The sequence below is a fragment of the Pocillopora verrucosa genome, chromosome 1 (assembly GCF_036669915.1).
Source record: "Pocillopora verrucosa isolate sample1 chromosome 1, ASM3666991v2, whole genome shotgun sequence".
In the NCBI taxonomy this organism is placed as follows: domain Eukaryota; kingdom Metazoa; phylum Cnidaria; class Anthozoa; order Scleractinia; family Pocilloporidae; genus Pocillopora; species Pocillopora verrucosa.
In genome coordinates, this window is record NC_089312.1 from 35,636,016 (window position 1) to 35,777,253 (window position 141,238).

Below are 141,238 nucleotides of genomic sequence, written 5' to 3' on the forward strand. Positions count from 1 at the left end.
AATCGCGTTTCGTTGGCTCATGCTGTAGAGTGCCTTGCGGGAGAGTTAGAGTGCCAGACCGGACGAACACTCGAGGCTGCCTTTGCTCAGTATGACATCCTCAAATGGTTCGACGATAAACCGTAGGCCCTTCCTCCTGCACCTTCTCTGAACTGGTTATCAGGAAACATTAAAGAACCTTCGCATTTCTCGCAAAGAGTAACGTACATAGTTCCCAGTGTTGAGGCCTGGTCTTGTTATTGTTTATACTTTTTTAAGATTCCCAGAAATATTTCTATATAATACAATTGAGAAAGAAGACGAAAAATCTCTGCTTGATGTTGCTGGCGTAATTGTCTAGTTTTTTTCAGAAATTGGCTCACGTATGCAAGATAAATGGTGTGAATAAAAACAGTTTTGACTCTGTTGTGGATAGAGAACAGCGAACAACCGGAAGCAAGAAAAACAAAAAGTCAGCTTACATCGTGAATGGCAAAGAGGTGTAGAAGTTCCGTATGAACATTTGATAACTGTCCACTCTGAATAGAAATGTCCAGCTCGGTTTCTTCCACATCAGCTGAAAAAGGTATTGACATTCGGCGAGCTCTTTCACCTTCCTCAGCTCTATTGACCATCTGAATTGTGTCCTGTAAGTCTTCACCCTCCAGGTTATTTGAATGGTCTAGCTGTGAAATTACTCCTTTTAGCCAATTTTTGTGTTCACTCTTCAAGGTTGCAACGTCCTGTGAAAGGAAGGATTTATATCAAGGAGAGTAAAAGGAAGGAATTTCTCGAAATATTTTAAATTCAATTATCAACTTCCTGGAACACTGTGGCAGAGCAACGGATCGATGTGGGGATCAGGCCAAGAGTGTCAGCTCTTCCAGTACAGGTAAAAATACCTTTTTCCTTCTTTTAAGGAGAGATTGAACGAGCATGCTTAACGACAGATTAAGAACAAAAAACTTCATCTCTAAAAACTCACTCAAGTTCGCAATTTAATGTTAAAGTTTAGTGGACAGCTCTTGCAGCAATGCCAAAAGTGGAACTATGCGGCGCTTAAATAAGTAACTGATGTTATTGCGCCTCACATGAACTATTCACTTACCTTGTGCCGAGCACATTGTCTTCTTAACAAACTTTTCACTCCCAGTATCTCCTTCTCAATTTCTTCAGGGTCAAAATCTGAATCACCGTTGTCATCCTCACTATCGGTGGTGCTGTCATGTTCAATGGGAGGTTTACTTGTTTCGGCGCTTTCACTCATACTGATGGCGACTTCCACTGCTATATAGTCCTAAAGCTTGAATTTATGCCAATGTTAGTTAAGGGAAAAATGAGTATTGCGCAACAAGAAGTAATGATGTTAATTACCTATTCTTCACTAATTAGAAATATATGCGCGCGCATCTTTACATTTAATGAGCAGAAAAAAATCACCAAAAAATTCGATGCGTACAAGCAGATGCGCAAAGAAATAAGAGGAGCTACAGTGCTTCATCTGTTTAAGACGCTACTTTGCTAATACTGCGTCTAAATAACTGCTGGGATTGACCAACCTTGTACCAGGTCCCCAAGAGGCATGTTGTTTCGCGTAGCTTCGATCTTTTTCATTGTAGCGTGAGAAACAGATCCAAAAACCCACAAATTGGAAATAAAAGGTTTTCGTTAAAATTTTGTACCTTCCGGAATGTGTGCGGTCATTTTCACTTTCCCACACAAATCAATGATCTCCTTGGCCTGTCATGGAGAGAAGAAAGGTGCAAAAATACAACTACAAAAGAATTTGCGAAGCACTTTTACCTCTGTATCTCACACATCAACAACTACAAAGATTGAGGCCACGCGAAACAAAATGTCCCTTGAGGGACCTAGTACAGGGTTAGGCAATCCTTGCGTTCATTCTAACCCCAGTATTAGAAAAGATAGCCAGCTAAATTGTATGGTCGTAATTCGATTTGATCTGTGAAACTGGTTATACTGCAGGGTTGCAATCTGTTTACGTACCCGGAAGTTCCAATTTGGATGCCACATAATCAAGTGGCCCCAGAACTTAATCTCTGAATAAGGGCATTGATGTAAATTTTTCCGTTTCCAGGCTAGTATATTTTTGGCATTAAATGCCACGAAACCTTTCAAATAACTTCCGACAGGACTTTGTATTCGAAATAATGTTGCTATAGATAAGTTTTGTAGAAAGATAGAATATTTAAATTTTGATCGAGTTCTCATTGATTTGTTACCAGTTTTCTTATTCTCGTAATGGATGGCTTGCGATGTAAAGCTGATTGCAATTTGGCAACATTTATTCCCGAACACTGAACACAGCAAGCAGTAGATCTTTTCTCTAAGAAAACAATAAAGTGTAAACCAGGGTTTAGGACAAAACACTGATCAAATTTTTCAAACAAAAGGAATTGCCAAAAATTAGTTTTCTAGAAGAGTTACAATATGACCAACAAAACCCTGAAGACATTTTTGGTCCTAATTTTGAAAGCAAATTTTATTCATTTAAGTTGTGTACTACAATTGCGTTAGTATCTTAATGTTAAGCCTGCACTCCGATTGGCTGACCTCCTCTTTCATCTCATATACAGCGAGTTGAGAATATCCGGGACTTCATCAATAAATATGGTATATAGAGGTTTTTCTAATTAATGGCTTTCGAAATTAGGTTAGTGAAAACTTTCCATCAACAAAAATTTCGAGATCGCCGCTCATTTTTCATAATCAGAAAAATTCTACAACTCTTGGTGTGTATCATCACTTTTTGTTTTCCATTCCGTCTCCTCGTTCTCATCATCGTTATCACTATCATCTTCATCATCCTCCATGTAAGCGTCATTTGGCTCCGGACTATCCATTCCCGGGGGATTTCCGGCTCTCCCCCCACTCAAGAAACCGCTGGATGGCACGGCGCAGGTTATTTTGTACTTCCTGCTTAGTAACCTGGTCTGAGACGTTTGTCTCGTTGCGCAGTTTATTAAAAATCTAAAATCAAAATTAAGAAATTAAAATTATTTTAAGACACATTGATTAAACTAGCGATGACCTCCAAAGCTGTCGATTGTCTAAGATCATCTAACTGCCGTTCGAAAAGGAGCTGGCAGTGGTATGCATATAGTGTCGTTTATTTTTCCCTTAAATGGATGTTTTGAGAAACAGACCGTGTGCTAAATTGACCAAACCAGAAAAGGGCTTTCAATCTGGAAATTCCATTCTGTTGAACGTAACTTAAAACGCTGCACTTGGAAGTTTTTAAATTACTTATAAGAGTAACAGCCTGATGAAAACAAAGGTTTGCTTTTGGTGGACGCTTACATTATAAATCTGGAAGCTTCTCTTATTTCTGAGAGAGAAACAGAAAATCAGCAAAGACTAAACGTCTAAACCGTAGTCTACTTACAAGCTCTGCAAAAACTTCGGTTCCCTGTGTCGCCTGGTTATGGGGAAAAAAAAGTTGTCATCAAAGTGCACGAACTTAAAAAAGTAAATGGAAGGAACTGAAACATGGTGCTGTTTCTTCATTGAATGTATGGCTAACATTTACGAAAACAAAACAAAACATTCCTCAAAACAAAAAAGGCTAACAAACCAAAAATCTTACAAAAATAAAACAGTCTCCTAGAGCTAAAAAAAAAAAGGTGTATTTACAGGCATGATAACTGTGCGGAGAAAGAAAAGAAATACACCAAAAAAGCAGGAAAAATTGCAGATGGAACGACACGCAAGCACTTGTCAAACGGCATGCAACACATACATAAAAAGCCTCTAAACACTCACCTCCACATAAGCTCGGATAAACTTGTCCCTTGACACGAGACCATCAAGAGCCAAAAGTTCCCTAATCACATCCCTGGGGTTTAATCACAGATACATAGGCAATACTCATTAGTTATGACTTGGAGGGAGTTGGAAGATTTTGGAGTTTTCAGAGGGTGCAGGGGTTTGGGGGTCAGTCGGTGTCAAAAGAGCATAAAGAGGGACAAAGCAAAATTGATTGCCAAAGGGGGGGGGGGGGGTCATAAGGATATTACAGAGCCTTAAGGGAGGAGAAATCAAGTAAATTATATCGTGACACAAAAAAATTCCCCCAAACCCAACCCCCCCCCCCCATTGGGATGTGAAAAGTTCTGCATGACTTTGATAAAAATCCCTCAAAATCATCCTCACTTAAACAAGAGATATGAGTATTTACCTGACATTTGCTACATCAATGACTCCATACTCTGCCTCCTCTGTGTTACTCACGTCCGTTCCTTCAAACGCAAGAACAGTTTGCCTCATTTGTTCACGGGTTAGCTTCAAAACCTCTTGTTTGGTTATAAATCCTTTTTTGTTCCCACCAAGCCAATCAAACATCTGCCAGCCAAATAAAGCATTTTCATCAATTAAAAAAAATCCTTTTTGTGACTGAAAATGACATATCAGGCCATGAAGAAATCAAGACTGGCTGAAACTGGAATACAATTCAAATTAAAATGAAAGCATTACATTGCAAATTATTGGCTGCTAAGATGCCATCACACCATACATAAAGACTATGTATATTGTCTATAATGGGGTCACATTTCCATTACAGTTTCTACAATGGGTAAGACAATTCTGGTAAGTAGGGATTTGAATATAGGAAGATTTGCAGTTAAAAATTGTAACCATAAGACCAAAAGCAACTAAGGTGGGGTCTATAATTGGCCAAAGAATAGACTATAATGGGTTAGCTGCACATACCCAGTAAAAATTGACCAAAGCACCATTCCCCTCTCCCTCCCCCAGATGGGCTTTGGACAGCTACAAATGCCCCATAGAGACACAAATTGGAATATAGTGGGAAAAGGTTGCGAGAGACAACTTGAAAATCAAAAGGATTTCTGTTGTCCCACGTATATTTAACTTTTGATCATGGCAATACCTGAAGTCCTTAGCACCTAAAATGAATTCTTCCCCTAATACCTCAAGGAGGTTTATATGGCAAGACTCATTTAATGAAACTTTCTAAGGACCAGGAATATTTTTTCCAGATACCAGAGGTTTGAATTTCAATGAAAAAATGTTATACTGACCATTAAAGCCTGTTGCCTGACTCCTTCAACATAGCTATATAGCTTGTGTACCTTCAGGGAAAAGGAAAAAGTAAACTCTCTTCACAATCATATGCCTTGCCAATTTTTAGACATAATAAGTGAGTCTCACCTGACACACATAATAATCCAAAATGCTCCTGTTGATCATACAACTTGAAATGCTTATTATTTTTGAAGGCTACTTTTTCTGCCATTTCAGATTTATAATAACAGCTCACCAGTGGGGGTCACTTTGCAAAAATATGATTTATGAGATTTTACATCTTTTCTGTCTCAAACATCATTCACAGGGACCTCAAAAGGGCTACTTGTCACATTGAAGGAAATTTTTAACTTCACAGCAAACCAATCTAAAATAACATAGCATCCCTAAAAATCACAACCAAAGCCCATAAACATCAGCAAAGGGTATTTAAGATTCCAATATGAAATTCTTGTGTAATATCATTTGTTTAAATTCAGAGCAATTAATAAAAATGCGAGTGGTACACTCTCCTTACCTCATCTTCCTCTGTAACGTTTTGGATTTTTCTTAAAATTCCATCTTTATCAAGCTTTTCATCCTTTCCAAAAAAGTCCAGCATACCTTCCCTAGAGTAAATAACAATGTGAAGTTTAAAATCATCATCCCAAGAGCACTTATCTCATTAATGTGTGACATCAAACAGAAGTCAACACTTAGTTACTATGTTGCCTTGATATGCCACACTCTCACTCTTAAACTATGGACCTGAGTCACTGAAAGGCTTCTCATAGCATTATTGAATGAATGAGGAGCTGTATTTACTTAATATTAAAAAAATGGCATGCCACTAAATTAACCAAGAGAAAAGTTTGTTTCTTTAGCAGCAAGTGGTTCACACACATACCGCTAAAATTTGCGCAAAGCTTCTCCTTATGGTGGCTTGTTAGAGCAATGGGAAGCATGTATCTGAGAGCCTAAGTTCACATACTAAAGATAACTTCTGCCCCCTCCCTCTCCCTACCTGAGGACATTAAGGCAGCATTTATACCAAGCTTGACACAGTTGTTAACAGGTATATTATTAGTGTCAACTATAATTTTGTCATATCTGATGCAGAAATAATGAAAAGTGACCCACTATTTATGGTGTAAAAAGAATCTACAACCAGTTGTTAAGAAAACATTAACTAGTTGAAATTAGAAAATAACTGAAATGAAAATTAAGTGCCACACATGCATGAAGCCTGTGGTTGGAGTGAAATTTGACAATATGTGTCATTTGGTGCTGTTTCCTTTTTCCCCAAGTTAACTGTTGATTTGAAAACACATAACCAAAAGCTACTTTGTTGATCCAATTTTGTCACAGTTTTGATTAATTGGTAACAGGACCTTGTGTCTTCCAACTAGGTAGACATAATTATACTCTCTTGTATGATTACAGGCAGAACTGGACTCTTCTTAAGCCTATTACCACTAAAGAAGCTGTCACAGCAAAACCTTCATTTCTTATCAAATTCCTCTTGAAAACTTTTCCTCCTGATTAGGTCCAGTAAGCTCCAAATAAGAGCATAAGTAATGTTAAACTTTGGCTTTAGTTTCCAAATTCCCAAATTAACCCTTATTACCAAACAGAAAATAAAAATAAAAATAAAGTTCAATTGAATACCTAACTGACTCCAAGTCTGTGTTACCCATACTCAGATTGCCATGTCCAGGGTATTCCCAGTCTAACTCCATCTCACTCAGAGGTTTGAAACTTAATTTCTCGTCACAGCCAGTGAAATCAATGTCATCAACACCATCCAGCCGGGAGAACAACAAGGATACAGCCACATTATTGGTACCATATGAATTCACCTGGTGATAGTAACCTTTGAATAGAATATTATATTGGCATTTAAGAAAACAACACTCAATAGAAATGTATCTCAAAACTTTCAGTTCAAACAAATCTATTTGGTCAACACACTATAATGGTGATGAATTCATTTGAAACCTGGAACATGTCTGAGTAAGCTATTTTCAATTAGTTTTCTTTAATGATCTCAGAAAGTAAATTGTTTTAAGTTACATAAGTCAAATGTTAGACAAACTACAGGAACACCAGTCTGAAGATCAAATTCTTAACTATCATTTTAACAGGTGCAATGTGTTTCCAAAGCTGAATAACATATAAAGTTATGAGGTGAGTTGCTTTTACCTATAAATCAAGAAAATTTCAATTAATATTAAAAATATGTTTTTAAGGTTTTGTGGCTAGCTACAATCTTGAATCCATTGTGAAAAAAACACACCATTTCATGATATCACACATTTAATGAGGGTAACATTTCAGCAAATAAAAAACAGTAACTTAACTTTAAGAGCCACCTTACTTTTCGGTAAGAAGAGGCAGTCGCCAGCATTTATGGTAACAATGGACCAGGGGACTTCAGAAACCTTAGGATACTTCAACAGATCAACTTGCTGAATATTTACGCGTGAAAATCCACCAACATTTTGTGGAGGCTCCCATGCTTTGTATATCTTATCTTCATATTTGTACTCTATCAGTTTCCATTCCTTGGTACCATTGTATAAACAGTTGATAGCATTGTACGCATCTTTGTGGAGTATACTTTTGGTGCCTCCTCCACTCATCCATAAATCTACTTCCACAAGTCTGTCCTTCAAAAGGCCACAAGTCAGGGGGGGAATGACTGTCACATCACGCCACATGGGAGTAGGGAGTTCCGAGACAATGTAGAGATTATTGTTTTCTTTATGGTAGTTATTGATGAAGTTTCCTTTAAAAACAAGAAGGAAAATAATCACACTGAACTGAAATCAGAACAAGAAATAGAAGTTGGTCTGAAAGCTATTTTTCATTTAAGAAGAATTTTCAAATTTTTGGAACTTTGAAACAAGTTTGCAGTTTGCAGGGGGAACAACTAACCCTTAAACTCCCAGAAGTGTTTAAACATGTCACTTTCCGTGTCATATCCATACATTAGCAAGCAAACAGGTGATGACAATACTCTAACTTATCAGGTAAAAGTTGTATTTTGATTTCACAACAAATTCAAATCACTAATGTACAAGGAAATGTGAAGCAGGTATAGAGGGATAGAATTAACAATCAGATGGGCCTGGAACAGTTGACATACTCACCAAGATTACCTTTAGAGCACTTACCCTAAAGGTTAAGAGCCTCGAAGGATCCTTCTTTTCAATTAAAGTATTCGTATTTGAGAATCAATTATTACTTGATTCTTGTGCCAGAAAAAAAGTCTTATACCACACAATTGGTTTGATTGTTTTATTCGCTCTCGTGATTAAAATAGCAGTAACAAAATCCTGTAAGCAATACTGGTGCTTCTGTTTTGTGGTATATATCAACATTCTACTGAGAATAAGTGCGAGGATTGAAATTTTACTCCAACTCCGAGTCCATTAAATATTCCTTAAAATTTTGAAATTAATGAACAAAAGATGTAAACTTCTTAACTCACCAATTGTATCCCTACCGACTCCCTTTGCTCCGATCGGAACTTTAGAACTCTTTTCTTTCTTTCCTTCTAGCCGAACCTCTAAATCTGCAAAATTTTCCTTCAGATACTTATCAGTCCATTCAGTAAATGCTCTCCCAAGTTTGGCGGCTCCGCGCAACACAACAGCCTTCGAGGGTCGAACATATTTAGTCCAGAATTCTTGAGGAGACGGCACTTCTTGTAAATCGTCCACTAAGTTTATTTCTGGCGGCCTGTGAGATCCTAACGGCTTCAAATGACCAACAGGAACGTTGAAATCACCGCCAGTTGTGAGAGATACGACTTCAACTAAAGCTACAACGAAATTGAAATACAAGCGACGATTCATAACTGCAAAACCTCTCCACTTATGACAGCTGTGTGGATGAATTATGCTATCGCTCGGGAAACTCGGCCAGATTTGAAAAAAAAAAACAAGAAAAATACTCTTGTCAAATCCCGCGATCTCCGTCCACATTCAGTGTTTCTGTTTATCGGTGAGCAAAATATTCCTAATGGGTGTAGGGTGCGTGATTTGAAAACAGCTGAAGTTCTTTGAGGATGAGGGTACAATAATTAATCCACCCTTTTCAAGTGTGCTTTTGTTATCAAAAGTGCATATTGTCTTTTGATAGAACCACAGGCGAACCTTAAGCGTACTATGTGTGATTTCTGGGTTTTAAGGTCATAAACAGGAATATCTAATGTGCCGATTGTGGGGTAAATTTAGATTGAATTTTAAGGGTTCACGCGTGGCGTAAAATAAATAGAACAGAAACAAAAATAACAATGATAAACAACGCGAGAAATTAAACGTGTTTTAAAACCTCGTTACTTTACTCCATGCCTGCGTGGTCTCTTCTGGCCGTTTCCAACGCTATTTTATCGTATTTCTTTAAACCCCATCCTGTGCGTCATAGTACACAAAAAATTGCCAAATTTCAAACTTCTTCTCCGCAGGTGAAACGTGGTAAGATGACGAGATAAAGAATTTGAATCTGAGCATTTCAATCGACTTAAAGTGGGAGTTCATTAAGAGTAAAAAATTACTCCCGGGGGGAGGGGAGGTTACTTTGGTCAATTTGATGCTGGGTAGGCGCTGCTGGCCTCTCATGACAGTCCATATGTCTATCCCCAAGTCTAACGACTTTTTAACCGCGAATCTTTCCATTTTTAAATTCCCTCTTACCAGAATTTCTTACTCCCAAAATCCCGAAATTGTGTAGCCCCATCCTAGTGACTCTAAAAAAGGCATCCAGCAGTAAAAATGCGACCCCACACAGCGGTACCAGACCTTTTCTACGGAAGTACCCCTCCCTCCCCCGGGGAATTACTAATACTCTTCATGCGGGTTTTTACTAACTCAGGACGATATTCAAAAAAGAGGAAAAGAAACAGAGTGTTGCTGGTTATTTTGAGGAACACTGCCAATAGTTCTCTGAAGTTTTAGCTCTGAGTAAAAATCTGCAGACAAAAGCGAGCTTTTTAGGTGCCAAATTACAGTGGAATTGTTCAATCTTTTAAAGAGATCTTAATGAAGAATGGCGTGCTCTGCATAGAAACTTGTAACCAGAGCGATTCTCTCAGCTCGGTGTCACATCTGCTCACAAATTTTTTACATCAAAATTGTTTCATTTCCTATTAAAGAAATCAACAGAAATCACTTTCCCCTCCTGTAGCAATCCATAACTTCTTTGCTGAAATTGGTATGTTCCCAATAAATTTTTGACGAGACTTCAAAAACTGGATTTTTCTCTTTTTGTTCTTTTTTAGTTCTTTTTTGTCGGTTAATCAGTATCATTTTTATAAAGTTGAGCTGTCTCGTAAGTGCTCTCTCAACTAGGACGATCAAGACAACTAAGCTTTAAATAGTACAAACGAGACAACAAATCACATTTAATATATCTTCAATAGGAACAGAAAATCGCACCACCATGTCACCACATTTACTGACCAAAGGCTAAAACATATGAAAAACTTGGTACATGTTGAACGTTTCATTCAGAGCAGACTAAAATATGTATGCGTACAATTCAAAAAGGCTTTTTCTGTTAGAGTTAAAAATACGACTCCAAGGTTCCCCGACGCCTGACGTCACATGTCCAGCAGTGGAAACCTCCGCCAAGAGAGTTGGCAAAGCGGATAGAGACAGGAACACATTTGATTCCAAGATTCTCGAACATCTGTTGAAAACGAGTATAGCGTTTAAGCAAAACACGTCACTTCCTAACACCAATATGCTCTAAAACAAAGAGAGCACGCATAGTTAACTGGACACGTACAAGCGTTAAAAATAACTGGATACGTGCAAGCGTTATCATATTTAGCTTCCAGCGCTAGCAGATGCTTTGCAGCGTGTAATACTCTGTAGTTGGGATTCAGAGCTATCTTAAACTTCTCATATGCATCAGAAGTTCATGTAGTGACCATCGTCGAACAATAAAAATTCAGTGGAATTAAAAAAAATGTGTGGTTCGTTTTAATGAGGCTTACTAGTGATCGTGTCTCTACGTAATTCCAAAAAACATGTGAACCTTCTTTTTTACAGACCTAGGATACTCTTTAGGCAAATTCTAACAATATGCATTCAGCCGTTTGTACCTCGGAGTGACGACATTCAAGTTTGCATTAGCTGTGAACAAGACATCTTGTTTTACTCTTCTACAGGGTTGATTAAAAAATTTTAAGGTAAGTAAATAAAATTAGATTTTATTTCGAATTTTGCTGTTTGCCGTAGCCGTAATTATCATGCTTAAACTCAGTAACAGCGCGATATCTTGGGGTATAGCGACTAAAATTAACTTTCGAAGTAAAAACCTCATCTGCAATTTGTTCCACTTCTTATCCATCAAATCAAGTATTATTTCACCTTTTGTGTAGTTGTCTCGTTTTTATCCACCACGACTCTTGTCGGATCCAACATGAGGACATTCATGGACAACCACTTGGACGACATCCACAGGGGGTGTGTGTCTGGTATGAGAGGCAATGGTGGCTTGACCACAGTCCACCCAGCTTTATGGAACAGCTCGATCTGATGACAAGGCCGTTCAGGATTGGATAGAACCAATCCGGGTCCAATGATGTTGAAGGTAGCGTCAATATGCATCGGATTGGGATCATCAAAGGATAATTTATGCACACGATATCCACGCTCTCCAAGATGTCGCCTCATCCATTCAATGCCCAGGTTGTTTGTGACCTGTTGCAACGAACGAGGCGGCAGACTATTTATCGAGTAGAATACGAAATCTCGCTTGTCAAATGGAGAAAGCTGTTTCTCGTCTTGTTACGATTGTGAGTAAATATGATGAGGAAAATGGAAAATTAGGGAATAGGGGCACTCAGATATCTTTCTTTTTACGACTAAGACAAAACAATACCATATTTTATAAGATTATTTACAAGGTAAATAATTGAAATACTTTGTTTGACATGGAATCAAAGAAATAAATGCATTGTCCGAGACCTTTTATCTGAATACTTCTTAACTTGTGAATTACTTTCCGCCTTTATAGGAATCCATATCCGGCTTATGATCCGTGTACCGTGTAAATATATCTTACGCAAAAAGAGCATAAGGCCGAGTATAGGACTTCATTATTGACAGTAAGCAGTGAGAGTTTTTTGGGAGTAATATATTTGTTTTACCTGACTCCTTTGAACAAATATATCACGGCCTGCTCGGATGAAATCAGCGGCATCAAAACAGGGTTCAAACTCTGTGGTAACAAACTTTCCCGAAGCAGCCAGCTTGTGGCGGTCCTCCACTGACCGTATGGCATAGTTCTAAAAGTTATGACGGCAAAAACCAAATTTCACTCAGTGATTTTACTTTAAACAAGCTACTTATATGGCGATAAAATAATGCAAAAAATTCTGACAATCTCCTAAGCAGCCGCAAAACAAGATCTTTTTTAAGCGAAAAAATTCATAATCAATCAAGCCCGTACCTCATCATATAGGTCGTCGCTCATGAGGGGTTTAGGTGCAGTCGTCCATTTAGCACCACCGCTAAAGTATTCCTTAAGCAGGGACCTGTAGGCACGGTACTCAAAGAATCGAGACCGCCATGCCATAGGCGCCTCTATGATTTCGTCGCCAACCACAAGCAGAATGTCACGTGGCATGGCTGCGTATAACCCGGATGATTGGAAGTCAGGAGTTTTATAGACCTGGTGAAGACATTTAAATTTAGTTTAAGCCAAGCCTGAAAACATAACTCAATTATAGTTCCTCCTTTCATTTTCCTGCCGTTCACTTTATTAGAACTCCCTTCGGATATTTTTATACCCGAACAATTCAAGGGGGGTTAGGTTGTTGTGAAAGATGAAGAGTCAGAGGTGTTTGAAAGTAGTTGGGGGATGGGCTTTCTTTTTTTAATTTGAATAATAAGGAGTCTGACATCTTTTTGAAGTGCATCGGACAGTGAGTGTGAAAGTAACAGTCAGACAATGAGTACATTTTCTACAGTGGAAGCAGCGATGGGTGAGAAGGTGAGAATGTCATCAATGAACTAGAAATTGTGCAAACAACTAGAAGAGGGTGAAAAGTAGAACACTGGTCCATGGAATACACTGATCTTAATTTTGTAACAGATTACGCTGGCGCATATTATAACACAACTTGAAACAAAATCAGTCGGGCTGTAAATGATGCTACCCACTAAGCAACCTATTTAGTCTATTTATATTATTCAATTATTTTACAGAGGAGGGGTTGGGTTGGAGCTTAAACCTAGTTAGGGACTTATTTCCTATTGTTTTTGCTCCGGTACTTCTTTGTACAAATCCTTAAATAAATTAATAAATAAACTAAATCCTAATTTAGCCAAGTTTCTTCTTTCAACTCCTTAAGTAAGGAGAGATAAGATTTTTTTTTTCTTACCTTTGAGAAGTCAATTGGTTCAGGTCGGCGAACTTTCACTCCTTCGTGTCGTAGAATGTTACAGAATTCTTCGATTTCCAGATGCGCTTTTTTAAGATGTAATACAGGAAACGATTGGCCGCCAAAAGTATTGAAAAACGGCCAGTTTTTCTCATGAGTATTTGCTTTTACTTCTATCGAAAACTCGGGCACGGTTGCCCCTGGAGAAAGAGAGTAAAGCAAAGACATTACTCGATGTGTCACTTAGCACTTGGATCACTCACTGGCTCACACATATTCATAGATTAAGAGTTATTTTGGTACTGACACAGAGTGAACTTCTTTCAGAGAGCTAGGAAGGGGTGCCATTAGTCAGCACTCCAGTTTAACAAATTCACCTTCAACGCGTCCCACGATGACTTCTTCAAGAGGATCCCATTCGTTGTATGAACACACTGGGCCTTTCACTTTCTCAGAAAGTAATTTCCCACCGTTCAAGCCATCAGCAAAGTCACCGGATGGGTAATTAGCTGACTGTACTCTGGCATGTGTCTCTGTTTTGCTTTTTACCAGTGTGGAACATGTCCGCAACCACTAAAACATAATTTAAGATGGTTTGTGATTATAAAAGCAGCATTGACAATAGAGTCGTTCTTTTTGACCCTCAATAAAAATTTACACAATTCAGGTCCTATTTACAACTACTCGTTTCAGTAGTGTTCTTAGCTGCGAGGATCTCCTAATTTCATCTTTCTACCGCAGTGCAAATATGTGAATTTTCATATATCTAAAATCTTCATTCAATGTGACCTCAGTTGTAATATGACCAAAGTTTGCAATATGGTACTGTTTTTACCTTGTTTAGATTTCCATTACTAATAATATACATGAAAAAATTACTCAATTTTGATTGGTTAAGATAAATGCAGTTTCCAGGTAATTCAGTGCAAGAGAGGGTTAATTCAGTGCAAAGCAGTACAAACCAGACATTTTGATTGGTCAATAATCAAAGAAACTCACAGATAGCCAATTGAGTACGAGCCTTAGATGTCGCAACATATTAACTGTGTTAATAAATTAACAATTAACTGTGTTAGTCTGTTAGAGGAAAATCAATCCTCTCAATAACTCAACAAAACCCAGTAAAAGGAGAAGATTCTTCTCAATAGAATATTCAGAGCTCAGAGGAGAACAAAGACTTTCTCAGCATGAATGCTTTTGAAAGTGATTCTTTACACAAGCAAAGTCAATCTTTGGAGGAAAACAATCAATTTAAAACCGAATATTCATTCTTGGGTGAAGGACAAAAATTCTCATGGGAGACTCAGAAACTGACATTCATTATCCCCCCTCCACACCCCACTCGCACGACACCACCAACAAATGAGACAGGGAATCTGTTTGAGCATCTTTAATGAGGAAACAAGGAGCCCCTGAGGGCTCAAGGAAAGCCCCTGGGGTGGGAAGGAGGGCAAGCAATAAACGAACAAAGGAGTGAAACACAATATTAAGTGTCAACTAAATGTCTGTCAACATCAAGCCAGGCACAGCATGTAGGCCTGGGGCTAATTAATTTATTCCCCTTGGAATATCAAACAAATATTGGTTCTTCAGGGAAGAGCAGTAATTCTTCTGATAAGCTTGGATATCATCTTGGGAGGAGAGAAGTGGTTCTTCTTAGAAGAATACCTAATTAACTGGTTCTTGACAAAATAACTTTGTTCCTTTGGGAAGAAATTAGTATTCTTCTAACAAGAATCAAACATAAATGAGATTCTTCTCATGGGAACTCTTAACCTTGGGAGAAGACCCACAGTTCTTTCCTCAAGAGCCAGATTTCTTCTCCTCAGAATTATATATCTCCTCTGGGGACAAAGAGTCTGAGGCACTGTTTACACGGACACACTCTAAATCGCTCTTAACTTCAGTTCTTTTGAACAGAATTTAAATTCTTTCTGAAAGATTCGTGCCTCTTCAGGGAAGGATTTATTGTTTCAAATTCTTTGTCCCCAGAGGAGAATCTGAAGAGAAGAAAGCTGGTTCTTGAGGAAAGAACTATGGGTCTTCTCTCAAGGTTAAGAATTCTTATAAGAAGAATCTTGTTTATGTCTGATTCTTGTCAGAAGAATACTAGTTTTTTCCCACAAGAACAAAATTATTTTGTTAAGAACTATTTAATGGTGTATTCTTCTGAAAAGAAACCCTGCTCTCCTCCCAAGATGATATCCATTTAAGGAAAGAATTGTGGGTCCCCTCCCAAGGTTAATAATTCTCATGAGAAGAATCTCATATATGTCTGATTCTTGTTGGAAGAATACTAGTTTTTCCCCACAAGAACAAAATTCTTTTGCCCAGAACCAATTAATGAGTTATTTTTCTGAGAAGAAACACTACTGTCCTCTCAAGATGATATCCATTGAAGCAGAATCTCATTTTTTAAGCAAGCTTATCAGAAGAATTACTGCTCTTCCCTGAAGACACAATATTTGTTTGGGAAGAGTGTCAGTTTCTGAGTCTCCTCATGAGTTTTTTCCCTTCATTCAAGAATGAAATTTTTTTTTAATTGATTGTTCTTCATAAGAGATTGAATTTGCTTGGGTGAAGAATCACATTTAAAAGCATTCTTGCTGATAAAGTCTTTGTGCTCTTCTGAGGTCTGAATATTCTATCGAGAAGAATCTTTTGCCTTTACTGGGTTTGTTGAGTTATTGAAAGGATTGATTTACCTCTAACACAATAAATTTCACTGAAAAGAATCTCATTTCCTTTGGATTTATTTCTTAACATACAATCAACATAACATAAAACTAAATCATATTTATAATGTATATGTATGCATCAAGTTATCTATGAACAACTATATCAGCACTCACCGTATTGAAAACATTTACTGATTATCACCTCATTTTTTGTATCTTATAATGACATAATATCACTTTTAAATCATACCCCATTTTTTAAAATCTATTCTTCGACATACAATTCACAAAAATATAATTAACTTACATATTCACAACATCATGTATGCATTGAATTATCAGTGAACAACTATATCAACATTCCCTGTTATTGACCTCTTTCAATTTTTATCTACATATCTCATTCTTTGTATATTAGTTAAATATATCATTCCCTGATCATACTCCATACCATTCATTACTTTCACAATCTGCATCAAAGCAGTTGTTGTACATCAATCAATTAATAGCATGCCAATTGTAACCCCTAGTCCTTTCCTATGACCTCTTCTCTAGCTGTGCAATCCAGTATTTATCTGTTCGCAAACATGATTGAAAGTGGAAGGGGAATACTCAATTTTGAATCATGCAAAAATAGTTAAATTTTGTTGCAAATTGAAGCCTTCAAGTACATAATTCAGCCCCACTCGGTTGTAATTTATCCTAACCTCGAGTTCTAAAACTGTAATGAAATTTGTCAGTCCTGCAATCAGTAGATCATATATGAACAAGGTTCAATCAGTTCCTGAAGAGCGCTTCCTTCCAACAGCTTTTTCATCAGCATGTTTCCAAGGAAGGTTGGGTCCAATCAAGCAGGATTTAGTTTCTTGGACCTCATCTTGTTGATACGAGATTCCGTCGATCGGTCGACACTGAATTATTTCAATAAGAGCCCACCTGACACTCCGAATGTTCCCATTGAATCACTCTATATGAACCCAGATTTGAATGCCCTCCTAATGTACAAGTTAACCTTGGAGCAGAAAGCAGTATTGGCCACTGAAATCTCCTTCCTCATGTGAGACCGAAACAAGGCAACGACAACTTATTATTCGGCACGCATTCTTGAAAGCCGTGAAAAACGTTAAATGAGCCCGCATAACCGAAATCGGATACAGTGCGATTACCAAGCGCTTGGAATCGACCGCGTTTTCTCGCTTGCCAGTACGACAGATTCCAATGACAAAAATTTAAGGAATATTTTGGAACTGCTCAAACCTCCAGATAGGTCTTTCACTTCCAAAGTTATTAATTTTGGTGTTGTGAATGTTCACACGAAAATTTAATGTAAATTATCGCGGCTACGACACCATATTTTGTTTTCCTAGCGTATCGTTCATGTACCTACTCCACCGCTGTATTGTAGCAAAGCTTTATCAGACTTCATCAGATAATTTGGTCTGTAGTTATCAAAGTTACTTGCAATAGAAGTTACCTTAATAAAATTTTGGTTATAATAGATTCTGCCTCTTATCTCATGAATTCTGAAATTGCGATTCTTTTCATAAGATCTGCAATTAAACATTCTCTCCAGAAGAACCTTCTACCTCTTTGCCTGCTAGAAAGAATCCTCGTTCTTGAGAAAAAGAATTCCGGATTCCTGTGGCAAGAGTTTGTGAAATTGCAATTCTGTTCGTAAGATTTGCGATTAAATATTATTTCCAGAAGAACTCTCTGCATCACTGCCTGCTGAAAAGAATTCTCGTTACGAACGAGAATTCTCTTGAGTTGAGAAAAAAATTCCCGACTCTTGTAGCAAGAGTTTCTGAAATTGCAATTTAACATTCTTTCCAGAAGAACTCTCTGAAAAGAATTCTCGCTCCTGAGAAAAGAATTCCCGGTTCTTGGGGCAAGAGTTTCTGAAATAGAGATTCTTCTCAAGATATTCAGATGTAATGTATTCTTACCACAAGAATTCTCTTCTATAGTCAATCTTGTTTCAAGAACCTTCATTTTCCTCGAAAAAAACACCATTAAAATAATTATTCTGATAAGAATTTTGGTTCTTAAGAGGAAAATATGCTATTTGGGGAATTTCGAGCGACGCGGTTTCATTTGTAACCGCATCGGTTTCGATACGGTTTCACCCTTCGTTTACACGGCATCGGTCGAGTTCGTTATCACAACCGGGTCATTCCGAAAACGAATCAAAAGTGGAGTGTTTTCAAAACGATACGGTTTCATTGGTCGTGTAAACGGCGAAACTGCATCGATTTAAAAACGGTTACTTATTTTGGCGCGAAATTGGCTGGCTTCTTCGTCAATACGCTCTAGAGTAAGGAAGAGAAAAGCAAAACGACGATTCTGGACTCGGCCTGGGAGAACTAGTGTCTGGTGGAACAACTTTCTGGACGGTGTCATGCTTGCATAAGAATGGAAGGAAAACTTCAGAATGGGCAAAGACAAGTTATGTGGTGAGTTGAGACCGTTCATCGAAAGGAAAGTAACAAACATGCGACTTCCGGTCTCAGTAGAAACACAGGTGGCCTCGACTATATATTATTTGTCAGATGAAGGACGACTCAGGAAAACAGCAAACGATTAAAATCGGGTGTTGCACTGTATTAAATTCAAATAACAAATTGTCTATTATTTTGCCATGGGTGGCAGGTCCATAAATTTTGATAAGCTTTCTTTTGGACTCTTTACTCGTTCCCCAGATCCAACAGACGAAATGCAAGGGCCTGAGAACGAGATCTTCATGGCGTAAACAGTTGGATAGGTTCCGTGTAGACACTTCGAAACCGTGTCGTTTTCGATGCGGTTTCAAGGTCATGAAACCGTTTGGATTGGAAGCCGCGTCCGTGTAAACGATGACTGAAATAATAAATTATTCTCTGAAGAGACATGAATCGTCCAGAAAGAATTTAATTCCTGTTCAGAAGAATTGAACTTAAGAGCGTAACAGTGAACTAGAGGCTAAATTTTAATTTTCCATTTTTACGTCAGGTCTCGACTAGAGTCAAATATTCTGAACAGCAAAATACTTACCACTCCAAACCTAACCGCTTCACGTCCACGGCAGCCACCTTTGACTATCCTTATATTTAGCATGCTGTCTTCTGTTAAATCTGAAATCGTAGAACAAACTTGTTGATATTCATTACTCTAACAATTAAATATCTTAACTTTATTTTCATTAGTTCAACATTTACCTTGTCATTCAGTTTTGACACCCAAAGGAATTAAACATAAGAAAGTTTCACACTCTTTTATCAATTATTTCTGGCAACGTGTCACTCTATTTGAACTTATCTACGTCAGCTCAGCAGGGAGGGGGCGTTTTGTCTGCGCATGTCCTGTAAATTTGTTTGATGCGACACAGCGGCCAAATTATCGCGCATGCTTGAGATGCTTGCGAAAATTTACGCGCGAAAAGGAATGGGAATGATAATATTTCCATAGTAACGCTAAACGGTGATAAGAAGGCATTTTTAAAATTCGAATAAAGGGGTAAGTTTCTAAAGAAACTGTGGTGCTGCGTCGGTGGGAGTATAGCAGGTAGTTAGTGTTAACAACTGGGTTGAAAACGTAAATTAGCCATCGTAAAGGGTAAAAAAGCTGACGTTTCGAGCGTTAGCCCTTCGTCAGAGCGATTGGTATTGGTAAATTCGTATTGTTTGTTTTATTTCGCGGGGATAAGCCCTAGACTCAACAGATAAGGTTCCCACTTTCAAGAAAGTTTCTTTAAAACCTGCTCTGCTACATATCTTTCCCAACAGGAAAAATATTCAGGCTAGAGGTGTAAATTTTGGTATTGAAGTGGAGCGGTCGTAACAGGGCAAAGAACTTCGTAGCCCGTGTTAGTTACAGCACTTGTTTTGATCGCCTCCTCAGTAGGCAAACCGCCCGTCGAAAAGGTTTGTTGTCTGGGAGAAAAACACGCTATAGCTCTACTTGTCGAGGAAGGATAATTGCCTTAAATACTGAAATGGCTCGAGTGGCGGAGGTCAAACGAGGAAAATTTGTATGTGAATTCCACTATCAGCAATTACGAAAAAGGAACAACATCTGCTGGTGCCTGCTGCCTTCCCATTCTTCCACACCAAGTAAGACATCCATCACCACTAGGCTGAACAAAGTTTTTGACGAGGGTGGAAGAAGTATAGAAAGTTACCGACCAGGGACACGGTGGTGCACAATTTGTCGGATAAGTGCCGATAAAACCTTTGCTACGCAGATCACCAATGGCCAGTAAGGAGAACAACGATAAATAGTGATATTCAACGGCTGTCTTCTCTTGATGCATACTCTAATTTTATATACTTCATACAATTTACATAACAAAAAATAAAGAAATGACTTATTCTCACCTTGTTCGCACATGAAGATCAATAACTTGAAACAAAAATCTTTATGCGAAATGAAGATGAGTACCTTGCAAAATTCAGTTGGAGTGCCAAGCAGAGTTGACAGATGCTCAATGTCTTTAACAAGCTTCAGAACTTAAATGTATGCGCCAAAACTTATTAACGTCATGAGCGTGCACATTAGGAATATGAAGCACGCTCTCGCAATTGAATTTGATTAGACAAATTTACTAGCTATGTTATAAATTCAATTCAAATTATATAAAACAAATAGATTCCAAGTTGCCGTGCGTCTGTTCAGTAATAAATCACAGAGGACGTCAAAATGTGGTAAGAACATCAATGAAATTCTCGGCTGCGTCTCGTGTGCCACTTCTTTGTTCTTACCACATTTTGTGCATATTCTTTACAAGTAAACACATCTAGTGTTCAGTGTTAAAAACATTTCTACATAACTCACAGGGTCTGGTCTAAAACATACTACTGCATTTTCTAGATAGTTTTTCAGACCTGATGGAAAAATTTCAGTTAGCTTTGTGCAGGCACTAGAGTGGGGGTCAATCTCTATACAGATCCAAAGAGATGCAGGCATTTTTTGAAACCCATGCACCACATCTCTTTGACATCCTCATCAAAGCACTAACCAGTGCAGATGGATGTGCCACCAGTGAGAGCTATTCACATTTACTGCAGCAAAGAACAGTGGCACTTCTTCACTGCTAGCTCACTTTAGGTATTAAATTTTGTAAAAGCGCTCCAGTTAAATTTTATTGCATGTGCTTAAAGTTTTGTCATTCAAAGAATAAAAAATTGTAACATTTTATAAAATTTTACAATTTCCATGCCAGCCTTTCTAGTGTGTTAACAGGAATGACACTTAATTTCCTTCAGATCCCAGAAAACATCCCATCTCTAAGAACAGGGTGGAATGTTCCTTGCCATGCATGGGTTAACCAGGTCTGCTCAGACTGCAGGGGGAGTCTTGGACTTTAGCACTTGAATGTTTGAATGACATGTTTAAACAGCAGCAAGCAAAAAACCATACGGAAGTTGTGCACAAAACAGTGGAGACAGCCTGCAAGGTACAGCAGAAAAAAATAGAATGGACAATAAAACAGTAAAAAACAATAAAATCAAATTGTTATTGTTATTTTTTTTTCTTTCAGACCAAAAAACTTATTATTATTATACTTTATAAATATGCCTACTACACCAAATGATAAGACTAGTTTTAAAGACCATTTTTAAACTTTGCAAAGACCTAGAGTGCGTTAGTCTACTGTACTTGATGGAAGAAGTTTTTATTTTTTAATTGTCTGGTCATTTTTAGAAGCTCCAACCTCGACAACTATTTTCAAACAATGAGGTTTGCTGTTTTGTTTATTTGTTAGAGGAGCAATCATTATGACAAATCCACATTATCATTTTTAAGTGACACTGCACATCAAAAACTCAACAGTAAAGATTACTACAGTACTAAATGGTGCATCTTAGCTTCTTTACCAGAAAAAAAGGTGGAAATCTGGCATTCTCTTTAAAGAGATTCCATTGAGCTCCATTACCCAGCAGAAAGGATTAGGCTGAATGCAAAGCTATTGAACACAGATGGAAGTCAGGAAACATTTTGTAATGGAGTATCTTAGAGGGACAGGTGAAAGGGATCAAACTCTCCTTGCTGGATGATCAGCAAAATTTACAATAAAAAAGTTGCAACTTATTGTAAAAAATCTTCATGGCTCAGGAGGTAAGCAGGTAGGTTGGATGAAATGGAATAGCACTTGAGAAGTACCTAATACTTTCACTCTCTTCATTTTGTGTGCCCATCAGTTTATGAAAATAATGCAAGTTGGCTGTCATATTGTTTTCAAAAGGAAAAGTTAGCTTTATTTTTAAAGCTCATATCAAAATACAAAAAAAGAAACCAGAAAGATTCCTTTCAAAGGTTATAAAACACCCCTATTGTCATAAGGAAATCTGTTACACTGGGTTTATGCCATCCTGATTCAGTATAAGCTTTCACACAATTTTAAAGGTATCAAGAGAAATTGGCAACAATGGAAGACTACTAGGAGAGCCAAAATATAACCTTCCATCATTTGGCAACACAATAATTGATTCAAGGTCTCTCCCACTAGCATACAGTCACCACAGAATTAAACAGAATCTTGAGTCAAACCCCAATGTCTTATGTGACTTCCCAAGCTGCAACAATGAAAGCAATTCAGAGATAACACGGCTTGTATGTTTCGACACTTGTCACCTTAACTGAAAGAAATGAAATGTGGTGTCCTATTTGCAAGGATCCTTTTCTAACAAGAGTAAACGAATAAAGTGATTCCTTCAATAATGATCCAAGGCTGTGCTCCAGGAAAATTTCCAGGTAACCCTTTGGGCTCCCAACCATTCCAGCTAGGGTGCCCAGCCCTCCAGGTTGGTCACCCAAAAATTAATTAATTAATTAATCAATCAACCAAGCAATTAGTAATTTATAATTGATTTATTTCATGTTTTTATCAGTTAATATTTAATCAAACCATAAATTAAAACTTTTCACACTGTGTGACAGAGTGTTTTGCTGTTTTTAGTGGTGAGTTTGTGTTATTTTTCAAAAATTGTGCTTCTTTGGATATTTTAAAACTGCTTTGAACTTTCATTTGAAAGCATCAATATCATCAAGTCTAAATGTGAAATCATTATAAGCTCAGCTCTCGCCAAATCTTCATAAAGTAATTGTAAGTCGCTTATCACAGATATCAATAAACACCTACAAACAAAGCTGGCTTACTGGAAATTTGCATATAGAAAGAATCTTTGTTTGAAATAAAGATAACCATGCTACACTTTCCAAATCCATAGAAACGCTGAAATAAATCAGACACTGATCATCTCAAGGAAAATCCCAGTGTTCAACCCTTATTTTTGCAATATCTGTGCAGTTTAAAACGTGTGAGGTGAAAGGAACTATTGTTTCAATAATTATTGTAATTTGGGTTCATATGAAATCATGTGGAATGAAACATGACAGTAACTTTGAGATCTTCGAACGTGAACAATTTGACTACATATTGCGCAAAAGAATATTTTTCTTATTTTTTCTTATTTTATCAACCAAATAAAAATGTAGCAATCAATCACCAGATTTACCTCTGAGGCGAATGCTGCACAAGGGGCTGAGTGCACAGCTGGGTGACCAGAATACTTTTTTCAGTTGCCCGGGACCAAATGTTAGTTGCCTGGGGCGACCGGACGCCACTAGAGCTCAGCCTTGTGGTCTTATAGAGCGTGATATGAGTAGTAACATTGCAAAGAGCCACAATAGTCATGAACAACCTGAAAGCCAGCCAGAAGTAAATACTTCTTGGACTTCATACTTTTACAAGTCCCATGACTGGAAGAACATGATAATGAGAAATTTTTAGCAAATACCACACACACCACAGCCAAGTGCTCCACACAGAACTCAAGAGAGACGACATAACACAGAAAGGCCTACTTCTGTCACAAATTCACACAGACACCACTGTTCACACTGTGGGCAACCTGGCCACTGAAAATCTTGAGATTCACCCATTACCTGCCCTTACCTATTACAATCACACAATCAATCTCAACAACAAACACCATCAGTAGCTGAACAAGAGTTTTCTAACTTAAGTGTACCACCACAATCCATTTCAATACATGTTCCATCTTCAACTACACAATCAGTCACATTCTGGGAACTGCCAGCCTTCCTATCTCGGTCAAAAATTGGAGGTCATCAAGGTAGCAATGCTTGTACAGCTATTTCTTTGTTGTTAGCAAAGACATACATACCGGTAACAAACAAATCCTTCCTTCACTGAAAAACCACCAACCACTGACTCCAAGCTGGATTCTAGCCCTCATGTCATTTATGATGGGGGAAAATCAGGTATATGACAGTTTCATGCAGTCACCATCATATTTTGGTGTTGTTGAAGCCATATCTCTTGTCAGAAGCAGCTTGGGTAGTGTGAGCTATGAAGAGGGGTTAACTGTTTGTTTTATCAAGGAGCTTAATTCAAGTGAGGAATCTGCTCTGAGTTTTCACCTAAGCAGAAGACTTACCAACACAAATGCTGTTTTTATAATAATTAATGGTTTAACAATTTCATTTGTAAGTGATGCAAATGACAACATCATCTTAATGGATAACCATCTCCACTAACCAAAAGGCGCCTTACTTGCACAGTCTCACCGCAGTGACATTAAAGAACTATTAAACTGGCTGAAGTTAAAGCTATCTGCGACGGCGAATTTGTGTACGGTTACTTTCATCAACTTCAGGTAACACTGTGTAGTAAGAAATGCATGTAAACGTCAAACAACGGCGGTTGATCGTTAAGTGATATCGACATATTTCCCGACACAAAGGTTAAGAAATGTGTCAAGTGTAAATGTTATTGCATCTATTACGTTTAAGTTGTGTTGAGGAAGCAATCAGGCGGTATTGATTGGTACACTGTTACATTGAGCTTATATGTCGATCAAAAGAACGTTCACATAACAAAACGACCGACAGATTCAAGACTAATTTCGATTGTAAAACAGCTTTAACTACCACAAGAGGTTACATCGAAAAGTTTTCTAAGTTTAAAGCTTGTACTGAACAAATACCGATGATGAAATGAGTTTTGTAAATAAATTTGGTGAATGGAACGGGAACGGGCAACAAGCTGTCTGAATAAATTTAAATCAGCTTTAGTTGAACTGTCTAAAATAATTCTACTTACCCTTCAGACTTTGCCATAAGAACAAAATCCATTCAATTTTCCGGTCGGATCACATCAATATCACTCCCAAAAAGTGTAAAACGATGTTCTGTTCGTTCTTCGGAGAACTTCATACACACTGGAATCACAAATCGCGGAAATCGCGCTAAATCCGCCGAGCATGCGCACTCATTTTGCCGCTGTGTCGTTTGATACGAGACACCGCTGGTATGCATCGGTTTCCCGCTAAAGAATCACGACAGGAAAGAAGCGGGAATTTACGTCGGAAAACGTCGAGTAGTTGAGACAACCTTTCTAGTCATTTTTCCCTCTGAAACTAGATGGAGGCGGCAAAGTCTCAAAATTGTTATGTGTGGTGTGTGGATACAAACGACTTGGAGTCTTGTCTAGTGACTGTTTGAGCGATCGATGTAGATGATGTTATTTGTGAAGGAGGGGGGCATTGGGATTTCCGGTTTTGCGGTTTTGGCTATTTTTTAGCTCGGCTTTTCGGTTTTTGTGTTAAAAAAATTTCAGTTTCTTGGTTTTGGTGTTCATTGCGGTTTGCGGATATTTCGTTTTTCGCGTGAAATACTAACAGGTTTTCGGATTTGATATCAGATGCGGTTTTCGGTTTTTCCTATTTGACCTATTTGAGTTCCGGTTTCTCTTCGATCTGAGCGGCAATTACGCGCCTCTACTGATCTCGAATAGCCGCTAAACGTACATGTTATCGAAAGGAATGCGTGAAAAACCAATTGAAAGGAGGGGGAGGGGAGGGTACGGCCACAGGTAGGGTACGGCTAAGCACGGAATATCGCCAGGGTTTCTTTATCAACGCCACCTCAAAGTTGGTGACCAAGTTACAGGCCACACGAGACTGATTGATTCAACATTCCAATAGAATCTCCAAACTTTCAGGTCTTAGTTCGCGAATGGAAACGTTAGATTAAGATTAGGGATTTTCGATGAAATTTTCCAGAGCTATTGCTTTTTGCGACTGCAAAATTGCAATCCTATAGAGGACTTTGGTGCGAATTTCCTTAATTTAACTAGGCTCCGTTACCAGCTGCTGAGTCCCCAGAGACCATGCTCGAGGTCCTCGAGAGAGCAGCTGTTAATTTAAGCAGATACTAGAAGATACGAATGCCAAGTCCATGGCATTCATAAATCCTGTAATGAAATTAGTGCAGTTTACTCTGTATGCTCCACTTGTCACCACTGTATCGGATCGATCAGGGTTTTAATAACTGGGATGTGTATATCTATTGGTTTTGACAGGCCCCAATGCCCCCCTCATGAAGGATGCAAAAGGCCTGTCGAAAAGGACAAACGAATTGGAAAATATACCTTTATCGTGTCATTACTATCTCAAGTTACGTTGATCATTATTTGAAGTACTCACTTTCGTGAGAGCGTTTTTTAGAGCTTGAAATAGTGCAATTTACTTCTAATTTTAGCGAAAAATTGAAGTTTACAGAAGTTTATGTTCTGTTTCAAAATATTTTTTTTGACATGAATCGCAAACGGCGGAGCCGATTACCAAAACAAAAAAGTCAGTGTCGAGTAAAAAAAAGTAAGACAACGTTAGTACTAGAGATACGGTCGTTACATCAAAGAGCTTGTTAGAAATTGAGGAATAGTTATGGATTTTACTACCGAAACAGGTAGACTGTTTTTCCGCAGACGTGCGTAACAGTTGCCGTTAGCGACAAAGGTGATCGTTTTTTGGTCACGTGACTAAAAAGGTGTTAGCACAAAAAGCAAACGCTTGTAACAACATTCCTTGGCATTTCTTTGCCCGCGCTTTTGCTGTCTGTCGTCGTTTATCCGCTTTCGTTTAGTAATACACCATGAACCAGCTAAAAGTGTCCTATATTTCTTTTCCGGAAGATCGATGGTGTCTACTTTTGATGATCTGATCGAATCTGATGCGAATCGTAAGGAATAAATTAGAGTGTTTACAATTTACTCCTGATGAAGAATTGTGGATTCAGGACAAGGACGATGAGGATACTTTTGTCAACTTGCGACTTGGAGATTCGTTTCACGATGGCTTCAGATGTGCTCAATTAGTGTCAGGTACAAAGTTCAGAAGGCTAAAAATAAAAATCCAGTGGCAGCCAAAATTATATCCACCAAGCGACGTGAAATTATTGAACGTGAGATAATCGGCAAAACTGGTGTCAAAGGTGCAGAATCGAAATAGCGGCTGTTATTTAAAGTGGAGAAATCTAATTTCTTAACGGCCACAGTTGCTGGAATGAATGCACCACGCTCTTGGGAATGTTTTCGCACGGACAACGAGTTTAGCTGCAATTATTGCATGTTTAGCGGCAATTATTGCAGTTTCTGAATCTGATACGCCAGTAAGCCAAATAACAGGCTATCACAATAGTCAAGGCGGTTAGAAATAAAGGCAGTTATCAGAGTTTCAGTACATTCTTTGCTAAGATGCTTCCTTATCCTCCTAGTATATGCTTTCACCGATGTGCCGCGTTTTCAATTTTCGGGAAACTTTAAACGCAATTTTTAAGATCAGTTTTTCCGATCGCGGCTCTCTTGCATGACTTCCAGACCAGCTCAGTTCATCTTCTCTCGTGTGGTAGAGCTTTTGTAATTTTCCATACAAAATATTATTTTGTAAAGAATAAGAGAGACGGTAAGCCTATTATTAATATTATTATTATTATTATTTATCTTTTGAACCAAATGCTGTAAAATTAGTGTGAAGCAGATTGATGGTAAAGTCGTTTTGCGGCCTAGCGACCGCATTTCTTCCTGTACACACACAGCTTTCATGACGTAAAACAAAGGGGATGCCGAGATATATTTAGGACGTTGGATATGTTGTGATTTATGATGGTAATGGGGCCGAGAGGAGTCCAACTCGGTCCGTAATCATACGAGTGACTAACAAAATCAGACGAGCGCGAAGCGGGAGTCCGATTTGTTAATCACAGTATGATTACAGACAGAATTGGACGACAAGAAATCGTTTTACCAATCAATCATAATCATTTTAATTTCCGAAAAAACAAAAACACCAAGAACAAATATCTCCAGTGGAGAAAATGTCTTTTGTTCAAAATTCCTCTATTTTGGAAATTCCCAAGTTTTCTTTGGATAATTGGTTGTTGCTATGGTCACTGTGATCATTTCTGTGATTGGTGGATTAGCTAAGTGGACTTAGTATGATTGGCTGCTTCGACTGTCCGATTACAGGTGTCCAGTTACAGCCAACTGTCATTTGTTGTGGTGCAGAAAACTTTAGGTCAACGGGGTCAAGTTTCATGAACTTTGATTGGACCATTACATTTGCATATTTATGATGTCGACTATAAAGCCTCTAACAACCATCCATACAGCGTAGTTCACCATGACGACAAGACTCTCGTCGTACGCTTCCTTTCTCAAGCACCTAAAGCGATAGAATGTAGGCAGTGCCATACGGAGTTCCCTCGAAGAAAAATAGTGATACCACTTGATATTATTCTTTCACTTGAGGAAAAATGGATGTACCCTGACCCAAACAATCAAGGGGAAAAACTGTCGTCGACAAGATGTACAACGAAATTTTATTGTATATAACGCTCCTGCATTTTGAGCCGATTCCCATACTTCGACCCCGCCTACCTGGAAATTTCACTAGAAGTGAGATCAGCCCCCAGAATTTTGATTTAAGCAGAGCTAGGCTGCGGTGAAATGTTGCGAGAAACAGTTGTGGTGTGAAGTGGTTTTCTATTGAGTACCATTGTCGTTGTCGTTCTTGTATTTCTACGTCTCCTGATTCGCGTCAATTCGCAATTAATTGCCAACAGGGATCATTTGTAAAGTTATTTTAACGTTGATGAAAATACGAATCAATTAATGTTCACGCTAGATAAGGTGTGTAGGTCTTGATTAGCTTTGGTGGCACCCATACGAAAATATATAGAATTGTTTGCTATCGCAAGACCTGTCAGGAATGTAGGCAAGAAAGAAACGTCAGTGGATGCTGTTCTTTAAATACAGCAAATTGAATTATCTCTAACGTTACAGCGGTGATTTTTTCCCTTTGTTGTTGTTTGCGAGATTCCTAGACTTTGCCATAGTGAACTTATTGCTTATAATTTTTTAAGGGTTCTTGTTATTTATAACAAAAGAAGGCTAATGCAAATGATCCTCGCAGCCTAATTAAGGCTTTGCAACAGTGCTTGAAGGACGTCTATCAAAGAAATGATTACGAACATTATTAATGCTAAAATTAATTAAAAGATGATGATAAACAACTGGTAGCGTGGCCAATTTCTTCCCTTCCATTACAAGGGGTCACATTATCCAATTTCACTCGCATACTGAGATAAAATGGTTATTCATATTTTAGGGCAAACGTTCTTCAGGGAAATGTTTAGCCTGGCGCGAATTATAATTTTCGAAACGCGGCATTTGGAGAGAATCTCTATCGTGTACAGTTAGTAACTAAGTGTGGAGGACTGAATTGAATCATCGTGAAATTCTCAAAAGTCGTGACTCGAACTGTAACTGACTACATCGGTGTACCCTTTATCTCTTATGAACTACAATTTTTCTTGCGTACAAAGATAAACATCAATCATACAACGGTCCTCGAGACGATGATGTTCCTCAGTCCTGTCAGGGTAACAAACCCTGCACCCGTACCAGAAACAACCTTGAAACTCCTACACGGTGTTGTTCTCAGCATCGTACCCGTCCACAGTATGGTTATCAACATGATGAATACAACGACCAAGTTTTCTGCTCTTCCCATAGCAACCAATCCGTAGAAAAGTTGGTTTTGAGTCTCCAACCGAGCAAGGGTTCTGAGGCAATGGTGTTGGGTTCCATCCTATTTTGATGGAGGTCTCGATTGCAGGCCGAAGCGATAGTGAAGTGTCAAAAGGATTGAACCTGGCTTGTTCTTCGAAGAGACGTTTAAAGCTAAGACATCCCTTGACATCCATCTCACAATACTCGAAGTGGCCGTTTGGAAGGTCACAGTGCTACAGCGAATGACTTGTTTTTCCCTCGCAGGTCCTTACGATGTCACAAGTAATCGCGCGTAGCATCTCTAATAAAATTTGGAAATCGCACAAACTGGGAGCCAATGCAAATTTGGTCAGTTCTTCGCAACCACATGGAACGAACGGAACGTTAGCTTCAGCATGAAGTTCAATGGCTGTATGAGTTTGAATCTTTCTACCATCTTTGAAACTTCGCCAGTTAAGATGGCCATCCACTTTAACTTCGGCAGTAACAATCACACGAGCACAACAGAGGCTGTCGTTATTCTTGATGGTGACCACAGTTTGCTTCATGCGTTTGAAAGTCTCAGGATGCGAATGGCCAGGTTTCATCTTTCTCTTTTCACCACTTCCACGAGGTGAACTTCGGACATGTGTAAAAGAAATCTGGAATGAATCATTCATTTCAAAGTTCTCGTTGGAATTCAAGGTAGGAGCCATTTGCTGTAGCATAGCATCCACACGACCACTTCCATTTAACCATTCTTTCGCCAAAAAACCATGATAATCGAAGGACTTCCGGAGTCGTTCGCTGGACAAATGGAAGTAAACGCGACCGTTTTCAGGGATCCGGTAGCGACGAATAAAGCTGAATAAGGTTTTGTGGGCTGCGGTGAATGACATCTGTGAGCTCTCCGACCAACTTTTGTTGAGGGATAAGTTGCCCCATCTCTACTCTGTCGATCCAGGAACGGATTCAGCGTAAACGACCTGCTTCGGTAAATTGTACACTTCCGCCAAGTTGTCCTTGAAAGGCACATTTCCAATGGGATTGTATCTCTCGAACTCGTCTTTCCACTGATCTTCACGGGTTTCGAGCTCGTGACATTTGCTCTCCAAATGTTTCACCTTCCCGTTGGATCCCAGCAATAAACATGTCAAGTTTTGTATCACTTGTGAAGCCATACTAACGGAGACAGTTGCAAAATGCTTTGTTCAATCCTCTCCGGAAGCCAGCACCTTGTTTGCGTCGTTCTAATGAATTTCTTCGCTTAGCCAATTCTCGCAAGACTTGTTTGTGATGTTTTAATCTAGCTGCGGTTGGAGGTGACAAAGGTACTCGATTCTTAAGTAAATTTAACACAAACTCACTCGCGGCATCGACCTGATCACTGTTGGCATGTTGCAACATATCCTCTCGAACGTTTCGATTTCCCTCTCTCTCAAGATGGATATCAAGAACGCCCGATGTCTCTGTGTTCGTTTTATCGTCTGAATGGAAAGCCACTCCTTCTTGGTCTGTGACGATAATAATTTACATTTGTTAAAATGGCTTTGCGTGACACTCTTTCGTGATTTTCCGTACCGTGACCACTATCAGGAGCGTTGCGTGATTTTGTAACGTAACCAAAATTTCAAGTCGGCCATTTTTTGGTGCACGGGTGAAATCCTGCCTTCTCATCGGTCAAAGAATTTACGTGACCACAGCCTCAAACATAAGGATATAGGGGTATCACCTTTGGCTACGAGCATTTGACACCCGAGGATAAAGAAACGGTAGCCATGTTGACTGATTTGTGAGAACTTCACGAATGCTTATTTTTTCCTGTTTATGATGTGCTGGGCGCTGTCCACTGGGGAAGAGTACATGTTCCGCTTGTCATTTAAGGAAATTTTTAATATTAAAATTGTTTTATTGAAAAACCTGTTGTTTTTTTTCTTATTCCCATCTCACCCTGCTTAACCTCCAAAATACTTTGGCGTGACATTTTGTCACATGACTCGTGACAATCATAGCCCTTAAAGCCAAGCTATTGTACATCTCATGAATTCACTAACATTTCTGGTCACGCGAAAAATGGTTGCGAGGGGCCGACCTTGCTACTATTTTTCATGCTCACAGAAGATGTAAAGCGCGTGTTTCAGTTCATATCAGACGAAAATAGCATCTATTAAAAGTCCGCTGACTTGTTCGAACTTGGGCGCAAGCCAGCATCTTGTAGCTCAAGTACTCACACAACATTGACACATTATCGTTTTTTTCTCCAATCCGGTTAAAGGAAGCCGTTGCTGTATGTGTATGCCTAAGTTCCACAGCAACAATACAATTTTTTAGAATGGTGTGATCTACTGTATTCATGAAGTTTTATCTCTCCTCATCGAGTAAGTTGAAAAATAACTTAAACAACGAGGCTAATTCAAGAGTCACCTTTTTTTTATCTCTCGTCCAACATGAAATACGAAATCTGAATAATGAAAAGTGCATTTGGTAAGGGAAATTCGAGATGCACAAAACAGTTGCTGTTCAGTAGTCTTTAAGATAAGAAAGAGCGGAAATTATTACAGGAAGTAGGAAAAAGTGGCCTGAAAGTGGCATGGTACTTTGTGAAGTAACGATTGGACTGCATAAATCTCCATTGCAGCAAGTGATGTTGCATTTCACTTTATAGCCTCCACCACTGATCTTTTGACACACTTTAAGTTGTTCCCTAGCATCGTCGCACATTTTCTTGGTAGCACAGCCGTAGAAATAGCTTTTAATCGAACCAACGCTAGCCTCGACTTCAGTGGAAATATTAGCGCAGTTGTCTGCTATTTCAGGACATTCAATCTTCTCGCTTGACTTGCCACAATCATACAGCGATGACGAGCTTAGGCAGTGATGGCATTTCAAACCGCTAACTGCGATAAAGGAGAAACAAACTACGCTTAATGTAAATAACAATTGTATGATCACCTGGAGTTTTGAAAGCTAAATTGACAAGAGTTTCCTCTCAAAAAAGCTTCTAGCGGGACGATTTTTGTCATGGGGACTCTGATTCCTCATTTCCTTCAGCCACTAAACGTTGATAGGGGAGTGCCTTCCCCCACAAAAAATGATTATAAAAGAAAGGAAACGCTAAATATCTCGCGGTGTTGACTAGATTTCCGCGCATGCCTGAGATTTCAGCATTGTGCATCCGGGACATAGAATTTTTGCGAGACTACATGCATGATCAATAACATGTATTTCGTTATTTAATGGTATTGCAAATAAGCTCCTGACGGACAATAATCAACTGATGCTTGTAATATCTCGAAAGTTCTAAAAATTACACTCCCATACAACTAATATAAAGGGCCTTTGGCGATAGCTCATTGCGTGACCTCCTCTTCGTTAACCCTTTAACTTATAGAAGTGATCACCATGAAACTTCTCCCTATAATCCTAGCATTATCCAGCAAATGGGTAATGAGAATATTCAAACTTATCAGTTAGAAGGTGTTGTCTTGATCTAACACCAAATTCTCATTACTAATTTACAAGGAAATATATAGCAGCTTGAGGGGAGAATTTACAATTTGATCTTGGGAGTTAAGCGGTTAACACGATAAGTTCGTCAGTTTCAACCAAATATATTCCTGGCTATGAAAACAGAAGCGGCAAGTTTACCCCTAACAAGTCATATGACCAAGTGTGACAAGGTTTTTTATAAGGAAAATAATTGGGTTTCATCAATTGAGTTCATGATGGAAATATGCTTTCGAAGAAACTCTCAGGGTGGCCAATTTACGTTGTCAACTGAATGATAAAGCCAGTTTATGTAGTTAGACTCCACCGACGCAACACCACACTTTCCTTAGAGACGTAGCCCGCTTGTTCATCTCCTATTTTAAAGAACGCTTTTAAAACTTAGCTTGTGCCCGTAAAACACGGAATGCGCTAACGGAAAGGGTCACGTAACACAGCGTAAACCAGGTCTCTTGGCAGTTTCGTTTTGTACTGTATTAATATTGTTAATCATTCATTGCAAGTTACTTCGGCCATTATTGAGATTTTTTTCAATAGAGCTATCATCAATAAATGTATTCGTCAGCGATTTTACTGAAGGAAAACGTGGATTTCTATATAAACTTAAACATGGTATCGAAACTTCAAGTGGAGCTGATCTGGGAGAGCACATAACTCGGGAGAGATTCAGACTAGAGAGCCATTGTATACAAGGGTGGGCCAAAACTTGCCCTACGAAAAACCAATCTCTCTCACTGCAAAAAATATGATCCAATACACCAATACATATTGAAAAAAGCTGACAAACCGTATGTTTAATTACGTAATCGGCTGAGCTCTAAATTCAACGCCTTCGACTTACCTGCAACGAGCGGAAGAATTAAACCCACTAACAGAATTGTGATGCGGCCAGTAATCTTCATGCTCATAAATAATTGACCAAAGCGAAATTTTGGAGCAGGAGGGTCTTAAATTGGACAGGATATGAACCTCAAAATCACAAAACGAGTCTCTCTCACTTCACCAAGTATGCTGAGTCACTCAAACAAACAAACGTAACGCAAGATTAAGCATCGCCAACATTCTTCTCCATTGTACTCCGGGACACTGTCATTGGCTTTAACTTGCCCATGAACAATATTTCTGAAGTAAACCAATAATTTCTCGTTTGTGCCATGGAGCGTTTTATGTTAGGCCTTTGATCATATGAATTTTAAGTAACCTTCTGTCTTAAATATGTTTTAGCTTGTTTGGATGTTAGAGGATGGTTAAAAGGTAATTGAAATATGATTTGTTTTGCTTTCGCGCCATGTGTTTTCAAATGTAAGGGTGAAAATTTCGTTTTAAACCCTTTAACTCCCAGAAGTGATTGACACGACACTTCTCTTTATAATATCCTCACATTATTCAGCAAACAGGTTATGAGAATACTCAAACTTATCAAGTGCAAGTTGTTATCTTGATCTAACATAAAATTCTTATAACTGATTTACAAGGAAATGTGTAGCAGCTAGTAGGGAGAATTAACATCAAGATCTTGGGAGTTTTAGGGTTAATTATACTTGAATCACTAATTTACAAGGAAATATGTTGCAGCTAGAGGGGAGAATTAACAATCAGATCTTGGGAGTTAAAGGGTTAAGTGAAAAGTAAAGTGGATGAACCCCGATGAACAATAATAGCATGCTTTACCCTTACAATAAAACCTTTCGACTTCCGGTGTAGCGAGAAAATGGTAACAAGGTTATGTAAGGGGACACGAAATAAACCCATACTTTAACTTGGAAGAGTGCTTTACATCCGATCGAGTGTGAAAAATTCTGCGGCTGAGAATCTGTAACTTAGAATCAAGTCCAGATAATCTCAGAAACAGAAAACCTAGGGAATGATTCTCAGGAATTTCTCGTGTAGACGGTCTAAAAGGATTCCCAAATATGACAATTTTAATCTTAGGTCGACAATGCAGTAGTGCAACACATCCCGGCCTAAGAAACCCAGGAGTGGCAATCAAGATGATAATAGCTACATATCTGCTGACACTTAATTGGCAATAAGAGGAACAAGGTTGCAAACCTTGGGCTTCTACACTTGCCTCTAGCTATCAGGCAGGATGCTACTGACAATAAGAACAAGAAACACACCACGACATAAATCAACACTGACTTTATTTATTTACAGAGGCAATGTCAGCGGCAAGATCATTTCTGTCTGAGCAACGACACCGCTGTTCTTACCAGTGAACAAAACTTAACCCTTCTCAACTCCACCCAACTTAAAGTGTAGTAACACTAACAGTTCCTTTGGTCTAAACACCTACATTACTTCTGAAAACAGGAAGCTCCAACAAGAGATTTGTTGTTAATTAAGCTAATAAAAAAAGACTTAAATCAGTGTTGATTTAAAGGTGCTTTTTCCTAATTCTGCAATATTCTTTGAAGAGGAATTCAATTCTGTTTCCTCCTGAAGGAGCAACCTAAAATAAAAATAAACAAACAGTGAAACAGACATTAAAATCAAGCAGCCCAACAACAAAGACAAATGCTTAAGTTACAGGTATTAGCCTTGTAACCCTTTAAATCCCATAAGTGACTGAGAAAGATTTTCTCCTTACAATATCAATACAATATCAAGCAAACAAGTGATGGGAATGAAGAAAATATCAGTTAGGGGATTTATAGCTGATCCAAGACCAAATTTGCCACAATAATATCAGAAATTGTATGGTAGATGGAAAAGAAAATCACTAATGAGACATTGGGAGTAAAGGGGTTCAGGCCAGGTGGCCCTTAACTGCCAGTGCTTATTTCCAGTTTCTGAAATACTCAGTTACAAGGAGTGTGTCCACTCTTTTTGGATGTCATGGTCATCTTCAGAGCTCAGCAATTTTCCAGTTTACCTTATAGTTTGTGGTTACCCATTAATACCCCCAGGTGAAAAGATGTCTGATTCCCAAAAGACCCCAGAGTAACCCACTACAATTTCACTCTTTTGTCTAACATACCCATTAGAATTTGGGGAATTAAGGAGATAAACAATAAAAGAATGTGTCAATGAAGTTTAGAATTCTCTGAGTAAGACAACTAAAAAAAAAATCCTTGCCATCAGTTTAGAGAATTCTGTGGAGCTCTTAAATCCTTGGAGTAAAAGAAATAATTATTTCCTTATTATACCATTTAATTCTGTTGGCGATGAAACAGTAAAGGCTGGTTTCAAATGAGGTGAGATAACCAAGGATGGTCTCAAAACATAACACACTGACCAATAATAATGAGCTAGGAAAATACCAGACAAGTGCATTTAGTTAACCAAGAGATAGCACTTCTGGTCCAGTTTTACTCATCTAATCCCCTTTCAACTATTGCCATTTTTTTACATATTTTCCAAGAGTTCTATGTAGCATTGCAATAATTAACACTGAATCTGAATACCCAGTGGTTCATTTAGAGTTTGCAACTTTTAAGGCTTCACATGCAGACCTCTAACCAAACTATTTATGGACTTAATATGCACTTAATGACTAGTTAGAAAGGCTTGACATGAATATATTTTGCACAAGGTCTATTCTTCATGACCAAGAGCCAAACATTTTTTTCCATCATGATCTCTCTCTCTCTCTCGGATAAAGTATTTCTTCCTTCCTTCTTTCAGCTTACATCTGACAGGGTTATGCAGCTTTTTTTTTTTTTTTAGCACTGTTTGCCTGGTTAACCATGAACTTAGGATTTTTCCATCAATGTTTTTCATGAGGTCATATGATGACAATTTCTGTCTATAATTACAGCTAATGTTCAATGTTCATTCTAACCTTCTGTGAGTCTTGCTCTCCCTCCTGTAGGCTGACAGAGCACCATAGAACATGACACACACAGAACAACTGTCTGGGCATGGCTGAACACAGTTGTGATTTTGTAGCAACCTGTGGAAAAATAAGATGATTATTACTAAACTCTGTACAGGGCCCCAACTAAAAACAGAAATTTAGTCCCTAAAGATGTATACTGTGACTTTGGTCAGGGGTTAACAGTTTACTGCGCATGTTCTGAAACCTGGACCATTCAAGAAATGAAACATAATCAGTGCATTTGAAGGGCTTTTCAAACATACAAAAGTCCATTTTCCCAAACCTTTTTAATACCAATTTTATAAAGCTTTCAATTCCTTCACAAGGTTGTCATAAGAAACCAATAGGCAGCAGAAACCTACTGGTTACCAGACCTGCTTTTTTTGTGAGCATTAAAAGGTGCTTGAAGACCAAAATTTCATTTGACATTTAACACTGGTCACCTCAACATCACCAACCAACAAAAACGTTAAGATTTAATAGTTTTATTTTTGCCATTGTTCGATGGGAATGAAAACCTTTAAAATGTGCTGTTTTAGGTTAGCCTCCTGATTTCTATTTTATTACTTTGGTGGCTCAGATTCCAGTAAATGCATTGTTAAAACCAACTGCACATTTTTTTTACCGAACAAAACAGTATATAAGTCACAAGATTATCAAGCTACACCTTTTTGTCAAGACGCATTTCCCAGCCATAGTGTTAATGCCTGAGAAATATTAGTTTCAGCATGAGATTGAATCTGTTTGTGCAAGTCTCACACTCACTGCTTGAGGCTTGAGACCTCTGAATAAATACTACCATTTCATTGATCATTGCAATCTCTTACTTCTTCTTCAGTCATTTTATTTCCTACTGTTACCTAGTTACCTTTAGAAATAAATTTATCACTCTACATCACTACTTGCTAATGACTTCACCTGGACACTTCACATCCATGAAGTAGCTGTTTGGACTTTGAACAAGCCGTTTGAGTTTGTGCTTCCGTTTCTCTTCCTCAACAGAGGGATGCAAAAGATCCTTGAACAACTAAAGAACCAATTCATAACACAAAGTGAGATCCAGAATAACAGACAGTACCAATAGTTTTAAAAGGTGCCCAAAGGATTAAAATTAGCGGTGATTCTTATGCCTTTACTGACAAGCACCTTGATTGTCCCCAGTTTGCAAATTTCACAAAAAGTTCTTCATATACCAACTAAGCACATTTCCCACGATAACTTCACCATCTTGAACGAGGATCTAAATTACTCAGACTAACAATTACTAGCTAATAATCTAAAAATTTCCTGATGAAAGGTACTTTACAAGAAACTGTACCCTTATGTTGTCAAGCTAGCCGCCGTTTCCTTGTATGATTGTTATGCACGAAGTAAAAGAGTTAATAAATAGGAAATACTGGTGCCTTGGAAAGGAGCATTGTTCATTGCAGAAGGCTATTTACCCTTTGAAGATTTTTCAGTTCGTCCTAAGGACATCTCGAATAACCGATCTTAATCTACAATCAACCATCTATACTACATGGTCCGACCAATACTTTCTGAAATCAAACACCAACGTTTCTCAAGGAGATCTATTCTCATAAAACATGGAGATAGTGCTTGTTTGAAAGTGAAAGTGCTGGTGGAGTTTCTAAAGAAGAGCTAAGTCATGATTGTTCTCGTGTTAACACTGCGACAATACACAATATTAACCCCGAAACTAGTGAAGTAAGTATTATACTAGATTATGGTAGTTATTTGGACATTCTCTGTGCATTTTTGGGGGCGAAATAGGGGCAGAATCGCCTGCTACTAACCGGCATGGTTTTGCCTTCGAATCAAGACCAAAAGAGAGAGAAACGTGCGCAGTGCCAAGACATATCAGGGGAGGCCGGGAAAAAATTTCAGGGCCACAGTTGCACAACGTGTTGCAATAAGGGACTGGGTACCACAACAAAGAAAATGAAGCTCATAGTGAATAGGGGAGTTTCAGTTTTAAGGTTACGTGTAGAAACAATGAATAAGTATTTTTGTTGTTAGCTTTAGGTAGATCTGATGGTTCAATTTGTGGACCAGATAACCTTAACTACGGTTTCTAAGTAAGAGTTTTCAGTTTTGCAAACGCGCCAATTAAGAATTTCTCACAGAGGTGAAGGTGTATATATAGTAGCGGATATTAACCGAGCTGCGAGACGGCGTGATTTTGTCTCATCGGCTGCTCGAAGGAGGATAGTACTTGCTGATCATTCTGTTGAACACATCCAAAATTGGATACAACAAGGTACTTATCTGAACAACTGGTCACTTGATCTATCAAATAAAGTTTCAGATGAACACATACCCTGGAACTACACCAATTGAGTTACCTTCCACTAGATACCTGGTATCCCCTCAAAAATGGAATGACACACTAGATAGGATCAGAACTTCTGACTTGAGACAAATTGAAGTTTAACTTTAAAAGTAATTTAGGTTTACGAATCAGTGAGTTTTTATGATTCATCACAATGTAAGTGTATTTTAAGTGGATTGCTGTACTTGGTGAGTATGAATTAAAGCATGCTAGTTTTATTTTATTTATCTCTGACATAACCTAGTAGCTTTCGGAGATATTAAATGCAAAGGAAATCTGAATCTGTTATTAGGCGCTTTTTTTCTCTGTTGTGTAGTATTGGTAAGTTGTAGGACCATAATGGTGTTGCACAGTAAGTATCTTTATTACGACAACAGTTATAATCATAATAACTATAATGATAAATCACGATGATAATAATAAATTGTCATAATAATAAGAATTTTCAAGCCTCCAAAAATATATATATTTCTAAAATATTCTAAGGTAAAAGAAAAGGTAAATGATATCTATGATAATAACAATAATAATAACAATGACAACAATAATGAAAATAATAATTATATGGGTTGTGGTTACACTAGCCCTTTTACCCATGGGTAAATAGCATTTGCGCATGGGCAAGGACATTTTTGTGCATAACCGCTTTCCCCGGACTGAAACTGCCCTAGGGTTATTTCCATAGATACATCAAAAAGAACAAAAGAATTTCCCACGACAGTTCCTGAACTGAAAAGTTCTGTTTATCTGCTCCCTGAGGCGGCTTGACCAATCATAAAGCAGAATGTAGCTAATATAGGAAATCGCCTGCAGTGTTTTGAAGTGACCTCCGATGTGCTTGGCTGATTTTTAGCCTTCTTCGGTGTCTTCTTACAAAAAACTGCTGGACTGTTATATTTATGGAGGACTGTCGTATAGCAGGCAGGAGAATCACTGACATTTAGCTTAATAGATCTCAATTTGTAACATCCATGTTGCTCTGTACTTTTCCTGCCAATTTGTCAGGTCAGTGAACTCATATCTAATTATATTTGACCCTGAAAAGGGGTAGTCTCTCATATAGCGGGTTCTGAAATAACTAATAATTAACTGATAGATATAGCAGAATGGTAAAGTGAGTGGGTACAGAGGGTCAGTGAACAGAGCGCACAGTGGACCAGTGAGTACAGAGGACCAGAGGAACAGTGGGAACAGAGGAATAGTGGGAATAGAGGACCAGTGGAACAGTAGGCACAGAGGACCAGAGAAACAGTGGGAACAGAGGACCAGTAGGAACAGAGGACCAGTGGGTACAGAGGACCAGAGGAACAGTGAGAACAGAAGACCGGTGGGAACAGAGGAACAGTGGGTCCAGAGGGCCAGAAGGTACAGAGGACCAGAGGGCACAGAAGACCAGTGGGTGAGAGGACCAGTGGGCACAGTGGACCTGAAGAACAGTGGGTGAGAGGACTGGTTGTAGAGAGGACCAGTGGGAACAGAGGACCAGAGGAACAGTAAGAACAGAGGACCAGTGGGTACAGAGGACCAGAGAAACAGTGGGCCCAGAGGACCAGAGGAACAGTGGGCCCAGAGGATCAGAGGACCAGTGGGTACAGAGGACCAGAGGACCAGTGGGTACAGAGGACCAGAGGAACAGTGGGAACAGAGGACCAGAGGACCAGTGGGTACAGAGGACCAGAGGACCAGTGGTTATAGAGGACCAGAAGAACAGTGGGAACAGAGAACCAGAGGACCAGTAAGTACAGAGGACCAGAAGACCAGAGGAACAGTGGGAACAGAGGACCAGTGGGTACAGAGGAGCAGAGGGTACAGAGGATCAGAGGAACAGTGGGAACAGAGGACCAGGGGAACAGTGGGTACAGAGGACCAGTGGGTACAGAGGACCAGTGGGTATAGAGGACCAGTGGGTACAGAGGACCAGAAGAACAGTTGGAACAGAGGACCAGAGGACCAGTGGGGACAGAGGACCAGTGGGTACAGAGGACCAGAGGAACAGTAGGATCAGAGGAACAGTGGGATCAGAGGACCAGTGGGTACAGAGGACCAGAGAAAAAAGTGGGAACAGAAGACATAAAGGCACCAGTTGGGACAGTGCCAGAAGACACCCAAAATTGTTGAAATCCTATGGCTGTATTTAAAGTTATTCATATAAGGTAGCAAATCATTTTTCAACTCTGAACCTTGTGTTTCTGTACTGTCAGAATATTATTTAATGTTTTTTTCCTTTCAGTCACAAGTCTAAAAGGCTGAGTTTAGGTGTAGGGCAAAATTTTTTCCCTATGCAAAATGTGAAAAATATTAAGCTTTTCTAGTTACCGCATCATATTCCCCTAAAGTTTAAGTGTTGAAGTTTTTTCAGACTTGTTGTAAAATATGTTTTATTATATAATCAATAAGGATGCTACAAACTTCCACCTTGTTCCAATCAAAGCAACTTAGCTATACCTTTTCCACTTAACAGACAATTTATTTGACCACAAACAAAGCTATTCCTTATTACTAACCAAATTATATAATAATTAAAAGCTTTCTCGTTTTTATGACAAAATCCCTAACCAGAACTTAAATCATACTTTTCTCCTTGAATATTTCAAATTGACACACTTTAGAATTGTTATATATCAGCTGGTAACTTCTTATAGAATGATCACTTTATGACACTCATCTCTATTGTTTGTATGTGCCATTGCAATCTGTAGCCAGGATTTCCCTGAGAGAATTCAAAGTTACAACAGGAGCCTATAAGTTCTCAGTGAAAATTTTTGTCTAAGGTAGCAGAGGGTAATAAATGTTCCCTCTCACAGAAAAATCTTCCTAGTAGGTATTCCATAACCTTATGATTTGACCCTTTCACTCCTCGTGGGAGTAATATGAATGCCCATAACACCAAAGCATTCAAAATTCACACAAATTATCAACTAAGGGATTGAGTTTGATTGGCCACCAAATTCTCAGATCCTAAACTACATGTAGAGAATGGCAAAGCAGTTTTACAATAGACAAAAGCTTTGTGTTCTGGCACCTAGGCCAAATCAATATTATCATCCTCTGGATCAATATGGTGTTCCTGGCAGAGTCGAGCCTTCTGTGGGTGCTTGTCTAGGAATTTGTTAAAAAGTTCCTCTGTACCCACTGTTCCTCTGGTCCTCTGTGCCCACTGTTCCTCTGTTCCCACTGTTCCTCTGCCCCTCTGTACCCACTGGTCCTCTGTGCCCACTGTTCCTCTGGTCTCACTGTTCCTCTGGTCCTCTGTACCCCATAGTCCTCTGTTGACTGATCCTCCGTACCCACTCATTTTACTCTCCTGCTACACCTATCTGTTAATTATTAGTTATTTCAGAACCCGGTATATGAGAGATTACCCCTGCAGGGAGTCTTTCACTCTGTAACCGCATCCCCAAGGGCAACATGAAACCTGAGCTTAACCAAACCCAAGCCATTTATCCTCCGTAAGGCCCCAAACCCAAGGTGTATGTAACCACGGCTATAGATTAATTGAAGGAAGGAAAGTTAAGAAGATTGTTGTGAAATTAACGTGACTTGCATTTGACCGAGTACTCGGTAACTCAAAGATACTCGTGACGAGTATAAGCCGAAGAGAGGCCCTTGCTTCAATGCGACTGTAGCTAAGCAACGCTATTAGAACAAGGACAAGTCTCTAAACAAACTGCAGGCCTACGTTGGTGGGGGTAACACAAGAGAATTGGTCACCGTAAGTAGTTCCTTAAGCTGACGTTTCGGCGACGAAGGGTCAACGGTTAAAATTTCAGCTCTCATAGAATTACCCTTATACCTGTACTGCATAAGTTCAGAGCCTTAAACTGAAATGAAGTAGAGGATATCCGGACTGAATATACCGTGGTAACGCAATCACTCTTTGGAATTTATTCACCGATCTTGCTGTTGATGTTTTCGTGAATCTCATATCTTTCAAGGCAATCGTCGTGACAGATGTAAAATGAGATATTTGTTTTAGTTATTTATTTTGTCGGGCAACAAGGCAAGACCTCAGGGATTGCACGTGTAGCTATTTTTAGCAGCCTTTCAAACTTCACTTCCGGCACGTGAACTCGTTATTGATGACAGAATCTACTCAGTGACGCGAACCAATCAGATTTCATAACTCCTCTAGAATCAGTTGTCTGGCTCTATGATATTCGAGCGCAAAACAGAAAAGTTTTTCTCTTGTCGCCGATTCCGCAATTTATGTCATTTCCTTCGCTAGTATAAATAAGTAAGAGTGTATTTAGCCGTACTTTCGCCCGTAAGATTACAAGGATGATTACCTTACTTTAGTTAACTTTGCGAGAAGAAAAATTATGAAGCCAAGTGAAGGTAAGTTTGTGAAGGTATTCCTATATTTTAAAGCAAATTGCTGACGTGTTTTGAAATGAAAGTTGTGCGGTCGAGATTTGCTGTTTTGATAAATTTTAAATTAGAATTCTCGTTTGAAATAGCTCTGTTTATGAATTAAGTTCGAGTAGTACTTAATTGGTTGGCACGATTCGCCTCGGCATTCGACCTTCAGTGAAAACTAATCTTTCGTTTAGTTGAGCCTCTGATGATTTTTCAACAAAGCCGAAGTTATTCATTACTTCACGAAGTTATGTTCGCTATCAGTAGGACAGTTCTTTACAATAACCATTATATGGAGCTGTAATTTGAATCGTCCATCACATAGAAAGAGTTACTAGTAAATTTCCTGTGTTGCACACTTCACTGGAATATACAGTGTGAACTTTGTTATGTAAATCTAGCAATACATGCTATCCTTTGTAACTGAAATATTCTTCGTCATATAAAATGCATGATTGTTGTCTGGTATAAACCTCAGCGTAAGGTTTTTGAGGGCTGTGCAATAAATAAAGCTTTCATGTTTCGGTTGTCTTAAGAACCTTGTCCAGAACGACTTGTTATTATTATTGGTTTTTTTTTTGTTTTTTTTTTTTTAACAAAAGGAACACAGTATTCATCTATCGTAGCCAAAGGAACTTGCATGTGGTAACAACAATAAAAAGTTTGAATCACGATTGGGCAATTTAAAATGAAATGTGACACAAAGAGAAATTTGCACTCTAGTTGTTCTCCATCTTAGAAATGTACCTATCAACATTTTAGGGCCCAAGATTAAAGCCATTTTTAGGATATCTGATCTTCATCTTTTAGTATGCACCCTCTATTGAAACATTAAACTTGAGTCTTAGCACAGGACACATCAACGAGCTTTTCTGGAAATGTTTTCAGGGCATGAAAGTACAAAATTTCTCCCTTGCATCATGAATTGGGTATTGATAGACTATGACCTCATGGGAAGGAATAGAAAGTACCCTTCTGGTCTTGGATTCTTTCACATTTCTTAATAATATGTTTTTTTAATTTTTTTATTGTTTTCATTTTGTAAGAATATAGAGAGGTAGTCCTCTGAGATGTTTAGTTAAAGCATGATCATTGTTTTGGTACAAAGGTCAAATTTATTAGTGTTTTTAATAAATGGTTCACTGCATTTGAACCTAGGTTCAAATATACAAAGGCTTTTGATTTTGTTTATTTTGTTAAGTTACATAACATGGCAAGGTCTAATGGAGGTATGATCTTAGTTCTATTATTGCTGTATACTTGACTTAATAATTTGTAGCTGTGAGAAGCCTGTATCAAAAGGAAAATAAAAAACCTGTTAACCGTTAATTAGTTATAGGACATTGACAAACTTAAATTTGGTATACTGCCAGTTGGAGCATTAGCCCTTTTTTAGGGCAAAGGTTTATTAGAAGGTTCAATTGGGATATAATGTTATTAAGAGAAAATACTCATCTAAAGTTTTTTCCAAATTTGTTTAATGTCAAGTTCTCACAGGAGCAGAAAGTGAGATTTCTGCTGAGGAAATGGAGTGTGAGATGCAGGCAAGAGAGTTCTTTGTGCACATTGGCATGCTTATACTGGAGGGGCGTACACCACAGTGTTCAGAGAAAGGCAGAGTGGAAGGACCTCATTGTTTGTCCTTTTTCAATGTTGTGCCTCATGTCTGTGACCAGAAAGGAAACTATAGTGTAAGTCAACCATTGTAGTGGGGCTTTTATTGAAAGTACAGCCTCAGTACCACAAAAAGTGTCCCCTAAACGGAGGCATCCTTTAAATACAGGTGCATGTTGGATGAGAGAAGATTAAGTAATTGCAGTTGACTCTCTCTTCATTGACCAGTCTTTTAAGCAACAGTTAATCCTTCAAGCATCCTTATTGTAAACATTCATTTTGTTTCTCAGTCTAGTACTGTTTCAAAAACTCCTGCTTTTACTTGACCTGTTTGACCTTTAAAAGCAATCACTGTAAGGATGTATATTGTCTCTATCATTTAGCAATTTTGTTGAAAGTCTTCTGAGGTGACCAGCTTTCAAGTATTTTCAGCAGTAACACATTTTGAAGTGAAAAGGTGCATGTTGCAAAAGCCAACAATGACTAATGCATGTTTTACTCAGAGAAACTGTATACTTGTACAGTTAATAGTGAAATAATAGATAATTGGTGGATTTGCTCTGTTTTTTGTCTTTTAATATTGATTTTCTCCTAAAGCTACGATATCCTCAAAGGGACCTCTTTTTCCTGCTCTAAATATGGTTGGCTGAGAGAGTTGACTGTGTTATGTGTAGATTTCATGTTCATTACTGGAAGTGTCTGCGAATAAAGATATCAAAAAGGATGGGTCTAACTGCACCTAGTGGCTGTGTTAAGATGTTCACTTAGATTAAGTGAGCTGCACTCTGTTTTCTCTTGATCATTTGTAGCAATATCAGTTTTACAATAAATTAAAAATTAAATCTAATGGCAAACTCTTTCCTGTCTTTGATTTTTGGTGCAGTGCCAGAAAGTATGTGAAAGAAAAGAAAAGATGAATGCTTTATGGGAGAACAGCTTTCCTCTGGTGATAAGTGTTTTGATAGAAGAACCTTCTCAGAATAGTTTGATTTTACTGGAAAGATGGACAGTGGAAGTAGTGAATGAGTAAGTAGCTTGCTGGTCGTAATGTGATGTTTAATTATGTAACTTTAGAAGCATTAATAATTATTAACCTACATGTAGAAGCATCTGTGTACTATGGCATGTAGTTAAAAAAAAAAGAGGGGAAAAAGTTTTGGATTCAAAGCAAATGAAACTATCAATTAAGGAAAGACAAATTCTCTTCTCTAAACTACCTGTGCACTGATAAAATCAATGATTGATTGTTGTTATTTTTAATAACACAATATAAATCTCCTTATTATTAGTTCTTTATTTGTTACTCAATTAAAAGTTACATAATTATGATCATGTTAACTCTTTCACCTCTGGGGTGTTTTCTTTCACAAGTAGATGAAGATACGAGGCCTTGGGCTTTGTCTTCAGATATAGTAAACATTTTATCCACTTGTCTTGAACATGCGCCAAAAAAAATTTTCAGTCCCCTTGAGAATTGCAATCCTAACACCTTCAGATTTCAAAGTATGGTGCTCTACCTCTCTGATACAGATTGGTGAATTAGTCTGTTTAGCAAATTGATATCACACAAACCAGCTACATACTGCAAGGATCAGTAGTTTTCAAAGTGTTTGTTTTTTGCCTAGTATAAGAAGGATGGTGAATACTGAGTGATGTTATTCAATTGAGCATGGGAAGGCAAAAAAAGTAATTAGTCATTCATTTTTTTATAACAGGTCAGATGTTGTTCATGGCCGTAGTGGTAGCATGCTCATGCAGGCCATAAGGTCACACATTCATTTCTCACAGCTGAGTGCCTGGTTAAGCAGAAGTAAAGGCTCCCTTCCTTCTAAAATCATTTACAGGTTGGTGAAACTTAAATCAAATGTTTAATCTACTACAAGATTAAAACTTTTTTCCTAAATAGTTTCATCGTCCCAAATAACGCCATGAGAAAGCCACTTTACCCAACAAACTTGGTACTGTTCCTCTTGACATGCACCTTTGTTTTTATCATGCCATATATACAAAAGAAATATTTTTATTAGTTGTTCCATTGGACACAGCACTCAGAAGCAGCTGTGTCATTTCACTCACTGCCCATCGTTCAGTGTGTCATTTTGTGGTTACCATGCATTCATCTTAGTGCATGTTTTCCAGTGGAGGGGCACATATACTAGTACATTTCTCAATGAAAACTCTGTTTTTATCACATGGCGCAAACTCCTTTGTTATGAGGGTGAAATCTCAAACAGGTGTCCAGCCACTAAACAACAAAGAAATTTAAGTCAACTTACCGTATTTATTCGCCTATAAGCCGAGCGATTTTTCCAACAAATTAAACTGAGAACAGGTAAATTCTCGCCAAGGTAGGGGGTTCGGCTTATAGCCGAGTATTTTCGCCAAAAAAAATTTACGGGTGCTTAACAAGATTCGAAATTTGACAACATGAAAAACTGGCCAATCAGAAGCGGTCATTCCCACGGTTTGTGTAAACATTGCAACACGATCTGACAGATATCAGCTGATCGTAATCTCTAGCGATCTAGAATGATCTATGTTTATTCATAACCTACTTTTTGGTTGCATGTTTCCCGAGAGGGAAGCTCCTTTTGTTTTCGGTTTATGTTAATTCATCTCAGTTAACGACACGCGTGGAGTACTTTGCAATTATTAGGTTTCGGCTTATAGCCGAATGTTTTGTGTTTATTTTTTATTTCAATGCAACAGCTGCTGACATGAAAAAGTTTAGGGTCTCGGCTTATAGCCGAGATTGGCTTATAGGCGAATAAATACGGTAATTGTGCATACATCAAAGTGTTTTTTTGCTATCTACAGAATATCTGAAACTGGAGAGGAATCCTCATCAACTAGCTTTCTTAAACATCCTGATCTGCATGTGTTTCCTTTGGCAAATCTCCATAGCAACAGAGCATTGCAAGTCAGTGTTCATTCACTACCAAGATGTGACATATTTAATTTTACGGATGAAATCCTGGCATCAAAGATCGATCAACTCAGTGCTGGTCATAAAGTGCACAAAAATGGACTGCAGGGCTCAGACTTAAGTGATGACTTGTTCACTTCTCCCTTGAAGAAGAAATCATGCATGAAAGAGCTTGAAACTAATAACCATTCACAGACATTAAATGGACATAATCGTACAAATAAACAAAACCGTTTGGACGTCACAAATCCCTCAACCAGCAGAACTTTTGATGATCAGATAGAAAGAAACTCTGACCAGAAAGTATTGATTTCCCCAAAGATGTCACAGGAAAGCTTGAAAAAGCGCTTTTTGAATATTAGAAGTCTTAGTGAAGGAACACCAGGAATGTCTCTACAGGCACAAACAAAACAATATGACTTAAATAAAATACACGAACCCACTCACAACATAGAAACAAAAAAGGTAAGTGTTTGTAGCATCCCAAGTTTTCAAAGCCAGTTACCGAAAGTTGGAGAAGATAGGGGCTATTTAAAGCAACACATGACAGCAAAATGTGCCTTTGGAAGTTCCCAAAACCTTAGTTTATTCTAATACATGAATTGAGTTAATATTTATTTATTTGACTCGTTAAAATTCATTGATTACCTGATAGCCAGATGACCTTTCAAGATTGTCTTGTGCCCTTTTGTCCTTTTTTCTGACCATCTTTCTATAAACAGGGCAATTTAGTATTATCAGCTGAGTTGATCATGTAAATTGGCCACTGTTAAGAGTTTCAAAGCTGACATTTCAAGCATTAGCCCTTCATCAGAGCAAATGATGAAGGGCTAACACTTGAAACATCAGCTTTGAAACTCTTTATGGTGGCCAATTTACATTATGAACTCAGTTGATAATACTAAATTTACCCCGTTTTACTCTCCCACTGATGCAGCACCACAGTTTTGTTGGAAACTCTCCCCCTTTAGTCATTTCTCAAAACAGTCATACATGCTGAGGGGTTAGTCCTCTAGGGAGTTTGCTTACTTATGCTTAAAATAGAAGTAAATGGTAAGGGTAAGGAATGGAACAGAATTTATAACATCTGTATATTACTCAAGTCAGACTCAGATGCTTTATAAACAGGGAGACCATACCTAAAATTGGCTAAAACTAAAGAAGTAAACGAGTGGTCTATTTCAAGCTAGGAGTGTGGCTCTTTCCTAAGGGTCTATAAAACATGTTGGTATTTGTTTGCTTTAATTGATTTTAAGATTTACATGCACCCTTAACTACACTTTAACAGTTGTTATGTTATGGGGCAAAACTGTTGTTTATGAGGCTTTGTCTGTTTAGTGAAACTGATTGAGTAGATGTGAAGTTTTTCGGAATTGAGGTGGCTTGCACTTTGCCTGACTAAAGGACTTAAATTTTAACAGAGTTGTGATACTCAGATCTCTTCAAGTATCCATATTCCCAAAGGAGTCATCCAAGCACTTAAGACTCAGCGTGTTGGGGCTGGTACTCTTCCCATCTTCAATTCAAGAACTGGTCTTCCGGTATCCTCAAGTCCAGTGAGTATGGCATGTCTGTTGTAACAGACTGGGAACATAATTCTTGATTCATGCATTATCTCAGTTAGCAATTACTGATTGAAATTACTTGACTTGTGGTTAGGTAGTATTGACTGAGAATGTTGTATGTGACTGTATTCATTATTCTTTCCTTGCAGTCATATGAATTGTTCAAGGATATGAACAACATTAATGTTTTAACTAGGAATTGTTTTATAGTGCACCAAATTCCTGGGACAAGCAAAAAAGGAGTAGGGTCACTAATTACGAAAATTTTCTTGCAGATTGTTGCATAGTTTGACTAATGCTTGTTTTTCATCAGGCTCCTCTGCGTCGATCGGCTACAGATTTGGACATTGAGGATGACTGTAGAGAACAAGTCAAGTAAGTGATTGATAGATAAAAAGATTGCCTGCAAATATGTAGTATGGTGATACAAAATGATATAGTGCATGATTATATGTACTAAAAAAGCTCAGCAATGCATGGAATGACTCATTCATAACTAGAAGTTGTTGTTAAAGATTAATTTTGAGAGAACAATGAGCTGCAAAATTCTCTAAGTGAGTTTGCTCTGACAATTCCTGATCGTGCACACCATCTACACCCATTCACACCCCACAGGGGAAAGGTTTGTCCCATACACCTCTGGTATGTACTCTGACTTGTCACTTGCATTCATTTGTCATGTGTCGCATGTCCAAATGGTAACCATTTACTGTGATAATGAGGAAAAGGGAATCATCAATTTTCATGCATTTTTGACATGTGCATGATCATTCTGTTCTGTTTAGTGGATTTTCAAACAACTCAAGTTCAAAAGACCTAACATCCATACTTAGCAAAAGTGCACCTGCTTCCACAACCCAGAGTCTCTTGGGAAACTTTGAGGTAAGCAACCATCTTAAAATTAATAATAATTTTGTGCCATAGTTTGTAAGTATCATGTTAAAAAATAACTGGTTGAATAACGTATTTGAACATCAATAAAATGTAATAATAAAATACTGATATTTTCTAGAAAACTAATCAGATACAAAATTGAAAATCAATGGCTATCAAAACTACACTTTTTTTATGTAGGAATCTGTGTTGAATGGTAGAATGGAGCCACTGGGAACTGTTGAGGTAATTTTCTCCTGGACATAATGTGAAATGTTCCTTAAGATTATGGTCTGTTACAGAATTAATATTTCATTCATCACTACCAGTAGTTGATATTATTATAATTATAACTATTTGAGGAAGACTCATTCAAAGCACATTTTACAAGTAAGGACTCAAGATAACTCTTAGCCTTGATTTGCTTGAATGCGTACAAGCTTTGGTTTGTGTTATCCTGCGTTTAGCCTGAACTTAGCCAGGATATAAAACAACTGTGTTAATAGGCTGAACAAATCCTATACTCAAGCCAGTACTATTTACATCTTGTTTTGTATTTTGGTAATAGCTGTGTGACTTTCCTTTTGAATTTAACATACTTTTTATAGAGAGTATAGTAGGTAAACTTACTACAACTAGGAAAACTGTCATACAGTACATTACATTTGACTCACAGACTGAGGAAATCTGACCTGATTTTTTTCTTGTACATGTATTACTGCAGGGTTTTACCGCAGAGTTAGGTGCCAGTGGAAGTTTCTGTCCTGCTCATGTCAAGCTGCCTGTGAAAGCTTCTTTCTTTAGCCTTTCTGATGACAATGCTCCTTCTCCTTATTTGGTGAGTATTTGCACCAATCTAGTTCTGCTATGCTTCATTATTGCTGGACTTGATTTTCAAGCTTTTTCCCAAAAAAAGAATTCACAGACTTACAGTTGTGCAAAAAATATCATTACATTGGACAGTAACTAGAACAGGAGCCACTTTGATTAGAAAATCTTGACAAAAAATGATCATCTTGTTTTTCTTTTTTTTAAGAAGGTTGCAAGAGCCATTTGATTGCATGTACTAGAGAAATGGTCAGAACATGTTTTTTGGTTTTAACTGGTAGATGCTAAATTAGTTTAGTTTAGGGGAACAGTTCTGTAAAATTTTATGAAATTAATTTCACAGAAAAATTAGATACAGCACCTCACAAATAAAATGATGATTTTACATGTGCAAAATTTGTTTAAAAGGTAACTATATTCTTACCTGCTTATGACAAAGAGCGAGAATTGGATGCAGTTTGTTTTTGTATTGCAGGGGTACATAAGTTTAAGTGATCCAAGTATTAGCCACAAAGGTTATCACATACCCAACAAGGGAACTGTACAGCTGGTAAGACAAAATGTTTGACAATAACAATTTCTTACAATTGTAGTCTCTGGAATTTACATGTTGATGTGAATGAATTAATATATCTTGCTATGTTGGATCTGTTAGTTGATTGTTCAGATGCTTGTTCGCTTAAACATCTACAATTAACTGGCTGTGCAATTGAGTTTTCCTGTTGAAACTTTGATATGATGATTGCAGGAAGCTTATAATAAATAAAGAAATTCAGAGGCCACTGATTCAGAAACTGATCTTATATTTTCAAGAGCGTAAAACTAATATTGAAGGTGATTTTATAAGGTTGTCATGTTGCCATAGTACTGTAATGCGTACAGAAAAGGTGTTTTGAAGTTTTGAAATTATCGAAGCAACATATAGGAAAATTTTGGTTGCAATGCCCTTCCGTTGCTCTGCTTTGAAAGGAATAAAACCTCCAAGGAAATGACATGGCATTTTAGGGCAGCAGTTTTCTCTGTTTCTTGGGGTGAGTGATGGTGACTTATTAATTCTTGTTTGATTTGACTTCAGACTCTGTTCAACCCAAACAAGACTGTGGTGAAAATGTTTGTAGTACTCTTTGACTTCAGTGATATGCCTCCCAGATCTCAAACATTTCTGCGTCAGAGAACGTTTTCTGTGTGGAGACACACTTGTCAATCAACTGAGGTGCGTACAGCCTTTGCTCTGTAGTGGTACGTACATTGCAAGGAGGGGTTGGGAGGAGATGGTCATGTGCTTGTAACTGGCACTTTTTGAAGTGGCAATCACCACTTTGAACTAATAATTTGCCTTTTTGTCTCTACACTTCTTTTAACTAGAGATTCACACCCTTGAAGTGACTCTTCTCCCTACTTTTTTGATTCTCAACTTTGGAGTTGCAATACCCACTCTGAAGTGGCAATCGCTATTTCAAAAGTGACAATGGATAGATCTAAATGTGACTGATGCATTTTTGGAGTATTTTTGAACCTGAGACACTGAGTGTTGGCTTATTTGTAATTATTTCATTGTAGCTTTAGGTGAAGGAGTGCAGAATAAGCTGATGTTGAGTTGATATTTTTTGTATTGTTACCATTGTTACAGGGTCGTAATTCCTTACACTATCTCATACACTTGAGGTTAGTTTTCTTTTTTTGTTACAATGTGGCATGAGAGACCTTCAGATTCTAGGACAGATACAAAGTATAAATAAGGGATGTTACAGGAGATAGAGTTTAACATGTAGTACTAGGTAAATTGTTGGTTTCTATTTTACCCAGAATAGCATGGTTTAGGTAGGTTTCTGTATCATGATGTGACTTCTAAAAAAAATATATTCTTGCTTTTGGCACTCCCCTCAGATAAGATTTTATGGTTGTACCAAACTGTGCACAATTTGCCATCTGACAAGTCTTCATTTAACAATCCCTGTAGAGTGTCCTAACCAAGTAAATAACTTACCAAATAGATCCCAGGTGGTCGTGCATCTGTGTTTAGTAATGGATCACAGATGATGTCAAAATGTGGTAAGAACAAGAATGTGGTACATGAGGCACAGCCTTAAGTTTCACTGATTTTCTTACCACACTTTAGATCTTCTGTGATTTATTACTGCACAGACCCATGGCAACATGGAGTCTGTTTGTTTTATTCGAGAAAGGAGCAAAGAATGATGGAGATGTTATGTATGGGTCTGTCCCCCAATAGGTCATAAGTAAGAAGCAATCATAAAGTGGCACATGTAATTTAGCTTATTACATGAAACTTAAACCTGGACTGTTACTTTGGTCTTTTCACTTTTTCCATATTCTTTTTGAACTTTGTTCGAACAAGACAACTATAATCCCTTGTTAAAAGTAGCACAACATTATGTATTAAAAAGAGAGCTCTTTTTTATTTATTTCAGATTTGTAAGCTCCAAATCTGGCAGATTGTATCTTCATACAGACATCAGAGTAATATTTGCACGTCAACCCCCTGACCTCCCTAGTGGGGTGAAATTTTGTACAGTGACCGATGGACCAACAGAACCTCGTTACACACAATACAATTATAAATTAGTATGAAGAGTAGTTCTAGCTTGCTTAATTTATTATAAATATAAAAAATTAATAATGATTTATATTTGTTAAAAATTTGTAGCAATTACTTTCTGAAATGTTGCTGTAGTCATGGTAACCAATCACAAGAGATTCTAATCAGTTTGTTTTTTTTCTTATTTTCGAGCATATTATCGATAAAATGTGCATAGAATTTACAGTTAATGGAATAGTTTAGGATCCAGTCATCATTTATTGCCTGAGGGGGGGGCACACATAGTTTTCAGGGGAGAGAGAGGGGGGATCAGTCGTCGCCAACAGAGTATAAAGGGTGGACCTTAGAAATTGACTGGAGACCATAAGAACATCACAGAGCCTTACAGGGGTGGGGCGGTAATGAAATCGCGTCAATTTTTTCGTGACACGGCTTAAATCCTCTGACCCCTCCCCGGGCGATAAATAATGATTGGCTCCTGATATTATTTCAAAAGTATTAGGGGTTGGTTGTGCTACTGTGAACAATCCACACACTATTTGGAATATAGGTGCTCAAGTAATCAAACAATAGTTTGACCAGAGGCTGTAACAAATGACAAACAAACTGAGAGGATGGAGAGTATAAATGGGCTGTCGTTTTCCCTGTGAGTACTGAAAAATTTATGCTCGTCTCTTTCTCTGGATTTTGAAGCTTTTCTGTGAAAATGTTAAATATTTTAGGCAAAATTGAGATATTTATTGGCAAGATATAGAAAGGAAAGTTAGTGCTAAGTCATGTATATTTCAATGTAGGTATTTCAATTTACTCTAATCCAAAATATATAGGAAGGATGGGATGCGTTTGGACATGCTCCTCAATTCTCCCTTTTATTTCGCTGACTTCTTCCTTACCGGTGAGGTAAAAAGCGTATGTATCCAGAAAATACTAAAAGAAAGAATTTGTTTCAGTTAGAGCAGTTTACAAGATTTTGCCTTGCTGGTCTCCCTTAATGATCCAGAAAAATCGTACCTCTTTCTTGACCAGAGTGAGGTGATTTAAAACAACTGCGTCTTGTCGCTCGTGTTATTCCGCGCTTGAGACTACGAACTTACTTTGAGTTCTGGTTGGCTAAAGTGGTATTTATCTTTTGCTCTGATTGGATGATTTGATTACATCGGGTTTGCTATAGGTTTCATGGCGTTTTATCCTCGTGCAAACATGTCATATTTCACCTCGTGAAACTGGACTCAAAAACATGTATTTTTTTCATAGTTATCCAACACTGGATTATAACAAGCTTTTCCATATGAAATTAAATGACATACTATTTATTATTTTTGATACCAATTTTTTTGTTGCTTCCAAACCAGTTAGGTCATTCCAATTTTTTTCTATCACATACATATAACTCTTCGAATTATTGGTTTTTATTTTATTTTTGGTATTTGTATATAACAGCGCTACGTTTTAAAACAAGTAAAATATAAATTTATTTAAGAAGGATTTTAAGTCCTTCATAATAGCAGGAGCTAATTTTGGAATTAAGAAAAATATGAACGTAATGGCCGCATACCTTGAGATAGAGGAAAATTGTGTTGGTTAATTCTGTTGAGGGAATGAAGTAAAATTGCATTACATATTAAACTATTTAAGAATTCCTTGTCCGTGATATAGTTTTAGAACTAAATCATCAGTCTTTGAAATGTTTTTCAGTGTAAAACTAAATTCTTTGATGAGTGTTGTGTTCACAACTATTTTCAAGTATCTTTGTGGTTGAAAGTACTGATGGGACTACTGATCTTTGTTGAGACGTTGACTCATCAGTGTGCATTAACTATTAAATAATTAATGATGTATCAATAGATTGGCCTTCACGTTACCACCTAAAGTGATTTTTTTCTTGTTTGCTCTTTTCGGATCTACAACAGTTTTCAACTTTTTGACAATAAGAATCGACTAGCATCTTATTGCTCTAGTCACCCCTAAACCAGACGAAAATGACGGAAATGATCACCAACTAAGAAGCTCTTGATTCTTAAACAAGTTCTCCTTGTTAGCACCTTGGAAATGCACGGAGAACATTATGGAGAAAATGCATTCTGATATTGCGTAAACGGTGAACGATAACCGGTCTCTACATTTACAACTCCTCTTACCCAATCCCCACACATGACGCAGTCGGTATTTCTTATCCAAGCGATGTGTGCGATGCGTTTCACATGTGAAGCTAAGTTATGCATCACTCACGGAGGAGCGAAATCTAAGGGTATGAGATTCGAGGCGAAAATCACTGATTTCGCCCTGCGCAAACTGATCGTAGTCTTCGAGATATCAACACATTTCATTTCATTTAACGGATAATGTTCCATAATGAAGAGGTTACACATTACTTCTGAGTCTTTTTCTCTTTCTGCAAAATACTTCTACACCTTGGCTTCCATTTGATGTAAGTTTCATACAACAGGCTTCACATACCGTTTAAGTCAAATCACCACCGGTGGCGAGTTTGTTGTCGTGGCGAATCGACTGTTAAGCTGGTTATCATATGATTTCGTGTACACTTTGAGATAAATCAGCACGAGTAAAGCTAAAATGCTAGAAAATAAAAGAGGTGGAATGATAAATTCCTTATTCGATGGTTAATGTAATGGGAGCGGCATGTCATCATGCAACCCGTTCGGCTCCACGCGTGCTCCACTTGTACCAGTTTGAGGGCCACATACGATGGCACTCGCAGGGCCGGAAGAAGTTTTACAGTCCCTCGTGCTACGAGATTAGAAAAAGAGAAGAAAAAGAGAGCGAAGGTCGTACGATAAAATCCTTATTGAAAAAGTAAGGTCAGGCAGGACAAGAAGACGTTTGGCTCTCGGTCACGACGTAGAGAGCGAGCGCACGACCTGAGTAGTTTCTCATGATTCACTGGCGTCAGAACTTGCGGCAATTAACACAAACGGCCCAGGTGTCATAGGCAATACGTTATAAGAGAGTGATGGCAAACGTCAATAAAATAAATTTTTCATTCTTTAATGTACTCTTGCATAAAAATTTCGCACTGAAAAAGTAAAAAAGTGCTTGGTACAGGTAAGAAAATATAAATTACACTTTAAAATTATTTATTCCACGCTAGCACACCGTCGCTAAGGCTGATAACTATAAAGACAACAATCTTTTTAATTACTGAAACTCACAAGCAGGGATCAATTAACATTGACACGAACTACGGTGTTTTAATAAATCCAGCCCGCAAATAGGAATTAAATGGTATTGAGTCTTTTTTCATATCTATTTATATATGTATATATATAAATAAGCTTGTATCCAGGTTTTTACCAAGAAAAAATGACGCATTTTTTCTTAATCCATAATCTCCAGTGCCTGTGACCCTCCCCATGCATGGACATCACTAGTTGGCCACACCCCTGATGTATTATTACAAATGTTCCTTAATACTGCTTCTGTTGTAGCATCATCCAGTGTATTCAGATCAGACAAGGTCTCATCATTTTCATGATTGAGATCTGCAAATGTCAAGCCTGCATCGAGTATTGTCATTTCATGGTCCTCTGCACCCCTGGGGTTGTTGTTTGTCCTCACTTGGGACACGCCCCAGTTTGAAGCAGTTACATTTGATTGTTCAGCATTGAGCATAGGTGTGAGGTTTCTTCGTGCAGAAAAAGCACTTTCCTGTGATGGCCGAGACCCATTGTTATTGACATCACCATGGAGAACTCTGTTGCGAAGTTCCTTTAACCCATTCAGATGTTGATTTGACTGTGTCTCCATGGGTGACGGAGTCAGGTGACGTGGGCGCGGGTTATTCTGTGGAGTTAAGGGATGAAATCTTTGATCTGCTAGTGCATGCTGTGTTAAAGGGGGAACTGACTGGCTTCGTTGATATGAAGGTGGGGGCATCTGCCCTGAAGAGCTTGTGGCTTGGTTACAGATTGACTCCAGTTCTGGTGAATAATCCAGTGTCTGCATGATAGGAGCCTGTGAAATGTGTCCATTATCTGCTGCACTACTGTATCTGCATGACTTTGCAATAATCCCTGAACTTCTACAAAATGTCCAAGAAAAACAAAAAAATTCAGAGTGAAAAAAACGGTACACATTGGCATTTTTACTGACAAAGTGGTTATCCTGTAAAGAGACTGTATTCTGTTAGCAGCCTATTACAACTATGTTGGGTTTCCAACTTAAGTGTGATGACTGAAAGTTAACTTTCATGGTGAATTTTTCTTCACACCAGTTGTTATTCATCCTTAATAACCCAAGATCAATATGCATATTCTCCATACTATTCTCTTTTCATTTTGTGAAATGCTGATGAGGAGAATTTGTTTAACAATCAAGAGCTTCTTAAGTTGGTGATCGTTTCATTTATTCTCATGACCTTCATGTTTGACTTAGGGGTGATATTGTAAGGAGAAATTAGAAGCTAGTCACTCTTGAGGTTTAAGGGTTAAGCAAGTTGAAACGCAACTGCGTCATTTCCAATGAGCTAGCTCATGGGCTAAATTTATTCAGATACAAATGAACAGCAGTCATTGCACTACCTACCCCTGCTTTGACTGTTGCTGAGACATATGCCCATCTCCATCAGATGATGGAGGACTTGTCATGTTCACACTCTGTGTGAAGCCTGTTTGAGCCACATTCTCTGCATTGTTGATCCCTAGAGGAAGCATAAATTCTTGTCCCCGCTGTGTGACATTGGGAGAGATGGGGTTCAGCTGCCGACCACACCCTGGAGAGGCCATTGTTGGGGAAGTAACAAACTGCTGTGGTGCAATGCGCTGCGGTGTCCTTGGTGATGGTAAGGGGTAAGCAAATGAACCAGGTCTGCGATTGGATGTTGGAGTGGAGGGTGCATTCTGATTTATTAGACGTGGTTGTTTACTTGGTGACATTGGCACATCATTTACTCCCATCTGTGACTGGGACCAGTCTCCATTCAACAACTGGCTGGGATGGGTGGCAGTTGGCCGCAATGTAGGAGGACTTGTTTCTCCCCTGGTGACCCTCTGCTCTTGGGAACTATTCGGAATAGGTGTGAAAAGAAAGCGAGTTGGCTCAGCTGAGTTTGGAGTGTGCCTTGCAGTTGCACTCGCAGAGCTGGGAGTAACTGGACGATTTTGAGGTGTGCCTGGGGTGTTGAACTTTGGAGATGACTGAAAAGGTGATGTTATCTGGGGCCCAGCAGGTTGAATGGGTGTGGTGGGGGATATCATGGATGGAGTAATAGGTCTAATCTTGGTTGGATAGCCACTGGGAGGGGTGGTTGGGTTGCCACCAGGTTGCTGTTGCTGATAAAACTGTCCCATTTGAGCAGGGGGGCTTTGAAGTGACGGCTGTATCGGTTTGGGCTGAATGTGTACTGGCTTCTGCTGACTTGATATACTGACCTAAAAAATGACACAAAAGTGTTTCAGCAGCTTCAAGTGGTAGTTTACTGGTTTACGATTATTAGTATAGGTAATAACATGATTTCAAGTGCAATTTGATGGGCTCATGCAATTTTGTTGCCTTTGAAAAATTTACATGTCCTTGCTACGCCAAATTGCAGGAGAAATTATCACTAAGAGTCAAGATAGACAAAATTTTGAAAATGTGCACGCTATTTGTAATCTGCACTTGTGTTACAACTTTGCACTTGTGTTATATGAGAATGCACAAGCATTCAGCCAATCAGATGCAAGTAATTTTTTCATGTACATTCCTATCAACATTCTAAGTATCACCTAGATCTTGCAATTTCTCAGTTTCTCCTCAACAACTAAACAGGGCTGTGGAATAGATGACAGGTGTGAAAAAATAGATTGTGTTTTTATGATTGATACTTTCCTTTTCCTTGAGTAGAATTCACTCAATCTCCTATTATTTATACAAAAATATCCAACTAATATATATAACCAGGCGATAACGTGAATTGTTATGGAGAACAGGAGAAGAAACTTTTTCATCAGGATACCCCTTTTTTTCTTGCTTATCCGCAGTTTATCAGTGATCTACACTAAATATACTTAACTGTAATGTACATCAACAATGAAAAAGGACTTACCAGTGTCTTAAAATTAAGAGGCAGTTGTGGAGCACTACACAAAGCTTGTCCTTGTGGTAACATAGGGTTTACAGGAATTTGTTGAATCTGCTTTTGCTGTTGTCGTTGAGGTATTTTTTTAGGTAACTGTTGTGATTGTCGCCGTTTATGTGTCAGCACCAGTTGCTCCTCCACTTGCTTTAAAGGTGCAATCAATGACACTGATGAGTGGCCCATTTGAGGAGTATTAAGATCAGACAGTACAACATATGCCGCCATGGATTTACTGGAGACATAACTGCCACTAACAAGAAACTTAGCCAATTCAATGAGAGTGCTGAACACTCGACCAAGAAGTTTGTTTGCCCACTCACACACAAGTAGACATGCAGCTGACAAAGTTTGATCCTCTTCTATTTTGTCACCTCCTGCAAGGTTGTTTGCTGAATTCATTGAACTCTGAAAGACAAGTAAATGTCCAGGTACTTGTTAATCTAAGAGTTCCTGAGAGAACAAACTGAAATTTGAAGGGGTTGGAAATTCAAAATTTCCTGATAAATTTCAAGCAATTTTTGTGGAAGACAATCACTCATCACAAGAAGTGTAACATCTAAACCACCTCTAAGCCCAAGGGAAATTCAATTCCATTTAACCCTTTCACTCCCATTAGTGACCAAGACATAATTTCTCCTTACAATATTAATACAATATCTAGCAAGCAAGCCTTTAGAATAAAGAAAAATATCAATAAGGGATTATTAGTTGCTCCAATACCAAATTCTCAGTACTAACATCATAAGTATTGTGTAGCAGAAAGTAAGGAGAATTTTCAATTAGATCTTAGTAGTGGGAGGGTTAAAACCCTTGTTTACCTTTTCTTTTTCACTGGGTGAAGGAATTTGAAGGGTGGGAAGGGTGGGTGGTTTGACATTCTTCTTTCTCTGGATTCCACTGTAACAGTACTTAAGGAAGGTTAAGGTGCTTAACTCATATACAAATTAGTTAGTATGCCTGATGACTGCAATAAATTTCTATCCTTATGCTGATTTGCATTCTGAGAAGTTTACTTTACAGGAAAATGGACTACGACCAGAAAGGATTTAGCATTGATGACCCTGAACAATGCAGGGATTTGTGCAAAAAAAGGCTAGTATATAGAATTAAACCAATATGAAAGGATATTTGGAATTGCCTCTTGTACCAAGCCTTCTTGCTTTTACTCTTGGGAACACACACTTGATTATTTTTCCAAAGTCAGGGGCACTCAATGTCCGTGCAGCATTCATGCTTTCACAGTGAGCTCTGAAATCAGTTTTATCAATTTTAATGACACATCTCAATAACTGCAACTTTGATAAAAAGATGAAAGTTTAAGTTAAGTATCACTGTAATCACTCTAATTACCATGAACACTTTAAGTAATCTGACAGGTTTGTTTTACACTGACTGCTCACACGAAAGTTCAGAAAAACCAGCAATTAATTATCATTGCTGTTTGCAGTTTGATTTTCTACCTTTCTGAAGCCTGATTGACTGTTCCTTTGAAACACAAAAACATTCCATAATCACGCCACTAGTCTTCAGAATTTTCTGAGTTTCCAAGTAAAAAGTTTGTTATCAAATAATAATCCTTATAAGTTCCTTACTTGTATTCATCATAGACCTCATGTTTTGGAAGTGTTGAGTTATTATCACACTCCTCCAAATGACAACGAATCCTTTGAAAAAAATAACAGACATGTGAATAAAACCCTGAACCCTTTTATACAAACAAACATCAGTATGCATATTCTCCATACTGTTCTCTTTACATTTCCTAATGTCCTTATAAGGAGAATTTGTATAACAATCAAGAGCTTCTTTGGTTAATGATCCCTTCGTTTATTCTCATGACTTAATGTGTGAATTGGAGGTGATCTTGTAGGAAGAACTTAGATGCCAGTCACTCTTAGGAGTCAAAAGGTTTATTGAGACTTCCATGTACTCTGAATTTTTTAACTTTTAAATTTGTTTGAAATAAGCTGATCATTACTTGAAGCTCAAAAAAAAATGTCTGTCTAATGGTGCATATATCTGTTTTCTACAACTCACTAAGTGTGATTAAGATTTTCTCTTTCATATTCCTTGTTTATGTGTCTAACTAGTATTTAGAGATAATTGAGTCTCTCATTTTATTGGGAGCTAGGTATTTATTGGGAACTAAAAAGCCAGCATGAAATTATTAAAAATTCTACATAAGCCAACTCACCAATGAAAAGCTTGTGTTTGCTCTGCTCTTGTTGTGGAGATGGGAAGAGCTTGATTACTAGGAGATTAACCAAATAGTAATTCTTACTTGATTTATCATTATTTATTAACAGTGACATATTCATATTTGACAAGAACTATTCTCTGGAAGGTAAAAGTAGTTAACAGTGGATGGAGGTTGAAGTAAAGGGTTGGCACATGGGGTGGGGAGTGGAAGGCGGTGGTTCAGGATAAGGGGTAGATATTCAGGGTATTACCCTGAGCATCAAAGAAACGAAGGGAGTGAAACAGAACAGAAATGTTCACAATGCTGGTAATTTTATGTTCAAAGTCAGTATTTTATACTTACTTATCAAAGTCATCTTTAGAATCTGTTGCTGTCTCTCCTGGTAGTCGAAGGTAAAGCAGCAATTTTTCAGTATCTGACAGTTGTTGTACTTCTTCCTAGAGAAAGGAAAAGTTTTCAAAATTACAAGACTTGAAAAGGAATCCTGTTGTTACATTTTAAGATGAAAAATAATTTTATTTCTTCATGTTTAAGGCAAATTTCTTTCATGATACAAATGAATTTCTAAATAACAAAAATTTTTGTTAATAGCAATCATAAGACAACCTTGTGCTTTTTTTTCAAACTGCAAACCCACCCCCATAATTTCACAGGAGGAAACTACGAAATAATTAAGCACATGAGCATGTGCAGAGTACCAAACTTTTAGTATTTTACTAAATGATATATTAGTTGTTCAATTATTTGATTAATTATGTAAAAAATGAAAGATGATTACCAATATTTTTTGAATCCGCTCTTGAATTTCTTTGCTGAAAAAAGGAAGAGGTTTTAATATATTTATTCTCCAATCATTTATGTTCAGTCTAAAATATACTGCATTCTATATACCTTTTTGATTGTGTTAACAATAGCAAATCAAAATTGATCCAAGGTGAGGCTATGGAACATCTCACCCATTTAATTACATCCAATAAATTGATAATTTAGGCATATCATCAGGATCTGTTGCTGTTTTACAAATGCAGTTGTATTCTGGTAAGTTATCTTGAAGGTAGATTTCTTATGTTTTAATCTATGACACATCATTGAGAGATAAACATTTTAAATATCATAAAAGTGCACACCCATTTTCTCTATGGGGCATTGACAACAATCTTCTTGTTTGAATACTATTCCTTCATCCAGCTGGTTGAATATTTTGTTACAAAAGGCTTGGGGTGGTTTTAATTGAGTATCTTTATTTTTGATCCCTCCAAGTTCATGAAATTTGGGCAGTAAAAGGTTCAACAGAATTTGCCACTTAAACAACAAAAGCATATTTCCTATTAAGAGGTGAGTGATTATTATTAGCTAAATGAAGTCAGAGTATAGAGCACCTGGGTCTGTTGTTGGTTTATCATAATATATGCATGCTATAAATAACTGATTCTTCTTCTTTAGAATCCCACTCATGAACTACTTTACAAAAATTGTATGCACGATTAACTGATTGCATTGTCCTTCAAACTTCAAACATGTCTTAAAAATGAAAAAAGAGAAAATATCAACAATGGACAGATTTCATACACATGTGATTTGACTTGTCGAGATAAAAGGAAATTACTTAATATGAAACTTTTTTTTAAAATAAACAACTTAAAAGTGATTGAATTACTTGATGGATCTTTTCCAAAAACCTACTAGACTTCATGAACGCCTTTTAATTCTCTTTTAAATATGAGGAGTCCTTTTAAGTTAACATGATTCAGTATGTTACAAGGTAACTGAAAATATTGCAGAAAGCATGCTCACCAGTGAAACTTAACACTCATAAAAATTCAAATTCATAACTTATTATTTACCTAAGGTAAAATATTCATTATATCCTATTAGCACTAACTAATTATACTCGATGGCGACATCCTTCGTGCATTTGACTAAGTAAATGATTTAAGTCATTAAAAAAGAGCGCATTTTTAGATCTCTTTCTCTTCCAAACTCCTAGTGTATTTTCAGCCAGACTCAGCTCGCATTACTGTGTCGAATTTTATAAACTATAATCACAACAATTTGCTTTAAAATGTAAATAAACGGCTCTTTTAACTGATCCTCAATCTTTGTGCAGGTGAGTTCTTTTATTAAAAAAACTTGCACTTAGCTCTTGGATTTGAATTGTTTTAGGTGAAGGGAAAAAATTAATATGTCGCCGATATTCTGGTCAATATGTCGCAAGCAATAACTTAAATATTTCGAGGTAAACAATGAATAACCTGTTCCCACGACCCGATGGATGACTCAACACACCAACACATGGTAAAACAAAGCCAGCAGACATGGCGCTATTTCATAACGCACCTTTATATTGTCTCAAATGCAATAAGAACTCTATCGATGATTTATTCCAAATAAGAGAAAAACAGGTCAATTTCAGCACCGATATTTGAAATCTTACATTAAGAAAGATTATTACATCGCAAACGCGTTCTTCTCCTTCTTATTCGTTCGAGGAATGAATTTAAACGTCACCTGTGATCGCTGATACAATTCAACACGCTCCGTCATAAAATGCAAAAACAGTTGTTCAGCGACAGAAATGTCGATTTGACCATGCGGTGTGCTCTTTAATTTTTCCCGCAAATTTCCCGCAAAATTCGATTGATCTGCTTCATCCATAATTTCATCAACCCATACTTAACTAATCTCACTCATCTCAACACGGCCCGTGGAGTCACAAAAATGCCCATTGAGTTAACAAAATAACTGTTTTTCTCTTCCCTATTTTAATTTTCCTGGCAGTCACGTTGCTAAAACTCGCCCAAATGAAATTGCGTTTCAAAATAATTGCTTGCGTGAAAATCTTTTGCACCGTGATATTTGATCAAAAGCACCTGACTTTTTAGCTGTTCTAATCGCGATGTCAATTCTAATCTGCACGTGTTTTATTGAATTCGATCGCATGTGAATTGCATCTATGATGCCGAGTTATATGACAGCCTGTTTGTTTTACAGACTCCATTTCATTGACTCGCTTCACCACAAACTTTTCATGTAATGATTAAAAATGCCAACCTATTTTGGAAGGCACCCTTTTGTTAAATATATTGCCAAGGAATCAAATTGCGGCGTTTCTGAAACTATTCCTGCAATCTAATGAAATTGGACTCCGCAGGGGTCTTCATATGGGATGTAACGCCGGGTAAATTTTCTCGAAATAAACTACTCCATTAGTTAAGTTCATTACATTTCAAATCACGTAAAGTGGTCTACAACCGGCAAGATGTCAATAGTTAGCGTACAAGGTCGCCGATCAAACGTTCTAAACAAATGTTATTACCCGCAGAAGATAAATAAAAGTTTCACGGGGTTTCGGACGGTCACCAGCCCGTTAACACGCTCCACTGAGCAAATGGAAAACAATCCAAAATCATGCCGTCAAAAATTAAGCCGGAACATCATTTGCATCTCATTCATTTGACAAAATAGCATTAAGGGCGAAAAGAATAACGCAAAAGCTTCAAAAGACTTGAAATAACCGACAGACGTGAATTTACGCTTTCACCTCAAATTGAACGGCGAAAACTTACATATTTCATCCGATGAAAAAGAAGTTGCCCGTGTTTACAAAATAGGACTTTGTATATTTAAATTTCTAACTATCGAGCTGTGCATTTTAAACTTTGTGATGAATAAAACAATTTTGTAAACAGACGAATTTTTTTCAGTCGGTAGAAATTTCTGCAGAGGTATCAAATCCCGCAGGTCGAAGGAGAAGGGTAGGCTTGAAAAGTCCCCGATCGTGCCAAGTTTCTGAATGAATGAAATATTTTTTAAGAGCCACGTGTGGGAAGGAAAATCCTTAAACAACTTCCCGCATTCCAGGGTCACATCTGCCCAAAGCAGAAACCCACATGGCTCAGGTAAAACGACAATTCCTCGACAAAAACAAAATCAAATTTCGTAGTTTCATCAGCTAATCTAGTGTACACTTTGCAATTACAAGAAAAATACGTGGAAAGTCAAAAAGTCGAAATGCGGTAACATCTACTGCCACCTATATCAATCAAAACACTGGAGGGCTTCGAATCAAACCCGTCATTGATTCATAGAACACGCCTTCTACTAGAAATTACAAAAAGCACATTCATGGATGTGATTGTGATGAACACAGCTGCACGCGACACATTTCCGATCTTGCACGCAGCTATTTCTTGAGCAAGTCTCTTAGTTGATTACATCAGTCAAGTCTTACTCGATCAACACATGTGAGCTTACCTTACGAACGATTGCAAGGCTTGCTCGATGCCAGCGTTTGGGTTATCCGCCTCTTCCAGCTCGCAATCTACTGGGCTTGGAGCAGGGGACGATTTCAAAGGCATCGGCATTGTAGAGGACTGAATAAGTTCGCTATGTGACGATGGGGTTAAGTCAACAGTGCCTGAAGTGCTTGTAACTTGCTCTGCGCTAGCAGGCTTCGATCTCTCTACCATCATTTCACTAGAACTCTGCATGGCTATCAGCAGAGATTCTGAGGGGTAACCTTCGTCACTTCAAGTCTAGGAGTTCTACAAGTTCATAACAAGCCTCGATCATCCAAATACCCTCTCCACTATAATATCTCAGATTATTAATCAAACAGCACATGGGATAACGGGCGGTTACGCATGCGTGAGCGCACGTTCCAAATGAAGTTTGACAGAACAAGGTGTGAGCAACCAATAGAATGCCTTGTAGTAATTAGCATTGTTCCTTATCCAATTATGTTTTGTCATTAAAATTACTTGGCACTGACAACCTCTGATTTTATTCTAAGTGCGGCGAAGGGAAACCATTGCAAGCACTGCTCATAGTGGGTTTTCATTAAACCACCGTTTGCGCATTTTCAAACCATGTCGGCAAGTCCACTACAATGCTTTCCACAGGTACAATTGCGACTTGTAAGCTGTGCGGTAATCAGACTGATACTGCGCAAATAAACTTTAGTCGTATCTTACGGGGAGCTTGCTGTGGTTGTGTACAACTCCCAATGCACAACGCCTATGAACGCCACCAATCTCTAGGGACTCATTTTCGAAAGGAGTGCTTCACTAAAAACCAAACCAAGCCGTCCGTGCCGCGCAGGTCTCAAAATCCCTCAAGTTGAACCTCGTATGATATGGAAAACACCGTAAAAAGATTTTTCAAATTTATCAATCCTCTTCCGAATGAAAAAATCGTTTTAAACATAATGTATGAAATCTGTTTCTAATGACTTTTTTCTAAAAACTTCTCATTTTTCTAGCTATTGATAGCAACTATATTTTGGTTAAAGAAGTTTAAGGTCAGCATTGCAAAACTTCTTTCATAGTGGCTCAAGGTAAAGCTGCATAAAAATATTGAAATTAGCTGAGCACTCAACGTCAGGCTTTTAAAAAAAAGAAAAAAACAAAATTAATTACAGATTAAAATCGTACGACTAAACAAAACAAATTGTTATCCCATAGGGTTATTCGCTGCATAACAATAATTAAATAGTTGCTATTGTCAAAAGTTTCAACTGGACGCTCACCTTTGCCTTGGTTGAAATTTTGACGCCGATGTGAACTTGACCCCAGCTAAAACAGAAACAACAAAAATGCCATTAAAAGTCTTTTATTCGGAAGAAGAATAGAAAGTGAAAACAAAAGTGAAGCAAGACACGGGCAGATTATCCCTGCACGCTCAGGTCTCTGAAGTCCTGTATCTCTACAGGCCTCCGCCTTTTCACGTGATATATGCTTTCTTAAGCTGCCTTTCTACCATTAAGTTCTAATCTTTAACAAGGGCCTTTAAAAAAAAATTTGGAAGGGTTCATAGGACAGCTTAGGTGCAAAAATATAACTATACTCTCGTGATTGAGTTCTGTCGACGTTCCTTGTGCATTTTTGGTAAACCGTAAATCCTTGCCGATTGTGAGCCTTTGGAATAGATACTGTTATAAACATCACTGTCAAGGTGGGACGAAAAGCCTAAGAAAAGTGGTCACCTTGACAGTGATATTTATAGCAGTATCCATCCCAAAGGCTTACAACCAGCAAGGATTTACGACTTACCAAAAATGCACCTTATATTCTCACAACAAGACACTTTGCCTAAAAAACAGTGCCAGTCTTTTCAACGAGAAAAGCTTCAAAGGTGTAACTTTCATAACTTTCAGTAAGCTGAATAAACAGGAAAAAATATTGGAGCACACATTTAGAGTGAGTCATACTTAACAAGCCTTCATCCCCATTTTCCTCTTACTAAATCCTGATCCCTCGCAAAATCACGTCCAACGAATGTTCTTCAGTATTAATACTTTAGTGAAGTGGTTTTAACCCAGGAGGCCGTTAACTCGTCCTGCATCAACACGAAAATACTTGAAACCGCTTCCCTCGTTATATTATCGACGTTTTGACCACCTGAGAGGAAGTCTTTTCCAAGGCCACGATCCGTAAATTAATCATCTTTCTTGGGCAACACTGTTGAAACTGAAAGTGATGGAAATCACGCAAACATGCAACCATGCAATCTTAAAAACATTAAGATACTCTTAACACGACCTTTCTTAAAGCGATTTTCGTTCCACATTTCTTTGAAGTTACAATTAGCTAGTCCATTTGTATATACAATTTATTATCATTATTATAATTTATTATTTCGGTCTTATGCTGTTGTTTTTAACTCAAATCCCAAGTCGCCCCATGAGAATACCAAATTCCGCATACCGCTAAAGCAGTCCATTATCAGGATTCTTCTCAATGAAGTAGTTTTCTATCTGTAAGTAATTAAAAAGATGATTAGGTCAATAATGAAATTGAAAGTCTGAATTCAAGACTGATCTTGAAAATAAAGAACGGAAATCCGACTATCAAGTTATGGAGATATAATTGGATTAATGATCATATCGAAACTAAAAGTTCCTGGGTCTCTAAGACAGACAATCCCATTCTATTAGGAAAAAAAAATTCAACGGCATCATACTCTAACATATCAGTTAACTGACCGCGAGATAGGGAAAGGAGGAAAATGTGCAAGTCGCCCACTTGGTCTGAGCTCACGGAAGGCTCGTTCTATTGAACAATTAATTGTTGAGGTTTCGCTGTCTGAGGCCATATAAGAAAAAAAAGGAGAAAATTGAAATGAAAAACTTCAAGGCTGTTTTGGCAAGAGTTTTCGTTTATTTCGGGTCGTAATCGAATGTAAAACAATAAAAGGTATAAAATGCTTTATTGTTATTTCAATAAAAAGTTTAAATTTGTTTTTAGATATATTTTCAGTCCTTTCAATTCTGATATTAAATAAATTCAACCGCTTGAGTGACAAACATAAGATTTTTGTCTGATTTATATCTCGAGAAAAGCGGTAAAGATATTTTGATATAAAGAAATAAGTCCCTGCAGCCTATTAGACTTGCTGTAACAAGAGATCAGCAAACATTTGTATTTTCAACATAAAATTCTAAAATTTGTATAGCGGCGGCTCTGTGATAAAATTTCCAACGGATGTATGAAAAGGAAGCGCTTTTGATAAAAATACGTCATGCGGAACGTTTGGGTGACTCAAAATAACAATTAACCCTTAACTCCCAAAATCTGATTGTAAATTCTCCCTTTTAGCTGCTAAACATTTCCTCGTAAATTAGTTACGAGAACTCGGTGTTAGGTTATGATAACACTGAGTATTTTCACAACTTGTTTACTGGATAAAATATGGATAACATAGAAAGAAGTTACACGTTTTAAAGTCACTTCAGGTGTAACAGGTCCTTTAAATCTTCGTACCTCTGACTTCCCTGCATTTCTCTACATTTTACTATTTATCTTTATAACAATTCTTGCCTATCGACCACACGTATCACAATCGCTTGGCATGTTGTCGTGGGGGGAGAGGTGGAACGTTGGCTTCAGTTCCGATGGGGGAGGATGAACTCTGTTCGACGCCACCGTACAGTTCGTTAAAAGTCACATCAACACCTCTGTTACTAACTCCCAGTCCATCTTCTTCGTCCTTTAGCCAACAGGATGACGCGTTGTCCATGATTGGAACTTTATCCTCTTTTTTCGTTCGTGAATCAGCTCGGCGGCGCGCTTTACTATTCTTTTTTTCGGCTGCTGACACTGCAACTTCATTCAGCGGGCTCACATCAGATGAACCCTCGTACAGTGGATTAAAATCGCACTGACTGCGGTACGAGATAGCGGACTGGTACAGGGGGTTCATATCGGCCAAGCTCCCAGACCCTCCGCTGACACTTCCCGACGGGCCTGCTTCATAGAGCGGGTTGATATCAGCACTTGTATCGTATAAAGGATTGTCCCGTTCAAGTTCTGTGGCTGTCTGGTAGATTGGATTACTGGCTCTTTTGTCATACTCTGCTGTTAACGTTAAGGTACTTTCATAGTTGGGGTTATTGACAGATTTTATTGTCATCGATTTCGCTCTGTCTTCTGAGGATTGAACCACATCCGAAGGAGTGGAATCTGGGTTCGACATATGACCATATATGGGGTTTAATGACACATGATCTTCCGCGTGATTCTCTTCGTCGTCAACTCCATCCACGTTTTCTATCAGAAAAGAGGAAACAGACAAGAAAAATAGTAAATTTTGGTTTCACATTCAACTAAGAAGTCTACGAATGGCTTTTTAGTTCCCGCGGCTTTCAGTGATTTCCCTCGCATTCTGGATGATGATCTACAGAAAGTCTCTGAACAGACTAAACCACGTGATATGAAAGAGATTACTTACTTGAACTTTTGGGAGATCTTATTAATTTCTTCATGGACAAACTATATGGAACAAATAAACGAAAATCAATGAAAAAATAAATACTATGATTGAGTAGGTGAATAAATTACGAGAAAACTAGTGAACTTCGAGACGAAGTCGTGGTCCATAAAAACGCAAAAGAAGAACAAGGCTAATATAGCCATTTTGACTGAACAATCTTGATCAATGGAGTATTTTTTTATACGGCAAAATGATTTCGCCCTCGTCAGAATCAAGAACGACCGGTTTACTTTCGAGCGCTAAGAGAGAAAGCCAACTGTGATGGTAGTGTGTGATCGTTTTTTATTTGACAAATTGCAAAATAAAGTGGTAAGATAGGTTTTCTTTACATTTTAAAAAAGAATATACAAAAGCTAATTCAGTTCTTGCTTGGTCACGACTCTAAATTCTTTTGTCTCGTTTTACCTGGAACAAAACCGCTTCCATGCTTCCATATCACATTGTTTTTCACATTTTTCATATAAAAGTTGTCTGTCAAAATTGTCCAACGAGTACGAACTTTTTATTGCGTTGGATCAAAGCGCTTGCTCTCTTGGGTAGCCAATTAGAGAACAGGATTTGCTTCATATCGCCCAAGGGTGCTGCTGGCTATATCATGAATTGATAGATTATTTAACTTCTTTATTACCCTCGGACGCCAAAAAAAAAATAAAATAAAATAATTGCCACAGAAACACCTTGCAAAAGATTTAAACCACAACGGTCAAGGCTTTCATGAACAGAAATATTGAACCATTTAAATATTTTTTTCCTTGTTAACATGTGCCTCACCCTTTTCCTGTTCTGGATATCAACACGTGCTTCCTTCTCAAATAAACCAATACGATGATAAGAATAATTGCTACCATGGCAACCCCTACAGCGATAACCACAGGCGTCACAACAGAGGGAGAATCATCGCCAGTCGACCGGTCAGAGCCGGAAGAGTTTTTAAAACCAGGACTGGGAACAACAGTGCTCTCCGTGGGAACAACTGAAATAAGAAATCACCAAAGAAAGAAGTAAGCGCTTCTCTCTTTCTAAGACTCAAGCTCCTCTAGGTCTGATTTAGGCTCCTACACAATTACGAAAAAGGAAAAAGACACAACTGCAAAATAACATAGAAGAAATGCAATACAAACATGGTTATGGAAGTGAAAGTGCACTTCCAGGATAGCTTTTAATAGAATTGTACCCCATTGGCCACGACAAGCCAGGTCTCCACAACGTTGGGTTACCCAGCTGGAAAGGTTGTCCTGGGCTTGACCCGGCTTGACTACTGTAACAACATACTGCAAAAAGGTTACCATGAGCGGTGACTCAATTCAGGTAAAAGTAACCCTTGGTCGAGTAAAGAGGCTCTTAATATTTTGAAGTACCTTCTTCACAGAACTTTCCTTGAAATCCCGTCAAACAGTGACAATAACCAACTTCGTTATTGCAACTCGAATTATTCTCGCAAAGACATTTGTCCTCGCAATTAAATCCGTAGTAACCTTCAGGACAGGCTATCAATCAATAAAAGAAGGAAATAGAGGTCAGTGTTAAAAACTTGTCACATGCGTGGACCAAAAACATTCGCCTAGGAATCGACATACACTCGCTCTGACGAAGAGCTAACGCTCGAAACGTCAGCCAGCCTTTTGATGGCCAGTTAGCAACTCAGTTAATAATAAAGACGTTTTTCTTATCATACAAATAACTAAAAGAGTTGTGGCAAGACACGCATTGATCAACACAGGTAAACTGAATATGAAGATGCGGCTTGATCAAATTCAGGCTTCGATGGGGCTCAAATCCGCGCCTAGTAAACAATGGTAACCAGGGCAATCCATTAACAATGAACCAATTACCAATGGTACTATCCTTTAATTCTTTCAGTCACGATTTGTAAACAAAAGAAAACAGAATGTGCACAGTCAGGGATTACCTATAAAAAGCTACAACATAGTTTTTAAAACCTTGATTTTTATCAGCTTACCTACAGCTGGTAAGTCACCTTCACAAACAATGTGTTTACAGAGGTATGTGAAAGTTTTTTTTTCCAGGAAAGGGATTAAAGAGGAGCACTGCACCAACATGAAGTTGGATCTTGGAGACATTTTAAAATAGTTATTGTGAATTACCCTTTTCTTGGCACTGTAAGGGAAAGGACCAGGAAGTACGGGTCATGATAGATTCTCATGGCTGTTACGGTGTAACAGCCATGAGAATAACATAAAACTGTCTTACAGGTCAAACCACTAACGGTCTATACGACGTACTTTGATTGCAGTACTGACTGGTAAATCCTGGTTCACAATAACACTCTCCGTTCCTATAATCACATTCTTTGTCCATATTAGGCATTCTGCATTCACATTCTTTCTTGCACTTATAACCATAGTAACCTGCCGAACAAGCTAAGAGAAAAACTTATGTCGACAACTAGCAAAGTATAACCCGTGTCTGGTTTCTTAAACCTTTCACTCCTAGGGTCTTTTTAGCAATTCTTCTAACTGTCTAATTTCTGGGATATACGCCGAAATATTGTAATTTTTGCAGGAATTAATGAGTTGAAATCATCTTTTTGTGCAATATTATCTCACTGTATTAATAAATAATAAAAAAAAACAATTCATCTCTTCGCGGCTTGGTAAACATCCATCACTAGCCCCCTACACTTTCGTGTCTAGTCGTTAATTAGACTTACGCACATCTTTTAAGATTATTTCTGTCAAATGAACCCTCTAGCTAACTATACCTGACCTCACACTGTGCACGTGATATTCTTACTTTTATCACATATATCTCCTGTCCAACCCTCCAGACAGGTGCATGCTCCAGTCACGTGATCACAATTCTCTGTGGACTCCTTCACGCACTTGCAGTCTTGTAAACAATTTGCACCAAACTTTCCTCTAGGACAAACTGGCAGAGGGAAAAAATTATCATCTCGTTTACCTTAGCGAAGAACGTCCCACGGTTAATTTTAAGACCTTTTGCCAAATATTTTTCTTTGGAAAAAAACGCTAGTGGTTAAAAAAATAATTAGGAACAGAAACTTCCAGCATGTATACTGACTCTACCAAAATAATTATTGTTCTATAGCATCGTCGCTACAGCACTTCTAGATTGAGTAGCGTAAAACCAAAACCAAAGTTATCACAGCAGCCAATCAAATGATCGAGAAATACCTTTAGGAGCCAATGAGAGCTCAAAATAAAACCAACCAAACTGCTTAAGGCGCGGGAAAACGCGAGCGACCAAGACGTGACACGGTGTTAGTTTTGCATCTGATTGGTTGAGAGATTGGCACGAGTTTTCTGGCCCAATAACAGAACAAAGTAATTCAAACCAGAGCAATCCCGTATTACTTTCAACACTCAATTGAAAATTGCTCTAAACATGAAAGACAAATCCCTTCATCCTTTTTCTCGTAGGATCTCTTTAATAATTGTCCTTACTGTCATCCATACAATTGTTATGATTTTAAGTCTGAGAATTTGGTTTTGGATCGACTAAAAATTCTCTTGTTGATATTTTTCTTTACTCTCATCACTTGTCTGCTTGATATTGCATTGACCTTGTAAGGAGAAATTCTGTCTTGGTCACTCATGGAGGTTAAACCTCTATTTCGTTCCTCAGACTCTAACCCTTGTGAATAAATACGTACATAGCGTGCACTCTTTCCCAGACCATCCAGGCTCACAGAAGCAACGTCCATCGATAGGGTCACATGATATAGTATTGTCTTCATAGCACTGGCACATTGACTGGCAGCCAAGTCCATAAAATCCACTGTCACATGCTGAAAGATATTTTATCCTGTATAATCTTCAAAAAAGCCACTTGATCAAAGATAGATAGAAAAAATGAAAACAAAACAAAGCATAAAGAGTATCTGAGGCAAATTCAAAACATTTTATGATGATCACTTATTCAGCGATGTTTCTTGGAATATGATGCTTTTTTATCTTTTTTTTTTCCTAAAGGCTAGGTATCATGCATACTCGTCCACTTACATTGGTTACATTTGACTCCCTTCCATCCTGCATTGCAGGTACATTTTCCAGTGACATGATGACATGACGAGTCGTGTAAACAGTCACAGCTGCTGTTACACCCTGGACCGTACCATCCATCAGGACAGCCTGTAAAAACAAACCATTAATCCATGAGGCTGACATAGTAATATCAGCTATGAACAACATACTGCTATACTACTGAAGGGTTTAGGGAACGTCCGAGGTTTCCAAAAGTTCGTTTGTCAGTCTGTCTGTTCTTCTCTTTGTCTGCCTGCCTGTCTGTTTGTCTATCTGTCTGCCTGTCTGTTTGTCTAAGCTCTATATCTCTGTATATAGACCACACACAAACTATAATTCCTCTATTTGCTCTGACGAAGGGCTTGAAGAACGTCACTTTTAGAAACTCTCTACGGTGGCCAATTTGCATTGTCAGCGGAGTTGATAAATTTTCTGAGTCTGTTTGTCTATTGTCTGTCTGACGGTGTCCCAGAAAGACCACTGTACATAAAAACGCGTCACATGTAAATTCAACACATTAATTTAACTTTACCATTCATTCAAATACGCAGGGGTTTTTATAATTTTGTGCTATGATTTAGGTCGAATTTTATCACATCCCTGATGTCAAATAGTTAACACTGAAACGTAAAAAATATCTCGTTCAGCTTTGTCAGTTACACTCGCTAAAATAGACCCTGCATCTTAAAAAAAAAACGAAAAAAAACAAAAAAAAAACACAAGTATCAGACTAGTTGCTTCACCTTGCTCACAAAAGGTGCCCTGCCAACCAGCCATGCAGCCGCAGGTACCATCCACTGGATTACATGAAGCACCATTCTGACATTTACAAGTCTCCCGACAGTTAATTCCAAAGCTTCCTGATGGACATTCTGTAGAAAGCAAGCAACAGCAGTGACAACATCGACCGAAATCATTCGTTCCACTTTTTACAATGTGGCAAAAACATAATTGGGAAAGGGAAAAATTATGACTGCTCCTAACAATGACAACAAGAATCAAACCTATGGTCTTTGGAGTAGAAGTACTTTGGATGCTCTGTCACTGAACTATAGGAGACCAGAAGCAAATTTAATGATGGGAAAGTGTTTGCACACCTGTGTTTCCCTAGTTGTGGTGGATCTTGCTTCCCACTTCCCACCTCGAATAAAATGTTTAGTTTTCTATACTTTAAAAGAGCTGCAATGTGAAATTGTTTGAAAGAAACGGGACTCATAATCCAACGAGAACTCACAAATAGACTAATTAGAAAGCCTGAGATTTCCAATCAGAACAGGGTAAGGTTCAGTTCAGTTCAGTTTTAAGAAGCCATGTGATACATCATCGTAATAGCTGTTCTCAAGAACAACTAGTTATGATCTTACCTTTATAGCAGTTTGGCAGCATGAAACCCGCAGGACAATCACAGGAGCCAGTAATGATATCACATGAGGCATTACGGTTACAGTTGCACTTCTTGTCGCATTTGTTACCATAATATCCAACACTACACTCTAAAAGACAACAACCGACATCAGTTAGTTCATTGATAAATATAATTAATCATAAAAATTAAAATTCCTTCGATTGTGATTGGTTTAAAAAACTCCTGTTTTCCACTTATTCACTTGCCGAGTTTTTATCAGACACTTCAGTAAGCCAATCACATTCAAAGAGGTAGTTCAAATCAACCAATCACAGTGAAAGTTGTAGTTAAAATCATCCGATAAAACCTTGATTTCAATCACCATAGAAACAGTGTACAGACTCCTAAATTGTCTTTTAATGCAAGTTTTCCCTTCATTTCATAACTTGGCTATTCTTCTTTTCTCGGAAATTGTAATTCTTATGATTAACTGGTCATAAGACTTCGTGTCGTTCAATTCGGTCTGTTATCATACTCGTGATAAATAAATCGGACGTTATCACTCGTATGGTTACAGACCGAATCGGACTCCATTCAGTCCCATTACCATTACGAATACTCAATCAGCCGACAGGCCAGAATGCCTTTGCTGCTAGGACTTATTGAAGGTTCAGTGGCGTGATCAAGCAACTAGAAGTCCTTTGAACCAGCTACCCTAACACCGGACATTATAAAAAAAAAAGACACTTCAATTTCACTTGTGGCACAGCTATGGAAAATTTCAATGCACATGCTTTTCCCTCATTTTAAAGTAACATTATCTATGTTTTCAAGTTTCCGACAACAAAAAAAAGGTTTTAAGAGCCAAGTCGTCAGCGAAAGACAGCAATGTGTCTTTTCTTGCTTATTTTGGACACCAGTTTGTGCCTAGAGAATGCAATACTGTTTGGGAATTAATAATTACGTCAAACTCGTATGTAACCTACAAAACAACAAAAGAACTTACTTATCTGCTCCCTACAATAGAGGCCAGTGAACCCATTCTTACATAAACACTTGCCATTAATCCTGTGACATCTGTAAAAAAAAGTACAATATGTAATGACTATTTGGTGAGACCCTGTTAATACGGTCACGGAGGGGCCAAAACTGATTGGCCATATAAACGAGGTGGCCGTATGAACGGGGCAGGATCATATTTCTGAATTGCTTAGCAAGTTGTCACGCTGGAGGGACCTTAGCGTTACGATTTATCTTTTCTATCATGTTTGTAATGAAAACATGGAGGAGTGATGCTTCCTTCTAAATGAATCAGCTGTTTGCTTAGAAAATGACAGGGATAAGTGAAATCTCCAAGTGACAGGCATCTTGGTTTTCTAAATTCAACGCTGATGACCGGAGAAATTATTAAGGATTCTACCGTTTAGGATTTTAAAATATGGCCGTTGGCCTTTTTAAGGGGTGACTGCACAAGCAAGGCTTTTTTATACAAGAAAACATATGGTCGCTCTCCTAGGATATGAAAAAGTGGTTCGTAATAACATGGTGACCGTATTACCGAAGGGGCCGTAAGGCGGGGTTCCACTGTGCTTATTTCTGGAGAAAAAAATCTCAACATAAGATTACAATGTAATTTCTATTAACTAATGTTAACTTTGGATAATTGTGATATTAAACTTCACTTACCTTTCAGTTTGTGTTTGATTGCAAAGACATGAATTTTTACAATTGACACCAAAGGTCCAGTTTCCGCACACTAGAACACAACAACAAAATTGATTGTTCAGAGATTTAGATAGATTTCTCCAGTTTTTTCTGAAAAAGTTCCTTGGTTTGGGAGATTTGTAAGCCTCACAATCATAAACACAATAGTCAGCGAGATATTAAGCTAAGCGCTTGAGCACAAGCTTTTCTTCACTCGCAGGAGAGGTCTGCCAGGGTCTTAACCATCATTATTGATAATGCCTACACCCCCGACAAATCTCTCCGAGAAACGGGTGTCTTGTAGTGCTAATAACGAGGGCCTCCTCGCAAGCTATAAACAAAATAAAAAATTTGAGAAATGCATTAAACATATGCCTTAATTTGCTTTTGGTGCCAAAGCAAAAAGTCAAAAAAAGTCAAAAGAGCACTCTCTATCTCAAGTGTTTAATATCAAGTCACACATTCAACAAGGAATTCCAATTTTGTTCCACCAATCTGAGGATGGTGTCTAATTTTTAGCTTTGATAATCCTGGTACACTAGAGCAGCTAAACTGTCGCAAGTCTGTCACTTACAGATATCACAACTTTCCCCTTGCCATTCATTCACACAAGTACACTTGCCATCCACTGAGTCACATGACCCTCCATTTTGACACCCACATTTTGATTGACAGTTCTTGCCATAGTAACCAGCTGGGCATGGGTTGTCACAGCGGACACCTATCCATCCTGGCAGACAATCACAGGTGCCATCTTTTTTGTCACAAGTTGCATTGTTAAGACATTGGCATTTCCCTTTACACTGAGGTCCAAAAAATCCTGGACTACACTCATTTTCACAGTGTGCCCCTTGAAAACCAGGTTGACATCTTGAAAAATATAAATTATGATAAATTATAACATGAGCAGATCACGTCAGTCAAGATACCCAACAAAAATTTCCCCACATGTACAAATTATCTTTCTCACCTCAAAGTTTACATTTGGAAACACTGCTACAAACATTGCTATTGATAGCAGAGATGTGAAAATATTTGCTTTTGGGCATTTGAATACTATTCCATTAAGAACAAAATAGAAACTTTCAAATTTTTGAGAACATGTACTATATCTGCAGTGCAGGCATCTTACAAGGGTGAGTTCATGTTAAGAAGCTTGCAATCATTTATTCAACCAGCTATGTTAGATTTGGAGATGGAGTCAGAGGGGAGGGGGGCAGGGAAAGGTGAAAAGATCTTCACTCCCTAACCCCCACCCCTCTCCTTTTTTTTTACCATCAACCATCCCCTTTGGTACAAATTTCTTTCTCTACCCAGCCTTCCACTGCCATGAAAAAAAGATAGTGGGCATAATTTCTGCTAAGAAAATATTGAGCACTTTGCTTGTTGACAAAAGTTAACAAAAAGAGAGACAGTTAAATGTTATGTTTTAACTTGCCACAAATGTGACATGAGCCCTACCCAATATGTTCCATTTCTACAGCCACTACAATTACTTATTGCACCAGTACTTTCACATTTAATGAAATACTCACTGACATATCCCAGTGAACTGATTACAGGTTCCATGTATTGTACAGTTACAGTGCTTGGTACAGTCCTGACCCGCTGAGCCTGCAGAGCATGGCTGGTCGCAGTATACCCCTGTGTACCCCACTGTGCAATTACATGAACCATCCACAGGAGAGCAAGTGCCATTCTTACAGCGACACTCTTCTGCACAGAAACTTCCATAACTTCCAGAAGGACACATATCTCCACATCTGAAAAGAAAAGAACAATTTAAATTTAAAAAATTCAAAATTATAAATGAATTTTGCCTTCATGGAAAACAAATTTCAGATTTACAAAGGCTGGCATTCCTGTACAATGATATAACTATAAAAAGAAAACTAATGATAATGACTATAAAAAAGCTACTTGCCTATGTCCTTGATATCCCGGAGCACAAGTACAACTTCCATTCACATGATCACAGACTGCACTATTCAAACAGTTAATGCACGTTTGGGAACAATTATATCCATATTTACCATTTGGGCATTTTGAACCACACAAATCACCCTTAAATGAGAAGTTAGAATCCTCAATTATAGAAAGGTCTTATTCATAAATTTTAGGATTTTTTCATCTCATGTGAAACTAATTCAATCAAAATGGGGATCTAAAGGACCTGCTTGTTACACAACCAAAGGGTTCCATTATTGATATTTTACCTAAAATTGATGATAGTTCCATATTGAATTTAACCACAAATAAATTATTTAAGCAGTTATGAAAAATTGGAAGAAAAATAATGATTAAACCTTATCATATTACTATGAGAGCATGCACTGGATATGAGGAAATACAAAAAATAAGCACCCAGTGTGGAAAATGTTTCTAAATTCAATTAGAAGAGGTTTCACCCCTTACCAGACATTAACACAGGTCATGCAATCAGCAACTTTTGTTACTAAGTTGGTGACCAAAATGCAATTCACAACTTAGGGAGCTAGCATAATTAATTTCAAAACACACACACAGAACATTTTGTAACTTGCATAAACTTTGTGTTCCACAAATTATGCATGTCAAGTGATCACTCTCTTGTTAAGCTATGGGAAAATGGCTAGCATTGTATGGTTACTGCTCCAATCCAAATTCTAAAATAGCATAAACTGACGATCCAGTTCTTAATTGCACCTTACATGCTTATTAGTTACCTGCCATCCAGCAGTACAGTTACACTTGCCAGTAATGTGATCACATCTACCTCCATTGAGACAGGTGCACTTTTGTGCACAATTTTTTCCATACCATCCTTCATGGCAATGAAGATTACATCTATAGGGGTAAAATGATATTTCCTTAACAAGGCTTCAGCCTATAATATTAGATGTCATTAATTTTTAAAGTGCATAGATCAAGATGCCTAAACTCCCAAGTTCTGACATTTAACTAGCAATCAGTTGCTTAATTTAACTAATTTCTAATTTTCTTCCAGATTTCTATGAAATATGAATTACAAAACTGCAAGAAATAAAGAAGAATGTGAATCATATCATTTAAGCAGATGAGTCAGCAGTTTCACCATCAAAAAGGTTTCTATAAATCAGAGAAACCTCTACTGTTCTAATTAACTAATAAAACCATTAAAGACAAAAACTAAAAAAAACTGGGAAGAAAGAGTAGACTGGCCTGAAAAAATTGGGTGGATGGACATGTTTAATAGATTGACAAACAAGTTGTCAGCATCAGTGTAGACCAAGTTGCTTGAATCTATTCCATAGAACTGATACTATTCTATTGACACACTAGAAACTTGATGCTGATAAGAATGATAACAAACCATACTGTATTAAACACACCTTGTACCTTGGAAGCCTGCTGCACAAGTACAATCTCCTGTGACAGGTTCACAAGTTCCACCATTCAAACAACCACATTTCTGCTGACATTTATCACCATAGAAACCTTGGTCACATGACTGCTCACACTGCTGACCCTTCCAACCAGGAGTGCAGGCACACTGACCTGTGTGTGAATCACATTTGGCTCCATTCCTGCACTTACAGTCATGTCGGCAGTGAGGACCCCACTTGTGAGAAGGACACTCTGAGAAATTTAGATCAGGAGAGATCATATATCAATGATTTTTAATAACGACCCAACACCAGAATTACGCTGAAAGTGACACTTAAATTCAGGACATTTAAGATCTTGCATAGATGATGCCCACATCTCTACCCTTCCAATCATTACATTTATTGAAAATCACAACATAGCTTTACTAAAGCATGCACTCTGATTGGCTAATATGCTTGATCCATTTACCTGTGGGTTTAAAAGTCTCAATGTTATAAAAGAAATTGTTAGCAATTGCAGTGTGCAACCATCAAGTCATGGATGCACTCAGGAGGTTTGCTAAGCACTCAAGAAGCTAAGGGTCACACCTGGCTGGTGCCTTGTGCAACTCTTAATCTTCTTTCATGCTTAGCAAGCTCCTCAGTGCATCAAGGCAAAAGTGGTTGATGCTGCGTACTAACCATTTCTTAATTGTCACAAGTAGTACTAAGTAAATAGCCAAATAGTCTGCTTGCAGACATTTGGTTTTCTTATTGAAGTGGGATTTCTATTTTAACTTTAAGTGTTCAACAGTGTTCACTGTTGGTAACTGATAAATCTCACTGGAACAGTCTTAGTAGTGAAAAAAGTTGATACAGATTTCAACTAGTGCTCATGAGATAGATAACAATCAAACAGCTGAAGATGCCAAGTAACACACTCAATTGGATATTCAGGAAATAAATGAGACTATAACCTAAACAATGAGACAGTAAAATTAAGTTCTAAATATAAGTTGTTCACTGGGGCTGCCAAGAGGAGATGCTTGTCATTAAACTTCAACTAACCTTCAAAATGACCAACATAAACTCACCTCTATCACAAAGTAGTCCATGATAACCTGCATTACATGAACACGAGTCCGGCTGAGTGCAAGTCCCATGAACACAAGGATCCTTACAGATGGCTACAATGTATAAAATGACCTGATTAACAATCTCTTTTCAATATTTGGTTTTGGCAAATTTGGTAAAAAAAACAGTTTACTTAAGAGCTTTTACAAATTGTGGCAAAATGGGACCACAGTGATGTATACTAAAACCTGAGGCATGAACAAAGTAATATGGAAAAACTTGTTCAGAAACTTTGTGATCATTCAAAAAATTTAATTTTTATGGGAAAGCATGCAACAAATAGACATAGTCACATAAACCTTGATTTCCCTTGCAAGGAAAATCTAAACCCCTATCTTATTTACCTCCTTAAGGTTCAGATGATCATAAGAAACTGATTTCCTGGGATTTTTCATGACAAATCTCTATTTAGTCAGTACGAGTACATTCTGCACTAAAAGGGGAGTGGGGATGGTGCAGTAGTTCTCATCCTTGCTTCAAGGGTTTTCCTATATACATATATAGTAGGTCATTTGGTTTTCTCCCCCTCCACCACAACCAACATTCCAAATTTGAATTCAACTGGACAAGAAGAGCCACTTCATGGAACGTCCAGTAGTCTTCTTAACTCCCACAATTATTTAAAAATTATTTTTGTTAATATTAGTATCAATTGTTAACTTTCTAAAAACATAAATTTTCACACACTTATTATCTATTATTAAAGGACTCTGACTTACCAACTGGACAACCATTCCCTTCCTGTCTCCAACCAAGACAACAGAAATATACAGGTTTAAAAGCTTGGCGAGTAAGTGTTCTATAAGACACCCCATATAGCGTTCTGAATAGTGAAAAAAATATTGAAAATTAAATTCTCTTGCAAAAAAAAAATACAAATTCTCAGATAAAACAAGCCCTCTCATATCACTGTGGTTAATTTCCACTCATTTTTTTAAGAATGATAGCTTTACAAAAAACATGCTAGGGCACTTAATCATGTAACAGATGATAAGAGAAATAAGGGAAAATATATATTCTGCTTCCTCTCAATAGAATTTGGCATAAATTAGCCAACATCTCCTGATGTGCATAAATTTAAATTCCTTTTCCAAAGGACATAGAATTTTATCTAAACATCATTGACACACTGGACACACAATGCAGGTTTTTCACTACTGGTATTAAATAAGAGAAATTTTAATTTCATTTCCCTGATTTTCTCCAAAATGATATACCTATTTTTATCCATACCATTTTTCATTCTGTGGCAATCATTGATTAAGTCAGAGTTGCTTTAGTTAGAGCTAAATGTAAGAAATTTACAGTGTAACCAACAGCAGCTCAGATAATGGCACTTGTTCACCTGTACACCGTGCATCTTTTCCAGCCCAACCATCCACAGCCAGTGGACGACTTTTTCTTCCAGCTCATTTGAAAGGATTGCTGGTACGTCTGTATGAAACTGTCAACAGAAAATATACTCCATACCTTAGTAATTAGGAAAAATATTTATGCTGTGTTTGCACTCATAATTTTAACAGATAGCACCATATAATAGAACCACCAAAAAAGAAACTCTTTGAGCTGTTAGTTTGTTCATTTTTAGTCAGTTCTGAAAAAGAATGGCTCCTTTCTATCAGGGTTTCCTTGAAGTTTACAGGTGGGCATAAGTAACTGAGCAGTGGATTAAGTGATGGAGCATGAAGTTTAACAGTCAATTTCCATTTGGTAATTGGTCCATGGTGTATGACCTTCAATACTATAATGTGCCATGGCTTAAGTTTTCTGTAAAAGGAGTATTTCCTCTGAACTTATTTCCAAATATTACATAACAATGAGGGCTGGCTGGGAGAGTGGCATCACAAAATTACATATATTAGTTTTGCTTCATGATCACACCACTGATGGCATAAATCACATCACTTGAAACAATTTTAATTATTGATATAAGAAAATGGTTTGAACCTAAAAATAACTGTTGATTGCATTGAAGGAGAGTAGTCTTGTGATCATCATTAATCTCCTAAGATTTTCCCCTCAAGTTGTTAAAAAGTCAGTCAGTCACTACTACTAACAACAGTTCCCCAGGACTTTAAGATCTCTTGCCCAGATGATAACACTATTTATGATCCATCAAATATTTTTGCTTGATTGACTTAAATGCATCATGTGACAAAATATTCCATCACTGAAACTAAGGGATATCCAAGGATATCACTCAGGTGATACAGCTATTTCAATTTACGTTTTCGGATCAAAGCCTCAAGCCTACAAGACAAGACCGAAGGGGAATATGGGATCTTAATAGGAGTCATATCTGTTCCTGTTGCTCTTTGTCAAGACGCGCAAGGCAATACTAATTGTATTTTCAGCCTCCATGTCCATCTCCCGCCGACAACCCCGAAAGCCTAAAATTAATTCTAATCTAATTCATGTGCATTGCAAACTATTTAAGGATATTAAACACAAGAGCCTTTATTTGGCACAAAAAAATGCTTGTTTATTTGTACTTGGATATTATCTGTTCCTCAAAGCTCACAGTTCTTCTCTAAGCTTTGCTATTAGAAAACAGTTTGCATCTTGGAACAGATAACGTCCATGGACCAATATCCATGCATGTAAAGTAAAGATGGAGAAGTTTTTTCTGAGCCATAACCAACAAAAGCTCATTTTATGACTGGGGTGCATCAAACCTCTGCCCGAGATACTCTCACAAGGCGAAGTTATCGAAATGACCTAAGCTTACCTCTGAGATCTTGAGCAAACGTTCTCGCCATTCGCAACCAAGGAACCTTCTGTTAGGCCGACGAAACCAAGATAAATGATAGTTACTCCAAACGTACAGGCCCAAGACATAGAAACGCCCATTTCAGTAGTGAAATAACTAATTCTGTGCGGAAGTTTTGCACAGGTTCGCAGAAAGCACGATTGCCCAATCGCCTGTATGTGGTAACTATTGAATAGGATCAGTTTACAACAGTAGATGACAAGTGCTATATATAATCAATGTAACACGTAATCGTCATAGACATCTTTCTCTCAGTTGTGTCTCGTACTTTGCTCTTCAATCTCTGTTCGTTCGATGTAAGCGTCCAAGACACTTTTGCTATCAATTATTCTAGAGCTCGTATTCAGTTTCATTGCATACGGTTTTTTCGATACAAGTCAAGAACCTCCTGTGGTGGTTTCGTGTGACAGGCATAATTTTGTAAATAATGTGACAATGCCATCGTCAGAGCATCAAGCATAATGCCGGTAACAACCACAACTTCTAAAAATTCCCTTGACGTTACAATGCAATATGATTTAAATTCTGTGGTCTGAGCGTTGTAAACAGCGAGCCTTCTTTTCTTGCTTGCACCATCGGGATGTGATCCACTTAAACTGAAAGGATGTCTCTTGTTCTGAAACTTTGCCTGTTAGGTAGTGGTAGGAATGGGGGGGGGGGGGGGACAGGGGGAAGTTATGGGAAGGTAGGTTGAGGAGCACCTAAAAGCTGTTTTTTTTTTTAATCATTAAATTGAGGATATTATTCGGCACAATGCCATGTTACCAGGGGTGACGCTCTAAAGTATAATGCCTCAATAATAATAACAATTGACCGGGCCCCAATAGGAAATGACGGTCGTATGCCATAGTGCGTGACATGTAGGGAGCACGGGAAGGGAAGTTACAATAATAATAACAATAATAACAATAATAACAATAATAATAATAATAATAATAATAATAATAATACTAATACTAATAATAATAATGGTAATTCTGAATTTTAGAGGTTCACCGTAACTTTTATAAACCTCTTTAATTAAAATGCACGGTATTCATTTGTTTCAGCTCGGCCAATGTGTATACTAGGGTACAGTAGTTTGGTATTATCAACTGAGTTAATAACGTAGATTGGTCACCTTAAAGAGTTTCAATGCTCTGAAACTCAGCTTCTGAAACTTAGCTTTTAAACTCTTTACGGTGGCCAATTTACGTTATCAACTCATTTCGTAAGAAAGGTTGTGGTTATTCATCGTTGTGAATAACAAAAAAAGCTAAGTTTTTTTCGCTTGTCTCACGATGTAGTCACGTGTGATGTAGATCGCGACGTTTCGACTGCATACTGCTGGTCTTCGTAAGGCGAATAGGTCGACTGGACATGCGTGATCTTATAAAGCATGATGCTCTGCTGTGATTAGTTGTTTTTCAACAGCTCTGATTGGTGCACTTCGATCCTTGCTGTTTCACTCAGTGATTTTCTCCCTCGGCGGTCCGCCGTTGTCTACAACAACAAGGCATACGCGCTGTTTTCAAGTCGGACCACGCTAAGATCTCAATTAGTACGACCAAAAGACGCTGTCGACCCGGCTAAAGGGTCGAGGAAAAAATGTCATCACAATTTTTGAAAATTAGAAAACCGCATGCAAAAGTTTAAACATATACCTAGTGCTTCTGTATATCTTTTATTAGAATTCTCTTGGTAGCTAGCATCTGATCATGAGTTCATAACAAAAGCTGCCACTGACACGGTACATATATCTCCCTCAAAATCGGCTAGCGAATTGATTGGCTGTAAAATTGCGGTTTAAATGATTCAAGGCAATGATCATATGTACCTGATTTTCAAATCCCTGTTTCATTTGTTGCTCCAGCTGTGGAAAATAAGTACCTAATTGATAAAAGTACATCCCAAAAATCATTTTACGACTCTAGAGTCGCGATTTCTCTCTCTAAATATGAGGAAAATTTCACCAATATTCATATCACAACAGATGTAATTGCTTAAAGCTGACAGCGGTAGTGGTTTGCTTTTCTAAGTAACAGTCAATAGCTTCACGGAATTATATCAGTTATTTAATTTTTTTCTGGTTTTCTCTCTTTGCCCCTCGTTCGACCAGATAACAATTGAGAGCACGTTAAGATCATGTCGAGTGTCCTTACAGCCGTCCATAGTTTGAATTACAGTCGTTTCGCCTACGGGTCGTTTCGCCTACTATCTGTTCACCTACGTCTAGAGTCGATTCGCCTACGTCCGATATGTCAGTTCGCCCACGTCTTAAAGGTTCTGCTAGGTTCAACAAGGACTTTTAAACAATTCAATTTTAAAGCTTTGACATGTGAATCGTAGGCGAACTGACATATTGGACGTAAGCGAACCGACTCTAGACGTAGGCGAACAGACGGTAGGCGAAACGATCCGTAGGCGAGACGACCGGTTGCCTATAGTTTGTACCCGGCTTCAATAAAATGATCGGGTAAAACCAAACAAATGTGGTAAAATTTCATCAGAGGTTAAACTTTCGCTTGATGTTAATGCCGTTATACTGCGCTGGATTTTCTGAGCTTAAGGATAAACGAAAGATGCCAAATATATTGATAAAAGATAATGAAGTAACTTTGACGTTGAGAAGACAGAAAAACAGAGGAAAGAAAGACGGGAAGGCTGAGCGAGAAAGAGAAAAAACACACCAAGTGAAGAGCGAAGAACGGATGAAAAGAAATCGCTTTGTACACAAATCACTCATGTGGTAGAGAGTGTTTTTGAGAAAACCAGGCGAAACTGGGTAGAGGCTATAATACTCAAATCATTAAGAAATTTTGCTCAAACTAAGTACAAATTGTATGTTCGATGAGTTAACAACTGTATGAAGATAAGAGGTCAAAATATGTAATTCCTTGAGAGCTAAGGGGTTCTCCCTGGAAAATCCCCATTTCCCACATTTTCTGCATAATTATGAGGAAATTATATTTCACTCCACTTGGTTGTTTTCTATATTGATCAGACTAAACACAACTAACTGTTTAATGCAGACAATTTTATTTCTCCCCTCACCTCTCTTCAAAGTAAAGACAACTTTTCCTGATTCTGACAGGGCCCTAAACTATGAGCCCGATATCTCAAATGAGAAACTACTTCTAGCCATTGTTCTACCATAAGAAGCCCTCACATAACTTCCAAAAACAGTAGTGAATTTTTGAGCAACTAATTTCATTATCCCTGCTAACGTAAAATGTAAATTTAACCGACCCTTACATGTCTGGTTCATCAAAATTCAGTCAACCACATATTTGTTATTAATTTTAAAATCACTTGAAATCTACTATGCAATTTTCCGGAGAATATGACTCTATCCATGCGAGAATATAAATTTCCATTCACAAGTGAATACATTCTTCAGGAAATTTCAACAATGCAAAATAATTCTCGCACGTTTCAGCATCACAAATCACCTCAAAGCAATTTTCAGCCACACGCAAAATTTCTGCGTGCCTTAATTTCCCATTGAAGTTGAAACTCTCTGAGCGGCCGTACGCTCCTGCGCTGTGAATGATACACAAGTCACCAATCTCTGGATGCTCGTTCAGTTCTCGGTCGATGGCAAACTTGTCAATGTTTATGCACAGAGAACCCACCACGTCGAACATCTTCTCCCTCTTATTACCCTCGTAATTTGGACAGGCGTACGAAGGATTGTTTACCACTGTTTTGTAATCGGGAAGGTCTTCTCGCAAATGGTTTGGAATAGCTTGATCCTTTACAATGGTGATGTGGTTGTACATGCCGAATACGCTTGGGCCCATCAAGTCAGCCATGGAAGCATCCACGCCCAGGAAACGTTTGTACGTGTCCTTCATGTTGATCACACGTGAAACCAACCAGCCACAGTCAACGGTTACCAGCGTTCCGCATTCGTACTTTATCTGTAAAGGATGAAGATCAGTGTGCGGCAACACGATTTCTTCGTATAGACGTTTCACCTGTTGCCCGAGATCTCCGAGATCGATGGGTTCATCTTCAGGACGATAATTCACAGCGATACCACCTCCCAAGTCGACAAATTCAACTGCAATTCCTGTCTCCCTCTTGATTTCCACCGCTAATGAAAACATCATACGAGCAACTTCGGCTAGATCCAAAATATTTAAAGAATCTGACACCAGCATCGTGTGAAGACCAAAGCGCGTTACACCATATTCTCTGCATTTCTTGTAGGCGGAGAACAACTGGGATTTTGTCATTCCATACTTAGACTCGACAGGGTCTCCAATAAATAAGTTGTGTGTAATGTTTTGGTATGGACCAGGATTGTAACGAAATGAAATTACATTAGGCATCTTCCCTGCTAACGCCTTCTTCATGTTGTCGATTTGGGAAAAGTCGTCCAAGTTGACAATGGCCCCCATGTCAAACGCCTTTCGGTATGCTTTGAAAGGAGTGTTATTAGATGTAAATATGATATCTTCGCCTTTAATTCCCAGTTTTTCACAGAGGAGGAGTTCGGTCAGTGAGCTGCAATCCATTCCCATTCCACAATCCTCATAGAGCATTTTCATAATTTTAGGGGTCGGTGTTGCCTTCACTGCAAAATGATTCCTAAAACTCGATCCAGTTAATGATTGCACCCAGGCAAAGCTGTCAGTGAAGTGCTTTGCTCCTGTTATTATTTTCTGCTTGTCGTAAAGGTAAAATGGGGTTACAAATTGAGAGGCTACTTTTCTGAGCTCTGGTTCGTTGCAGGGTAAAGGTTTCTTCCTTAAGTGTTTCAACGCATTGCTGAAGTTTTCCATTTCCAGCCAAATCTACATGGATACCAACGGTAATAATTAATCATGACGTGAGCACTTTTTTTACCTGGCTTTAGAGTCTCCTTCCTGTTAAGCTGCAGTGCAGTTTTCCTTCTCTTTGAAATATGGAATGCAATTTGCAATTTGGGATAAATCAGCACGAGTAAATTATTCAAAGGCTGATTTATCCCACATTGCACGAGAAAAATCATGTGATTATTAGTTAATAAAAAATAATATACATGTGTAACCCCAAAAGGATACCTAAGTTGCTGAGTAGACTATTCGAACGCACATAGAATGTGAAGTGATCTTTAATAATCGTTGAAGATAGCGCTAAGACGTATTTGAAACTGACTACGAGGACTACACCAATAATACAGACAAAAACATCGCAAATAGAAAAGAGATAAAGACTTGCTTTAGTCTAACTCCTAATGATCGCAAATAACTGACAGCAATAGCATCTATAAGAACAAACTAATAGCGATGAACAAATGGCGATGATCTAGCAGCGATGATCTAGTAGCGATGATTGAAATGGAATCAAATAGAAGCCGAAGAAGTAGTCTATGAAAAATCACACGGAATGTGTATCACTTGAAACACGCGCAAAGGAGCTTACAAAACTAAAAGCACCCAATAAACAACGATCAAAAAAGTTTCATTGAGATCTTATACTTACCGACGAGTTTTCGAGGCTCAGCTTGTAAGTAAGAATGCGAACTGGAAATTGGAAAGTCTGCCGAGCTTTAAATTCTCTCTTTCCAAACTCATCAATTATTAATAATATTTATAAGGTGATCATCCAACTAAGAGACTTAATTTTGTCGCGTGCATGCGGTTTGAAACTTCGTTGAAAAATTGAGGCATCATTCACGGGTTCCATGCCATATCAAAGCCTTAAATTTGATAAAGCATCAAACGTTTCATCAGAGTTTCCAAGCACTCGAAAACAAGAAAAGAATTAGCCCTACTGCCTCGTGCTTTCATATGTCTCGTCTTGTTTAGATGATGACCTTGATAAAACACTTGCATTCGTTTTTGACCCACGCTCGTCATTTATTGTGTCCCAAATTAGCTCATATAGCTTAAGTGTATTGACAGCGTGTGTCAGGCTTAATGCGATCCTTACCTAATATCATAACTGATAATCAGCTAAAACGATGAGACTTCCGGGTATCCTTAAATTTCGCCCGTGTTTGCGAGCTAAGTTTCCAGTTTTTTTCCATAATCGATGTTACCAATTATTACGAACGAAAATAAAGCTTTCAGCCTCCTTAAAACGCGGTCCGATGAATTTCGGTTAAAAAAATCGATTTCTTTTAAACTCTGCCCATGAATCTGTCTTAGTCTAAACGTAATCGAAACCAGCTTGGTTTTTCCGAATGTTGCAATAGGATTTCTTCTGAGAGAAAATCGCTTCAGCCCTAGAACGCCCTTTTTTAATAGCGCTAATCATCAAAAATTGTGTTGTAAAGAATTTAGTTAGCTAAGTTGGTCAGTTAGACAGTTAGTTAGCCAGTTCAATATGATTTAGTCATTTGTTTATATTTAGGATGAATGGTTAAAAGACAAAATTGGCATCTAGCAAGAATTTTCACTATAGGTGTTTTTTGACTTATTTGAACGTTGAAAATGAATGGAAAAATTATAATAAGCCAGTTGATCATTTCTTATTCCTTTTGGCGGTCTTATCTTACAGGTATAATTTAGCACGCTCGAAATCTCTTTTAACTTATAGGTGACTTTAGGTGTAAACATGTAGTACTTTTCATCTTCATGTTTGAAAGATGTACTGAAAGAATCACAAATGAAGCATCAAAATCAAGCAAACTGTGGATGGTCAGTAAGTTTCAGGGCAAAATCAGGAGATGTTTATAGGATAAACACCATGTTTTCTTGCACATAGAATAAGGAGCTGAACGAGAATGATATCACAATTGGTGATCACAATAAGAATCTGAGAAGCAGCAGTAACCACAGTAGACACTAAGACGAAGCAAAGTGATGGCGACCACAATTTTCATGCTTCTCGTTTGGTGACTGTGGCCTGCCACAACCTTTATTTCAAGCCTCGTTTTAAAAGTTCTACGCCCACACTCAAGCGATTGGTAGAAATTCAGGTTTGGAATCATATTGCAACCTCCATGTTTTCATTAGTTTCATGCGACAACCATGCTGACGGCCCAATGCTCCCCTGCAGAACGAGCGTAATTTTTGCGTTTTCAGGCATAACTAGGCAAACGCGATTCACTTTTAAGCAAGAGAATATCAACTGTGAGAACCGATCCCCGTGACCTATGATTGTTTTTTTTTAAGTCTATTTTTAATTTCGCACCACGCTGGGAAGTTATTTTAATTCATACCTCGCATGATAACGATCTCGATATCATCTGTCGTTGCAGTTTCCGATGTTCTTGAATATTTTTAAGTCTTTTTACAGCAGGATGGGAATATTTGCATAACACCGCGTGCTTGGGAAAAAGAGCACTCACCTTATGCGTGACTCGCCCTTGCGCTCTCCTCGCGCTGACCGGCGTTTGACGAAAAACGCAAAAAAGAATAAGTCTGTTTTACTTGCTAGCGCATTGCGTATAGCCTTCTTCTCAGTTTTCCTAGCGCTCTGTTTGCTTCCGACCATGAACATCAATGCTTTGTAATTTTCTTTTTAATCATGCTTTGTTATCACTGTTCAGTCCTCACTTATCATTCAGTTGCTTTGGAAATCTGAGTTCTTTTTATTTCAACAAAATAAACGATACTAAAAATTTAACGAGAAAAGCTCATTGACTGTAAACGATGGGAAACGAGACAGCGAGACTCTGGGAAGAAGGCGAATCGAGATCGTTTATTCGTAGAAGCAAGGTTGATTCTCTTCCGAAAAATCTGCACACAACACTTTTAATCTTGCCACAGTACTTTGCATTCATTATTTTCATAGTTAAGATTATCTTTAGTAATACCAACCAACATAGAACTGATTAAACTACTATATGTCAAGTGGTTCCTTTACCGGCTGTGATGAATGATTCAGTTTCATCTTTCATGGTTTATATACTTTTCAATGGACATCGTTTTTACAACCAGGTATTTACTGTATGAATCTCATACTATATTATCCACTGGATCCATTGTGTCTTCGCACAACGCAAAATTGGCTTCTGACGCTATTTTGTTACAGTTTATTTATTTATTTATTAGCGATATTTATGCAGGCTGGCCCAGTTCAGCTTCAAACTGGTTTGAATGGGGGCCTGCTTAGGACATATTAAGTAAAACAAAATGAATTTAGAATTATGACATGGCTTGTAAATTTGTCTAATCAAATTCAATTGCATGAGCGTGCTTCATATTCCTATTGTGCAAGTTCATGACGTCTGCATACAAATCCCTCGAGAGAAAAATTTTCTCCGCGATTTTTTACTCTGGGATTTTACTATTAAACTAGTAGTAATCAAAGATTAATAAGTGCGTTAGAAGTTCAATGAATTTAGCTAAAATCAAACAAAAACAGAGGAGGAAATTAGTTGAGAGATTAAATGAGAAAGACGAAGTATTTAAAGAGCAACATGAACAACAATCGAATCTTCACGCCTGGCATGCACACAATGACTCGGTTTGTTCGGTTTGTATTTGTGACCGCTATGGGTCAAAGCACAATGGCTTGGTAGATTTGCTTTGAGACAACTTTGTGTCAGAGTTATCGGTTGATTTGCTTTGTTGTTCGGCAAATTCGAGGACATCAATTCAAAGCAGGAGAGCAGCGAAGGTCTTCGGTTTGTTGTAGTTCGGACAACGCCGACATCGGGCTTTCTACATGCTCTTGGAGTACTAAAAAGTTTCCTGGTAAGGCTTTGACAAGTTGAAGCGATGAACTTTTTAAGAAACATCGCATGAAGTTTGAGAAAAATAAATGAACTTAGCGAATAATCCAAAGATATCCACGGAGGCGACACGGACGCACGAGCAGCTTGCACTCGCACGCATTCGCGCGAGGTATAGTTGCTTGCGCATAAAAATAGTTGTGTGCGCATGTCCACCAGGTGAGCCCGCAATTTCTTTGGCCGGCTATTGGGCTTAAAATTCGTGCGCGCGCTTAATAATTATTCAAAATGGCGCAGATTTTGAACATCGCCCGTCCAAGTAACCAAAAATCTCGAATCTTCACGCCTGGCATGCACAGGTATCCCATCGACCACAGGATCCCCAAAGATTACGAAGCGTTCTCCTAACGTCGAACGCAAAAACTGGTTAAGACTTCGGCGGCAATTTAAGCTAAACTAGTAGTAATCGGAGATTAGGGAAGTGCGTTCGGCATTTCAAAGGGGAAATATTGTTTTTTGGTTATTAGGATAGATGAATATGCCTATGGTATGTTGTCAAATAAAGGGTTATGGCGTATTGTGAAACCTGTATTTACTCTGTGTACGAAAAGGTTTTAAAGGCTAGTTATATCGTATGGTTTTTGAAGAGGCAGTCGTCGCAGTCCATCGGGCGTGTACATATACAAGTTTTACTGTAGTTGGTGTGGTAGTTAAGTGTTATTAAGTAGTAAGAGAATAGATGAAAACGTGCTTAAATGTAAGCATTAATTTTATTTAAATCTATGTTATTAAACAATTTTGAAAATGTGAACTACTTCTAAAATTTAGTATAAAATGAAAGAGAAACTGTAAAGCTTTCACAACATGCATTTATAGATCTAACACCATATTTTCTGTGTTGTACGGGGATGATAAAATGTGTTTTTCTATTTAGAAATAGTTATCATAATAAAGGAAATTAATTATGACCAGGTGAGCCCGCAATTTCTTTGGCCGGCTATTGGGCTTAAAATTCGTGCGCGCGCTTAATAATTATTCAAAATGGCGCAGATTTTGAACATCGCCCGTCCAAGTAACCAAAAATCTCGAATCTTCACGCCTGGCATGCACAGGTATCCCATCGACCACAGGATCCCCAAAGATTACGAAGCGTTCTCCTAACGTCGAACGCAACAAGATCGTTTACAGCATAGCGAAATGTTTTCCTGAAACAAAATTATCAACGCGCTGAAGCGTAGCAGAGGGAATATTAACCCTTTTACAACATTTAAACCATTGGGTTGAAAATGTTATAAAACAATTGGTTCATACGTCAGCTGTGCGTTCATCGAGATATGAAGCACTTGGGAAGTTTGGAGAGCACTCAAGAAGCTAGAGTTTCTCTCGGCTACGCCTCGATTAACTCTTACAGATCTTTCGTGCTCTCCAAACTTTCCGCGTGCTTCATATCTCAATGAACGCACGCTGACGTATGAACCAATGGTTAAATATGAAATACAAAGGGAGCCCCTAACACAAATTAAAATTTACACATAAGATATACAATATACGTTACATTACAAAGGGTACTACATCAATTCCGTAAATGAAGTTTGAGAACTTTCTTAAAAATAGGCAGTGAATTTATGTTTCGTAGTTTACTAGTCAGAGTATTCCACACCTCTGCACCTTTGTAGCTAAAGGAACCTTGATATTTAGATGTTTTAGCCAGGGATAATCGCAGCAGGTCTATATCTGGTATTGTAGGCATGGTATTGGCGGAAAAAACTAAATTCATTCAAAAGATAGGCGGGCCCGAGACTGTGTAGGCATTTAAACACTTGTAGGCAAGTGTGATATTTCCTGTGATTTTCTAAGGAAGGTCAGTTAAAAGTACTGCCTGTATTTTCTACTTTACGCCCTTCGATGATGTGAGGTGTTCGCAGTTGCAATTTGTCCAGGTAGTCCCGATTTGTTTTCCACAGCCATCTCAGACTACACGGCAGTAGTCGAACAGTGGAAGTATCGAGGAGTCATAGAATGTGATACAGGCCTCTCGAGGAATGATTTTGCGGGCTTCCCGCAGCATGCCCAGCCTAGCAGATATTTTGGAGGCAATATGGTCGATGTGATCACTCCAAGAAAGGCCTGGATCGAGCATGACTCTGAGATACTTGAACTGGTAGGTCCTTCTAAAGGTCTTGTCAAAAGCTGAAACACTAAAACTAGCAACTCTCGAGAGCCTTTGATGCGTTCCCACAGCATAACTTTGGTATTAGAGTATTTAAGAATGCAAGGAGGAGAGCAGAGTAGAGTAGTTAAGAAACAGATAGTTACCATTAGTTACTACCTAGCCTGCTTATGATGTTGCTTAGATCAGCAGACAGGTAAGACTCGATTTCATAGAAATGCGGAGTGTTTACATACTGTTCAGCTAAAACCATTTTCAATACTTTTGAGGGGCCACGTTCTTTCCAGATTGCAACGGTCCTTCATTTTGCATTACAATTGGTACCCAATCTCCACATATCGTATTCAAAACTAAAACCAATCACCATCGATCTGGTTATGTCTGCATTTGAGTCCGTTGACATATTTTTACTTTGCGTTCCCATTGGCTCCTCGTAATGTTTAACATCTGATTAGCTGCGGTAATCATTTTGACTTTGATTACACTACGATCAATTTAAAAGTGTTAAAGAAAGTCTAAACGTAGATTGGGTTACGCAATAAGATCGCCAAGTTTTGAGCGGAGTTCCCGAACTACAGCCTCGGCATCCCTGTTGCCAGACAAATGCAACTTCGTCAAGGTCGTGCTGCCTTTAGCTTCATCAGCTAGGACGTTAACACCACGATAACCGATGCTGTTGCGAGCCAAATACAGCTCTTTCAGAATAGTATTACTCTTAAGGGAATTAGATAAAGCGAGAGCGCCATGATCAGTAATTTTGTTGCTCGATAAATCCAGCCTTTCCAAGGAATTATTGCATTCAAGGGCAGCTGCTAAAGCAGTGGTGCCAGAATCTCCAATATCATTATCGTGCAAACCCAGGTCTTTCAAGGTTTTGTTGCATTTGAGTGCTTCAGCCAGACTAGTAGCACCAGCATCTCCAATGGAACCACCAGCCAAAAGAATCATCTTTAAATTGGCGTTCACTTGTACTGCATCCGCAAGGAAAGAAGCACCAGCGTCTCCTATTTTATTGCCAGACAGTCTCAAATCCGTCAGGGTTCCATTGCACTTAATGGCACCCGCTAGGGTGGTAGCACCAGGATGGCCAATGTTATTAAAAGACAAATCTAGTCTTGACAGAGACACGTTGCATTTCAGGGCTTCGGCCAGAGCATCAGCACCAGAGTCGAGGATGTTGTTGAAAGGTACTAACAATTCCGTCAGAGTTGTGTTGCGTTTGAGTAAACCAGTTAACGCACAGGCTCCAGGACCAAGAATCCTATTAGTACCTAAATTCAACACTCTCAGGGACGAATTGCTTGTAAGGGCCTCGGCCAGAGCGACAGCGCCTTCTTCTCCAATTGCATTGAATGAAATATGTAAACTTGTTAAGGTTGTATTGGTTTTAAGTGCTTCAGCCAGAATAACAACATCAGGATCACAAACGTTTGACCTTTCAAGAGAGACAAATTCCAGTTGAAGAAGCGAGCCAAAATCACGTGACAAGCGAGTTGGTAGATCGTTATCCTCCTTGCATTCTTTGATGCAGTCCAATACAACCCTGAACCATCTATCTCTGACTTCATCCACCTCCTGGTTCAAGTGTGACGTTATGCTCTTGACTAGGATCACCGTTGTCTCCTCGCATCGTGCTGATAAGATACCAAAGACAAATGGAAGGACTTCTTTCAACTGTTGGATGAAACACTTGTCAACAGCTACTTCGCTGGGGCTGATTTCCTTCGCAATCAATCGACGACTCAGATAGTACGCGGCAAACCATTCTTGAAAGCTCTTGTGAAGGAAAGCATAACGTCGGCGCGGTCTTAATTTGCTGCCTCCAGGCTGAACGGAGAGAAATCCAAATCCAGGTAACTCACTTTTGTGATTTCCAAGCTGGCTTTCGTCAAAGTCTAAGTTGTCTTCGAACAAACCGTTAAGTGCTATCCCGCCAAGGTGCTTTAGTTGGGTTCCGTACTCTTCAATGAAGTCTTCGCCGTTTACTGGCAGTTGTTTCTTTTGCTTGTATCTTCTTAAAACACATTGCACTATTTCCACATACAGCTCCGTTCTACTTTCTGGGAAGACCCCTTCAAAGTCCTCACAAACCAGGCAAAAAAGTGCGGTGTTGAGAGGATTTGCCGCCATGTCTTTCAACTTTTTATCTTTTCCAATCTCTTCGATGAGAGTTTTGGCCAAATTCTCCCTTGTTTTGAAGTACTTGGTGATAAAGTTTCGCGCATCCTCTTCAGTGAACCCTTCAACCTCCAGCAATGTGTCACAATGTCTTCTAACTTGAACTCCAGCTTCGTGTCGCGCTGTAACAACCAGGTAACACTTTGGAAGAAGCCTTCCTTGGATGATTTCGGCAAACATTGGTAGTTTACTCACAGAAACTTCATCCAATCCATCAAGGACCAGCAGAACCGCAGACTGATTGCGGCGAATGAAGTTGAAGAATTTCTCCTTCTCGGCCTCATCGATACCTCGAGGAAGAAGCTGATCATCAATAGCCGCCCATAGGTCTCCCTTCATATCGCGACATTTGATGAACAACACGATTTTGAAGCTTGGTAGGAAGCCACCTGTTTCTTGCTTTCCAATCGCCCAACCATAAACAAGTTTCTTGCAATATGTGGTTTTTCCCATACCAGGCTTCCCCTCAATTAACGATGATCTTGGATTCTCACATTCTTCGTGCGACTTGAATATTTCAGACATGGTAACAACGTGTCCTGTGGCTCTCCCTCCTGCTTTCATTCTGCTTACCACTCTGAGTCTGGTATAGATATCACCAAGATGAAAACAAAAGTCCTCGCACCACGGAAATGGTGCCAACCATCCATCGCGGACTTTGTAAAGTTGTCGTATTCCATCGATCAGTTCAGTTGGATCAAAATCATCTGAAAGAAGAATTTGGCTTTTTCAATATGCTGACATGCGTTCCACGAGCTTTTACACAATCTGTCCAGCACTACCTGTCCAGCACTACCTGTCCAGCACTACCTGTCCAGCACTACCTGTCCAGCACTACCTGTCCAGCACTACCTGTCCAGCACTACCTGTCCAGCACTATCTGTACAGCGCTATCTGTGCAGCACTTTACATATCCACAAAGACCAAGAAGTGGTGGAATAGGGAACCAGCAGTTTACAATACTCTAAGCATTTCGTCTGGTATCCCGGTTTTCCTCGGGGCATTCTAGGTTACAACACAATTAGCTTGTATGTGTGTATAAACCAATCATACACTCGACTGCAAAAAAGTACGTGGATATTTCAAATGAATGAATGACCACAATTACGCGTGACTTCGGTTACAGTGACCATACCAATTATTGTAACATAGTCACACAACACGGTAATCACAAATTATTTTGAGACAAAGTCACATCTTACATAATCATTTCTCAAATACTTCGCCTGATTCCTGTACGCCACTTTCAAACCTCTTAAGTTCACAGATAATAAGAAAGAGTATATAACGTTCTGATAACGGTATTAAATGTTTCGAAGACTGACCTTCAGCTTGCTTTGATCCAAGGATGGCATCTAACTTTTCACTGACGTTTTTTACTTGTTCTTCAACATGTTCAAGCTTTCCTTTAATGATCGAGAATGTTTCCATGTTGATAAAGTCGACAAAGTTTCACTACATTCATAATATCTTTAAATTAAAAGTTCTGTATGGTTTTTTATGAAAACGTGTGAGAGAATAAAATTTGAATGGGGAAATTGTGAAAATGGGAAGAGCGATACCTCTGAAATGAAATCTGATCATTTTTCTTACGATGTAGTCACTTCCGATATGGATCGTGACGTTTCACCTGCTTACTGTGAGTCTCCTTGACCACCTGAAAAGACCAACAGGGGGAATCTGAAAGGTCGCGAAAGTGACTCTATCGCAGGACAAACGATTACGTTCACATTTTTATAAGTTTCTTTAATGCAAACTTTTTCACAACATTAACCGGGATCTATGGAAATGTCCGCATCCACCAAACAATAAGATTCAACAAATAAGGTCACATCCACCGAATAGCCAAGCTATCCCCCACCACTTCACCTTCATGAGGTGTAAGACTATTTTACATGTACTTGTATCCTACACAAGAGCAAAAAAAGCCTGCCCTGCTCTGAACGCACCTCTCGTACATTTCAGGTACTTTTTGGCAGAGTATCAAATATGTATGCAAGCTGTCGCATTTTACTTCCTAAAAATCGCTTTCGTCATTTTTTCAGAGCCCTCAACCCTAAAAAAACTACTTTTGTAACATACCTTCCACTTCTTCAAGCTTTTCTTTAATGTTGTCCTCATCTTTTTTCCACATTGATAGCAACTCCTTGTAGTGTTCCTCCATATCAGGATCCATACTTTCATTCTTGAGCTTGATAATAGCTGCAGCGTACTTTGCTCCTCCTAATCCAACTATTGCATCACCGATATCCTGCCATAAGGTGTTGAATGTGGTGTCATCGACTGCAGCCTGCTCAGCGTGACCGTATGTAGTATTTCGGTAAAACTTCACCCTGGCTATGTTAGCTGATGCACTGCCTTCTGCTACAGGAGGAAGACGGTCCCAACCATTGATAGGAGGACTAAGACCACAGATATTCCTCAATAGCACCACTAAGAGTGTGATATCAAAGCTAGCTGATGAAACAGAAGCTGTAACGACAGGGAACAACTTCCCCCATTGTGTGGGATTAATAACTTTCTTCTTCCGAAGAGACTGTAGTTTTGCATGTTCTGGGTGACGAGCCAAAACTTTATGGAGTCCTTCCGGCGAATGTATACCATCAAATGTGTCTCTTAAGACCTGGGACCCGACATCCACCAGAAGGCGACAAAGCCGTGCATAGTTTGTTGTCTCCTTGGTTGAAGCCACTGAGGGAGGACCAGAAGCCATCCGCTGGTTAACAAATAATACCAAACAAATTGGTTAGCTTAACCTAATTTTGTCCCACACTGAAAAATGGTGCAAATCTTAGAGCAATCATTAAATCTTATTGCAGACAACTTCCAACCTTTAAAAGATATTTGATACTGGATCATGTACCCACCACGCTACTCTTTAATTTGTAATTCAAACATTATCGCACAGTCCACAAACTCAAAGGCCGGTTATTGAAAGAGAACTTTAACCTTTTTTCATCCAAACCACGTTCTAAACAATCTTAATTCAAGCAGAAATATCACCTATACTTCACGTTTTCGCAAAAACTGTCTAAAAGGCTTCTTTTCAGGACTTAAAGAAAGATCTAATTACTTTGAAGACCTTATTTAAGTGGAACTTTCGATGTCCATTGATCGTCAAATTAGACCTCGTTTCAATTGTTGTAAACTGATTTAATTGGAACAACAAACCCTCTCTCGCTTACACAATTATTCCGACTGAAGAACAGTTCGCTTAAACCTTTTGTCTAAATTGATTTCTCTTTTTGTGTAATATAAACCTATTTTTGTCGTAGTGCTTGATGAAAATCACATCTAGACGACACGTCTTAAAAAATGTCAATCTTAATAACACGTTCTCTTGTTTCGTAACGACATTGAACAACGTCACGACACAATAAAAACCAAAGTCTCTTAAATGGATGCATATAACCCAAGTCCTAAAACTTCCACTAATATTGGTCAGAAATCTCGGTCACATTTTTTCAGTGAAGATCACATTTACTTCATTCCCCCTCTTCAATAGGAAAAATAATGAATCAAAGCTAGTTTTATTTGCCGAGAAATTTAATACATTTATTAGATTATGCCTATCGCTCACGGGCACGTTCCTCATCAATGAACGAGAACTCAAACTAAATTTATAAATTATGCTTGGATATGCCACGCATTAATTAAAAAAACCATTCTATGAAAGTTCTATCACTACTTGAACGATGCTTATTAACTACATTTGTGTGAACAGTCGAAATATTTTGGAACAGTGTGAGCACACTTATTAAATCTTCCGCTTTCAGTTACGTAGAATGTTTGGCAGCCTTACATCATCACTAAAAACATACCTGATCGAGAAATTGCACTCAGATGAAGTAAATCTATCGATGGTTCATTGTTTAGGAACTCATTAGCAACGATATAAAAATATTTCCCAGCTGTTTCTTTTGATGCATAATGTATGTCGATTAAATCTTGTGAAGGATTACTGTTTGAGGGATTTGCTCGAATAACAATTGAAACATTCTGCTTACCCAATGAACTGAAACCTCCCTGTCAACTACAGCCAGCAAATAGAATTTGGAGAATGTTCGATTCTCGAAGCTAAGGATGAAAGAAAACGATGGTTTCTTGCATGTATATAAAACGAAATCTGGCGCTTGCCCTTTCGTCCCGGTGGTCGGTGACGGTCTGTGACGGTGCGATTTGGCTTTTGCGCCTGCACTCACTTTGCCCAGAGGAATAATAAAAACCCAGTTAATATAGCTTAAGTACCGTAACAAACAAGTACCGACTTGTTTCGTTCCCTGTTCGGAAGCTTTAATTTACTTGCGTAAGGTGCCTGCCTGTTGCCACAAGGAAAATGGACCACGTTTGTGATTGAAGAAAAGATCTTTGGGTTAGTGAGGCCATATCAAGTTTTTCCGCTCTCCATTATTATTACTGAGCGTGTGTATTCCTCATGACTGGGTTTAGTTTTCGGGGTCTCGTTTCAATTGGCCAGCAATTTCATTTTGCAATGACATGTGACACAAATTGTAATGGCAAAATTTATCATTGTGTTATGCCAAAGCGACACGGTAAATTTGTCCGCCTTTAACTGCATCAAGTTTCACGAAAATGTCAGCTACCCAATCGAAGTCGAGAGACCACAAATGGAAAATGACTTTTTTATTCGACTTTAAACTTTATGTCACAAATAAACATTACTTTTCAGAAATCACAATGCTGCATACTTCCGCTTGAATTACAATATCTCTGGTAGTGCCCTCTCACATTTATGTGAAGAAGAATGGATTTTACATCTACATACGACGACAACAAACTAGGAGTACATTGAATTACTTGCGCTAGTTACATTAATATACGCGCAACGCAAATATACAGTATTTAAACCTACTTACAGAAGAATTACGTACAGATGATAGCATACCTACTCTTTTACCTTACAAACCGCTTCTAACAATTTTTTAAAACTTATAATACAAATAGCACTACCAACACTAATTGCTACATTATCACATCTTACGTCACGTCGCCGTTAAACACACGTTAGGTTTGGTAAAGTCACCATAAGCGCCGATCGTGGCTCTGAAAAATTCTTTAAGTTCATATTTGAATATCACCTTACAAAAATTACATATTACTGAATAAAGGGGGTAAGTTTTTAAAGAACCCCCTCCATTAGAGAGGGTATTACAGGATAGAACGGTTTTATCAACTGAGTTGATAATGTAAATTGGCCACCGTAAAGAGTTATTGAGGCTGACGTTTCTAATGCTAACACGGTGGCCAATTTGAGAAAGTGAAACCAGCGCTTAAGGTTTAATAAAGGCCTTCCACCATCCCCTCCCCGGTTCATCCCAGATCTGAAATAAGCGCTCTGTACAATTATTCGAGGATCTACGGTAAACTAAACTCCTGAGCAGTCAGTCATCGATTTCAATATACACCACTTCACTTTGGGTTTTGAAATCTTCTCCTGTCACAAGTTTGCCCGCCACGTAAACCTGTCGAATGTTCCTGTCATCTCCTACAATAAGAAAACAACAGTTACTTTATTGTTACAAACACATGTGTTCCGATTTTTTCATTTTTTCGCTACAGAAACTTGAAAGGCACTTTCGGAAACAACCGGAACTAAGCAACACAGAGAAATTTTAAAGTAGGATTCGTCGCATAGAGTGCGAATAATCAATAATGACACTTTTAGTTCATGTACGTACATTTTAATTTAATAAGTATTCTACTCATTTCATTCTACGTTAATAATTGCAGTTTTACTTTCGATACTTGAAATTTTCTGTTTAACTGACTGACTGCCTCTCCTCCTTCGTACTCACGACGATCAATAGGTTAAAATTCAACTTACAGTAATCAAGTGAGATCAAATTGTCGATCTTACTCACCAAGGTAAAGAAACTTTTGGACTGCATCCTTAAAAAAAAAAAATAAAAAAAAAAAAAAAAAGAACAGATCAACATGTCTTTTTAAAAACCATTTTGTCTTTCACTCAATTACAGTTCCTAATAAGGATACACAAGCGCAGCATTTAGTCGCGTCACTCGTCTCTGTCGAACGATACAAGATACGCAAGAAGATGATGCAGCAAGCCAACCCTTGCCATGTGCGGGCTCTTTTCCCGAACAGCGGTTGGTCATTGAGCCTCGAAAGCTCAGGATAACTTCCAACTGATACCAGGGGGGGAGGGGGTAAGGGGTTACTAAAAAGAAGTATCAAGCCCGATTTCAAAATACGCAAGTACGCAAAAAATAATTAATGAAATTAATGAGTAACTATATTTAAACGAGAACATACCAATACATTACAGAGGACGTGAAATATTTAAGTCACTGACGGTGCAAGTGGACAAACTAAGGCTGATTTAAAACGCTGAGAAACGAAAAAAACTATCTTTTACAATCAGTAGAACGTCAAAAATGGATAACTCCTACCTTTGAATCATCTGCATCAAAACAATCAAATGGGGAATCTGGAACTTCCACGTCAATTAATAATGCATCGAAATCTTTGCCGACCTAAATAAAAAAGTTAAACAAAACGTCAAGCTTCTTCATCGGGAAGTGTTCGTGAAAATCGGTAGGTATTACGCTTCACTTTACCTTAAAATTTCCTATTTTGTCGTCAAGTCCAAGCACTACAACGGAATTAAAACACATCACTTGATAAAGATTGCCATGGACTACCGCAACAATGACAGACATTTCATAGGACTGAAAGGAAATCGAGCTCGAAATTGTTTTCCGCTGAATTTTTATGCCCTCTTCACAATCCTGCTGAAATCCTCGATAACAGTAAATTCTCCTCTAGGAAACACATGGAAAATGCGAACCAAAATTTTAGGCTTTGCAATTGGAGTGTCATTGAAAAGGACTGAAAAAAACAAAAACGAAAAGCTGGAGGGAGATTTAATGATGCATGAATCACCTTGACTACCACCTAAAGTAGCAAGAAAGAAAGCTTCTTCATAAGTTAGGGCTGTGAATTCCTCAGATTTGCCAAAACTGATTACATTGGAGGCTTTGACACAATCACGAATGGCTACCAACATCGATGGTGATTCTCCACCAGAAACATCTGTTGAGTAATTAAAAAAATTAAAAAGGCTTTCATCAATAGAGTCAATTTTCCCTCTAAAGTTCATTTCCTTCACGTCTGCGCTGTCCAACATGTTCTACTTCTTGTACAGCTGTGAAAAATAACACTTGCTAAATTTCGATCGATTTGTGTCCGTATTTTCTACTCCTTGTTATTTGAGTTGAACCGTTTCATTCCAAGACAAAATCTTCCGTGTAATTGTCAGTTCTTTTCCCTTTCTGTCATACATTCATAAAAGCTTTAAGAATTTGGTGTTGAAGCAGACAGGACTTCCTAGTTTCGATTTTACCATCTTCTCGTCAGCTTTCTGCTCGATGTATACAGATATTGTTAAGAAAACTCCTATTCTGTCACTCTTGGGAGATAAGGATTCTATCCAGGAATGGGGAGAAGGGAAGTATTGGGGTCAATTTTTGCTGGGTATGTGCTGTTGGCCTCTCATAACCCATTACAGTCTATTCTGTGGCTAATTATAAACCCCTTTTTAACCGCAAATCTTCCCAAATTTTCTTATCCTCAAAATCCCCATAATAAACCCCATTGCATTAACTCTATTGAAAATGTAACCTCATTACAGTTAATCCAGTTGTGAATATGCGAACCCATCCAGCGGTACATCCCCATTAGCCTATAACTAAGAAGTACCCCACCCCACCCCACCCCATAAAAATCACTCCCGTGATTTTTATGTTGGTTTCTACATACCAAGTAGTTGGGAAATAAAAATTTACCTGTCCCTAATCCAACTTTGATCTTTTTATTCAAGTAGTGTCTGATATCAGCCACACCGCTTCGAATGCTACAACAAAGGTAGAACTTATTGGAACTTGAAGTTGACAAAAGAGAACCCTAGGAATTGTCAATAGCAGTTCATAGCAAAAACTTATCGGGAAAAAAAAACAGTCTCTGATACCACACATTCCACACACTCAACCAAGCCCCAAACTTAATTACAGTCTGAAATTACTGCTCGAAATTTGAGGTAAATTGTCCCTCGACATTTCGCGTTCCTAAGCCTACACAAAAGTCTTCACGAAAATTCGACAAAATCGCTACAAATTTTCGACGTTAACTTCTAAAATACGATGCTCGTATTACATATGCACAAATCTATCTGCTGGCTGTTCTCTAACATTTTTATTCAAAAAACTCAGCTAACTTCAAGGTTATGACCAACTCCACATTAGCCTTGTTAACTTTTAGCTTCATGATATTACTCACTTAAAATTTGATGTCGGACAATGAGCGACGGCAGAATTTCTTTCTAACATAAGATTAATTTCCTCTTCTGTGGAGTGGCAGCAATGTGCCATATATGTCTGCAAAAGAATTCATAAATACCGTCATAACAAATAAAGTAATAAATAACCTCCAAAAACTTTTTACTGATCTATACTAGTTAGTAATTTATTATTATGATTATTACCATTACAAGAATTATCACTGTATCTATAATGAGAGTGATAATTTAAAACCTTGTTTCACAGTTTATAACAAAAGGAGCAAAATTACTAAATGCTCATCTACTCACCTTACCATTAAGAAGATTATGCTTATCATACACTGCAGTATAGCTCTCATTTGGAAATTCTTCTTTAACCAACGATATTTCCTTCTTATTTTCATTTAAGTGACTCTTGAGGAAAAAGACAACAGAATTAATAAATTTTCTTTGAAATTTACACTGATATGGCATCACAACTCTTAATTGTGCGAGGACTTTTTTTTAAGGATATTAAAACTCTTTTATTATCTTCCAACATCTGATTGTTTATTCTTCCTTCTAGTTACTGCACATTTTCTTGTAAACTAGTCACAATAACTTGGTGTTAAACTAAGATGACAACTTCCTCCTGTTAAGTTTGGACATTTTTCATTATCTGTTTAACAAATCATGTGTGGATATTAGAGGGAGAAGTTATATGTTAATCACTCCTAGGAGCAAAAATACCATCCAAGCAGGGACAAGATGCACCAAGGGAATCAAACAACATGTTATGCCAAGTTGATCAACTGAAGCTTTGCTGGTGCATTGAGAGATGAGCCTCCTTCAAATTGCATTCACTTCATTCCACATGTACTTAACGTACAATGTACAATATTATACCTCTCTGGCATTACACATGTACTATACATTACACCACTTAAGTACTACAAAAGGAAGCTAATTTTGAAGTTTAAGATGTGTTATCATTGCTGAAAACTAAATCAGGAAACCTATTGCCCCAGACTTAAATTCACATTTTTCTGTATTGAAAGTAAAGAAAAATTTTCAGACATGGCTTTGAGCACTGTTTAGTTCCTGATTTGGATTAACTGACCTGTATGGGGAGGTTGTAATCCTTTGCAAGATTCCCTAACTTCTTCATCAGGTCTGAGGTGCAACTCAGAACAAACCTTGGAGTGATGACAGGAGTAATGAGTGGATTCTAAAAAAAAAAAAAAAGAATTAATGTAGTCATCAGAATGAGTATGAATGTGAACAGCAGAAGACAGTCACAGTTCACTAAGTTCTTAAAACTTCAAGCATTCATTTCAAAGTACAGGTGGGGATTGTGCCAAGAGGCCACAGTGTAATCTGGCCAGAGATTATCTCAATTTCCACAGCAGTGACTTGGACTATTTTCACTCCACTAGAATGCAATGCTAGTCCAACCAAACTTGGCTCCCCCCTTCTCCTGACACTTGGCCAATATTTATTTATGCTCTGGGGAGGAGATATGCCAAATGAGAGGAAAGTGCTTTGCTCAAGAACAGAACATATTGACTGGCAAGACCTTGAACCCCATTCTTTTAAGCTAAATTTCAGTGCTCTAGCCACTATGCCAAGTAATTGTTCTACTAAAATTATTGTAATGTTGTTCAGGAGAATTTGGTTTTGGATCGATGAATAATCTCCTCATGGATTGTTTTTCTTTGTTCTCATCACCTGTCTGCTTGATATTGTATTGATGTTGGAAGGAGAAATTCTGTCTTGGTCACTAATGGGTGTCAAAGTGTTAGATCCAAGTGTAGGCAAGAACGAATAATCAAAAAAAAATGTTACACTTGGATCTAACATACCGGCCCCATAAGTGAGGAGCACACGCGAGGCACTTAAATTAAACAATTAAAGATCTAAGTGTCTTTCTAAGTGTTCTTAATGTTCTCTTCTCCTGAATTCAGAAAATTGCACAGAAAATAACTCCAAAGGGAAAGTTCAAGCTTCTATCAGCAAGCAAAGCTTGTCAATTGGCCTCTCCAAAACTGCTCCTTTTACTTTCACTCTGGTACGGCGCACCAAACCTTTCTTGTCTGCGAAGACTTCTACCACTCTACCAAGGGGCCATGAATTGCGAGGGGAATTTTCGGCGCTCACTAGAACAATATCCCCAACGGCCAGGTTCTCGCGAATCGTCGTCCATTTCTGCCTACTTTGGAGCAGAGGCAAGTACTCCTTAGACCATCTCTTCCAAAAGATATCTGCGAGATATTGCACTTGTCTCCATCTGCGTCGAGAGAAGGAGTCTTCCTTTTGGAATAACCCAGGGGGCATCTGAGGTTCCGAGCGTAAAAGAAGCAAATGGTTTGGTGTAAGGGGCTCCGGATCATTGGGGTCACCTGAAACTGTGGTGATTGGACGACCATTAATGATGCTTTCCACTTCGCATAGGAGGGTGACTAAACCTTCGTCGTCAACAGTTTGAGTTTGAAGCAAAGCTCGAAGGATCTTGCGCGTTGTTCGAATGCAGCGCTCCCAAACACCTCCATAATGGGAGCCATAGGGGGGTTGAAGTTCCACTTGATACCCTTCTGAAGTAGAGCTTCGTGAATCTTGTTGTGATTCCACGCGTTGATGGATTCCCTGAGCTCCCTCTCTCCGCCGGTGAAATTGGTACCATTATCGGATCTGATCTCCTTTACCTGGCCCCTTCTTGCTATAAACCTTCTGAGCGCCATCAGGAAAGAATCAGTTTCCAAACTGTGCGCCACTTCAATGTGAACCGCGCGGATAGAAAGACACGTGAAAATGACCCCATATCTTTTCACAAGACTTCGCCCACGGCGTACCTGAAGAGGACCAAAACAATCAATGCCGACAGATGTAAAAGGTGGCTGACCTGGGGTAACACGATCCACGGGAAGGTCAGCCATTTTCTGCTCACAGAACGGGCCTTGACGCCGCCGGCAACTGAAACATTTCGAAAGAACTTTCCTGACAACAGAACTTGCGTTTACGATCCAAAACTTCTCGCGAGCAAGACTGATAACGTACTCTCTTCCAGAGTGACCGGAGATCTGGTGGTAATATTCTACTACAAGGTTGGTCACGTGATCCTTCTTGGGTAAAATAATCTGATGTTTGGCCTCAAATGCAGTGGACGCTAAACTTAACCTCCCACCGACACGTAAGACGCCGTTCACTAAGATTGGATCCAGACTTCGAAGGCTGCTGCTTTTCTTGACTTGCGTACCGTTTTCAGACTTGCTTAACAGCTCAAGCTCATCCGGAAAATTGAACTGCTGGACGTTCCTGAGGATTTCTAGCTCCGCAATTGCCAACTCCGTAACGGTAATTGGTGGTAAAGAAAGGATGGGAGTTGAAAGGATCGGCTCTCTCGATTTTCCGCGTTTACTTGACCTTTTCAAGTTTCCAAGGTATCGTAAAAACCATGCAACTGACTTCTTCAATCGGTGCCAGGAAGACGCGCGTTGAAAGTACTCAACCAAAGGATGCTCCGACTCGGAAACAGAAGCGTGACAAACCTTATAAACCATCTTCACTTCCGGGTCTCCGTTTTGAAGACATCCAAGGGATAAGGGGTTCCTAGGCCAATCTTCTTCTGACTTCCAAAGAAACTCCGGCCCCAGTAACCATCTTTGGCAGCTCAACAATGCTTTGGCAGTCAGCGCTCTTGAAGCGCAATCTCCAGGATTCGCTACACCTTCCACATAGCGCCACTGATCTGGACTTGAGCCCTCTCGTAGTACGGCAACCCGATTGGCAACAAACGTGTGGAAACGCGTACTTTCGTTCTTCACATAACGAAGCACTGACATGCTGTCTGACCAAAACACGGATTCACAATTAGGAGGCATCTCCAGCTCTTCCTTGAGCATCTTGTCTTGTCGCACAGAAACGGTTGCGGCCGAGAGCTCTAAACGAGGAACAGAGATAGTTTTCAAAGGAGCAACGCGTGATTTTCCAAACAGGAAGGAACAATGAACTCGGTCCTCATGGCTAAGCAGTCGAAGGTAAGTCACTGAGCCATAAGCTGCCTCTGAGGCATCAGAGAAGTGATGTAGCTGACTGGATTTAACGGGACCAAAATCCTCTGGCCTTAAACAGCGACTCACAGCAAACTCCGAGAGCTTTGGAACATCTGCTAGCCAATTTTCCCAACGTGCAGCGTACTCAGTCGGGATCTCGTCATCCCATCCTAGCTTAACGCGACAAAGATCTTGAAGGATTTCCTTCGCGGTCAGAACGAACGGTGCCAGGAATCCCAACGGATCGAAAATAGCACTCGCTAGAGACAAGATACCCCTACGCGTTTGTGGACGGGAGCTAATGTTGACTCTGAAGCGGAACGAGTCGGATTCTACACACCATTGAACTCCCAGGGCTCGCTGAACAGGCAACTCTTCCTTCCTTATGCCCATGTCCTTGATGTCCTTTGCTCGCTCCTTCTCAGGGATAGCTTGCAGAACATCACGGCTATTGCTGACCCATTTGGTTAGCTTGAAACCACCACGTGATAGTAAACTGCATAAACTGCCAACATGCTCAATGGCTTTCTGCTCGCCAACATAAAAGTTTCTTTTAACTGTGTTAATGACGTCAGGAGGGAAGCTGTGACGATTATCTTCTGCTGTCTTGCGGAGTGCGAGGTTTGCGCAAGCCGGTGATGAAATGGCTCCAAACAAGTGAACGACCATCTGATATTCTTGTAATTCGCGCGCCATGTTGCCATCCTCCCACCAAAGAAAACGCAGAAAGGAACTATCAGGATCGGGAACTCTCACTTGGTGGAACATGGACTCTATGTCCGCCATGACGGCTACTCTCTCTTCACGAAACCTCAACAGGACTCCTACAAGCGAACTAGTTAGGTCCGGGCCCTTGTACAGCATGTCATTGAGGGACTTTCCCATAAATTTGGCCGAACAGTCAAACACGACGCGGATCTTTCCTGGCTTGCGAGGGTGGTAAACACCATGGTGCGGTATGTACCAGGCGGTGCCCTTCGCGGGGCTATTCTGATCAGGGGACACTTTGCGTGCATATCCTTTGGAGAGAATGTCTTCCATAAAGGCCTTATAATCTTGATACAACTTCGGGTCTCTTTCCAGCCTTTTCTTCAACCAAATGGCGCGCTGCCAGGCCTGAGCCTTGTTGCTGGGTACAGGCGTTTGGCGATCCTTAAAAGGTAAAGAGATTTGATAGTGCCCATTTCTCAACTCCACCGTCTGTTCGGCGATTTGCATAAATCTACGTTCGTCTTGAGACATCTCTGTCTTGCTATCAGCGGTGGGATCGGTAAAATCGCGATTGTAGAAGTCTTCTATCATCTGTTGGAGCCGGTGATCGACTTTAGCAACAAAAGTGGATGACCGTGAACTATGGTGACGACGGCCTAAGGGACCATTTACCGCCCAGCCGATTCGAGTTCTTGAAGCATAAGGACCACCGTCTTGACTGTGTTTGATATCAAGTGGATCGAGAGCCTTGGGAACGTCACTAGCAATCAAAAGGCCAACCTCAGCGTCGAGACGAGGCAGAAAAACTCCTTGCAAGTGGGGCCACTGATCAACGTCATCCTGAGTTGGAATGTCGCTGCTGGACACAGGAATCTCCGGCCTGGTATAAAGGGTCGGGAGGCTAATCCATTCGTTCTCGTCCAAATCGGATACAAGAAGGTCGCGAACCAGGAAGCTGTTGGTGATGCTATTTTTCTTCTCAAGAGTAGACAGGGATATCTTAACTTGCTGACCATTAATCCCGAGCTGCTTCATGAGCGATTCAGTACAGAAACTGGAGTTGCTACCGTTATCCAGGAAGGCGTAGGTGATGACGCTCTTATCACTATCTTTCGCTCTTACTCTAACTGGTATTACGGCCATGCCTGTCCTACGACCCTCTCCTGAAGTCTCACTGTTGGCACTGGTGCCCGTTTTTACCATGTGACTACAAACTTGAGTGCTGATTACGTCTTCCGTACCCACTCCAACGTCGACAGCTGGTCTCTCACGAGGGCTTGTATGTAAAACAGTAGGATGCCGTCCTTTACAGTTCGCAATCTTGCAATTTTTCCTCTGCGGGCAAAACTTTGCGACATGTTCGGTGGATAAACATCCAAAGCACAGCTTTTTGGACAACAGGAATTGAATTCTCTCTTGGTAGGGTTTCCACCGCAATGATTGACAATCCTCAAGGGCGTGGTTTCTGCTACAATAGAGACACCGATTTTTCCCTTGTGAGGGACCCTGATCGATTCCAGTTGGCTGAACCTTGCGAGTCTGAGGTCTCTGCTCTCCATCGGCGCGTTGACTTGGCTCCTTTACACCCTGCGGAACAGTTTCACTGGTATGACCTTCACTATCGCCTACATGTGCTAAGAGACTGAGATTCTTGGGATTGGATGTCTTGCCACCATAGGACCGCTGACCAGGCGCCGATCTTACGGTATCGGATATCTTGCCAAAGACTGGGTTGGTTAGTATTCTTGCTTCGCGATCAACAAAGGTGACGAAGTCACTAAACTGTACTGGCCTTAACTGTCTGTCCATGATGTCATCAGCTAAGCGACGCCATCTTTCTCTCATGCTGTAAGGAATCTTGAGCACCAACTTTTGAATGTTTCCTGGCTGATCAAACTTAGAAATGTACTGGCTACCTGCCAATGCGTTCTTGCAACTTGCGAGAAAGACTGAAAAACGATTCAAAGCCACACCATCTTCTGCCTTTATGCTCGGCCAGTCGAGGGCCTTCATCTCGTAAGCGGATGCTATGCGATAATCGTCACCATACTTCCTTCTCAAAAGCCTACGAGCCTCATCGTAACCTTCTTCCGTTGGTAAATGATGACAGGATCTTACAAGTTCCTTAACGTCCCCTGCGGTGAACTGCTCGAGGTAATAGAGTCTATCAGTACTGCTAAATGTTCTGGATTCAACCAAATTTTCAAAAGCGCGAACGAAGGTGCGGTACTCAATAGGGTTTCCGTCAAACACAGGGACACGGGGCTGCGGAAGTTTGTTCCTATTCTGATTATGCGCTAGCGATTCCATAATTCTGTTCTGCTGAAACTGAAGAGCAGTCTGTTGCCGCTGCAAACCAATCGTTTCCTTTCTCAGATCCTCACCGACTGTACAGGCTTGATAATCAAACTGGCCGTAAGGAACAGAATCCATAGACACGCCCTGGCCTGGGTGGTGCACCTCGCCTGGAAAAGACCTTTTCGCGCGGGGGCTGGTACGAGGGGGTTCCTGATCCTGGAGCTCTGTCTCCAATTTTAAAGGCTTCACCTCCGGTAGGGAAGGGGAGGTCATTGCTGCGTAGACCCTCTCCTTAGCTGTTGTCTTGATCATTGCGGCTTCGAGGTTAAGGCGTAATTCTTCCTGCTGTAAACGAAACTTTTTCTCTTCGAGTGTTTGGCGCTTTTCGAGCATAGAAATTTCAGCTTTTAACTCGGCAATTCTTGCGGCTTCTTTGGCTCTCGCGGCTGCAACTGATGAAGCACGACCACCACGTGAACTTGCTCGACTTGAATGTTTTGAAACCTTGGAAGCACCTGAAGGAATTGGTGTGCCAGCACAACTAATTGAATCCTCGGGATTCACTGCCGAACCCACCCGAAGCGACTCTGCTAATAGCTTGTATTCAATATTAATTATCCATTCGATGATCTCCTGACGGAACACACGAACCTTTCTCTCCTTGTCTTCAAGATAGCGTTGCTCCTCAATAATGGCGTTCTCATCCAGAATTTCTTCGACGTAATCGCGATGGGCCTCTTTGAATCTTTCAAAAGCGTTGTCCAAGTAAGGAAGCTTCCCTTTAACCTCCTGAAGATTATGATCATCAGTAAGCAAGCCAGAAATTTCATTGGGAATGGCGGTTACGGTAGATAGGTGACCAGACCTTGAATTTTTCTTGAAACGAAGTGTTTCCAGGTTAGACGCTTCAAAATCCAGCGAACGGTTTGGTTGTCGTACGCGTGTTCCAACTCGCCGAGCGACGGGATCTGTAAGCTGCTTGCGGCTAAAGCTCATGACGAAACGACATGTCACCAACAATTTTCAACGATGAAACTGCAATAAACCTGCAAGACTCCTGGCCTTGAATAATAGCACCACAAACCAAATAAAAAGAAAAAGATTTATTGGAGCCGATGTGCTTGGTACTAAGAGTGTGGGTTGAAACTAAAACGGTAAAAAAGCAAAAAAGTTACAAGTTGCGACTAAGGTAAATTAGAGTAAAGAAATAACAAAACTGCAAAACGAGGACTGTGAAGTACACTTACATTGTTTTGGCCAGAGAAAACTTCTGTAAAGAGGACTGCGAATAACGCGAAGAGGCTAGAAACAAACTAAACAGAACTGCGCTAAGCGCGGACCAAACTGAACTCACAAACTGTACTGACAAACTACGATATGAAAATACGCTAGAACATGCGGAAAATAAAACTATAGAAAGGCGCTAATGAAGATGAAACAGCACGGAAACGCTAACGAGGGCACGAAAACTGACAGAAAGAGATAAACACCTAAATTAACGCCAAAAAAGAAGACTAAACAAATGGACGAAAAGAAGTATAAACTAATTTGCGTACGCAAAGGAAAAACAAATTAGGCAAGAACGAATAATAAAAAAAAAATGTTACACTTGGATCTAACACAAAGGGTATGGAAAATTACAGAACACTAGCTTCTTTTAATGCTTATGGGTGTATGTGTGTGTGTGTCTGCAGAGAAAGAGTACAGTTTGTGATATCTGTCATTTCCAAATGAACATCACTTTTCATTCTGCAATTCTTCATCGCTAGTTTCTTTTCAGGGATTTTTTTGAGACACCCCACCACATCAGGGAAGCCAAGTTGCTGCTATCTAGAGCTACTTCTGCAGTCATTCCTTTCAAATTTAGAAAGTTTGTTGCTACATGTACATGCATTCGTGTTTTTTACTTTTTAATTACCTTCATCCCTAATATATAGGTAATAATCCTGCCAAAACAAAAAATTGAAATAAACATTCATATCTTTTTCACAACCAGTGTTTTGCTTTGTACTAAAATATAAGTGTATGTATCAACATATCTGTTACAACATACTATATTTAACCCTAAAAACATGATAGAGTTAGTAGGACAGATATATTAGTAGTACTGGCTACCTGAAGTAAGCCTTTTTATAGGGTTAAACATGCTTTCTAACCAAGTGAGTTAGTGACGAGACAGAATTTCCCCTTACACCCCTTGCCATAATAACACAATACCAAGCAGACAAATGGAGAATATAGAAAATATTTGTTGATCCAATACCAAATTCTTTAACTAAAATCATAAGAATTATATGGCAGACACTAAGGAGAATTACTAATGAGATCATAGGAGTGAAAGGGTTACCTAAAGACAATTTACCTGTCAGCATTCTTAACTGAGTCCTCTGTTCCCTCAATGTAGTAGTTTGGACTGTTCCTGTCCATACAAACTTTTCCTACATATGCTCTTTGTCCAAGTTCAGCTGTTCAAATTCGGCATATGCATTGTGTAACAAAAAAAATTATTTTTTGCTACTTTACAAACATTTTAATGACACTCAACATCATTTAACTCTTGCTAATGGCATCTGCTAAATTTAAATGCACCAAAACCATGTGACACATTGCAATTGTTACAAAATTCACATGATCCTAAACACGGTAAATATATATATTAATTAAATGATCAATAAGCATGCATGTACCTTCACTCAAAAAGAATGGAAATCTACATTAATCACGAAAATTTGATGAAAATTTGGGATTAAGGAAACTACAGAAAATGTAATGAATTAGTTCAATAAAAATCTAATGATCTAACAGTCTCTACCACTAAATAAATACTAAGGTATGCAGGGTTAATTTTAGGCTGTCCCAGACAAAGTTGAAACAAACTCATACTGCAGTTGTCTGTCCTGCATAAGCACCACACTTTCAGATGACAGAGCTCTGGAAATTCCAGACATCATTAATTTTTTTTTCTTAGAAGCAGGGCTCATTTAAGGACAGCACTTAATCATGGGGCAGCATTTAACAGATTTCAAGTAGAAAATATGGTACTCCTGATCACTACATCAGGGTTTGTACCCTTTCTCAGAGAAAAAACTTCAAGGAATTTTCTAGGACATCCCTGGGCTCAGATTGATTTTTTCAGCACCATTTCAATCTTCAAGATTTCAAAATAAATTCTCATTACCTGCTACACACATTACTTCTAAAAGAAATTCTGAAAACTTTTTGCTTGAGTTAAGCAGATTAATCCAGGACTTTCCAGGACCCATAGTCTTTTCCCATGACTTTCAAGATTTTCCAGAACCTGTACAAACCCTTACCACATGCTACAGAAACTGGAAAAAGCTCCTAAGGGACTCACCCTTTCATACTGACCTATAACATCACAGAGGACTACTGTAGCATCATAGTGAATAGTTGCAAAGTATGATGCAGTGGTTGTTCCATTCTTGAGTAACCTTTCCTTGATCATGTTACATATAAAAAAAAAGATATTCAGGTGTCTGGGTGAACAAGAATATTGAGTTCTTTTCAAGTTACATTATTATCTCAAAGCAAATCTCTACACCTTAAGGTGCTTGATTGTATAAAGATGTCTCCATAAAAATGCCATGTGACAATACCAGCTACAGGTATGGACATTATTTTAGTTAAAGCCTTCAACTAAACAAGCCTTCCACAAGCCAAAATGCAATCTCTATTCCCCCTTCCAATTAGAGTTTCTTGATAATAATCCTCATTTCTCACTCAAGATATCTGAATGTGAAACAGAACTTTTCTATGAAAGTGAGTATTTTGTATTCTGTTTGAATAATAATTAACTTCTGGAAAGCAAAGTAAAAACCTACCAAAAAAAAACTAGTAGTAATTAAAAACTGCTCCAAGCTGTGTTTGTTTTCCAAAAAGACTATCATACACAGAATTTATTCATTTACCCACTATTGGTCATTTTGGAAGATTTTCCAAAATGACTGATAAATGCTAAATAAAAATAAGTGAATAGAACTCACCACAACTTTTCTGTATGCATTCTGAGCAAATTCTTTGTTTGCAAATCTTGCTTCAGAGGGAAATGTATACTTTCCAAGCCACTGTAGGAGAGGCACATCATAGCCTGTTCCAGTGAATATATACTGCGGAGCATGAATATGAGTATCAACTAATCCAGGCATCAAAAACTGTCTAAAAAAAGTCATAACAAAGAAACATTTATTAACATTCAAGTGTACAGCGATGTCTGCCATATTCCAAAAGATTTTTCAAGTGACCCTCGAAAGAGTTAAAGGGATTTAATTTCTACTGAAACTGTGATGTTATTAATAGTACAAGATAATTCAATTTTCCCAACTGAGTTCATAAGATGAATTGGTCATTGTAAAGGTTTTCTTAAGCTGATGTTTTGAGTGTTGGCCTATGTTAGAGCAAATCTACTCTCTAAGGATTTCATTGACAAAGGACTTGCACTTGAAACATCAGGTTTAGAATTTCTTTACAGTGACTGATTCACATGATTACCTTAGCGTTCTTGATAAAAACAACTTACTATGAAAGGGGTACCATCACAATGAACAACTTTTCAGTCACTATAACAGACAATGGTCCTTCTCAGGATTACACCCACCCCAGCAATCAGACTATACAATAACAATCCGTCAGATGTTACAATAAAAAATCTGCAATGTATTTGGACTAAAAACAAGATGGAAGAATATTTGCACTTGGGGATATTAAATAGACTCTCTTCATCACAACACGCTCATGTTTTTTCGAATGAAAGTACAAATTCTTAGATTGCACTTACTTTTGCCTCAAATAAAACTTTTACCAAATCCTTTCCCGAAAAAGTTATCACATTTTTATGCATGAACAAAAATCAATAAAAAAAAATTATTACTCTACCTGTTCTCTTTTAGGGTGATTACATCTCTCTCATTAAATCCAAACCTTTCAGCAAGTTCCTCCATACAAGAAGCATTATCAATAAAAACTATCTAACAAGAAAAAAAACACTTTCAGTTATAAAAGTGAGCAGCCCAACATTAACCATATACATACATACATACATTTATTGCAACTCCCGAGCTGGATTTTTCAGTTACAAAGCCTACATTAAAATTATTGTGATATTATAGTAACATTGTATTGGCCTAAAAATATATATAAGTGAAAACTAAGGCTAGTACAATATAAATACGAAAGGCCAGTACACGTTAAAAACACTAGTGAACTAAAACAAAAATTAGACAAGAATAGAAGATTGAAATGATTCATCTGTGTGTGACATTTCCACTAAGGAGTGCATTCAGTAGGCAGAGCCTAAAGGCATTTACATTCTCAGCTGCTTTAACCATTTGAGCCCTTTGAGACCTAAGAGTGACTATCATTGAATTTCACCCCCATATCACACATTAAGGGCACAAGAATAAAGGAAATAATCACCAACTAAAGAAGCTTGTGATTCTTAAATGAATTCTCCTTGTCAGCACCTTAGGAAATGCATAGTGAACAGAATGGAGAATAAGCATACTGATGTTAGGGTGTAAAGGGTTAAACAGAAATGATGATGCAGGTTTTGCCCCTCATCTACAATAAATGATAGAAATTTCCAGCAGTCAAGTAGTGACAGTACACTGGTACCCTTAGAGAACTGTTGGTGAGCTCTGATTTTTAGGAGAAGCATTCCCTTCTTCAACTGTTCCTAGAAAACAATTCTAGGTGATTTGCCTTCCTTTCAAAATTGGAAGTGCAAAGCATTCAACTCCATAACAACAACGTTTCCATCTTCCGCCATGTTATTTAAATTGACTTCATTGTGCATTTACCATCCACGACGAGCTAAAATAACTACTCAGACAAAGTCCATAAACAAAGAACTTTTAGGAAAGTTAAGCAAGAAGGCCAGAGTCGTGAAAGAGGGCGGCAAATTGCTTTATAGGTGATGCGTGATTAAGGCCAAAATTAATATGTAACACGTGAATTTTACAGAAAAGCGAGCGTGATTCGGGAATTTATGAACCAGTGTGAGGCGTGGTTTGCCTCTGAAATATACGTTAGTTGTGAATTTTTTCTTTCATTTCGTAAAAACCTTTGGGTTTCCGTGAAGCCTTCCGCACGAGAAGAGAGATTTGAAGTTTTCCTTTTATATTCGTGACGCGTGAATTTGCGTGAAAAGGGATTATAATTAATTTAAAAAAATGATCGACACTTTTAAAATTAACAAACATGTTTCAACAGCTCTTCTGTCATCTTTAGCTCTGAATAACACAAAGTACAAAGTTGAATTTAAAGTTTGTAACAAAATGATGATTGGACAAAACAAACAATAGAAACAGAACACTGTGTGCACTGTAAATGCAAAATTTAACGAGAACCGACTTCTCAATAGGAGCGAGAAATAATTTACCTTTCCGTCATGATCAACTCCTATAATCCTCTTTGGACATATTTCCATTCTATTGGCTGCAGTAGAGTGCACAAGTGTTCCCGAAAATACATGTTTTATGCTCAACCGCGATGTTCTGCGATTTGCCTCCGCCATCTTGAATTACAGTTCGAGAAGGACTAAGACAGAGGAAGAATGGGAATTGAACTTACTTGTACTCAGGCTCTTTCGAATAATTTTTTTATAATATAACGCGCCCTGTCATTGATTGGAAGAGCGTGCCCTATCCGAGTACAGCTAAAGCTGTCACGTCATCTGCCAATCTGTCGTCAAAAAAGGCAGAAGAAATCGAACAGCTAGAACTAGCAGAGGGTCTACGAGAGATGGAACAACTGTTGCCCGCACCAGCACCGTTAAACATCGATGCTGCAAATCTCTACAGCCAGTGCCGGAGAAACTGGGTTGGTGCCCTTGAGCAAGATTCGATTTCACTTTGCTCAATTTTTCAGTCCTTTATAATCAGCTAACTCGAGCCCCTGCTAACTTGAACTGTTTTTTTCCTCCCTTAGGAGTTCGAGTTAGCAGGTTCTCCTGTAATCCTTTTATGCAAGTATTTTTGCCCAAGCAGAAATGACAACCTTCCTGAACAGCATCAACTTTACATACTTATAGCACATATTCAATTTTGCAGTTTTCCAGATAAGAAGGAAAGTTACCACACCATTACAAAAGAATTAAAAGCCACTGAAAGGTTGCTAAATTCTTGTAATTTTGAGCATCTTTCCACAACAGCGCCCAGCGTTTTGATCAAAGCAAATGCGAATAAACGGAAAAAGGGTTGGGAAATGTAAAACACACAATGTAAGAGAAATCGATCAGATTGTCCGCGAAAATCTCATCAGAAATTATACTTAGTACTTTCGTAAGTATCACAGGAGAACGTATTTAAAAATTTGCGACGTTCGCACAAAACATAATGGTTGCAGGCGTTAATATGTCACTTCAAACGTTAGACGAGATGTAAGCTTAAATCGTCCTAGATTTCTCGTGTAATTTGCTGTGAGTGAAACTTTGCCAATCCCGTGAAGTTATTTCGTCGCACGGGCCACGCAGGTATGTCAAGCAACTGGCGCTTACGCTTGCGTAGCTTTCTGTGCGCGTCAAAATAAAATCTCCTTCGACTGGTTGTTTAGGGAAGGTTCGGGGTTTTTTTACGATTACTGTGAATAATCCGAGTGAAAATGTTTCAGACCGTTGTCGAGTATGCTCTTTCGTTTTTATCAAAATTAAGAGAAAAAGAAACCTTAAAGGCGAGTTTATGAAAATATTTAAAGAAGTTTTCAATACAAAGTTCTACCAGACGATGGTCTTCCGCGTGCAATTTTCGACACTTGTCGCTATAGAATTGAAACATCGTGGAAACGTAATTGTAACTGGGAGGTGACAGACTCCAAAAAAAAAACGGTATGCCTTTGTCCTGGCAGCAGCTGAAAAGATTACGCTCTTTCCAAACCCCGTCGGTAATTGTCCGAAAACATCTCTCCTTCCCACAATGTTCTCGATTGTAAGTTTTTGTTCAGATTTTAATTTGCTATCTGGAAACACAGCTAAACTCTCCATAAGCGCTTGCTGGAGGTCTTCCACAAACTTAGCGTTTTCTGCAATCTTGGCCATACTGTGAAAGACTTTACTACTGTGTAGGGGTTAGATTTTGGCGCGCACAGAAAGCTTTGTAAGCATAAGCGCCAATTGCTTGACATACCTGCGTGGCCAGTGCGACAAAATAACTTCACGAGATTGGCAAAGTTTCATTCACAGCATTAAGTATAAGTTATTAAGTATAATTTCTGATAAGATTTTCGTGGACAATCTGATCGATTTCTCTTACATTGTGTGCTGAGACTGAAACTTTTCACCTCGAGCAAAGCTTCGTCGCACGGCCTAAACAAACAAGGCTAGCAACTGAGCTTCATGTACATGTCCGTGTTAAAACACGGACATGTAAAAAAAAGGAAAAAGGACTCCAAAGCATACTTCACTCTGAATCGCTCTGACGAAGGGCTAACGCTCGAAAGTCAGCTTTTTTACCCTTTACGGTGGCTAATTTACGTTTTCAACTCAGTTGTTAACACTAAATTACCTGCTATACTCTCCCACCGACGCAGCACCACAGTTTCTTTAGAAACTTACCCCTTTATTCATACTTCACTCTGATTGGGCAGAAAAACACAAAGATTTTCTGGCACCAATCAGATGCCAGAACAACTGCGACCGTTTGGAACTAGTCTTGTAAGACAATGTCCTTAGGGGCTCTTCTGCCATGACTTGAAATCGACTCACAGCCCCCTGGATCTCTGAGGATGGGCTTTGAACCCTTTTTTAATTTAAAAAACTTTAATTGATTTTGTGATGTAACGCGGTTGTTGTGACATCGAAATGTACTGGAGTGTACATTGTAATAATTTATCACATAATTTTCCTTGTGCAAATAAAAAACCTCACCCGTGCTTGTTATTCCAAATTGCACTGGATATCACGTGATTACCTGTCTAAATGACTTAAATTATTGGTTATAAGTACCTTATTTTAAAATCCCTGTTTATTTGCAGTTTAGTCCATTGAGGGAATTTTCTCCTTTTATGCGATGAAGTTTCATTAGGGGATGTTTGGCCCGTTCCAATTTCGCAAAAAAAGTTATTTTCGGAAATTGATAAAAAGTCATCTTTCCAACTGTGATATTGTTTCTGAAAGATGCTGATTGGCTAGAATTGACTGCGATAATAAAAGCCACTCTTGATAGTTTGCTATCAAATGAACTGCCTAAAGCTTCTCTGGTCATTATCTTTGCTGCACTACGCTTCAGACTTTGTACAAAAACAGTCCGTCCTCCGCAATAGACAACGTCTTCGAGATGAAAGTTGTTGCTTGTTTTTTCTCTGCATTTGTTGGTAAGTTTCAAACATTGCATTTTTTCTTTAACTCTTTAAATGAAACAAAAACGCTCTTTTATATCATTGCACTCTTAAGGGTGATCACAGGTCCATCGGACCTGCGTTACAGAGGCCCAGCCTGAATTTAAATGTGTACTTCCTGAAATAACGCCTATCCTGGAATTTTTATAATGCATACGATTACCCCATACCAACCGAGCTCGAAGTCTGTACTTTAATTAACAGGCCGAGCTTTTTGCGCTCAGATTTATGGCCTAGGTGCAAAGGGTGCTGAGTTCCATCATGCTGCGTGCCATCATGGTAAGCCCTCCTTGAGTTGTAATCTTTGGATGATAAATCAGTTTTACAATATCATATGACAACCGACCTCGATATCATGTGACTACCTGTTCATCAAGTCTCATCAGGGAATGTTGTGGCTTGTTCCGATTTTTCATAAATAACTTCTGTTTCTGGAAATAAATCAAATGTCATTATTCCAACTATGAAATTTATCTGAAAGGTGCTGATTTGACAACGGCGACAGAAGGCTACGTTAACACTTTACCAGCAATTAAGTTTCATTATCATTTTATCCCTGTTTTGTTTTTATACCGCAGTTAATTTCTGTGTTTGACGCAGGATTGATGAAGAATTTGGTAAATTTAGACACTCTAGTTCTGATGAAGAAATCTCACATGGTTGAATTACCATATGACCCGCACGGCCCCACGCGCTTTTGGTTATTATACTTGGAAACAATTCCCGTATGAGGACCACACGTGATGGCGTTAGCAATGAAGGAAAATCCGAAGAGAAAGAAAAAGTTTATTAACTGAGTTACGTTGGGTCATGTACTAAGTTCATTTCCAAAACAGCTGAGAATAACTGAGGTAATAACATGACCCGTTTGGCCCCGCGAGCATGATCCCGTAGAAAACCACAGTGAAAGCTGACGAGTGCAGGGCCGAAAAGGTTGACTGGAGCCGATCCCAAAAGGCCGCCGTCCGGCCCTGCGCTCTCACGGCTTTGTAGCAAAAACCTAAAGGAAAAAAGAAAAGAGTAAGAAAGTCGTATTTTTCGATTAATTGTGAGTCTCTTGTTCTGACCTGAAAAACAAAGGAAAAGTTTTAATTGCAGAATACTTTTTGTGGTTGTCCCGCGTTTGCCCGTGTATCGCGTCCTCTTAAGTGGTCATATGATAAAATGCTCATTGACTGAGTTTGCTCGGGCTGGACGGTAAAATATTTGGCTCTAGGTCATGACTCAAGGCATTGATAATATGTATCAAACTTTCAAATCCCGTTTTATTTGCGGCTTTAGTTACGGAAAGTGAGTATCTAGATGATCAAAGTACATCCCATGAAATTATACACTGAGGGTCTCCATGGGGTTAACCGTTAGCCGTACAACAGCCAAAAAATTAGCCATTAGACGTAGAAAGTGACAAATTTTAACCTTTAATCGAAAAAGCCATCACCCTATTGAAACCCTCTACTCTGACTCACGAGTCGCGACTCCTTGGAGACAACTTTTCTTTCAAGGAATTAGGAAACTTTCACCAAATTTTTAGAACGGTGACATAGTCTCCCCGACCGATGCGATCGCAAAAAGCTGAATGATAAGAATTAACAGGTTTTTACAAATAACAGCCTATAGCTTCAGTGTGTCAATCCATTCAATTACATATTTGCTATCAAAAACTCGTTTCGAAACCAACTTTTTGCAAGCAACCAAAGTGATTTGAGGGAGAGAGAAAACAATTATTAAGAAATTAATCGGCTTGAGATCATGAACGGAGTCTTCAAAAATTTAATACTGCCCAGCCAGCAAAGCGAAATACATAAATGAAAAAAAGCAAGGAAACAGGAGATGTACTAGGCGACACACGAAAGCGTAACCGTACCCGTGGGCGTCGATAGGATAATCCGGACCTCATTAACGACCAATCAGATTTTAGGAATCGTTACCGTGCCCTCTTGGGAAAAAGTAAAGTGTAAAATTTAACTGATCTAGTGACAAACCATTAAAAGTTAAACTTTCACTTGATGTTTTAAAATGCCGGTATACCACGCGGGATTTTTAACAAAATATGAATTACTAAAACTGTTTTTATCAGAACCATTTAAGGTATCGCATTTTCGTTCAGTAACTGAAATAACATGCAAATTATTCGTGCTATCCCTATAAAAAGTATACATTTTACAGTACATGAAAGAAACACTTAGGTAGGATATTTGATTTACTTTGAAATTTTGACCATTCAACAGAATGGGAGCTTATTTTATCAACGTCGCTTTTCGTCATCACCTTTAGTTTTTTTATCGGAACGTGATCTGCACGTATTGAACTAAAAGGGTTTCTGGGATTTTTCATTTTGCCACTCCGTTGTTTTTTTTCAATCATTTTTTTCTTTAACTTCAAAGCAGCACTTTGGAGGAAAGTTTATAATGTCGACAATTTATCTCATAACGTAAGAAAAACTCAAAATTCCAGGCTAATGTGGCGACGGAAGGCGTTTCTCAAACTGTACAACGTCCATTGTGGTCAGCGGTCTAAATTTTTTCGTAATGAGCAGTTGATCAGATTAACACCCAGTTGGCAAATACGTCAAAAAGTTATGTTGCTGGGGAAACGGATAAAAACAAACAATGATAAAAATTCTAAAAATGGGAAAGATTGCAACATCAATTTAAGGCGCAACTCTGCTTTCGTAAAGACTGGTCGTCACAGGATTCGTTTCCCAGACGACCACAGCCACAAACATAAACAGACTCGGGATTTATTTTATTTTGACCAGAAGCTTTGTCGTAGTTGAACTTTTTTAGATTTATGTAGAATTGAAATTGTCGAAATAATAGAATACGTCACTTTCTGCCGGAAGAATTGTTGGCCTAAAATAGGATGTCTATGATGCAGAATGTACGTAAGGATCTCACAAAGTGAGGCTATAAATCAACCCAGCTATGTTAGAAAGGGTCAACTCTCCTATTTTTTCCAGTGGCCATGGCCTTTTTCCCGCCGTTTGTTACCAGTTGTAGCCGGACTCAGTCTGAGTCATATTTTCCCATGGACACTAATCCATCAACAGCAACGAGCTTCACTTATGTATATTCCAGGCCAGAGATGGGCTCTAATTCCAGTTTGATCAGCTTCAGTCAGCAGCAGAGGATCGCTGAGATCGTGGCACGTGATTGTAAGTTTCAATCGTGAGGCACGAATAATTTGCAAATGTACGATCGATCCCTCAGAGCTTGTACCCTGCTGATTACCAACTAAAAGTTGATAAAAAGATAGTCTACCCTGACGAATCGGAAAAACTGACGTTTAGAACTTTAGTCCTTTGTTAGAACATAGATTTAAGTTGGTCTCTTGTGTCAGGATTAACAGAGAGCGAACAAAAGGGGATAATTTAATCCTCATCGTCTCAGTTTTGCATTTTTCCACATAAGTTACTTGTAAACCATTTGGGTAACATGCTTTTGAGCATTCCTTTTGAGATTCTCAGATACCCACTAAAACAATGATTTAAACAGCTGACTTTGTGTCGGTATAATGGAAGATCCTAAGACAGCCACTAACACGATGAGTTAACGCAACACAATGAGTTCAAGCATCAAACTCTGATAAACTCATTTCTTTAACACGAAACCAGAAAACTTGCCGACAGGATGGGAAAAATTGGCGAATATTTCCATTTTTCTTTCTTCTCGAGGCGCGGAAGCTGTTTCACAAACTCGTACATCGTGTCGTGTTTGGACAATTGCACTTGTTTTTTAAATAGTACCCAAGGCTCAGCTGTTTTTAAGGCAAGCTCGTCACCACCGTACTGATTACGTTTCTCTTGGTTTCTTTATTAGAGCTTGAGTTGTTTGTTCGGTTTTAATATATCGAAGCTAAAATAATGGAGTAACTGGCTACAAAATCGTTTATTACTCTATTAAGACTACATGTCCAAAACCCCTGATATTAAGAATTTCTTGACCACGGCCGTTTATTTTCAGCTTTGAAGCCAAAAGGGTTGTCAGGAAATGACCCAGGCAAGCTAATCATAAAACGGAGAACACAGTTCACTTCCTGGCAACGGAAAGAGCTGGAAACCATTTTCAGCCAATCACAGTACATTTCACCGAAGATAAGGCAATCACTATCACAGAAACTAGGGATCTCTCAAGAAGTCATTTTGGTGAGATATACGTAGTTTTTCTGCCAGTTTTAAAAGTAGAAATGCAAACGGTATCACAAAACCCGCTCATGAAGGTAAAAGAAGCACAAATAGGGGTTTCTTTGCATAAATGTACCGAAATAGAGCTGTGAGCAGAAGAACACCGTATGTTTAGTCGAAAAATTTTAAGGATTAAGTACAAAATGCTGATTGGGTCGCTTCGTGTCCGAAAAATTGTTGCGAGGTTATTACCAACAAATAAGAGAGTAGAGTTTGCATGACCTCTGCTTTACTGCCGTACAGACAGAGAAACAGTTGCCACTCTTGAGTGGTTACAAAATTTAATGCAAAAAGGCTGGCTTCAATTCAGTGAGATTTCATCGCACTGTAAAGTGAAATATGTAACTAGTTTTCTCTCCCCAGTTTCTTCGCAAAATTCAATTTTCCGACCAATCTCTTTCAGACTTGGTTTAAGAACAGACGAGCTAGGTGGAGAAAAGAAAACCGTGGGAGCAGTTCAAATCCTGCTGTTAGTTTGTTTGACGGCGCTCAACACGTCTGCTGCTTTGGTAATGCACCAAGAGAATTTCAATTGTTGAATTCCTCACCTAATGTGCCTCACCCAAACAGCTCTGTAATTTCGAGTGATGTTGGAATGTTACAAGCCGTTACCAGGAGAGCTCTTGGCACAGATGTTATGGAGCATCAGTCACAAACATATCCTGGCCCATATGCTGATTAGTTTTACTTAAACATGTCGAAGTTTTTTAGTTTTCATAGTCTGACCCGTTCTCTCAAAACTTCAAAAAGTGTCTAACTCATCAACAGTATAAGAGTATCTCAGTATGTTACTAATAAGTATGGGCAGAAGTGAAACCACAAGCCAACAATCTTGTATGTAACACAAACCTTTGACATCAACTTGTCAAAACCCGTAGGAGTTCCTTTATTTATTTATTTTTTTCGAAAACTGAGGTAACGTCGCAAAGATTAGTTCATATCTTTATTTAGACCCGTCATAAACATCAGTTAATATTCTATGATAACAGACTTCACTATTTAGTGCGTCTTAAAGTTGATTGCTGTTGATTACTTTTTCGATTATACAACAAAGTTTTACGATATCGGTATTCTCACCAATGCACACCGCACTTGTTTCACTCTTTTCATTTCCGCTATATTTCACAACAAAGCCCAAAATCACACCAGTACTGAAAAGTTAGTTCCTTTGAGTTGAAATAGATCCACGAAAGACGTAAAAAAACTTTAGACCAAATGAAAGCAAAGCCATCGAGCGCTAATAAATAAAAAAAATTCTTTCCAAAATTCACTCTTATTATTTAAAACGAAAATATCCAATTAGAATACGGAAAACCATTGTAGTTAACGATTCTAATTTTACCCTGATCACAACAGCAAAACACGGAATTGGGATTCAAGACAGCTACCGAATGCTGACAACTACTTGGGAATCTGCATTTTTCCTTTGAGGTCAGCGGACTCTGACAAGCTCTTGGCAATATGAATCTTTTCCTCCATAATAGTCAGTATACGGATAGTGTTAGTGTGAGCTGCACCTGCCTTCCACCCAGATACGAACACGAACGTATTGCCAAGTTTCATGAAGCCCATCCTTTTGCCCATATCCAGCGCGAACTCGAGTCTCTCGTCATGTTCCTCCAGTACATTGTCTTTGGGCGGTTTGTCGTAAATGAGAGGAAAGCAGCCTCGGTACAAATGCATCTGGCGGGCCACGCGCGCATCACGTGTTACTACTATAATTGGACAACGAGGCCGGAACCGTGACACAACTTCAGCAGTCCTAAAAGACAGAGCAAAAGCAAACTGTTATTTCAAAAAATGCGATGTAAAAAATTTAGTTTAATTTCTTCTGAAATACGGATAAGAAACTTACACATCACCTAGTTGGAAATTCTTCTGACTCGATTCTTTACAGCACTTGGAGTAAGAACACCACATAGTGTACTGCCGAGCATTTTGTAGTTACATTCAACTTGTTCGCTTAATGACCTTACTAAGTCACCATATCTCAGAGAGAAATGGAAATATTTTCAGCTGAGTAAAAGACGTTTAACGTTATTGCACAAGTTTTTCTTTATAACCCTCTCAACCAATCAGATAAAATACAAAACTCAATGGTCCCGTTTTTTCTTCCTCCACTCAGTTTGCATTCATTTACTTCGACATCTCGTTGGCTCTTCGTGACATTTTCCTTTGCCTTAATCGAGCGTTGCAAATACACTATTTGCCCTTCAAGAACGCAAGATAAATTTTCAGTAGGTTCAGTGAATAGTACATTAACGCCTAAGTGCGATCAAGTGAGCGAAAAAATTGTCGTCTTGATTTTTGCATGTTTATTTAGAATATTTACATCAAAAGAAGTACTCATCAACACCAATACCGAATCATTTTAACGTAAAAACATTCTTTAATGTGACTGAGTGCTCATTAGTGCCATTTTATTCTTCGTCAATAAAATTTCAATTTCACTATTAAATTTTCCTACAGGATTTCGAAGAGTCTGATAAAGAAGCTGTTCAGATTCTTCTTGCAGAAATGGCTATCAAAATACGTAACCGTGTTCCAAACAAGCATCGAGAAAGATTAGTAAGGACGTTTGAAGACGAGCACGAAGACTACCTTTTGGTTGCAGATACCTTGGGGGTAAACAGGTCTACAGCGAAAGGCATTATAGCAAAATATGTCCGGGATATGTCCGAATACGCGAAAGGGCACGTGGTGGTCGTAACAACGTTAAAGTGGATGAAGAAATGAAGGAGTGCTTGGGTGTCGTAATCAATGAGAACTGCCTGCTTACTTTGAGAGAAATAAACCAAGAGCTTCGAAGAAGATTGCAGGTAAAAACCTTTCGTACACGACAGGGCGAGTGGAAAAGCTCTTGACGGGATGCTGGTACGTGTGAAATAGGCTAGACCATTACCAGCGGATAGGGACAAGCCAGATGTTATTCAGATGCGCGTTGATGACGCTAACTGGTGCATGACCTCGGGGATTGTGAATCACCCCGTTTTCATTCATGAATGCGGCTATAAAATTTGAACGGCTAGAAGTCATGGAAGAGCGAGAGTTGGCGAGCGAGCGCATCGTTAAGTATGAAGAAATGTGCGGAAGAAATGTGACGATCATCATGGCTGTGTTTCCGCTGAATGGACTCGTCCATCTCACAGAGCAAATTGGAAGAATGAAGGCCCGCCTCTTCAACGACTTCTTTGCGCAAGACAGAACCTGAATCCGGACGATCTTGTGATGATTAAATATGATGGAGCTCCAGCACGTCGGAATGCTAACAACCCCGGAGCAAATACAGAGCTTAAGATGCTGCCTCCTTACTGTCTGTTTCAGTCAACACCGTGGAACAAGCGATCAGTACTCTTAAAGCTACAATCAGGGCCGAGATCTCTTAACCTGCCATTCAAAAGGAGTTAAACAACCGGGAAAAAGCAAGACGTCAAGGCATTCCACTGGGAGACTATCGCCAGGGAGTTCTGTTCAGAGCAGGCCGAAGAACGCAGTAACGGTCCGAAAACGCGCTCAATGGTTTAGCAGGGCGTGTAATTACGCCTAATACAGGCGCCAATGCGACTCAATTTTTTCACTTTGGCGACCAAATCCTGAAAATTAGTCGCCAAATTGGCGACTAGAATGTTTCATCATAACCTTACCAAGAGATGTAGTGGATTAAAAAGATTTGAAGAGATAAATCCGCGACAAACTTCCTCGTTAAGCTTGTTTCCAAAACTCAGCACATGCATCTCGATCGATAACTATACGCCATCTTGGATTTAGGTGAGCTTGAACGTTGCATATCATCCATCCTAGTGTCCACTTTGTAGCACGTTAAAGATCTTTCCCCTAACTTAATTTTGGAGGGTCTATCTAGAACGTGCGTAAAAAAAGGTTGTTTGTCTTTGAAAATGGCGACCAACTTCTTTTGAATTGGCCACCACTTTGAAGAATTTAGGAGCCAAGTGGCTGTCAGAAAAAAAAATTAATTTCATGCCCTGTTTAGGTTTATGCAAACCAACATCCCGTGTTGCTTAAACCGCGAAGCAATAGAAGGATAGGCAATTACTGGAACAAAAACTTAATTGAACCGCCGCCTGGTTAGCTCAGTTGGTAGAGCGCCAGTCTGTTGTGCGGGAGGTCGAGGGTTCGGGCCCCAGACCGGACCAACACTCAGGGTCTTAAAATAACTGAGGAGAATGTGCTGCCTTTGTAATTGTACCAGCAAATGGTTAGACATTCAAGTCTTCTCGGATAAGGACTATAAACCGTAGGCCCCGTCTCCTGCATCTTCAGTGTTACATGGTCAGCAGGGGACGTTAAAGAACCCACACACTTGTCGAAAAGAGTAGGGGGCGTAGTTCCCGGTGTGGTGGTCTATCTGTTGTTTCATTGTACATTTCATGCATGGGCTGGGTGGGTGAGTGAGATCAAATATGGACTGATAGCGGCAGCCAGAGGCGCCTTTACAAGCTGACGTTCGATCTCACTCAATTAAACCGCCTTGAGACAGTATGTGATATGTGCGGTATATAAATACACATTCAAATACACATTCATTCATTGAAATTCTAGAGTTGTTAATGTAGCTGCAAACTGTCATTATTGATTACACAATAGCATTAAAGAATGTACATTAAAGTGAAAATCGATCTTGCGTTCTTGAAGGGCAAAAGGCGTAGTTTGGTTTTAGTTAAATAACAAAATCGAAATGCGCTCATACTTTTGAACACGATTAACTTACTTCCCCGTGTGTGTAAGACAAACAATACAGGCTGCATTTGCTGTGAATGATGCTGCCACAGCTGCGATGGCTGTCGTTTCGTGTGTATCAGCCACCCTGTTCATTGTGTGCCTCAAATCATCAAACAACTGACGATGATAAATAGCGGCCTCTGCTTCACGACAAATCTTGTGCATCATGGCGATAGCTTGCACCGGATAAGTACCTTTCGCTGTCTCGCCTTGAGTAAACAAATAACAACGAACAAAACAATTGAGAATAAATTCGCGCAAAACTGCGTATATCTAGGATCCTTAGAACCGACTCATGCTGCCTCCCTCTTTCTCAAATATTAATAACTGGTTATTTCTGAGGCGACACTGTCCACTCAGTCAATCAAATTTCATAGATCATGCGAGTTTTTCCGCGCAAAATACATGCCTCGCTCCAGCTTAATTAAGCTTCTCTCTAGCTTACTGTTCTGACTGATTGGATTCACTGACACAAACCTGAGAGCATAACACAATCCGCTCCATCCAGAATAGCATTAGCCACATCTGAGCTCTCCGCACGAGTTGGACGAGGATTTTTAATCATACTTTCCAACATCTGTGGGAAAAATAAAACATGATATTAATTTATAACTTTTCAAACAAAACGTGTCCGCAACTGACTTACAACCCGCAAACTAGTTTAGATGTTTCTTCAGCGCTGCTTCATTTACTGGACTATCAAATCGGGGCAGCAAAATACCTTCATTTTTTTTTTAAATCTGCTGGACACACAACGTAAATAACAACGGACTCATAAGGCAACTCACTGTATAATTCTGGTTAATGTGTTTCAGTCTTCTCTTATCTATCAAAACAGTGGATTGACTGACCTGGACAGAAAGTTTTCTTCTGGTAGTAGGCATAAAGGTTTCGTTTATTTTCGGGTCATCCACTTTTGGGTGTATGCAGAATAAAAATTAGGTTTTGCAACCAGCGACTGAAAGTTGACCGTTGGTGACTGACTAATTCATGTCAAATTTCTTCATGTAAACCAGCACTCGAGAAACGAGGCCTGCGAAAAAATTTTGTTGCACTTCTTAAGACTCGCTCGCAAGACGGATTGTGTTTGATGTGAAGAAATACCTCTTAAATTTCCCTTTTTGCCTTTGGCTTTGACTTGAAAATTTAAGGGGAGCAAATTTTTTCATCTGGCAATTGGAACAAACCTATTTGATTGCCACTAAGCGCCCGCTTAAAGATATTAATTTTTGACCAAGGTAATGGCATTCACTGTGCTTTTCTTTATTAATCTTTTCCAAAAAAATTTTTCTTCGATGTTTGCCATTTGCGTAAATCTGGTTCCCAGCCCTCATCGTTCCAGTGGTTGTTCACTTTTGACCGATTTTAAAAGTGGCTTTTGAATTTGATGTCACCTAAGATCTAAAATAGAATTCTCCGTGTGAGTATTCTTGTCTGGCCAACCAATTCTCCTCATTAAAATCGAGTAGAGCGCATGCAACAATTTGCATCATTGAGCTGTGTTTCATTTGCCCTTGAGATTACCTGTGTAGCACAGATTACTGGCTTTCCGTTTTTATTGCAACGACCAATCATCATTTTCTGAGCTAAAAACACTTTCTCTGGAGGAATCTCAATTCCCAGATCTCCTCTGGCCACCATGATACCATCAGCGGCTTCCATAATCTCGTCAAATTTTTTTACTCCTTCGTGGTTTTCGATCTTGGCAATGACCTTGATATTTTGCCCTTTCGAACCAAGAAGATCCCTTATGTCGTGAATGTCCTGAGCTTTACGAATAAACGAGGCAAAGATCATGTCAACCTGCAAAAAAAGTACACATATGTATAGATATAACGTATGACTCTCTAGGACTGAAAATTTTGAAAGTAAAGGAGCATAAGTCATCAACCTGGAAAATAAGTACAAACTTTTCTGTACTGGCCAGTCCAATCATCAGAAAATAAAACCTTCACGAGCCGATCTTGAAAAAGAATCTTTCAACAAGTCAGAAAAAAGAAATCGATTGCTAAACAAGTGTGCAACTCACTATCCCAAAACAAAGCTGAATATCAAGGCATCTTTAAGAACTCGTTTTAGGAAATCAATGACAGCACGTGAGTAACGTATTCAAAAAACAAATAAACGAATGAACCCTCACCTCATGTTTCACACCAAAAAGTATATCTTTCTTGTCTTGCTCAGATACAGCTGGTAAATCGACTTCAACATTTGGCAGGTTAACACCCTTCTTGCTCCCAAGTTTAGCATCATTTAACACTTCAACTTGAAGATAGTTTGAGCCGATTTCCACGACTTTAAGTGAAATCAGTCCATCATCAACAAATATAATTCCACCTTCCTTCATCACCTTTGTGATGTTTTCATAGTCTACATAAAGGGTTTCGTTGTCTCCTTCAGCAAAGAATGCCTTGTCCGTTGTAAGTTTTATGATATCACCTTTGGACAAATAAATTTCTGCACTGCCACCCTGTAAATTAACAAAACAAGACTTGTCATTTATGTCATTTACTTGTCAGTCTTGGTAGCAGAGTAATTCATTCTGGCTCGCATTATTCTTAGTTTCTCTCCCATGAAGTAAGGTCAGGTAAGGTTGCTTAATTCTGTGCTTGCACCAAGTGCCCCACCCAGCCACAGATTATCCCACTTTCCTTTGTATGAAGCGACTAGGAATATCACTACTTCTTCCTGAATGGGATGCCAGTCTATTGCAAGGTTACCCCTAACAACTTCATCAGGCTTCCCTGACAATTAACTAGTACCCATTTATCTCTTGTGTAGAGAGAGGCACAGTGAGTGTTACGTGTTTTGTCCAACAACACACATTGACCTAAGCAGGTTTCAGACCCAGACCCAGACCCAGACCTCTTAACAAGATTCAAGCACACTAACCATTAGCCCACCACCTCTTACACTAGCATGTAGCAATGAGAAAAATTACTGTGACCTCCTCCTGTTTGTTACCACTGTAGCATTTCTTAATAAAAAGTTTTGCTGACCATTCTGACCTGTGTATATCCACTATTTTACTGGAATTTTAAGGAGAAACTGAGGTTGGGGAAGCAACAAAATAACAGGAAGTAGGATTTCCCATCCATCATGTAGAAGTCAAACCTTCTTTAAAACATTCAGCCACACAAACTATGATTTTCACCCAGCACCCATTTGGCTCCTGGGTGTAGAGAGGCTTTGTGACTCTAACTTCAGCCAAGGCTTAAACCCAGACACATAATGGTGTGAAGTCCAATCCTATTACAATTACAAGCAGTTTTACAGAGCACTCACCCCTTTCAACAGCCCAGTCCTGATTTCTGGTCCTTTTGTGTCCAGTGCAACAGCAACAGCATGAGGCCATTCTTCAACTGCTGCCTTCCTTACCAATTCAATGGTTTCTGCATGATACTGGAAATGTCGGAAAGTCCAGAAAGACAGGCATTACTTACAGTTTCTTGGAGTGCAAAAATACTGGAGGCGGGCACTGCTTATATCAGATATTTGCCATTAAAATTTATGTTTCAAGGAAGAAAGGGACTCTGTCCTTAAATTCTGGATTTAATATGATGAATATATTTATCATTTCAGGTAAAGAGTGTGTAAAACATGCAAATTATGATAAACTTCACTACACAAGAGGGTATTAATTTCATGGGTCTAACCCATGTAACAAATTATTCCAAGGGTAAGCATTGTTACAATTTCCCTGGCCATCTTGAACGTAATGAATCTTCCTGAATCTGTATAAATATTACCAGTCATAAATAATTTCATTCTAGAAGTATAAAAAAGAAACAAAAACCAAACAAAACAAAAACACTTGCCAAAAAAGAATACCTCGTGAGTCCCATGAGAGAAATTCAATCTTGCAATATTCATGCCATTCTCAATTAACTGGGAGATAATCTCCACACTCCTTGAAGCTGGCCCTTAAAAAATTTGACACAGCAAATTTTACAAATAGAAACTTCTAGTCTAGTATTCATCCCTCCAGACCCAAACAGTGTGCAGAACAGCTCAATTTCAATATCTTACGGTCCAAGAAAAAATAACAGATGTCACAAGGAAGCTTTGGGGAATAACTCTATAGTTTAGTGCCCAGAGCCCTGCACTGAGGTCCACTCATGTTCAAAGCTGACTTTTAAGATATAAATACTGGGCTACAGTAGAAATACCTTTCATATCTGGTTGATTTATACAGGAGTCTACTCATTGTCTAACTATTAGATCACTTATTAAATCACTTTCTGTCCCACCTTTGTGAGTATTTTGAGGAACAGCAGTAATAGCATGAGTTAATACTAAATTATGATTCATAGTAAAGGACAACATTATTTGACTGAGGCTAAATTTTTCTTTTGGTGTAAATCCTTGATGAGAGTTTCCAGTGCACAACATAAAATGGATGCTTTTATGAAGAGAATGCCAGCCACCTTTTGAATAAGTGCTCCCAGACTGTTACCTACCTAAAGTACAGATCAGGCCAGAGTTACGAATAGTGCGAGGATCTCGGTCGATATCAAGGTTTGCCATGAAGTCCAGATAATTTGTGGCCTGGGCAGCAGCCCACTGCTCCTGACGCAGATCCAAGTCTCCCACGTATTCCAAACGGTTACCTCTTGCAGACATAATTCAGCTGTGTCACAACAGAACAAATTAGTGTTTGTAACCTCAACCTGGAGACTTTCTCTCTACTTAACAAGCAGCTGTAAAGATAATCAAGTACAGTATATCCGTGGCACATGGTATGTGGTTAGTGTGTATGATCTACCTTTTTGAAGGGAACCTTTTTCTAAATTTCTGTATGGGGAAACTCTTTACTTCAGTTGAAGCAAAATCAGTTGAGTTCTGAGAAAGTTTTAACATATCATTTCAATACTTACTATAACTTGATATATAACTTGGTTCTTTTCATACAATGTAGATACTCCAACAAAATTAATGAAGCCAAGCCAGCTAATAAGATACTTGCCACAGACAATCATTTGGAAAAAAAACATTTACAAAGCTCAACTTCTTAAAGATCAGTTCGAAATTATTTTTCCTTCACGTCCAAGATTCATCCATTTCCTCCACTAATGCTAATTCCAACACAGTTCTAATGCTTCTGTTATTTCAAGTTTCTCATATCTGATCAAAATAAAACCTATTTGATAATTTTTTGACCACCATTCCCTACCAGTAATGATACAGACTCTTACTATTACAAGTATATCTAGGTGGTAACTTTATAAACAGTACTATTTTTAACAATTTTGATACCTCTTCCATCTGTTAATGTTAATTTCAATTTAGCAATTACTTCTCATATAATCAACACTGACATCAAGATTTTTGGCAAAACTTAAATTTTCCTTCCATTCATGTATAGATGCAAAAACCAACAAAATACTTCTGCAACTCTGATGTATAGAAATATTTAGTTAATTAATTAATAAACAGTTTTCTTTTATTTTCAGTTATTCATATGCCAATCAATTTACATAATTGGCCATTATTTTTTGTACACTTTTTCTATTTCAATATAATGATCATTTTGTGTAATAATGTTGAGCATATTCCCAGACAAAACTAGCAAAGTGCCTCATACACCAGTAGAGTTGCATGGTTTGCTCTCTGCCCTTTGTTAGGAAGTATTTATATTTTATTACTTGCTGCAGATTCTTATGTATCCGTGGAGTTTTTTCCTGTTAAAGTGGTAGCTCCACCTAACAACATCACTTAGTAATTTCAGCTTCTTAGACACAAAACTTTGGGCGTCAGAGAGTTGAAAAGAACTTGCACAACCACTGCTTTGGAGAGTACACTTCAGCCACCATATTGAATTTACCGAGCTTTTTCCAAGGCGATTTGGTTGCTTGTGCCAATTAGCTAAACTAAGGAGTCGCTAAAAATAAGTCGCAACCTGAAGTATAAGGTTGTAAGTTTGTGGAGGATTAAGCGAGAAATCTATTCTAATTATAAAACAAAGCTTTAAACAAAACATTGTTCTTCTACCTGTTACTGAAGTGAAAAAAAGAAAGGCCTGCTTTGAAAAGACATCTGAATTTTAACCTTACCTAGCTGACTCTTGTTATCGTTCTGGAGCAATAAAGGCGTACCGGTAAATAAGGAAACTTGCCAGAAAAGGTGTATTTTGTTACGGGCATATTAAAGTAATTTCGAGGTTGCAATTTCCTTCAAAATTTATCTCGAGAAGCGATTAGGATATGAAGGTTTGCGTTTCTCCGGATGAAAGCAGAATGGAACGAGAAATATTAAATTACTATATAAGTGTTTGCTGACTACTGTTCTACTCCCTCCTATTGCCTGAAATGTGATTACTGTTTCTACTACGAACGCCGAACAATCTCACATTTCTTTAACAATGATGAGCAAAAAAGCTCAATTTTAAGCAGAAAGTACAATTCTCCAGTCGTTTGTGCTATGGAAATGACAAACTTATTTGTATTGCGCGCACATACTTCGCGCTTTGATCGAACAAAAAATGGATGCAAAAGAAAAATGGACGCTATTGTTACTGAGGTGAAACTTGAGGTGAACTGAGGTGACACCGGTTATTGTGCTACTCCGTGAAAGCAAACGTCCTACCTTTTCAAATTGCAACGAAAGTATGAAGATTGTAGACACGGACAGCACACCAGTCGTTGCACAAAACTCTCAAGGGCTAACAACGCGAACATTCGCACTTTCTCTCCAGGCTAATGTACCCTGATTTTCCGCCAATCAGGTGTTTTGCTACTCACTTCCGTTCCACCCTAGGTAACTTCCGCTGATGTGCACGTGACTCTACATGCAATGATCATCAAGAGGCGAGAAGTCTTGGAAGTTTGGTCGCAACTTGGGACACAATAGATGATTGTTTTGTTTACAAGACTATAATTTGGAGTGATCTAAATATTTGGTTAGAGGGTCTGTGCATTTTGCAATAGCCTAACAAAGCATGAGACAATGAACTGATTAATCGTTTCTTTTTGGGTGTTTTCAAGTTGTGGTTGACATTTTCCCAGCGTTTGAGGAAATAATTATGGATCGGGAGCAAAATTTAATTACACATCACAAGGAAAAGAAAACATGATGATGGAATCAGAGGAGGTGAAGATTACTCCCCCTGCACGTCCAAAGAAAGCTGGAAAAACGCAATAAGACAGGCGATAACACATCTCTTCCTGCCTGCAACCAAGGTTCAAACGATCACTAATGGCGGTACAAGCACCCAAGCTACGGAGAGAACTCGCTGAATCGAGATGTAAAAGAAAACAGGGAGCCTTTTAATGAAGAAAATTTATCAGAGAGAGAAGTGCAGACAGACTAAATCACTTGAAACAAAAAATGGAGTTTTAAAAGAAAGCTGTGTGCGGTGAAATTGTCTCGAGCGATGAAGGTTCCAAAGGGACTTGTGTTGTGAATTCCTTCGCATGGTCGCATAATATAGCTGTAAGTGAAATGATACCGAAGCAGTGCTGAGTTCAGTTAAAAATGCAGCGATTGAAAAAGATTCAAACCTAAGGAACGAGACTGAAGACGATAGAAACTTCCTATTGCTTCGAAAATTCACGAGAAGAATGCGCAAGTCCTCAAGATGAAGAATCTTTTTTCTCAGCCGGTGAAGAGGCGGAAACTAACCACGATTTGTCTTGGACATTGCCTGAAGCTGCGAAAATTGTGGTAGGACCGTCAACAACGTCAGAAAATATTGTATGGCCCTGCTTAGTAAACGGTGAAAACAGCAACGAAGCAACTGCTTTGACCGCAAACCACGAGGAAATTTGTGAATTCCAGAAGTCTGACCAGACTAATCGAGATCAATATTTCAAGTGTAGATGGATATTTGGAGAATATCTCTAATGTTAAGGAGCCGTCTCTGCAAACCATTGAAACCAAAAACTTATTTGCGGTAAAGGATGATGCCAATGTTTCTGACCTTGTCCCAACTGATTCCCCTGACAGTGATCTGCAGGTGGAGACAGAGGTTGGTGCAGTAGAGGAAACAGAACGCTCTGTCAGCGATAGCGATCAGGAGTGGTCCTCAAGTTCCTACACAAGCTCTGAGGGTGAATATGATGTAGGCTATGCAGAAGAAGCCCGTGGTATTCAGGAGGTGGGATGTTCACTTTTTGATTTCTTCAAGCAGTAATTAGGTGAATTATAATTAAAATAATTCTTTTCAGTCTTCCTATAATGTAAATGATTGAGTTAATGATTCCAATACTGCTATAGCTGTGGATATTTATTTTGCACCCAAATCAGGATTAAATGGGATTGTTCTGCTTTTGATATGTGGTAAATCTGGCCTTATGCGCAATGAAATCCACTTCGAAGAAGGAGAACATGGAGAGAAACCTCCCCACTTCCTGTGCCCACTCACCTGCCCTTGACTTCCATGATACTCCTGCTCGCTATTTAGAGACGTTGCAGGTTAATGTTTTTGAAACAACAAAAGTTTTACGTTTCTATCTAGTTTCACCCTTTAATGTTTTAGTTTTATGTCCCTTCCTCTGGCCTCTCTATGTGTGCATCTCCACCCCCTTATCTTAAGAGTAAATTGTGGAGGGCTGAGTGTTTAAATTTATATAGCTCAAGCATATTTCAATGTCTGAACACCATAGTTATTTTTGTAAAATAGTAGCATCTTCTGTTTGAATCAGTCTTTATTACTTTCAAACAGGACCAGAGTGCTGAACAATACAACTACAATGATGAAGTATTCCATGTAGAAGAAATCCTGTCAGCTTTCCCAAATTTACTCAGATTGTGAAGGGTACAACAGATTCTGAGGATGACCGTAACAAAGGGGACTCATTGAACAACACCTTCAAAACAGTGGAGGATTCAACAGGAGAAAATAAAGCATCTCATTAAACATTATGAGGGATAGTGAGGAAGATGATGCTGGAAGACAATGCTTTCGCATTTTCCTCCTTCGCGTGTCCAGTTATAGTGGATATAACTACAAATGATTCAATTGGTGTTGGAAATAGCTCAAAACAGTGTCCAAAGGCTGAAGATGAAGCATGCAATGACAAAGGAACTTCAGCCG

At 38.7% G+C, this 141,238-nt stretch overlaps 11 protein-coding genes and 4 pseudogenes across 21 annotated transcripts; 5 read left to right on the forward strand and 10 right to left on the reverse strand.

Annotated features, from left to right (window-relative positions):
* The window catches only part of LOC131798403 (golgin subfamily A member 6-like protein 25), a 5,226-nt pseudogene extending 3,980 nt beyond the window's left edge, over positions 1 to 1,246 (reverse strand).
* A 1,220-nt stretch (positions 1,247 to 2,466) lies between these two features.
* Positions 2,467 to 9,052, reverse strand: LOC131798431 (uncharacterized; annotated as a pseudogene).
* A 1,375-nt stretch (positions 9,053 to 10,427) lies between these two features.
* LOC131798392 (glycine amidinotransferase, mitochondrial-like) lies at positions 10,428 to 25,343 on the reverse strand. 5 transcript variants are annotated; one of them, XM_059116028.2, is made up of 10 exons: positions 25,205 to 25,343; positions 24,656 to 24,764; positions 20,454 to 21,525; positions 19,132 to 19,211; positions 13,801 to 13,996; positions 13,424 to 13,623; positions 12,490 to 12,711; positions 12,188 to 12,325; positions 11,406 to 11,738; positions 10,428 to 10,719 (listed from the first exon to the last, which is right to left on the reverse strand). In XM_059116028.2, the coding sequence occupies exons 3-10, from the start codon at positions 20,464 to 20,466 to the stop codon at positions 10,594 to 10,596; spliced, it is 1,308 nt and encodes a 435-aa protein (XP_058972011.2). In that variant the 5' UTR covers positions 20,467 to 21,525; positions 24,656 to 24,764; positions 25,205 to 25,343; the 3' UTR covers positions 10,428 to 10,593. The 5 variants fall into 5 exon arrangements, with proteins under 5 accessions (XP_058972011.2, XP_058972012.2, XP_058972010.2 ...); XM_059116029.2 differs by having other exon boundaries at positions 24,641 to 24,764; XM_059116027.2 differs by lacking the exon at positions 24,656 to 24,764.
* On the forward strand, positions 22,183 to 24,295 carry LOC131798422 (uncharacterized). The gene is made up of 3 exons (XM_066163060.1): positions 22,183 to 22,202; positions 22,458 to 22,717; positions 24,159 to 24,295. The coding sequence occupies exons 1-3, from the start codon at positions 22,183 to 22,185 to the stop codon at positions 24,293 to 24,295; spliced, it is 417 nt and encodes a 138-aa protein (XP_066019157.1).
* A 10,223-nt stretch (positions 25,344 to 35,566) lies between the features above and the next one.
* Positions 35,567 to 39,116, reverse strand: LOC131798414 (small ribosomal subunit protein eS27). The gene is made up of 4 exons (XM_059116059.1): positions 39,056 to 39,116; positions 38,178 to 38,286; positions 37,224 to 37,334; positions 35,567 to 35,891 (listed from the first exon to the last, which is right to left on the reverse strand). The coding sequence occupies exons 1-4, from the start codon at positions 39,059 to 39,061 to the stop codon at positions 35,863 to 35,865; spliced, it is 255 nt and encodes an 84-aa protein (XP_058972042.1). The 5' UTR covers positions 39,062 to 39,116; the 3' UTR covers positions 35,567 to 35,862.
* Positions 39,117 to 39,567: 451 nt separating this feature from the next.
* LOC136279390 (eukaryotic translation initiation factor 3 subunit A-like) lies at positions 39,568 to 41,590 on the forward strand. Its single transcript, XM_066163065.1, has 3 exons — positions 39,568 to 39,621; positions 40,697 to 40,990; positions 41,051 to 41,590. The coding sequence occupies exons 1-3, from the start codon at positions 39,568 to 39,570 to the stop codon at positions 41,588 to 41,590; spliced, it is 888 nt and encodes a 295-aa protein (XP_066019162.1).
* Positions 41,591 to 43,747: 2,157 nt separating this feature from the next.
* On the forward strand, positions 43,748 to 55,942 carry LOC131798446 (atos homolog protein A). The gene is made up of 14 exons (XM_059116092.2): positions 43,748 to 43,926; positions 45,436 to 45,638; positions 46,445 to 46,587; positions 47,277 to 47,405; positions 48,379 to 48,952; positions 49,909 to 50,043; positions 50,366 to 50,427; positions 50,838 to 50,934; positions 51,127 to 51,171; positions 51,650 to 51,763; positions 52,229 to 52,303; positions 52,829 to 52,966; positions 53,384 to 53,418; positions 54,186 to 55,942. The coding sequence occupies exons 1-14, from the start codon at positions 43,911 to 43,913 to the stop codon at positions 54,343 to 54,345; spliced, it is 1,926 nt and encodes a 641-aa protein (XP_058972075.2). The 5' UTR covers positions 43,748 to 43,910; the 3' UTR covers positions 54,346 to 55,942.
* A 1,387-nt stretch (positions 55,943 to 57,329) lies between these two features.
* Positions 57,330 to 67,578, reverse strand: LOC131798426 (uncharacterized protein DKFZp434B061). 2 transcript variants are annotated; one of them, XM_059116069.2, is made up of 11 exons: positions 67,563 to 67,578; positions 66,844 to 67,133; positions 63,368 to 63,401; positions 62,932 to 63,026; positions 62,584 to 62,640; positions 61,982 to 62,053; positions 61,518 to 61,637; positions 61,208 to 61,298; positions 60,357 to 60,794; positions 58,856 to 59,700; positions 57,330 to 58,352 (listed from the first exon to the last, which is right to left on the reverse strand). In XM_059116069.2, the coding sequence occupies exons 2-11, from the start codon at positions 67,077 to 67,079 to the stop codon at positions 57,650 to 57,652; spliced, it is 2,691 nt and encodes an 896-aa protein (XP_058972052.1). In that variant the 5' UTR covers positions 67,080 to 67,133; positions 67,563 to 67,578; the 3' UTR covers positions 57,330 to 57,649. The 2 variants fall into 2 exon arrangements, with proteins under 2 accessions (XP_058972052.1, XP_058972053.1); XM_059116070.2 differs by lacking the exons at positions 66,844 to 67,133; positions 67,563 to 67,578 and adding an exon at positions 65,098 to 65,103.
* Positions 67,579 to 69,711: 2,133 nt separating this feature from the next.
* Positions 69,712 to 86,262, reverse strand: LOC131798408 (multiple epidermal growth factor-like domains protein 11). Its single transcript, XM_059116051.2, has 21 exons — positions 85,600 to 86,262; positions 84,217 to 84,315; positions 83,591 to 83,694; positions 82,832 to 82,924; positions 81,762 to 82,008; positions 81,117 to 81,237; positions 80,336 to 80,475; positions 79,947 to 80,174; positions 78,986 to 79,281; positions 78,394 to 78,463; positions 77,714 to 77,784; positions 76,727 to 76,855; positions 76,106 to 76,234; positions 75,342 to 75,470; positions 74,993 to 75,127; positions 74,113 to 74,247; positions 73,602 to 73,739; positions 72,717 to 72,845; positions 72,130 to 72,331; positions 71,317 to 71,357; positions 69,712 to 71,135 (listed from the first exon to the last, which is right to left on the reverse strand). The coding sequence occupies exons 1-21, from the start codon at positions 85,719 to 85,721 to the stop codon at positions 70,423 to 70,425; spliced, it is 3,471 nt and encodes a 1,156-aa protein (XP_058972034.2). The 5' UTR covers positions 85,722 to 86,262; the 3' UTR covers positions 69,712 to 70,422.
* Positions 86,263 to 88,997: 2,735 nt separating this feature from the next.
* Positions 88,998 to 90,410, reverse strand: LOC131798423 (protein TabA). The gene has a single exon (XM_059116067.2). The coding sequence runs from the start codon at positions 90,408 to 90,410 to the stop codon at positions 88,998 to 89,000; it is 1,413 nt and encodes a 470-aa protein (XP_058972050.2).
* A 4,659-nt stretch (positions 90,411 to 95,069) lies between these two features.
* LOC131798444 (protein NLRC3-like) lies at positions 95,070 to 102,753 on the reverse strand. The gene is made up of 4 exons (XM_059116090.2): positions 102,590 to 102,753; positions 100,665 to 101,298; positions 99,908 to 99,988; positions 95,070 to 99,289 (listed from the first exon to the last, which is right to left on the reverse strand). The coding sequence occupies exons 2-4, from the start codon at positions 101,293 to 101,295 to the stop codon at positions 96,936 to 96,938; spliced, it is 3,066 nt and encodes a 1,021-aa protein (XP_058972073.2). The 5' UTR covers positions 101,296 to 101,298; positions 102,590 to 102,753; the 3' UTR covers positions 95,070 to 96,935.
* Positions 102,754 to 103,209: 456 nt separating this feature from the next.
* On the reverse strand, positions 103,210 to 120,470 carry LOC131798436 (guanine deaminase-like). Of its 6 annotated transcripts, none has more exons than XM_066165655.1 (15): positions 120,331 to 120,470; positions 118,827 to 118,918; positions 117,938 to 118,060; positions 117,303 to 117,385; positions 116,296 to 116,398; positions 115,852 to 115,879; positions 107,996 to 108,103; positions 107,206 to 107,310; positions 106,896 to 106,993; positions 106,406 to 106,473; positions 105,504 to 105,653; positions 105,179 to 105,213; positions 105,011 to 105,094; positions 104,465 to 104,492; positions 103,210 to 104,088 (listed from the first exon to the last, which is right to left on the reverse strand). In XM_066165655.1, exons 1-15 carry the CDS (start codon positions 120,463 to 120,465, stop codon positions 103,985 to 103,987), a joined length of 1,344 nt encoding a protein of 447 aa, XP_066021752.1. In that variant the 5' UTR covers positions 120,466 to 120,470; the 3' UTR covers positions 103,210 to 103,984. The 6 variants fall into 6 exon arrangements, 4 of the variants coding, with proteins under 4 accessions (XP_066021752.1, XP_058972063.2, XP_066021759.1 ...); XM_059116080.2 differs by having other exon boundaries at positions 117,303 to 117,390; positions 117,938 to 118,109; XM_066165662.1 differs by having other exon boundaries at positions 118,827 to 118,914; positions 120,331 to 120,457.
* Positions 120,471 to 128,392: 7,922 nt separating this feature from the next.
* On the reverse strand, positions 128,393 to 138,909 carry LOC131798434 (pyruvate kinase PKM-like). The gene is made up of 9 exons (XM_059116078.2): positions 138,790 to 138,909; positions 136,665 to 136,834; positions 136,036 to 136,127; positions 135,490 to 135,606; positions 134,345 to 134,674; positions 133,729 to 134,007; positions 132,682 to 132,781; positions 132,194 to 132,413; positions 128,393 to 129,226 (listed from the first exon to the last, which is right to left on the reverse strand). Exons 2-9 carry the CDS (start codon positions 136,825 to 136,827, stop codon positions 128,866 to 128,868), a joined length of 1,662 nt encoding a protein of 553 aa, XP_058972061.2. The 5' UTR covers positions 136,828 to 136,834; positions 138,790 to 138,909; the 3' UTR covers positions 128,393 to 128,865.
* On the forward strand, positions 129,759 to 130,961 carry LOC136283605 (uncharacterized; annotated as a pseudogene).
* A 99-nt stretch (positions 138,910 to 139,008) lies between the features above and the next one.
* LOC136279398 (uncharacterized) overlaps positions 139,009 to 141,238 on the forward strand; it is a 3,038-nt pseudogene continuing 808 nt past the window's right edge.

What these genes read in the sequence shown, in the direction of transcription:
- LOC131798408 (XM_059116051.2), bottom strand. Translation starts at nt 85,721, where the DNA reads ATGGGCGTTTCTATGTCTTGGGCCTGTACGTTTGGAGTAACTATCATT. An exon ending in AGGGAATGGTTGTCCAGTTG is followed by an intron (nt 82,925 to 83,590) that starts GTAAGTCAGAGT and finishes TATACATTGTAG; the next exon opens with CCATCTGTAAGGATCCTTGT. An exon ending in TGGACTACTTTGTGATAGAG is followed by an intron (nt 82,009 to 82,831) that starts GTGAGTTTATGT and finishes TAAATTTCTCAG; the next exon opens with AGTGTCCTTCTCACAAGTGG.
- LOC131798434 (XM_059116078.2), bottom strand. Translation starts at nt 136,827, where the DNA reads ATGTCTGCAAGAGGTAACCGTTTGGAATACGTGGGAGACTTGGATCTG. An exon ending in GGATTGTGTTATGCTCTCAG is followed by an intron (nt 132,414 to 132,681) that starts GTTTGTGTCAGT and finishes TGTTTACTCAAG; the next exon opens with GCGAGACAGCGAAAGGTACT. An exon ending in TGTCTTACACACACGGGGAA is followed by an intron (nt 129,227 to 132,193) that starts GTAAGTTAATCG and finishes TCTGTCTTTTAG; the next exon opens with GACTGCTGAAGTTGTGTCAC.
- LOC131798392 (XM_059116027.2), bottom strand. An exon ending in CATCGTGGGACGCGTTGAAG is followed by an intron (nt 13,624 to 13,800) that starts GTGAATTTGTTA and finishes CTCTTTCTCCAG; the next exon opens with GGGCAACCGTGCCCGAGTTT. An exon ending in ACGAGACAACTACACAAAAG is followed by an intron (nt 10,720 to 11,405) that starts GTGAAATAATAC and finishes CGTTTTCAACAG; the next exon opens with ATGTTCGAGAATCTTGGAAT.
- LOC131798436 (XM_059116080.2), bottom strand. Translation starts at nt 120,465, where the DNA reads ATGGCGGAGGCAAATCGCAGAACATCGCGGTTGAGCATAAAACATGTA. An exon ending in TGTCCGACATCAAATTTTAA is followed by an intron (nt 106,474 to 106,895) that starts GTGAGTAATATC and finishes CCTTTGTTGTAG; the next exon opens with CATTCGAAGCGGTGTGGCTG. An exon ending in CAAAGTTGGATTAGGGACAG is followed by an intron (nt 105,654 to 106,405) that starts GTAAATTTTTAT and finishes ATTACTCAACAG; the next exon opens with ATGTTTCTGGTGGAGAATCA.
- LOC131798426 (XM_059116069.2), bottom strand. Translation starts at nt 67,079, where the DNA reads ATGCAGAGTTCTAGTGAAATGATGGTAGAGAGATCGAAGCCTGCTAGC. An exon ending in GCCTTGCAATCGTTCGTAAG is followed by an intron (nt 63,402 to 66,843) that starts GTAAGCTCACAT and finishes TCCTTTTTTCAG; the next exon opens with CAAAGAAATTCAAGAGCGGA. An exon ending in GGTACAAGAGGCAATTCCAA is followed by an intron (nt 61,299 to 61,517) that starts ATATCCTTTCAT and finishes AACCTTCCTTAA; the next exon opens with GTACTGTTACAGTGGAATCC.
- LOC136279390 (XM_066163065.1), top strand. Translation starts at nt 39,568, where the DNA reads ATGAACACATACCCTGGAACTACACCAATTGAGTTACCTTCCACTAGA. An exon ending in TACCTTCCACTAGATACCTG is followed by an intron (nt 39,622 to 40,696) that starts GTATCCCCTCAA and finishes TAGATATAGCAG; the next exon opens with AATGGTAAAGTGAGTGGGTA. An exon ending in AGGGCACAGAAGACCAGTGG is followed by an intron (nt 40,991 to 41,050) that starts GTGAGAGGACCA and finishes GACTGGTTGTAG; the next exon opens with AGAGGACCAGTGGGAACAGA.
- LOC131798422 (XM_066163060.1), top strand. Translation starts at nt 22,183, where the DNA reads ATGGCTCAGGAGGTAAGCAG. An exon ending in ATGGCTCAGGAGGTAAGCAG is followed by an intron (nt 22,203 to 22,457) that starts GTAGGTTGGATG and finishes ATCCTGATTCAG; the next exon opens with TATAAGCTTTCACACAATTT. An exon ending in CGACACTTGTCACCTTAACT is followed by an intron (nt 22,718 to 24,158) that starts GAAAGAAATGAA and finishes CTACACAATCAG; the next exon opens with TCACATTCTGGGAACTGCCA.
- LOC131798444 (XM_059116090.2), bottom strand. Translation starts at nt 101,295, where the DNA reads ATGGCTTCTGGTCCTCCCTCAGTGGCTTCAACCAAGGAGACAACAAAC. An exon ending in AAAGCTTGAAGAAGTGGAAG is followed by an intron (nt 99,989 to 100,664) that starts GTATGTTACAAA and finishes CGATCATTAAAG; the next exon opens with GAAAGCTTGAACATGTTGAA. An exon ending in TGGATCAAAGCAAGCTGAAG is followed by an intron (nt 99,290 to 99,907) that starts GTCAGTCTTCGA and finishes TTCTTCTTTCAG; the next exon opens with ATGATTTTGATCCAACTGAA.
- LOC131798414 (XM_059116059.1), bottom strand. An exon ending in CATGGATGTGAAGTGTCCAG is followed by an intron (nt 37,335 to 38,177) that starts GTGAAGTCATTA and finishes ATTTTTCCACAG; the next exon opens with GTTGCTACAAAATCACAACT. An exon ending in GAGAGCAAGACTCACAGAAG is followed by an intron (nt 35,892 to 37,223) that starts GTTAGAATGAAC and finishes TTTTTATTTTAG; the next exon opens with GTTGCTCCTTCAGGAGGAAA.
- LOC131798446 (XM_059116092.2), top strand. An exon ending in GACTGTAGAGAACAAGTCAA is followed by an intron (nt 50,428 to 50,837) that starts GTAAGTGATTGA and finishes TGTTCTGTTTAG; the next exon opens with TGGATTTTCAAACAACTCAA. An exon ending in ATGCTCCTTCTCCTTATTTG is followed by an intron (nt 51,764 to 52,228) that starts GTGAGTATTTGC and finishes TTTGTATTGCAG; the next exon opens with GGGTACATAAGTTTAAGTGA.
- LOC131798423 (XM_059116067.2), bottom strand. Translation starts at nt 90,410, where the DNA reads ATGGAAAACTTCAGCAATGCGTTGAAACACTTAAGGAAGAAACCTTTA.